The following is a 102,047-nucleotide window of genomic DNA, read 5'->3' as shown; positions in this document are numbered from 1 at the left end:
TGTACACATATTACGAATACAATTTATCCAGCTTTTTACGCGCTATCCAGCTTTTTACGCGCTATAATGGCGGACGCTATAAATTGTGTTCGTAATATGTGAACAACCTTTTTGACAACTCTGCATACATCAAAACTGGGCACTCTTCTCCTGTAAGGCAGTGTTGCTCTTTCTTTCGTTTACGCAAAAGAAGGAAGGCAATAGTTTTGTTTACATTTCGCACAGTTTTGCTTTCCTTCTTTGACGTAAACGAAAGAAAGAGCACGGTAGTGTTGCAAGAGAAGAGTGTCAGATTTGATGTATGCAGAGTTGTCAAAAAGACTGTTCGCATATTACGAACACAATTTATAGCGGCCACCATTATAGCGCGTAAAAAGCTGGATAATGGTGGCCGCTATAAATTGTGTTCGTAATATGCGAACAATCTTTTTGACAACTCTGCATTCGCGTTGACGAACGTAAGCTGCTGCCACCTCAAAAAGTTTACTGTAGGGGTGAAGCGGAATAGGAATTTCTTAAAGAGCGCTAGAGATCGAAACATTTTGGCAGATTTTCACCCACACATACATACGGGTATTTCTATGAGTGTGCAAGAGATCGTTTAATACCGTCAACGCGAATACATCAAATCTGGCACTCTTCTCTTGCAACACTGCCGTGCTCTTTCTTTCGTTTACGCCAAAGAAGGAGAGCAAAAATGTGCGAAATGTAAACAAAACTATTGCTCTCCTTCTTTTGCGTAAACGAAAGAAAGAGCAACACTGCTGTACAGGAGAAGAGTGCCCAGTTTTGATGGATGCAGAGTTGTCAAAAAGATTGTTTGCATATTACGAACACAATTTATAGCGTCCGCCATTATAGCGCGTAAAAAGCTGGATAGCGTCCGACATTATCCAGCTTTTTACGCGCTATAATGGCGGACGCTATAAATTGTGTTCGTAATATGCGTACAATCTTTTTGACAACTCTGCATACATCAAATCTGGCACTCTTCTCTTGCAACACTACCGTGCTTTTTTGTTTTTTTTTTTATTGGGGCAAATATTCGATTACATAAAATACTTAAGAGTAACTATCCTATATCATATTGTGTGTTCAATCACAAGTGGTGACTTTTCAACACTATTAGAATTGCAATATATACTATTATTCTGATTTCTTATGATTTGTTACGACAATTAAGATTATTTAGCAGTAGGGATTATAACCTAAATGTAAGGGAAAAAAAAATATAAATCTTAACCTAATATCTAACCTAGCTAACTTATGATCTATAAAGAGACCTAATCATAGCAATAGAGGATTGCAACGATTTTTGACGGAAATTTGAAATAATTTTGTTTGACATAGTTTCTAGGGTTTCAACACCAGTAAGTCTATGTAATTCTAATGTACTAAACCAAGGAGGACGCTTCAAAATCATTTTCAAAATTTTATTTTGAATCCTCTGAAGACTCTTCTTCCTTGTAATACAACAACTTGACCAAATCGGAACGGCATATAACATCGCCAGTCTAAAAATTTGTTTGTAAATCAATAGTTTATTTTTCAGACAAAGTCTAGAATTTCTGTTAATAAGAGGATATAAACATTTCATATATTTATTACATTTTGCTTGAATACTTTCGATGTGGTCTTTAAAAGTAAGTTTTTTATCATAAATTAATCCCAAATATTTAACTTGGTCAGACCAACTCAAAGCAACTCCATTAATCTTGATAATGTGATTGCTATTTGGCTTAAGGGAAGAAGCTCTAGGCTTATGAGGAAAAATAATTAATTGAGTTTTACAAGCATTGGGAGAAATTTTCCACTTTTGCAAGTATTTGGAGAAAATATCCAAGCTTTTCTGCAGTCGACTACATATGACACGAAGACTTTTTCCTTTTACGGAAATGCTTGTATCGTCGCACAACACTACCGTGCTGTTTCTTTCGTTTACGCCAAAGAAGGAAAGCAAAAATGTGCGAAATGTAAACAAAACTATTGCCCTCCTTCTTTTACGTAAACGAAAGAAAGAGCAACACTGCCTTACAGGAGAAGAGTGCCCAGTTTTGATGGATGCAGAGTTGTCAAAAAGATTGTACGCATATTACGAACGCAATTTATAGCGTCCGCCATTATAGCGCGTAAAAAGCTGGATAGCGCGTAAAAAGCTGGATAACTTTGCTGAGGACACAAAAGATTAAACAAACCATTTATCCAATATATAATTTTTCCACTCGAGCCGTATTTGTCTTCCAATAAAGAATAAAGAATAAAGAATAAAGAATAAAGAATAAAGAATAAAGAATAAAGAATAAAGAATAAAGAATAAAGAATAAAGAATAAAGAATAAAGAATAAAGAATAAAGAATAAAGAATAAAGAATAAAGAATAAAGAATAAAGAATAAAGAATAAAGAATAAAGAATAAAGAATAAAGAATAAAGAATAAAGAATAAAGAATAAAGAATAAAGAATAAAGAATAAAGAATAAAGAATAAAGAATAAAGAATAAAGAATAAAGAATAAAGAATAAAGAATAAAGAATAAAGAATAAAGAATAAAGAATAAAGAATAAAGAATAAAGAATAAAGAATAAAGAATAAAGAATAAAGAATAAAGAATAAAGAATAAAGAATAAAGAATAAAGAATAAAGAATAAAGAATAAAGAATAAAGAATAAAGAATAAAGAATAAAGAATAAAGAATAAAGAATAAAGAATAAAGAATAAAGAATAAAGAATAAAGAATAAAGAATAAAGAATAAAGAATAAAGAATAAAGAATATAGAATATAGAATAAAGAATAAAGAATAAAGAATAAAGAATAAAGAATAAAGAATAAAGAATAAAGAATAAAGAATAAAGAATAAAGAATAAAGAATAAAGAATATAGAATATAGAATAAAGAATAAAGAATAAAGAATAAAGCATAAAGAATAAAGAATAAAGAATAAAGAATAAAGAATAAAGAATAAAGAATAAAGAATAAAGAATAAAGAATAAAGAATAAAGAATAAAGAATAAAGAATAAAGAATAAAGAATAAAGAATAAAGAATAAAGAATAAAGAATAAAGAATAAAGAATAAAGAATAAAGAATAAAGAATAAAGAATAAAGAATAAAGAATAAAGAATAAAGAATAAAGAATAAAGAATAAAGAATAAAGAATAAAGAATAAAGAATAAAGAATAAAGAATAAAGAATAAAGAATAAAGAATAAAGAACAAAGAATAAAGAATAAAGAATAAAGAATAAAGAATAAAGAATAAAGAATAAAGAATAAAGAATAAAGAATAAAGAATAAAGAATAAAGAATAAAGAATAAAGAATAAAGAATAAAGAATAAAGAATAAAGAATAAAGAATAAAGAATAAAGAATAAAGAATAAAGAATAAAGAATAAAGAATAAAGAATAAAGAATAAAGAATAAAGAATAAAGAATAAAGAATAAAGAATAAAGAATAAAGAATAAAGAATAAAGAATAAAGAATAAAGAATAAAGAATAAAGAATAAAGAATAAAGAATAAAGAATAAAGAATAAAGAATAAAGAATAAAGAATAAAGAATAAAGAATAAAGAATAAAGAATAAAGAATAAAGAATAAAGAATAAAGAATAAAGAATAAAGAATAAAGAATAAAGAATAAAGAATAAAGAATAAAGAATAAAGAATAAAGAATAAAGAATAAAGAATAAAGAATAAAGAATAAAGAATAAAGAATAAAGAATAAAGAATAAAGAATAAAGAATAAAGAATAAAGAATAAAGAATAAAGAATAAAGAATAAAGAATAAAGAATAAAGAATAAAGAATAAAGAATAAAGAATAAAGAATAAAGAATAAAGAATAAAGAATAAAGAATAAAGAATAAAGAATAAAGAATAAAGAATAAAGAATAAAGAATAAAGAATAAAGAATAAAGAATAAAGAATAAAGAATAAAGAATAAAGAATAAAGAATAAAGAATAAAGAATAAAGAATAAAGAATAAAGAATAAAGAATAAAGAATAAAGAATAAAGAATAAAGAATAAAGAATAAAGAATAAAGAATAAAGAATAAAGAATAAAGAATAAAGAATAAAGAATAAAGAATAAAGAATAAAGAATAAAGAATAAAGAATAAAGAATAAAGAATAAAGAATAAAGAATAAAGAATAAAGAATAAAGAATAAAGAATAAAGAATAAAGAATAAAGAATAAAGAATAAAGAATAAAGAATAAAGAATAAAGAATAAAGAATAAAGAATAAAGAATAAAGAATAAGGTTGCGTAAATATATGCGTGGCGAAAACATATTCGTTATCCTAGTATGATTCTGTTTTAACGTTTTCATTAAGGTTCTGATCACCCAAAAATGATTGAATGTGCGATTCCGAGCTGTTCACCGTTCCTTCGATAAGTAGCTTTTAGGTTTTCGAAGAGAGTGCCTAAATTTGTTTTTGTGCACTCTGTCTTGTTCCAAAGATATCGCTGTTATCGTCCGATCGATTTTGATGAAACTCTACTTAGGGCTACTTATAATTTGTTTATTGACAACAAGCTTCATTCGCACCTCAAGCAATTACCACTCTTATAACTTGCCCTGGCAAGAGGCTTCATTGTTAGTAAATGCAGAATTTAGTAGCAAGGATGTGGAAGGGCCTGAGAGTAAACTCTTGCTAAAGTCACTTAACATCGAATGACCTGATTCTACTAAGATTCGAACCCATGACCATCCGCTTATCAAGGCAGACCCGGTAACCTTACGGCTGCAGGCATGTAAGCAATACACTCTTAACTACTTTCAGTCATTTTTATTCATGTGGTAAAAAGCTACAAACAAATCAGTGAAGCCAATTTTTTTCAAATACAGTTTTTAATGTACCCGCAATATGTAATGTTGAATCAATATGGTGTTTTCGGACAAGTTTTAGAGAAATTAAATGTAGTTATTAGAAATTTTATGGGCAACTATGGGCAAAGTAACATATGAAAAGGGTGTATGTAAAATGAAAAAATAAAATAAATTAAACTTTTTCTTCAAACATCTCGAAAACGGCTGCTTTTAGAAAAATAGTTATGAGTATGTGTCACCCTATCGAACATGTAGGCAAAGTTTCATCGAAATTAGAAAGGTTTCAATTTTGTCATTTACCTATTTCGCGTGGAACTGCTCTTTACAAACTATTTTATCAAAACTTAATTATTTTCAATATCTGACCAGAAAAAAGTTATTGTTTGTGTTGAGGAAACGCATTATTCTCAACTAAAAAAAGCAAAGCCTTGGGCTTAAACGTCTTTCTAAGACATGGCTCTTCTATATCGACAGGTTTCGATGCCGGCTATTAGAGTATAGGACAATTACGGGGCTAGTGCAACAATCCTACTGACCCTATCTAGCAGCATCCTAGCCGAATTCTAACATACTACGACTGGCTTGTTAGACCAGCTCGGTTAATTCTCAACTAGTGGTGTTCGAAATTTTCAATTATTCGATTACCGATAACTTGATGATCCTTGTTGTTACTGATCGATTAAATTCAACTATTCGTGCATCACTGCGACCAGTATCGTTGATCTATTGTGATATCGCCCGGGTGTATGTTGTATGACCCGCACTGCATTTCTTTGCTATAATCGCTGTTGAGTGAGCGATATGTTTATTGAATTTTTTTTATGCGTGCTTGTGTGTATTTGGGTTTTACCCTTCCTTCAATGCTTTCTCTACTTTACCCACTTTATTCCACATGACAGCGCTGTGCCCAATTATACCCTCTTTAACTATAAGGGTCATTTTTGCACTGTCAATAGGCCTTATCGGGATAATATAGAATTCAGCATGAAGGAAGGGTGATGAGGGACCTGAGAATAAACCCTTGCTAAAGTCACTTTGACATCGAATGGCCTGATTCTACTAAGATTCGAACCCACAACCATTCGCTTATCAAAGCAGACTCGGCAACCTTGCGGCTAAAGAGCCCCCCTTTATGAGCAGTTGCGCACTTTGGATGGTACAATTTTCCTTGCAATCAGCAATATTTGATTAGTTGAATTAATCGAACGTTTCCATCCAAAATACTAAAAACGCTTTGTATATTTACATTGCGTTCAGTTTTTCACGAAACCGTTGAAACCGTTGCACCATGCTCTACTTGCCGCAATCAAAGCATGTCACAATCAAAGATCAATATCTTGATAATTTTATTAAAAACTATTGCTTAAAAAAAGAGTAGTTAATATGGTTGGATATGAATTCGAAAAATAGAAACGGAATGATATCTTATTTATGTATAAAAATAATTTTGAAACGTATTTGTTACAATTTTTATTTGTTTAATTTTATTAACATTATTTTTTTCTGTTGTGTGTGGGAATAGGCATTTACCTGTTATTTCCTTCGTGTTACACATTGTTCTATGTATTTCTATCTGATGTGTCAGGAAAAGAAATATAAATACTATCTTCATCTATTAGGTATATTTTGCATGTAAGTGGTTTTATCGACTCGAATTTTCGTTTAATACTTTGTCGATTTTTAACACTGTTTTCTTGTATTTGAAGTTGAATTCATACATTTGATTTTAATTCGCAATATCTATAGTTTATTATTGTGTTTTCAACTTAACGGTTATGTGTCGAAACTTACTGAATTATTTCGTTAAAGTCATAGAAAAAGATAATTTGTGTTTGCTTTCATATGTTACAAACAAACACGCAAGAGAATACTGTTGGTTGTTTGCTGCACTCTGGCTCACATTTAAGTATGTGTTGGTATGTTACCGTAATCATCATGTTCCGGTGTTTTTGTGTGATTTCTTGTAACGGGCGTGTGTTTGTGTCTGTTTGTTTTTATGGGTATAGATTATTGTTTTTTTTGCATGTTTGTGTTTATATGTGTGTTGTGCTTACTGGCTCGCAGTGGTTCTACGCAATAGATTGCAGTTCGCGATCGTATTTGTCAAGGAGAAGAACAACCCAAATGGTCCGGTCATTTAGTTTCCATGTTACACAAATTTGATGAAGGACAGGTAGCATTAGAGAATGTAAATTCTCTTCATGTTTTCCAAAGAAAAAAGTGTAACGGTGCTTAATTAATTCTTGCACAACAGTGATGAGAATCGTTTTTATCTCTGTTATGAAGAAATTCTTCTTTTTAATTTTAAATGCACATTGAAACAGGTCGATTTTTCGAAAACTTTTCTAAATCACATACAGTTCGAAGACAGTGTTAAACCTACCTGTTAGGTATAACTAATTCGATTATTTTCTGATATGAGTTTAGTTCTGTTTGTTATATAATCGTGTAGTTTTTACCATATTTTTTGATGTTGTCATGCTTGTCTATATTTATTATTAGTATGTATCTGTGTGCATCTGTTACAACTGATTTGTTTCCGTTTCTTGCCATTTTGTATATTGTTTTCAATTGTAAATTAGCTTATTTGCGAGTTGGGTTGGTAATTTAGTTTGAAAGAAAACCTACTATCGAATTATGGAGTTTTATGAACGCAAAATAAACGCTTCTTTGTCGATATATGTAAAGTGACGCTACAAAAATTTATGCATTTGTTACATGTTTTGCATTTAATTTTATAAATAACTAGAGGACATATTTACAGCCTATTCATTTTTTTAGATTTAGTAAGATGACGCTATATGCATTATACTTATATAATAAGAAGGTACAACGTTTTCAGGAACCGTTTGGCGAGTCCTAGAAGTGTTGCATAGGAAGGAAACAATATTTGATGAATAAAAAGGCTTTGAGCGCAGTGAATAATGGAGAAAGTTTTATTATTTCAACCATTGTTTTTAATAGTATGTATGTAAGCTTTTGTATTGAAAAGGGTCCCATTATAAATATCGGCAATAGTTTTTATGATCATTATTTTCGGTATGCTCTTAGGAGTAGCTTTCAATCGAACGTTGCACATTCTTAAGCCAAAGTAAAATGTAGAAAAATTCACGATCCAATTTTAATTTCGATTTACTATGCTTCCAAATCGCGTTCGTGTTCTACAGAACGAAAAACAAGATTATTTAATATTATTTTTGAATAATTTAAGTTACAGCCGTCATCATTTTTCGATTTTTTTTCTTACGATAATTACTTTCTATTGTAATATATGAATCACAGAGACATAAATAATACATTTTAGAGCCTTTTTCTCGTTTAGTTGTAGATATTCTTGCTATACATTTTTATTTATTTTTATTAATTGTTCGAAAAGAATATTTTGAGTTATTTTCATAAATGAGATGTCTCGTATATATCTGCGATTTGAATTTATAATGATGAACGAATTGTTTGTGGTGTTGTTACATCCAGTTGATCCTATTTTAGCTTAATCGTTTCGTAGTTTTGACGAAGAAATGTGGATTTTGAGTTTCAGCAGACCTTGATAATTGATAGAATAATTTTCGATGCCTAGTAGTCAAATTAGTTTGCTTTATTTGGTTTCAGAAATAAAAATATTTTGAACTCGTCTCTGACTCTCTTATTTTTATAAAGTTTCCACTAAATTCAAAAATAATTCGGTCTTTTGAGTAACACAAGAAAGGACGGTTTGCTTCCTTTATATAGTTGATTGTTATAACCTGGCTTTGTAACAAACTAAATCTCATGCCAAAAAAAAAAAACTCAAGAACTATTCGTCGAATAAATCATTTGTAAAATTTGTTGTTATTTTGCAATAATGTAATTGAACATGTATGCATAGATTTGTCGTATGCTAAAGCTTCAAATTAATTAAGCTAGGTAGCCGTTTTAAATCAAATCTCTTTTTTTAATTTTTGAGATAAAAAAATTCTCAAGAAATACTGAACTGATGCTTGAATTTAAAAATGTTCCAATCCATCAGAAAGCTTATTGAAAGCAAAATTTTCTCACGTATTGAAAAATTAAAAACATTGATCTTTTCAGTTTGCTATGCTTTTCTTGAAATCTGCCAAATGGAGTAAGGCCATTACTAATATTTTAAAAAGTTTTTGTCCCTCCGAAAAAAAAACAAAGAGAATTTTTTAATCGAGCAAAAAAAAGTGGATTTTAAAGTTTAAACGCGAAAACCAAATCTATTCTTGCTTTTAATATATATGTTATTATTTTCCATGCAAAAATCTACGAAAAAAAAGACAAAAACGAAAGAAATTATTTTTGGCCGATTTCCGGAAATTCCACTGTTTGAATTCTCATTTCTATTTCGTGCTAGAAGTGCTGACTCAACTCCTACACTCATTTTTCGAGTTTTTCAGGCTATAGAACCCACAGACAATTGATTTTATAAAAAAAAATAATTCGTGCCCTACAAATTATTTTTTTGCCCCCCGATTTTTCATGCCAATTTCCAAGGGGGAGGAGGGGGGACAAAAACTGTGCAATGGCCTAATTCCAATTAAATTTAAGAGTCCACTACTAAACTAAGCGGAAAAGTCACTAGTTCATCTCAGATTTCTAATACATGCCTAAAATTTTTAATTGGATATAGTTGTTTGCTTATCAAAATTTAACCAATTTTGAAAAAAAAAACTCTTCAGTTTTGTAAGATAGACTTATTAAAAACCAATTCGAAATATGTTCAATGACTATTTTTTGACTCAATTAACCAAATAGATAACTTTCAATGTAAAACAAATAGAAAAAAGGGGTCAGTCCCGGCGTAGTGGTTTGCATTCACGCCGCTCACGCTGAGGACCCGGGTTAAAAACCCAACCCCGCAGAACCCAAGCTGTTAAAGTGACTATAATTAAAAAAAATAGAGAAAAATAAGAAATCCATTTGAATAAATCTGGCTGCAAAATACATAGCTGTATTTTTTACTGTCAATCAAATCAATCTGTTGCTACAAAAGATTAAGACTGTTATGCGTTTATACCTGAATTTGTTGGCCCGTTTAATAGAAATTGTAGACCAATTCGGGAAATGAGAGCTAGTGTATTGAGATTAAAGCTTTTTATCTAACTAGTAATGTTATCTGATCATTACAATACCTATTTCATATGATTATACTATCTTACTATTTCGAAAGAAACGAGTTCATTCTGTTGTTTTGCATACTATACTGTATTGAATGAAACTATGTATCGAAATAAACCAATGGAGACTTATAGTAACAATATTCGTTTTTCGCAAAGACCCTTGGGACCCATAAATCGATTTGTTGATATCGTTTTCGCGATTTTTGTGCACCACTTGAATTTGAGTACGTATACTAGGTACAAATAATTGATAATGAATATAGGCCTATCTGTTACTACACACCCGTTCTGTACATAGTTGTTCCATATTACGTTCTAAACATTTGCAATCGTATTTCAACTAAGAAAAATCAATGTCCTATTTTTAAATTTCTAAATATACAAAGTCTATACAAAGTCCCATTGGGATTAAACGAACAAATTTACCAAATTTATGTATTCAATCTGGAGAACTTTTTGATTAACTCGCACAATGTAATGAAATCTTAAATTCTAAGTCAAAAGTATCATCTGTTTGGGATAAATGTCCTCGGTAGTGGCTGTAGTTAATCAAACTTTGATAGTTCACTGATACGACATGGCATAAAATAAAAGAGGACACACCACAATAGATTGAAATAATGGTCGCGGTGATAAGTCTCTAACACGGAAAAAAATTTAATTGCATAAGCAGAAATATTAATAAACCTAAGCGACGAGACCAATAAATTAACGTGTCTGGCAACAACAAATATGCACAAGTTGCACAAAGAACTGTGGTGTTTTAGATGTAGGAAACTTTACTGAAATTTGTACAAGTTAATCAAAAAGCATGTCACTATTAGTGTGCATAATAATTAACATTTTATATAACATGCTTCAGTTTGTTATTAATCGAATAAGATAAAACGAAATTCAACAAGTGATTGTATTTTTGCAAGCAATGCAAAGCCTAGGCCGTAAGTGGCTTTTTAAGACTTGACCCTTGTTTCTCGAAACACCTTGCAGCTCCTTTGTTAAAGTACAGGGCAATTAGGGTGATTTATGTATTTTGGACAAGTGTTACGCGTACTCTATTTTGAACTTTTACGGCAAAATCAAATAGAAAATGTCCAAAATAGAGTAGGCATAACGTTTGTCCAAAATAGATCAATCACCCTATTGCCGGGTTAGTGCAACGAAATGGCTCTACCGATTCCAGCAGCACCGCCCAGTCAAGATTCGAGCATGCGATGAGCGGTTACCTAGACCAGCATCGTACCGTTCTGATTCGAACTTAGAACAGTCTCAAATTTCGAACACTTTAGAATAAAATGCTCTTTGTATCGATAATGTGATAAAATATTGCTTATTGTATACCACCGCGTTCGTTAAGGCCCAGACACAATGCATACGGATTTTACCACGTTGCGGTAATTTGACAATTTTTCCATGGGTTTTCTGTCAAATTTCCGCAACGTAGTAAAATCCGTATATAACATGTGGTATATAACAAACATAATATTTTAGCATATTAGCGATACAAAGAGAATTTTATTTTGAAGTGTTCGAAATTTGCGACTGTTTTAAGTTTGAATCAAAACGGTACCTCGATACTAACTGGGAGGATATTTTTGCAAAGCAAGAACGGTTTAAAAGTTCTACTAATTTTTTTGGAACACAGGAAAACTATTGGCAGAACGGCGGCGGGGTAACTTTTTGTCTATTTTCTGCTTTTATATCGTCCAAACTTGAACTTTTTCGGCAACTACACACCACGAGGCTCGTTCGTAGTAGGACGACACAATATGCAAACTGGCCACATGATGGTTGATAAGCGCATCTAATTCACCCTCACGAAAGACGTGATAATACCGATGGTGTGTAGCCGCGCCCCCGACTGAGGGGCTATCCAACGAGGCCGAACTAGTCGAATGGGCCCAAGAGTCAACACTATTGTGAGATTCGATCGATGATTTATTGGTGCTAGGCATTTTTTTGTTATTATTAGTTTCGTTGGCTCCTCCCATACTTGTGGTTTCTTGTTGTGACGTGGATTGTTGACTGCTCGAACAGTATCCGCTGGTGAAATTAGCTTCCGATTTGTTATGTTGTTGCGAATTTACTATATTTACACTCAACTGAGTGGAGCTCAAATTGATAGTTTTGAGAGGTAAAATATGCCTACTGCTAGTTAAATGACTATCATTCGTACTATTATTGTTACTGTTACTTTCGCCTAGAAATTCTATATCAATGTTTTGAGGAAGCTCCACTGAGCTCTCCTCTTCCTGTATCAGTAAAGCTGTGTTGTTTGTTGTTATGTCAGCATCGTTTTCGTCTAATTCTGGAATAATTACAAATTCATCGTTTTTTGTTAGATTCAACTTGGCACCCCGCATTTCATTGCAGTTTTCAAAATCATCTGGTTGGAAGTCGCACGGATCGATAAGCTCGTCATCGTCGTCTGATTCCTCTTGGATGATTGGTGTCATTGAAGACCCGTAGCTGGGCCCTAATGAATCGTTGCTTCCCCCTAAGCCGTTCATCCCTAGATGACTCAAGTTTGCAAGCATGAGCCTTCGTTCCCGGAGCTCAGCTCGCAGTTGATTCAAGTCTCTCATATCTCCATTTAGCTTCTTCAAGTACGGCTGCGCATCCGCAAGTGAAAGCGCTTTATTTTGAAATTTACTGTCACAACTTTCATCATCGTTCTCTTCAAAACTGTCTCCTCGTTGTTCTTTTTCATTTTCAAGTTCCTTTAGTAATTGAGCACTCAATTTTTCTGCGAAATCCACCAAGTGCTGCCTACAGGAAGTATCATCGGGATCTGGATCATCTGTACTGTTGTGCGAATCAGATGATGCATTTGGAACTCTCGGTTTGTTTTCGCTTTCTCGAATTACCAATTCAACAGCATCTTCTAGCTTGTGGGCAACGACAGCGGCTGCTTCAACCAGCGGAGGAATAGTTGTTGCTGCCGGATGACTAGGCTGCTGGTTAGTGGGAACCAACTCAGAGGTCCCTGACGGTCGTAAGGCGCTTATTACACTATCGATTGAATCCGGCGATGATGGTTCACTATAATCACTGTCCAAATCATCCGTTTCAGGGTTGAACAATTCTAGTGAAAGTAATTTTGGCACTACAGGAGCCGCTGTGCTAGTGGAGGACTGTCGGCGCAGTATCGGATAATTGCCACTCTTCCGAAATTTTGGAATTGGTGGCAAATCTTTAATTTGTTGGCGTGTAATCTTCTGCACCGGAGGGTTTGCATCCGTCGTTGATATACTGCCACCGGGGGAGCAAGCATTGCTATTGCTAGATGTTGTTGTTTTGTTGTTACTGGAAGCAGTTAAAATCGTTGAACTCGTGCAGGCCAAAGCATTTGAAGGCGGGGATTTAAGTAATTTAATTTTAGAGCTAAATGTGCTTTGTACAAATGTTGTTGTCGATGATAGTGACGGTGAAATTTCATCTAACCTATGTAAAAGTGTAGCATCTTCGAAACTGAACTTGCTGCATTCATCGTCTCCGTTTACCGGATTTATATGTGGCGGAGCGGGAGAATGGGCTGGTGTAGGGCAGGGCATTATAAGCGGAGATGCAGGTCCTGAAGGCAGTCGTGTTGTTCCGGAACAAACTCCGTCAGTGGCTGGAGAATATTGTTGCTGATGTTGTTGTTCTGGTTTCGGAATGTAGATCACAGAGGCAAAACTGTCTTCAGATTCGATGCTTGTATCACTTTGTAAGCTACTGTCCTTGGAAGAATCTGTTTGTGGCGAAACGGTGAGTGAAATAATGGAAAGAAAAAAATCAACATTAGTGGTGCGATTGAGAAACGAGAAAGCTTTAGGAGGTTCTCAAAAAAGCAATGCTACTAAACATCCACTTATTTACACATTGAAAGATACATATGTTTGTACTATTCGCTAAACACTGTTGACGCCAAACAGTAATAGTCGGCGTGACTGGGCGATAAACTAAAGTTACATATGTGCTGTTATGTTTCTTAATGGCTGTTTGAAATAATATTTTGACATGGAACAGGGCCAATTAGAATCATGCAATAGACAAAGCAATAGTGAAATTAACATAAATTGATACTTTAGTAGCACAATTAAAAATAAAGCTTTGATTTAATTTTGTGACACTATCATTGTGACTACAAATGGAATGAATATTTGAATTTTAAATTAACATTAGTTTCTAGAAAACCTAATTTTCTCAAGCTTCTCGTTATCGATGAGTAAATGATATTGTGTCGCCAGCACTAAATTGGACTTCCGAAAAAACGGCAAACGATTTTTCTTCCGTACCATACATTAAACCTAGTGTCGGAAGCAGTGCGCTGTATAGAAAATGAGACGTGCTATACAGCGCACTACTTCTGACATTAGGTTTAATGTACGATACGGAAGAAAAATCGTTTGCCGTTTTTTCGGAAGTCCAATTTATTGCTGGATACACAATATTGTATATAATGTTGATTGAACCTAGCATCAATACCAAATTCTGCATCGTTAATATATTGGTAAAACACTGTTATCACAAGCATGGACCCGTATTCAGATTCAGCCGGTTCCCCATCTATTTATATGTAAAAGTTAAAAATCAGCATTACCTACAGATATGCATGCTGATAAAACTTATTTGTTGCGCAAAACTAGCATATCCGCAATATCCGTACAAATTTGGAGGCGATCTACGTGATGAGGAATAAATATACGCATTTCATCTATTTAAGTAATTATATACGACTGCACCGAATATCGTATGTGTTTCAGTTATTATCATTATATACGATTGAAAATCAACTTGGGCGCACGCTATTAAGGTTCAAACATTAAGGATTAAGGTATTAAGGATTTCTGGAATTTCAAAAGCAGTCTTTATGGTCGAAACAAAAGATATGTTCACGAAATTTTTTTTATTGTGTTCTTCGCGTCTGTCAAAACACAATGATAATTTTGCGTGAATATATCTGTTGTTTTGAGCATAAAAATCGCATTTGAAATTCCGGAAATCGACGATTCGTGTTTGAACCTTACGCTTTAGTCACGATTCTGAATTTGTTAAGAGTTATTTACGATAATTTTGCCCATTGATGTACGCTTTGGGTTCTAGCTAGGTTATTTTTAATCTGAATATTTAGTACACTAAAGTGATTATTTCTAAATGAATGCGGGACATATTGGATGGATTGAAAATTACATGTATATATTTGTAAGCTGAATCTACTTGTTTTACCAATTTTTGCTTAGTAATAATTTTCTTGGAAAATTCTTGGAAATTTGCAGAAAAACTCCACCTGTATTTATCTTGAAATTTCGACATTCATCTGGCACGATTAAAAGGGACTTTCCTGACAGAGAAGGGGGAATAGTTGCTCCCGCTCTCATCTGAGTCAGAGGCTGAGGCTGTGGCTGAGCGAGGTCTGCTGTCCGCGTACTGGCGAAGGCTAAACACAATTCGGACAAGTCTTGCTCTACGTTGGCATACGTTGTGAAAATGCTACTCGAGAAAAAGGACTAGGATTCCTACTAAACCCAGGGGCACATGCGGGCCCCTGTGAAGTGGAGATCGAGAAACGCAAAAACAATTGTTGCCAGATTTAGAATACGAAGTAAAACTCTTACAGCTATCCAGTGCTGCGAGCCAACAGATGCCACCAACCTGAAGGAGAAAGAAAGTTTCTACAGCCGGTTGAACAGCGTGGTTGAGATAATCCTGAAGGGAGACATTCTACTCTACTTGGGCGACTTCAACGCAAAGTTTGAGTCGAACAATGCGAAAGTTGAACGCGCCATGGGACGCCATAGCCCGGGAGAGATGAGCGAAAACGGGGAGCTGTTTATAGAGTTTTGTGGCAATAACAACATGGTCATTGGTGTATCGCTCTTTCCCCATAGATCAGCACATAAAGTTACGTGGGTTTTCCGCGACGGATGAACACAAACCCAAATTGACCACATCTCGAGGTACAATGCTAGTCTAACTAGCCAGCCGTCGTATGTTCAATTTTGGATGAAACTTGGAGGAAGATCGACGAGCGGAGAGCGGCAAAAGCCGGCATTGTGCGTGCGCAAATCGGATCGGCTTAGACAGTTGTTCCTCAGCAATATGTATCATGATGAATACAAAGATGCAGCTTAAGGACAGAGCTGCTACTGACTGACCGTACAAAATAGTTTAAGCGATAAACTGAACATTTTGAACAACTCTTTCGAGTGTCAAATGCCAAAGACCTGCAAAACCGGCAGCGTATGACGCCAATAGTTTGTCGCATTAATCCCGTCAACTTTGAAGCGTCACCACTGGTTAAAATTGAAACAGCCAGCAAAAGTATGAAATCCAATAGTGCGCCAGGGATAGACTGCATTTCAGCCGAAATGCTCAAGACTGATGGGCGTAGCCAGTAGTTTTTATGGATTTGATGATACTCACGGAGGACATGCCCGCACTTGCGGACGATATTTGACGGAGCAAAAGCTGGAAGCGGTGCAGGCACACTACAATTTCTTTTTACGTCCATTTATTTCATGTGATTTCCTTTTGCGTCAATATTTTTAGGTAAGGAATTTTAATTAATGTCTTCTCGTTTTACGTCTAAAATTTCAATTAACGTCCACCCTTTTTACGACCGATTGTTTTTACGTCCCATAATAGTGGACGTAAAACGAGATTTGCGTGTAAATGAATCATCAGCAGCAGAGACAACTTGGGGAGATTATCATCGGACATCTGGTGTAGCATACGGTAAACTACGGTGGATCAGACAGTCATAAGGAAAACGGTTCTATTTAACAACCCCACGGGCACCCAGAACAGAGGGGCTCTACGTGCGAGATGGCTCAACTTGGTCTTGCGGTTAGCGCTTTCTGAAACGCCTGGGAAATAGGTGACGAGTAACCCAAGATTGAGAGTCGACTTGTTGAACAGCACGAGGTCTATGCTACTGACGACGACAACGAGGATCGTACAACTAGTCCTGTAAATTTTCCTGTGCTCTAAGCAATTGATAGCAGAAATTTCAATTTGAACCCCCAGCCCCCCCGTCGCTACGCTCATGAGGCTGATCCATCTTTGTCAGCCCAGATGATGCATCAGTTATTCAGCAATATATGAGTAACCGCAACTTTTCTGGTAGACTGGATGCAGGGCATTTTGGTCTACTTGGTTTTGGTCTTTTGGTTGGTATTTTAGTTCCCAAAAAACGAAGATGTCACTGAATGCAGTAATTGGCGTGGCTTCACGTTGCTCTGTATTACTGTGAAAGTACTCCGTAAGCTAAACCTTAACCAGATCCAAAAGAAGATCGACTCAACCAAGAAAATATCTGGGATGTAGACTAAGACGTAGAGGAGTTCCATATAAGCTAGTACATCTCATTGAAGCTCAGTATGAGGCGTTCTCGTGCAAGGTGTTGCACAACGCCATCTATCCGACCCTATACATATTTCTTCTATATTTCTTAATCATTAAAAATATTCTGAGGTCTTTGCAAAATACAAACTGCGATAGTGTCAGATTAGGAAAAATATGTTCTCAGTAGCGTTTAATCTGAACATATACATAAGTATAGCGACAGTTTAAATATATGCTACCTGCCTTATGAGTATCATTCGTCATATGTCATAACCGATGCCGCGTTCCTGCAGGAGCGGCTATCGATTTTTGCGAAATGGTGCAGAAAACCGATAACCGCATGCTGCTAAACTCCGACAGATGTGAAATAATTACATTCTCCAGGAAATTAAATCGTATCGTCTTCGACTACATGCTATCAGACGTGCCATTACGCCGCGAAAACTGTGTCAAGGACTTGAGAATACTGCTCGACTCTAAGCTAAAGCTTGAATTCAAACGGTATATCGCATTTATTGTCGACAAGGCCTGCAGGAACCTGGGATTTATCATGCGGATCGCCAAAAACTTCTACGACACTTACTGCCTCAAAGCTCTCTACTGCGCTCTTGTCCGGCCCAACCTTGAGTACTGCTCTCCAGTGTGGAGTCTTTATTACCAAAATGGAGTTGACCGAATTGAGTCAGTGCAGCTCAGATTGATACATTTCGCACTTCGGAGATTGGCCTGGAACAACCCCTTTCAGCTGCCCTGCAATAAACAACGCTGCAGACTCATCGATCTTGACCTATTGAACACTCGTCGTGACGTGAGCAGAGCAATGGCTGTCGCCGACATGTTGACCTCCAGAGTGGCTTGCCCATGTCTACTTGCGAACCTCAACATATACGCTCAAAGTCATGTTCTACGTAATGATCCATTTCAGCGTGTACCGCATCGGCGAACCAACTACAGCACCTTTAGCACAATCACTGGTCTGCAACGCCATTTCAATCGCTTCATATCTAGCTTCGACTTAAACGTTAGCCGTGAAAACACGTTTCCTGGTACTAGCACGTAGATTCTAGGTTAAGTGTATCAGTGGGACCAAAAGGCCTGTTGATATTGTTATACAAATAAACAAATACGTTGTTGTGTTTGTTCATGCATTAATTTACTGCTATTCATACATTTTCTTACTAATAATTTGAGCTGGTAACTAAATAATGCTGTTTCATTTCACAAGCGAAAACCTTCGTACACAGTATCACATATATTTTTTCAACGGTTATAGAGCCAATGTTAAATTCAAATTAAAAGGAATATGAAGAAATGTAATTATTTTTTGAGAACCAAGCGTTGAACCATCTATTATAAATTATCAAACAATATACGAAATAGGTACCCGCAAAACGTTGACGTTTAATGAAAGTGGAACGAAAACTTTCTGTCGAAACGAAACAGATGAACATTACCAATAGCAGAAGGATGGATGGTGTTGCAGTGGAAAATATGCGTAAAGAGAAGAAAGTAGATTTTTGTTTTGGTTTTTGAAATACGGAGAAAAAAATACAAGAATACCTGTTTGAAGATAGTAAACGAAAATAAAAGAATTGGTGAAATCGATCGATTCAACTTACCGGAACCACTTTCCCTTGAATGACGACGTGGCTTTGATTCATCTTGGCTGGTTCCCATGCCTCCGAGTTTTTCGGTGCCATTGCTGCCATTACCACCGCCATTGTTGTTCATGGAATTGTTTCTGGAAAGATGGCGACTTCCAGGACGGCTATCATGAGTATACGGCGAGTACCCGGGTACATACGAGTCGTAAGAACGGTTGTGCGGATGCGTGTTGCTATGATGAGCTTGAGCGGAAGCTTTAATGTTTTGCATTATCTTGACAAACCCATTTTTCGTCACTCGCTCAAGGCTACCAGTGGATGTCTTGATTTTTGTAGTAAACTCTTCCTTGATCACTTGGAGCCGTTTCGTAAAGAGGGATCGGCAAAGGAAAGATTCATTCAAGGACATTTGTTTCTGTATTCGTTTTCGGATCCGATCTTTTTCGCGTAACCTACTTTCAGCCATAAGCTCTTCGTTTAGAGAGCTCTGTTTTCTTAGCAGTTGAATTCGTGACTCGTTACGTAGTATATGTTCCCGGTACGCCTGCGCTGATTCGCATAGTTTGTAATCTACATCGTCGCATAATGATTGTTTTTGTTTAACAAGCTTTGGTCTTCGTGATGTTGATGGCTCACTAGGCGTTGCTTCGGATTCAGGTATTTGAGCACCTAAACTTGGTACACTTGAACGTGATCTAACTATGGTTTTTGGTGGTGTATTCAATATACTACCTAAACTTCGGCTTTTCAGACCAGCAGACAGTGGTGGCTCCGGCACGTCGTCCAAATCCTCCAGACGTCTCAGTTCAATTGGCAGATCCTTGGCATCTTCATAATCTAAACTACTATCGTGTTTTGTTTCTCGCGAGCTCCACGATTCCAGAAACCATGGACTCTTCTTGCTGCCGGCAAGTTTCTGACAGTATTCAGAAAAAAAATCAATTTCATTATTTCAAGTTTTTTTTCAATTCAATATAATGTACCTGTAGAGCTTTCTTAACAAAACTGTAACATGTTTCGCCAGGTGACGAGGATGATAAACTGGAGCTGTCCCCATCACCAGCCGACCGACTTGAGTTGGTTGAATCTTCCGCATATGCATGGTATGGCGGGAGGAAGTCCTCGTCTTCTTCTTCCTCTGGGCTAGTTTTCGAACGTGGTGATTGCCATGGAACTAACACATCTTGTGACTCAAAGCGTCGATGCCGTTGCTCCAAGGCCCAAACTGTTATGATAACACGGCCGCCTATGCGTAATATTCGTGCCAGCTCCCGTATTGCACCGACTCGGCGCTCTGTAGTGGCGAAATGATGGACAACAGCCAGCGAAAGGACAGCATCAAAGGATTCGTCTCTGAAGGGCAGTTCCAGGTTATCACATATCGCTACCTGCAACGCGAAGACCAGTTAATCTATTGCATTAGCCTTATTAAATCACTATTGTACAGTTTCTACTGCAATTTTGAGTCGGGGGTCATTTGACCGTTAGGCCACAGCTACGTAACGTAAAGTGCGTTAGATAATTGAGTTACAATAAAGGTTTTACACGTAGAATGTTAAATTTATGTCTCACGCGTAAAATAAATTTAAGCAAGGATTAATTTCTTTAGATTTTTCATTAATTTATCGAATTTTCGAGCAAACGCTTATAGAGTTACCTTTAAGGATTTAAGGACACAAGAGTCCTTGGGGTTCCTAGCGCGTATTTCAAATGATCCTGCATTCTATTTTCCGCTCTTTCCTATACTATACACACTTAATAGTTTCTTCTACCATTTGCATCTTCTATTATAAAGAATACTTTTATTAAAAATTATTGAAACGTCCAACCATATTACTATGTCAATACTAAAATACGACGGTAAGTCAAAACTTAACGCTTGTGGAATTCCATAACTGTCTAAGAACAGGGGTTGCAGTATTCTCTTAATACGGAAATCATATTATTATAAGTATTACTGACGATTTATAAAAGTTGTCAATCGATATATTAGGAATTTCTTCGGAAATCTTTCTATATTTTTTCTAGTATTTGGGTGTTTCTTTTGTTTTCAGTTTTCGGTGCGCTAGGAAAGAAGTCATTATATCGTGACAGTTACCATTAGTATGTATCAGGGCTGTACTGTTGTTTGTACACCGATTTTACTTATGCATCGGTACCACTCTAGCAAACAAAATTTGAATAAGATATGTATGGGGCTTTTATAGAGCTAATTATTATACATAAAATTGCTAAAACAAGTATTGCTCCAGCTTCAGTATTTACGGCGCACTTACGGTTCACACCCGTTGCTGCACAAAGAGCGCTTTCCTACCCAGATGACCAATAAACATTATCAATGCAATTCACATGCAAGCCAATAAGCATTTAAGTCACCTTAAATGCTACTTAAAAGCTAGGTTGGCGAAATATAGGACTACTTTACTGCTAAATCACGTATAGTGCTTATAACGCTAATTTGCAGCTGATTACGAGGAATTAAAATAGATGCCAATTTAAAGCAGTTATGCCGTTAAAATGCCAGTATACAGCAATGTGCGGCAGAATATGCCAGAAAGACCAATAAGTTATTGATTTACTGCTTATGCCTTATGCCAATGCTTATTGGTTACCTGGGCAAGCTACGCATCTTTTTCAGACCTATATTGCCGTTTTAGTCACCGGTTAACAATTACGCGTTACGGTTATTTAGACACACTTAAACATCATCGATGGAATCCAGCAGAGTTTTGCTCCATCCAGCAAACGAAGATTTGCTGTTTTTAAGCGAAACAAAATGATAGTGCTTACCTAATTGTATTCTTAGCAAACCTGACTTTTGCGGCTGAGTGATTACACTAAAATTGTTGTTTTTCATTCAGTAAAACGATTTGCTGGGTTTAAATCAGCAATTAAATTTTTCGCTGAAATCCAGTGAATTAAAATCGGCAAATGTTGTTTTTTTACTGAAAGTCTTGATCAGGTTAATCCGTCTAAAAGTCACAGCAAAGTGTACGATGCAAAATGAACTGTTATTTGTTCTTCCTTCGTTATTCAAGGTACGGTAAGTTAACCTATAGTGGCCTCTTTATTTATAATGGACCTCGGGTACAGTTTCGGCGTTTATTAGCTTGTGCTTCTTATTTCCGAGGATATATGGCATGAAGCAGAAAGTACTAATCAAAGCACTACACAGTTCAGTTTATAAAATTTTAGCTGAATTTAATGATTAATGCCTTAAAATCGACATTTTCAACAAGTTAGTGTTCATTTTATGGTTAACAATGCAAAATGTCGCCATTAGTGGACCCTCTTCATGCAAAATACACTAGAATTCCTGTAATGTCAATGTCATGAATCCACAAGGTCCATTAAAGAAAAACGGACAGTCCAACGTGTTTTAAAAAATGTGTAAAATATAGAGATTTGCAACATAAATTAAAATTTTTTAGGCTTAATCGAAAGTTACTCGTATTGTAAGTGCCATCGGTTGCGTGTTTAGCGTTACAAGTTTAAAATAATTCGTGGAAGAAAACTACTCAAGTACTAACTGGTGCACTAATAGTTAATTTACCCTAATTACACTAGAATTGATTCTGAATTGTAGGTTACTGTTGAACAATTGCTGGTAATTAAAATTGTTTGCTAATAATGTGTTGTTTTGCTTTTGCAGCTTCATGTAGACAGAAATACAAAATGTCAGCCAGTTTTGGGCTAAACATTGTCAGTAGGGTGCAGAATGGGCAGAGACGAAAAAACAGCATTAGAATCAATTTTGATGTGAATTACATTCGAACTATTACTTGGCAATAAGATGAATTGAATGCTTCTTTATTGTCACGAAAGATAATATAAGAAAACCATTATTTTTCACTATTTTTTCAGAAAAATAGTCTTCTTGGATTTCCTACTTAGTATATTTCCCTACCTAAACACTTGAAATATTAAACTGTGATTCAAACTATCTCCTTTTTGTATGTAAGAGTTGGAGCACATGGCTCAAAGAATCATCATTAGATTTTTGTAAACAATTGCTGTTTGTTCACGATAGACGAAAGAAACCTCGCATATGACAAAATGCAGTTTTTGTATGGCCAACTCCCGCTGGACCCTGGAGCATGCGAAATTATTTCACTAAGAAAAGTAAATATTTTATCTGCCTAAATAGATGTACATGTACAGGAAAGAAGTGTCACATTCAACTCGTTTGAAAAACTTGAGTAGTAGTAGATATAATTTTTTTTTAAATCTCGAAACAATGTATGAATCATGACGTATGACGAAGGGGGTCCATCATCCTATTAAGTTAATGTCACCTATTCTCGATTTTATTTTTTTATTTATGTGTTATTTTTATTTCTTCTGACATAACTTCCGATGTCCAGCAACAAAATGTTCACTGTATCCCCCGAAGGGTAAAGGTCCAGACGGAATGCATACGAATTTTAATACGTTATGGAAACTTGATAGTTTTTGCATGGCTTTGTTTTATCAAATTCCCGAAACGTATTAAAATCCGTATGCATTGTGTCTGGCTTTTAAACCTTCTGCATTGCAGACCTTCGCAGCACTGTTCATAACTTTTATTTAGTTCAGTAGATAAGCTCAAAGTACCATAAAAGTTATAATCGCATGGTGCAAAAATATATTTTCGATTCTCATTTATTTTGGGCTTGATTATAGCATTAGGAAGGCACCACAGTAAGGAGAAAAGTGTTTTTTCGGACGACTTTCAAACGCCCAAGGAAAATAAGTTATGTTATAAGTTATAAAATTTTTTAAACGTTCCTAGCTAGCGATAAGTGTTACCTCCAGAAAATAAATGTTTCCGATTGTTCGACAAAGGGACAAGAGCCAGGAATATACAGTCATAATTTGATGTGTATGTGAATATGACACTCTTACTGCAGCAGCGCGCAGATATTTTATGTATAATTAATGAAAAAACCTATTTAGATGCAGAAATCGCATTCCTATAGGGTAACGGCACCAGTTTTCGCCATTTTAGCGGTTCACAAGTACTTTATTGGTATTTAGAATATAATAATTAGTATAACAAATTCAATAATTTAAACATAGTTATGTACTGAACCAATATAATACAACTGCAAACACTTAATGGTTATATTAATCAAATTGGCATCATTTTTAGTTGGTGTCGTCAGATTGTGATGAGTTGCACGTGATCCACTTTTAGCCATTGGCGAATTTCAATGAACCGTTTCTGAGCACACGGGAGTCAGTGATGCGGTTGTTTCTCAACAGAAATCCATTTTGTTTTCACTATTCAACTGAAAATTGATTCTATTTGTCGCAAAAATATGAACATAAATGAATTTTCAGACTAGAATAAGATGCAAATAATGCTTTTGGGGGTGGCGAAAACCTGGAGCTCACGAATGGCGAAAACTGGGTCTTTTACATTTAAAACGACTTTTTAAAATAATTGGTCTTAATTTTTTTGCTGAAAACGTAGCAAAAATGTTTCTTTTTAATGTAGGCTAAACATTGCTCATCGATATAGAGCTTTATGACAATGAACCTTGATTTTCTTGTTTGTTAGCCGAAAAAGTGGCGATTTTTGGTGCCGTTACCCTATTATTTGCTGTTTAACAATTTTTTCAATGTTGCAAAAATGCAGTTCGGTAACTGCTGATTTGCTGATTTTTCTGCATTTATTTCTAATTTATTTCTGGGCTTGATTATAATATAATTATAGTTACATACAAACTCGATATCTACAAGAATACTGTTCAAGATTTCAAGATTTTTTTAAGTTACGTACAAAATAAAGATTTTTCAGTTAACGAAATAAATTGAACAATGTATTTCAATGTGTAGATCCCATGAGCGTATATTATTATATAAAAATTAAGTATCAGGTTTTTCTAGAGATTTAATGAAAAATACCACTAAACCGCCAAATGAGTTGGGTATAATAGGGTTAATGATAAGACAGTATGGTTAGTACAAAAGATACCCGTTATATCGGTATACTTTTTTCAAGGTGTTCATCAGATATATCTTCAAAATAGGGTAGCAGACCTCCTTGATTATACCCAAACACGATACATATATGTATACTTTATTTCGTGTTTCCAAAGAAATTTTATCTGCAATTACATCACGTGTTTTAGGGATGTGATGAATTTTACTGTCTTTGCACGTTTTTACGTTTTGCCAGTACGTGTTTACATGTTAACGTTGAGCCGTGATGCGCGAACTATCTTTCGCTAACAAAGCGGAAGTACTGTTAATAAGGACTCAAAGTTCAAAGTATTTCCTCCGAGTGAATGAGTAGATTCTCTCCGTCATTAAAGAAAAACCAAAAAGAGTTATATTAGTTTTCACATATTATCCTTTGTCGAGACGATCTGTAAACATTGATGCTACGTAATAGTATGAATGTAGGATTCCCATCAAAGTTGGTTCTAAAGCTGTTTTTTCATCTCAATGATGGAAACGCAGACGCGGTAGACGAAACCATCCTGTACCCTACTTATACATATATAATTCAGCAATTTCCTGTTTCGAGTTATACATACCTCTGATCCCTTGCCGTGTCCAACTTTCGCTAGCCTATAGCACCGGTCCACACCAATAGTACAGATAGTGGGGTTGAAGCCGGTTAGATAGCGACCATTTCCGCATCCGACGTCACACACCACTGAGCCGGGCTCAAGTCCTGCTAGGAATTGTGCCACCTTTGGTCGAACGTGCCCAACCGGTTCCTCGCAATTTTCGTACACATCGTGTACGTAGGCTCTTTCGAGAGCTGCAGACCGACCACTGGCGTCAGTCCGGCTGTTCCGCTCCATGGTGGATACTGCCGCTGTTGTCGACGCCACTGCTGCCGTTGCTGCTGCTGTTCGGCTTTCAGTCGTTTCTTCTGGCAAAATAAAAAGACAGACAGATAGATAGACATAAACATGACTGTAAGCATATTTAGTACACGAATGAGTTCAACGGTTCAACACATAATTGATAAAAGCCTTCGATGCAGCAAATCTTTTGTATTAGTGAACTACTCAATTGCTGGTTGAAATTGAGTGAAAAAAGTTAGTTGTTGTCGAATTATAAAAATAAGAAAAGGTATTTTATATAATCAGTAAGACATTAGTCCCTTCATACGACGGGGTCTTATAAATATGGGTTATTCCATGCCAAGTGACTGAGAAAAAGTTCAAACCTGTAATCAACCTTCACGGATTTGAACCAAATTTTGCCAGATTGTTCGTTTACGGCTAGGAAGTAAAAATCCAAAATTTGGTGCCGGTCGGACATTTCCTCGATTAAAGGGAGCATTTCCATTTTTAAGGAAAATACCCGTTTTTGTCAAAACCTCTTATTTTCTTTTGCTTATATCTCCGGAAGTATTAGGTTTAGAAAGACACTATTTTCACATTTTTAAAGAAAATCACCCAAGGAGTTCGAAAAAGACATTATTTTCGAGCACCAGTGCTGCCAAATTTTTTTAAACTCAATTTGAAAACTAAATTTACATTTTTCTCTCAATGAAGACAATTTTATCTCAAAAATTTCAACTTCATCGTGTTCTGCAGATTTTTTTACATAAGAATCACTCATCGCCCCGAAGTATTCTTTGCCAATCCCGAGATACAGGGTTTTAAAGCAAGCAATTCCCCATTTTTAATGTAAAACTAAGAGCAAAATAACTTTTTTTGAAGCAGTAATTCTCTACGCAATGTAAAAATACTTTAGTATATCGGAAAATCATTTATACAGTATATAAAAGGGTTTTTTTTAACAGTGTTGCCAACTTTTCAGTTTCCTGCATGATTAGTTACATTAATTAAGGGTCTCCTAGCAACAATAAACGCAATAAACAAGGAAGGTAAGAGCTTATGGCTATTAGCGAGATGAAAAACGGTTTATTTCCCCTACAACCAATGATTTCGCATAATTCGGTGTTCTTCCCCTAGTGCGGCCTCTTTGATGATCAAACGTATTCTGCCCCAACCGTCTTCGAGGGTCGAAGCATCTAACTCCTCGGAAGAAGGCAGATTCTCATTCAGTAATCGCGCCTAGTTCTTGGCAGATTGCGGATTATCTAGCCGAGGAAGACGTGTCTGGTATGACAGTTTTGAGCGCACACATGCTGCTACTAGGTGATGGTCAGAGTCAATATTAGCACCCCATAGGAAAAGTATATTCTTAACGTTAGATAAGAACCGGTCATCTATGAGAATGTAATCACCTGGTTCAATGTATGTTGGTTAGGTTATCTCCAGGTTTTGTGGATATCTTGGGTGGGAAATACGTGCTTAGGATGACTAGCCTTGGGAAGCTATGTAGTTTATACATCGTTGGCCGGCTTTATCGCCGATCTATACATTTCTTCCTTACCGACCTGAGCGTTCATATCCCTGATGACGATCTTGATGCCCCGTGACGCTTTCTTCTCATCGTCAGGTTTACCCTCGTGCGCGCAGTGCACAATAAGGATGCTTTAATTGAAGAAGCGGCCTTTCATCGTCAATAGAAACATCCTCTCATTGATCGTCTTCCAATCTATCACGCGATCCTGCATTCTATCCAACACTACAAAGCCCGTTTCCGGTTCGTTGATAGAGTCATCGGTCTGGTAGAATCTTCCAAACCTCCAAACTGTTCGAGCAGCACCCGGTCGCCACCTACGAAATTCAGCGATATACTGTTCTAAGTGCTGAGTTTCCATTTGTCGTGCGACGACGAAACACGTCTAGGCCGATGCCGAATTTTCCAATCCGTGTTTGCTAGAATATTCGTAGTATTTTGGGTTAGGTACGTTACATTACTAGGGTCACGCAATCGAGTCGCGTGCTGTGGTTCCCTTATGTTAGCTTTACTGCAGACACACCGCGTTTCTCAATTCTGTCGCCCGCTCTGGATCAGACACTGTCCTGAGCCGTTCCTAACCTGGAGTGCAACTGTTAGCTTGGTTTAAAATCGTCCAGCCCTTAAGACCGGCCTTGACATGGCAACAGACGCTCAAGGCTGACAAGGCCTTTCCTCGTTACTACAATCAGCATTCGTATGAGGAGGTTGTTCAGTAAATGGCTGAGGCACCAATGGTTCGTATTGTCCAGCCGTTCGCCGTTGCGTTGTCACGAACGAATAATTGCACAAAAATTATCAGCTTTCCAATTCACATCGTCGCATTCCAGTGGATCAAAGCAATCTATATAGCTGCGAGAATTGGGCCTATCGTAAATTCTGTCAAAACAAAGTACTTGGTTACTAGCTGAGAGAGAGAGAGGAACCAGCTCAGTGACAGATTGGTTGTTGTCGTTGTCTTCTTCTTATATTTGATGCAAAAAATTCAAATACTACAATTTAAATCAAGTCAACATGCTCCGATTTGCGAGGGTTTTGAAATTTTAACGCAAATAAATACGTTCCCTGTTTTATTAAATCAAGCAAGCCCGGTTCTTAGTGACAGTTCTTATCCGGTTTCCACTGACAGTTCGATGCACAAAAACAATCCCAGCTGGCTCCTCTCTCTCAGGTTACTAGTAGTGAATGTAGCAGCTAATAAGTGTAGTAGAGACGCTAATTTTCCTGGTGGTGGATTACGGCCATGAAACGTGGACACTTAAGGAGAACGACTGACTGACGCTCTAGATGTTTTTGAGCGTAAGATCTTGAGAGTGATTTGATGTTGGAGTGTAGTGCATATGTGCGATGGAAAAATAATAATTCGACAACTAAAGAAAAAAAAATCGGAGGTGTTGTGTACAAGACATGACCGCATATATAGGTGACGCAGAACTACGTAAGTCTCTTTGTAGTGATAGTAGCATGTATTCATGCTTGTAATCATTCGATTCTTCATGTATACATGCTATATGCAACATATATACATGCTACATGCATTGTATGTAACTTTTATCACAGTAGTAACATTGCATACGTTCAATTCTCAAAAGATTGTGTATTTGAAAATAATTTAACAAAATCAAGAACACAAACTATTGCTTTCCTGCTACCTTACTAATTGTTCCTTAAATTGTTCCTTGATTGTTCCTTAAAGATTGTTTTTATTATTCATGGTTCCTCACGTTGAAGGGACCAATTCAATCCTATTTTATCAACAGCACATCTTTTCACTACTCTTCTAATGAAACGGCAAGCATGCGTATTCATACAGAGTTGCATTATAACCGAACACTACAATTGTAGCACATTTTTCCAACACAGATATCAAATTCGCCGAAGTTTAATCGTCTCGCAGTCACAGTAAAGAATTTGCGATCTGTTGGAACAACGAACTTGTGTCATCTGGCACACTTTCCTAACACAGACATGAAATTGGACTAGGTTTAATCGCGTTCGTAAGAAATTTGTTGGCACGAGGGGGCTTTGTCACTCTCTCTGGCGTACTTCCCAAGCAAGGACATCAAAATGGTCTAGGTTTAACTGCTGTGTTAGGAAATCTTGTTGAAATGAGGGAACTTTGTCACTTGTTTTGGCTTACTTCCCGAGCACAGATATCAAATTGGTATAGGTTTAGATCATCGTAAAGAATCTTCCAACCAATCACGACGCCAGAATTCTGCTAAAACATAGGTTCATTATTTTCATTTTTTCAATAGTTCAACATCAAGAGTCCATACTTCTTCATTTCTTCATTTGGATCAATTCTCAGAAGATTTTCCGATCGATTGGTGTAAGAGCATTAAAAATCGTTCGGAAAACCGCTGAACTATTAGCGCTCAAAATCTTTCATTTTTCGTGACGCTCGCAATTTTCGATTTTTTGGAATGACACCCTATCTCAAAACTTGCCGTAAGACGTAGTCCTACGCCAAAACATTTCCATTGACAGCTACGCCTACCTCCTGAGATCCGAAACAAATCGTCCAGTGAAATACGTTAATATATTTTACCGCACAGAGGACACAGGAAGCATTGTCTATAGTTTACATACTAATTATATTATAACAGAGCAACTTTCCCAACAAAATAGTCATTTATGTCCTTAAATAGCTCCCGCTAGAGTTTAATCCAGTAGATTTAATCATTTCTTGTGACCCTGTTGGAGGCATTCGTTTCTCACGAACAGCGGCATAAACACTGCATAATGCACCAAAAACAGCAGCACGACAATGAATATGATTAAGAACCAGTGTTCTTGAACCTGTTTCCAGGTCATGGTGCAAACAAACGAGCCATGGTATGCCAGACCGATTAGTGCGGGGCGAAAAGGGGTGAAATATCCAATGTGAAAAGGAAATCTTAAACGAAGAATACCACCAACAGGAAGTGTTGGCACAAGGAACGCAAAGTTAATAGCTCCATTGCATGCTGAATCACTACTGTGTTTTGTTGAAATAAACTGTTAGCAGTTAGGTGAAATTCACTTTCTAGCGAGAAAAGCACATATTTATGGCGAGTTTGCAGTATACGCAAGCACACAACACGAGCCTGTGGGATGATATTTTTTGCATAAGATAAGCGAGCTGGAAATTAATCGATGCATTGCTACAAGGTAGGAAAACGGCTACCTACTGATATTTTCGGCTATGATGAAAAACAAATTCTCTGCAGAGAAAAGTGGCGATTTATCAAACTTAGGGCTTGCTGGTCTAGCATCGATGGGGATCATAATTACCAAACCAGCCTTTCACTTTGAAATCAGTTGCTCAGACGAGTTTTTATTCGTCTGTTAACGCTGCTTTTTTGCAGGTAAAATTTGACTTAGAACATGTTGTGAAATCTTTAGTATATAAGTGGAAGACCGAAACATTAGTTTCATATTTCAAATTTAGCTCGAAATGCGTGCTTGAAAATCGAAATCTAAAAAAAGAGGCTTCAGGTATGAAATGGATATAGCTGTTTTATTTTTTAACAATTTAACAAGGTTTTACATTAACTGATTAGAAATTCTTCTGCGAAGTCATTCGTATGGAAAAAGGATCGTATTTTGATTAATACATAATGAAAATAGGTGATAAGTAAGAAGGTGTAAATTACTTAACATTTCACACGCAATTTTCTAGCTGCGATGCGGGTCTTCATTCATCATGTTAACATAGGACATGTTAGATAAGATATCCAGGATTTAGGATTTATCAGACCAACTCAGCTACAGATTGAATATAGAGATTTCGCACAGTTCTTCAAGATGAGGACAGTTCTTGAAGGCTGCAATGACGGTTTTAGATACTTAATTGCAGCTGCAATATTTCTTTGGAGGATTCGGAGAGGATCGTCGATTATTTGTGAAGTCTTGAAGACTTTGGAGAAAAGATTTGCAGCAGATTTCTTCAGCGGTATGTATCTGTTCCATGCGACATTACCGATGGAAGGCCTCGCTCTTCTGTTTACCATCCACAAAGGACCAGATCCGTTGGGGAACTGGAAGCCTGCTGGACACCTAAACTTAACTTAATAATTGTTATCACGGATGGCACAATCACTTCGACTGAATTTACATTCATTAAACAGTACCGAATGTGAATGAATGTGAATGTGCCTCATTGTTATTATAGAATTATATTTATTCCGATTTCAATTATTTTAGATTTGAGAACAAATGTTTAGCAATCTATTAGATGAAATAAAACCGCAGATATGAGTGGGGTAGACACTGCTCTGCTGCAGAAGGGTAAATTTAATATGTATCAGATATTCAACCGCTTCATTGACATCGTTGGCATTGTACAACGGGGCCCAATCAACGGGTTGCCAAGGAACGGCTTAGCAGCAAAATTAGCTGTTCGGAAGTCAAACTAAAATTCCTTTTCACATTCGGTAAATGGAACAGGTATTAACAACATTGCATAGTGGCTAATAAACTGGGCGGTAAAAATCAAAGACATCACAGTTAAGGCACAGACAAACAGACATAACACTCGTTATCCATTCTTCGTACCGATTAAACCGTCATTTCAAATTTCGGCTTAGTTGGGAATGTCTCCGTTTTGGTCAAAATGGCGCTTTTTGACGAAAGAAGGGGAATTCCCATAAAAATACTTGCCACTTCGAGGAACATCCATGTTGCTATTTGATATTTGGGAATATCGAACATAGATGATGCTAATGGTCAGGTTAAATGTGAGGTACGACAATTTTTGTTGATTTTTCTTCCAAGAGTTATGTCTGTTTGTCTGTGGTTAAGGTTTGTTCTGAAGCTGCGTCCATGGTGAATGCGTTGGTATAACAAAGGTTCCATTCATCATTAGGTGGATTCGACCGATTTTTTTCCACTAATTTTATATGTATATGGTGAGTGACGGCAACACTGTACTAAACGGCGGTTGTTTTTGTGTCTGATTTCTCGCAAAGTTTTTGCTATTTTATACATGTTTATCGTTAGTTTTATTGTTCATAATTCGTGCAAAGTGTAATTAAAGGCTTTATTCGGCGTTTCATTGTCGAAACAACGCTTCCGGAATTTAATCGGAGTGATTTCTTGTGATTTGAGGCTACATAGTTTTGCTGGATTTGTTTGTTTACATTGTACACAGCTGCCTGCCGATAAATTGGGCGATACCGTATCGTTACTCGTTATATCGATATTCGTGCACGCAACTAAGGGCATACCTACTGGTACACTCCTAACACGATTTTCGTTTTTGTTTGTCAAAATGACAGAGTGTACCGCTTGCGATCGTTGCGCGAAAACGATAAAGAAGGAGGAGGACCTTTTAAGATGCATGGGTTTTTGCGACCAAGTGTGTCACACTCGGTGCGCTGGCTTGAACGTTCCTTTCATAAAATTCGTCCGGTCAAACAACAATTTGTTTTGGATGTGTGATGAATGCGTTAGGCTTATGAAATTCGCACGTTTTAAAAGTACCGTGTCGTCCCTGGGAAACGTGATATCGTCAGTCGTAGCAGGGCAAATGAGCGGAATCTCGGAGCTAAAAGACGAAATCGTGCGGAATAACAACGAGGTCGCCAAACTCGCCGATAAGGTCAATGCGGCAACCCCGATGCGAATACCAGCTCGCGATCGTCCTGCTAAACGTCGTCGCGGTGACTCGGAAACCCCGAATAAACCGACTACTGGCACCAGAGTCGTCGATAACCCCGAAAACCTTGTGGTCGGCACCCCGCCCAAGCTATTCTGGGTGTACCTCTCGCGTTTCCACCCTACCGTGACCTCTGAGGTTGTCGAGCGGCTTGTTCGAGATGGTTTACTAAACCAGGAGCCCGTTCGTGTAATTTCACTGGTGAAAAAGGGGGCCGACCTTCAATCGCTCAACTTCATTTCGTTCAAAGTTGGCATTCCCCTGGCGTACAAAAATGCGGCCTTGAACCCAGATACTTGGCCACAGGGAATTGTATTTAGGGAATTCGACGATGTGCGAACGAATTCAGCGGTATGGCTACCCCCCACCGCTCCCGACCCTCCCGCTACTCCTTTAGTTGGACACAATGACAACTCCGGTGCTGGCTCATCATCTGTAACTCCAATGGTGCTTACTCCAGTCCCTTTAGAACTTCCTCCGACTGCAGCTCCATCGTTGACCCCTGCAGTAGAGGGACCATAGTTCCCGTAACACCGACGACACTTGACTGCACCGAGTTTCTACTGGCCGACTTCTGTCAACCCGACGCTACTGCCATCTCCAAACGACCGATTATTTCACCAAACATGACACTGGGACGCACTGTTGTTAGTATTATGGATGCCCCCGACCCCCCCACCGTAGTCGCGCTATTGCCGCCAGCGTTCATCAGTCGTTCCGGTCCTACGCGTGAGTGCGGGGAAAGGGGCTTCCAAAATTCTCTCCACGGCAAGTACACATTTATTAATATACATCCGGCGACTGACTCGTACCGTGTTTCCAGTACTACACATTTGCATGTTCCGACATCGGTCCTTACTGAACGACACGTTGATGACGACACTCCAACTGCTGAACTGACATTCCACCAGAATGACCGTGACCTCAGACATCCGCATGTCTCCTCGCCCAACGTGATACTGGGACGCACTACAGATGGAATTATGGACGCCCCCGACCCCCCCGCCGCAGTCGAGCCCTTCCAGCCAGCGACCAGCAGTCGTCCCGGTCCTGCTGGTGGGTGCAGGGAACGGGGCTTCCAGAATCGCCTTCCAGGCAAGTTTGAAATCGCTGATCCCAGCCCCACTGTTGATCCGCTCTCCACGAGTTTGAGCTCGCCCTGTTTGAACCAGTATTTGCATTTTTCAAACCGTACATCTCTGATAACCAACATGGATTTATGCCCAAGCGCTCCACGACTACCAATCTCTTGACTCTCACATCCTACGTGATAAATAGTTTCGATGCTCGGTCGCAAACAGATGTCATTTACACTGATCTTTCCGCAGCTTTCGACAAATTGAACCACCAAATCGCTATTGCTAAATTGGATAAGCTTGGCATAGGTGGTCCGTTGCTGCGTTGGTTCCGTTCATACTTATCCGATCGCCACTTAAAGGTGAACATTGAGGGCAGTCTCTCTGGATCGTTCACTGCTCATTCTGGAATACCACAAGGCAGCCATCTTGGTCCTTTAATATTCCTAATCTACTTTAATGACGTCAACTACCTGCTTAAAGGTCCGCGACTCTTGTTTGCTGACGACCTCAAGTTATACTCAAAAGTTGAAAATCTATCCGACGCCGCTGTCCTTCAGGAGGAACTATCGACCTTTGATAAATGGTGTGTCGACAACCGAATGCTGCTTAACCCCAACAAGTGTGAAGTCATCACATTTTCCAGAAAGCTGAGCCCGTTCGCTTTTGACTACAAGCTGTCAAATACGCCATTACGTCGTGAAAACTGCGTCAAGGATCTGGGGATACTGCTCGACTCTAAACTTACATTCAAACAGCACATCGCGTACATCGTGGACAAAGCCTGCAGAAACCTCGGATTCATTATGCGCATCGGCAAGAACTTCAACGATGTTTACTGCTTGAAAGCTCTTTATTGTGCATTAGTCCGCTCCAACCTTGAATACTGTGCTCCAGTTTGGAGCCCATACTATCAAAATGGAGTTAGCCGAATCGAGTCAGTGCAGCGGAGATTCATTCGTTTTGCTCTTCGGAAACTTCCGTGGAATAACCCTTTCCAGCTGCCAAGCTACGAACAACGCTGTAAGCTCATCGACCTAGACCCCCTTCATGTTCGTCGCGATGTAAATAGAGCAACAATTGTTTCCGATTTATTGACCTCACGGGTGGATTGCCCGTATATATTGCAAAACCTTGATATTTACGTCCGGAGTCGTACATTACGCAATAGCCACTTTTTACACGTGCCGAATCGACAGACTAACTACAGCAGCTTCAGCACGATTACCGGTCTCCAACGCCATTTTAACCGCTTTTACACCAGCTTCGAATTTGACGTCATCCGTAACGTGCTGAAAAATCGCTTTTTTTCAATAGCGCGTAGTTTTTAGGTTAAATTATCATTTGGGCCACAAGGCCTGTTGATGTACAAATAAATAAACAAATAAACAAATAAACAAATCAGTTAAAATAAGAGCTACTAATTTGTGAACATCGCTTTGCAGCTTCTTTTGAGGTTAACGCTTGTTTGTGTCAACGACAAATAGACATAAAAAAACTGGCATAAGGAAATAAATAAGCATAGTTTTGCTATAGACAAACAGACATTACTCTTGGAAGAAAAATCAAAATGAAACAAAAATGATCGTCCCGCACATTTTACCTGATCACTAGCACCATCTATGATCGGCATTCTCAAGTATTAACTTACAACAGGAGTATCCCTCGAACAAGCAAGTATTTTGAATGGGGCATTCTGCTCCTTTCGTTAAAAAGCGCCACTTTGACGAATACAGAGACATTCCCAACTAATAATAAATATGAAATGACTGTCTAAGCGTGTGAAGAATGGGAGAATGAGTGTTAGGTATGTTTGTCTGTGGTTTTGCTTTTCTCATTATAAATTTGACTAGTAAAGGAAAATAATACAACGATATTTGTATTCCAACATGCAAATACGTTTATGTACAATTACATTCATATATATAGTAAGCATAGTTATTAAATAATAATCATTGTAATAATATTTTTTGAAACGATGGATCTACAATTGATGAAGGGACGGTAGGGGAAAGAAATGAAAATTTTTGGTGAAGGAGGGGGAAGAGCGGAAGAGCATTGATTTGAATATGTTAATGTGAATCGATATAAGCTATAGAAAATCCAGGATGAAAATTGCGTTCCGGGAAAGCTAACTGGACTTATCATGGCTACGTGAATGCTGTTGGCAGAACATTTGAGGCGGTGGAAAATCAGTGCATCAGACTTAACTGCGAAGCGGAGAAGATTGGGTTAAAGATAAATACGTCTAAAACGAAGTGTATGCTGGCGGGTGAGACCGAGCGTGACAGGGTCCGTGGTAATCGTCGGGGATGAGTTTGAGATTGTTGACGAGTTCGTGTACCTTGGCTCACTGACATGAGGGTAACAATACTAGCCGTGAGTTTAAAATATATATTATCAGCGGAACTCGGGTCTACTATTTATATATTCCACAAACCCTTGCGGTCGAACAATCCGAGCCTCCGCACAGTACATTGTGCAGAACGCTAATTAGATTGGTTGTCCCCTATGGGCATGAAACGAGGACACTGTCAGAAGAGGACCTGCGAGAAATCGGAGTTTTTGAACGGAAGGTGCAAAGATCCGTCTTTGGCGACGTAACGAGAGAATGGTGTATGGTAGGCGAAGAATGGAACACGAATTCGCACGTGTTTACGGTGAAACCAGTATTCAGAAAGTGGTTATGCCGGACGGATACGTTGGGCAGGACGTGTTGCTAGAACGCCAAATATCCTGCAAAAATGGTTTTCGCATCGAATTCGGAACGAATAAGGCAAAGAGGGGTACAGTGGGCGACGTGGCAAGACCAGGTGGAGCGAGATCTGACGAGCACTGGGTACCCGCGGAACCGAGTTAGCCGAGATAGTTGGAGGAATTATGTTATTTAGGACTTGTTATTTAAGTAAGTAAGTAAGTAAGTAAGTAAGTAAAGGTGGCCTCAAAATGTTTGCATCGAAAATATGATTAACCCTTAATTAAATAAAAACAAGTTTACGTGTACTCGCTTCATGTGCTTTGATCCCAATTGCGTTTTTTACGTTCCACCATTGCTGGCCGCAGCCAATTTTTTATGTTGTATAATAACTAAAATATACACCGTATCGCAGAGGTGACTAAGAATATTTTGAGTCCTGTAAATAGTCGATCAGGAATTCTTTCCGCTGTTAATAATGTGTCGAAGAGCAATCCAATCGCTATCACGTCACAACCTAGAGAGCTGTCGGAACCAAGAGTAAATTTAAATCAATTTAGATTAGAACCTGTATCCGATTGCAGAGGCAACATATTTTTAAATGTACAAAATATATTTTTTGTTATACTTCAGTCGGAGGTTTTAATATTGGAAGTTTATATTTACGATAAGTTTTGTCGAAATTATTGAAAAGCGTAATAATTTATTTTGTGTTTGTAACAGATCATGCCTAATTGATGGAAATATTCAGAGTGCCAATAAATATAGATTAAAACATAAAATTTATCATAGAGATTAGAAAATTAATTCATAGAATAATGCCAGATAAGCCAAACAAGCAATGATTCTACTATAACAGTTTGCCAAAACAATGACTTTAATTTATGTTAAATAAAAGGAACTACATAGATGTAATGCTGCAGTAGATAAAAGCCTAACTTGAAACTGATTGGTGGGACGGTAGATAGTATCATTTATTAAATCCGTCAACATATTATTAGTCAGCGGTAAAAACAGTCGTATACATACGGTTGCAATAAATCATACCGCAGTTAACACCTTTCCTCGGGGATTTTATTGACAACCATGCGTACAGATGCGGAAGAAGGGTAAACTGGATATACATTGAACAGTGGAGAAGAAAAATATGAAGAGAAAAACTGGGTCATGAAGTGATATACACGGGACATTATCTGGGCGCGAATTCTTACCTTCATGGCTGCTGGTGTTGCAAACTTTCGAACTTGGGACAGGAAAAATGGTGGTAGTCGAGGACGACGTAAACGTGCCCATTAGAGAATATCCAAATTGGCTAAGCTTTTTAGCAGCCCTCAGTCTATTTCGGGAGTCTTTCCAATACCTAGAGCTGCATAATTAGCTTATTATTGCAGCGGCTGCTTCCGAATTTTGCAATGTACCGACACATACAGGCATTTTCTAGCACTGAGTTTTATTGTGAGAAACATTCAACTAAGCAGAATATTTTTCCCTCCGGTATTTTCGGATCTTTCTTTGTTTCACTTTTTAGATAAAGGGTAGATTTTTCATATCGAAATATTTTCTCATTTCAATACCACAAGTAGTTAAACTTTTTCCCAACCCTCATTTGATTGTTGTACTATTTCCGTATAGTTGCATTCGTTGAATTACCCGCTACAGAAGAACATTCCATTTTCGATGTTTAATTTTCTTCATGGCCATCAGATCGTCTGGTTTGAAAGTCCTGAGCATTGCTCACTATACTTTTTCAATTTTTCTGTCCCAGAGCCTCAGTTCCCGTGCACAACACTACTTTTCACTTGTAACTTTTCGCATACATCTAATACCATTGCTGCAAGAGAAATTTGTACCACTGCATTATTGTTAATCCTTGCCCGTTGCTGCTTTTCAAGTTTTCTCTGCTATGCACTTATAATGCGTTGGCGTTCTCTTTCCCTTAATAATACGGAGTTCCTACTTTAATGAAGTCGACTTTTCCATTATGTGTTCACTTGTTATATCTAGGGATAGTAGCAGAAAACATTAACGATAATAGAAAAATCGAAGTAAAATATCTGATTTCGACTCTTATAATCGGGAGTTTTTCTTCGGCGCTCCTTTTTCTCTTTCCCCATTCACTTGCGTATCTCATGCCACTCTGCGCCTTTTCCACTGCTGGCATCCAGATAGGAAAATATGGTGTCATTCTTTGGCTTTATGAACCTGAACTAAAACACTTTTTCTCTGATTCGTATTATTTGATTGAAAAAACCTATCTTTATGATTTCAATTCAGTTATTTACTAATCGTGATGAAATATTGAATGCTTTTCACTTAACATACACTTTTGTTATACAAATGATAGCAGTTTTCACGTTTGCACTAAAGCTCTGTAAGGTATAAGGCTGCAGTATTTTTCATTCACATTTTACTCAAAATATTATACATCCACTACAATAGTAAAATAACAACATTTTTCCAGTTTATAACTTTAAATGAGAAATTACAGAACAGTTTAGGGAACATTTCGTTCCTTCTACGGACCCGACTCGACTTGGGTTTCGGGTTTTTGGCTTTTCCTATCGACTTTCGTGGCCGTTATGTGGTAGCAAGTGGATCTGTGCTTTATGGTAGTGTGGTGAATCTGTCATGGAGGAAAAGCACACAACCGTAATTTTCTCAATGAATGAAAATTCCAACTCCCCTGCTGCGTGGCATGTGGTAGTGTATAACGAGTAGATTAGAAGAAATAGATATTACCAAGACATTCAGAATTGACATGCATTCCGGCTGCTCAACAACATTAGGATGTAGCTTAAATCTGAATGGTTCTCAGTATCAGAGTTGTTACCGTTACAATCCGATTCAGAGGATGTACTTAATCGTTATATGGTACCAACGAAGGCTGACTACTGTTTTACCTGACTCACTGCGAATAGACGTGTTATTGAAATAAAACGTAACCATACGTTTTATTCGTTTATAACACATATGCAGCTAATATCGATAACAAACGATTTTTTGTAAATTATGCTTTTGTTATTGCATTTAACTTGTAAAAAGTTGCATAAATAACAATTCAGTTTTACAATACAATTATTGCGTATTACTGGCACTTGAAATATAACGTTTAAGTACGTTATTTTTAGTGATCAAAATTAACGATATTTTCGATACAATGGCGATATTTTCCGAAACCTTTCGAACCAACACGATCCCGCGAACACAACGCATATTCGCAGTGAGTCAGTAAGACAGTAGCAAATAGACTAGAAAGACTAGCAAACAGTCCGTTTGGGTCTAACCAGAGAATCAAAATATCATTGTTCATACGCAGAAATAACCGACAAAAACGAAGAGCGATAAATCAGTTATTCTCTGCCTATAAAACAATCACGCGTTCTGGTTAATTTACCACGTTAACAAAATATTAAGACAAATGATTATCCCGTCTCACCAGCAAGCAGGACAACTTTTGGTGAAAATATATTTAGATACACACTCGCTCTCACAAGCCCTTGTTGTTGGTGATGCTGGTATACAATAAAATATGTCTTTGTCGCCAGTCGGCTGGTTAAAGACAATACTTTATCAGCAACTTGAGCAAAAGGGATAAACAGCAAAAACCTTAAGAAAAAGACCAGTTTGCTTTGACCTAAAGTCTGGCGTACAAAAGTTTCCAACGTTGCCTTGGTAACTACCAAACACTACCGCTGCCGACACAGTGTGACACGATTAGGATTGCTTTTGTTGCCTACAATACGTAATGCATACAGCAGTGTGTCTTTTTCGCAGGCAACAACATAGTTGTCATGAAACATTTGTGTCCATGATAAACAGCATCGATAACTTTGTTTTTGTCCTAACTTCCAATGTAATAGTCACAAACTTTCATCATACATTGTCGCAACATTTTGAAGTAGGGACAATAGGCCGTATTAGAGTGACTATATACAAGTGGCGCCAAGTCATCCCAAATGTATGCAATGCGGTTTATCCTAGGTTTTTCTTTCTCTTTCCTGCATACGCGTTGGATAGGTTGTCTGCTCGATTGGAATGACACTGACAGATAATTATCATTCCAATTTTGACATTGTCGCCACTCTGTATATAGTCACTCTAGGCCGTATGAATAAAAGAGTTAGAGCAAATGCTCCCATAAAATTTACACTGGAAAATCACTGTTTTGTTCATATGGCCTAATATCTTTGTCTCTTGTGCGTTCGTGATTTTACTATTACTATCATTATTAGCGCATTACTATCATTACGCTATAAGAGCGATGACAAAAAATTTTGATTTAGTTAACGAAATCTTTACAATCTGAGAGAATGTCTTCCATTTGTACTACGATGTGAAGTTGTTTTAAATTAAAAATAAGCAAAGGAGAGAATACTTTTAGGACGGTGATAATATTATATGATTTTGTTTGTTTGAGGAATAGACTCTACATTTTCGTTGACTCTACATTTCGATACATACAATCCTTCAATGGTCAAATCCGTGCCTTAATAATTGTTAAACATTATCGTGATCTTCTTCGATCAGAACTTGCAGTAAATTGCTTGGTAGCTGCAAATTGAGGTGCCAAAACTGCTGTGCCAAGTGCCATACTTTGTAAACGAAGTATAAAAGTTAAGAACGAATTAAACAGTGAAACTCCCATTTTTCTTTAATAGTTTTGTTTTCCTGAAAATTAATATGTGAAAACTATCGAAATCAATTTCATTCAATTTACTTTTAAATTTTTTTGCTGCACCCGAATTTGAAACAGCAGAGGAAAACCTAATTAATTTTGCTTTATGTAAAATACTCGCTTGATTGAAATGCTTTTATCGACTGTTACAAGCTATTCTGTAAAAGGATCAAGTTTGTTATGTTTAAAAACAATTCGAATGCTGAACAAAGGATCTGGACATGGTGCATTGTCAGTTGCGGAAGTTTCGGTTGAATTTTTATACAAAAAGTGTAAGAAACGCACATGACACATTACACTGCTAAGTGGATTATAACACAAGTTCCTTAATAGATATCGCTAATAGCAATTAATTTTCATGCACATGATCTCTATCTATGTTTTGCTGCCTTCCATTTGTTATGCTTATGGTCGCATGTGACGTTATTTGACAGCATGATATCGAAAAAAGGAACTGTACTGCCGCAGTCCTACTTTAGTACCTCGATGTCCTACATCATGGTTGCTTCAATATATTTATCTACTACCGTTGATAACGCGCTCTTATCACTGTATATGTTTGTGACTGTTTGGCGAACAGTAACGCATGCGCCTTAACGAGTTTTCCATCTTTAACGTTTCCCGTATTTTTTTCTTTCAAACTTTTACGGCAGCAAAATACAAACTTTCTCTAATCGGATAAAAATATCTAAAATTTCAAAGTTAAATTGTGCCGGAAAGCTATTACACACTGCGTACTCAAGACACCATCCTCACGTTAAGTTATATTTTCCACAACTGCATCACACTGCAAAAGTGTCTATTCGTATCCTTTGTACTGCACCAAGCACTTGCATAGCGTCTAAACACTGTGAAGTTTCGCTCACTGTCTGAGAATGCATTCACACAACAATACTGAGGAGGGAGGAAAATGGATTGAAAAATAAATATCAAAAAATCTGTGTGGGACGAAGATTACGTCCTATTTACGTCATCGCAAAAGAGAGCTTTTCGCTGCCGGATCTGATGGCCGTGGTGGATGTAGCCTAATTGAGCTTTCCAAGAATGTGCCTTGTGAAAGTTTGGTAAATTTTGAAGCTTTTTACAGCGTTAGCTCTACGGAAGTTTTATACCCGTGCGATGTTTTACTTTCATTCATTAAATTTACGTATTGCATGAAATTCCCATGCATTCCAAAAGCAATTCCTAAAACTAATATAGGGTTTTTTTTTCTAATTCCCGTCGTACTAAGTAAAGCCATTCTAATTTTCATCATTCGTTGGATGGAATTAATGAATACTCCAAAAGTTCTTGCGCTGAACACTAAAACACACTTACCTTCCGATCCGTGGACTTTGAAATCACTGAAAAGTGACTATTAAAGCATATTATTGAAATTACGCAACAGACTTTATTTCTAAAATTCGTCGTACCGTTTTAAAATTCGTCCATCAAAATTTTTCATCGTCCGAATTAAAAATTCACAACAATGTTTACGAAGCTACCGCGTATGTATTTGTGTAGGACGGTATGACAAATGTTATTCTATAAAATTTCTGCAGGTCAGGCAAGTTTTCCTGGCTGTAGAATAACGACAATGTCTTGCGTGAGTTATTTTCATTTATGAATGACGGAAATTAAAACGATTAGTCCACATTGTCTTCTTCGTCGCACGAAAAAACGTAGGAAATTTGGCTGGTAGGACTTTCTTAATGATAAAAAGCATTTAAATAGATCTTAGCTCACTTTGATTGATCGCATATGATAGACAACTAACTAAAATATTAGGGAATAACTAGTTTTGCATTGTGTGTAATAAAAATCCTGATATTTTTAATAAATTGTGTTGGATAGGACGGGAATAGGCAATTACGACGATGTAGCAACATACCCTACCTAGCTCAAAATCTTTAAAATGGTCGCCAATAGGTTGGTATATGATGCAAAATAGTTAAAACCGACTACGATTTGCGTAGGATTTAGAAGTGTTGTTGAACTTACACTTGCCGTTTTGATGGCTTATTTTCTTTTTTATTAACGGTCAGAAGAACGCCGTGAGATCTTTTGCAATGGTAAGAGTGCAGCGTTTCCCATGTAGTGTATACTGTATATTTCGTAGATTGCAGGCTTAAAAGCGAAACAAAACCTTGGTGCTACATTCCGGTTTCGGAATTTGATATTTCAGTTAAATAAAAAATCAGAGGGGTTGTGCACAAGACACGACCGCATAGGTGACGTAGGACCACGTAAGTCTCTTTGTAGCGATAGTAGGATGTATCCATGTATGTAATAATACGATTCTTCATGTATACAACCTACATACGTAACGTTTATCAAAGTAGTAACACAGACTAACAGACGTAACACTGAAGCCTCATTCCATCGTCAATAAAAACGATCATTTCAAATTTTCGCTTAAGCCAAGAACCAAACAACAGTCGCTGCGCGAGAACTCCGTTCGCCTGCGCTGGCGCTGTTATCAGATAATATACAAGTAAATTTATAGCATTGCTAAATTTATAGCAATCTACTCTGGCGTAGCGCGAAGAATGCACCAGGTGATGCTAGTGTTTTTTTAAGTCTCTTCTTAAGGGGTATCATTGAAACGATGTTTTGCTGGAAAATTTGTTCGAAGTGTTACGTCTGTAAGTCTGTGGTAGTAACATTGTATCCAGCTTTTTATGCGCTATAATGGTGGCCGCTATAAATTGTGTTCGTAATATGCAAACAATCTTTTTGACAACTCTGCATACATCAAATCTGGCACTCTTATCTTGCAACACTACCGTGCTCTTTCTTTCGTTTACGTCAAAGAAGGAAAGCAAAACTGTGCGAAATGTAAACAAAACTATTGCCTTCCTTCTTTTACGTAAACGAAAGAAAGAGCAACACTGCCGTACAGGAGAAGAGTGCCCAGTTTTGATGGATGCAGAGTTGTCAAAAAGATTGTTCACATATTACGAACACAATTTATAGCGTCCGCCATTATAGCGCGTAAAAAGCTGGATAGGTTCAATCCTCAACCGATTTTGGAGTTACATCCATGAATTGATTGAATCTATTTTATTAAAACGAAAGCAAGTCAGTAACTATAAACCAAACAGTAAATAAATTTTTATGATCTGTTTCTACGTTGAATAGTGCTTTTCTTCCGTTAATTGGTAGACGGTACACGAGTTTTCAAAAAGTTGAAAGTTTTGCGCAACTTTTCTGTGGCTTACAAAAGAACACTGATAATAAAGCATTAACAAGCTGCAGACGTTTTGGAAGTCGCAGAAAATGTCGCCCGTGACCAGAAAACTTATTACCACAGACAAACAGACGAGACACTCGCGATAATTCCATCGTCCAATCAAAAACAACTCATTTTTCAAAAAAGCATGTTTCGCAACATGACCACACCACGGCGTGCAAGTGTTGCTTTGAGTTTTCAGTATAAAACCATTCAAATGTACAAAACCCTACAGCATAAAACCCTGCAAATGCAAGCTATTCGCCAACATGCATAACAGAGGGTGCTAGTGTGCAAGCAAGATGTGCAGGACGATGGTTTTTAAAGGATTTTCTTCTAAGTGTCATGTCAGTTCGTCAGTTGACTGTAATTATGGTATTAACTGGACAAGAAAATATAATAAACTCTTCAATCGTTGTGTGGTCCTTAAAAGGACCGATTGTTTGACTATCATAACTCCTGCTTGCAATAAACTTGCACTAACGCACTTAACGTAATTCTCTGTTTGGTAAAATGGAGTACCGATAACCGTTAACCAAGCACGGTTTATTGCAACGGACTAAGCCTCAGCAGTTATGCGATCAACGAAGCCGTTCGCGTATGGTCTTAAATCACGATTAAATACCACTCCAAGTGGCCAGCTGCAAGTGACGTGGGATGCTTCTGGTCGTTTTGCTGTCGCGAGCAGAATATTTCCTGCCATTTCCAGAACTTCAGCAGCCAGATATTCCATCACGGCAGCGAAATGAGTACTCCAGCTCCAACATACGCTCAGTAACCGGCCGGGAACTGCAAACGTGTACGAGTTGACTTTCGTTTGCCCTGGCAAACGATGTTGGCAGTAGCTCAGCTAGCGTTTGAATAATGCTGTCGCCGGCTTACCACGTATTATGTACCAGAGCAAGCGACAAGAATCGGCCACACCTATTTTTCATGGTCCTTCATTCTATCATCTACGTTAAATAAAATAGAGCATTTCAATTTCAGTCTGAACAAAAGAGCAAAGTTACCAGTGAGCCGTTCGCCTTTTGCTGTCAAAAAAAATTACGCTGCCGTCATCCGGGGCGAGATTGTGCCAGAAAAGCATATGTTTTGGTTCTTTAGCTCAGTATACACACAATTTAGGAACTAAGTTAATTTCAAACCTGTCAATATATACTAAATTGTTCAATTAACAACTACCGTAGAGATGGTTCAGCTACAATGAAACCCAATTTTACTAAAAGTGCATGAACACCCCCTAGAAGGGGTGAGATTGTGCCAAAAACCTAAAGTTCAACTAAAAACCTAAACAGTGAGCATTAGTATGTTTATAAACAATACACATAAATAAAAGTATAAAGTAGTTCATATAGGGCCGCCCATGAACTAAGTGGACTATTAGGGGTAGGGGGTCGGCCAAAAACAACGCATCGTGCAAAAAGTATGAACGAAAATAACCCGGAGAGATCTGGAATAACTAAAAATGAGTTCGCAGTCAATGGACAGCCTTTATATAGACAGTAGCGTTTCTAGGGTTAACAAGGGGGAGATATATGAAAGGCGTGTATCCTAAGGAGCATACCTATTTGGTCATTTAACAAAAGTAACCATTACTTTGTTCGAGAACTCGCGCTCGCAAAACATGTAACCCAACCCACCCCCTCCCCCTCCTTTAAACTGGCAGTTTATACACGGTATAATATATTCGTCTTATATTAGAGTGTTTATTCAAAGCATTTGAAATTTCCAGAGAACAAGTAAAAACTAGTTTAAATTATTTACCGACCTATGATTCTGTTTGCTCCAAAATAGATGATGCAATCTAATCTATCAAAATATTGTGCTCAATCGTAAAGAATGTGAGTGTATTGGTGTATACTGACGTATTTTTGTTGTGTATGTGAAATCCACAAATTGGGTCGATCATTATAGCTTGGCACAATCTCACCCCCGCACACTGGCGCCAGTCAGAACAAAACTGAGACAAAACTAATAATATCAGTAAAGTAGCATGGAACTTACATATCTTATATATAAAAATGGAAGTGAAAAAGTTCGACCGCGCATCACTTGAGAACGGAGCGTCCGATTTGAGCCGTCTTTTCTTTATTGTGTTCGTTTCCACCACTGCTATGTTTTTACGGCGAGAAAAATCGGAAAATTTACTGGAAAGAACTCGAAAACTTGAAAAATTAGTTTTCCATATGAAGTCCACAGCGTATTGCAAACGCCATGCCAGTGTCTGCTACGATCATCGTTCGATTTCTAGCAGCGCCGTTACCGTTCGTCGTCTGATAAACAAACACGTGGTAACTTTCATTGAAATCGCCACATGTGACAATGCTATTAACAATTTTTGTGCTCTTGCAATTTCTGAAAATGAAAAGTTACATTTACAAAAGTTAGCATTTCATTAATTTGTTTGTTCATTTATCGAATTTATGAAACGAACACCGACTGCTTTATGGCCTTTTACATCTATGCTTATCCAAAACATCCAATGCAAATGGTGTAACCACTGAATTGACTAAATTGCCAGTTCCCAATCATCAAATAAAGAATACATGTCACATACATAGTAGAACAGAGTTTCCAGCAATTCAGCAACAAATCTATCCTGAAATTACTTATATAAATGAAAATTTTAGTTTAATTTCCTATTGCACCCCTTAAAAGTATAAAAAATCTCACAAAATTATGCTTCTGTGTTAAATTATTTTAGGGCGTGAAATACCAAAGGGACAAAGAGAACAAAAATGGATTTAAATGTGTACTTTTGTTAGCATTTTCACATATCTGACGAGGCGGTTAGAAATAATATAACCATTCAATTCATTTTGTGGGATAATGAAGTTATCTTGAACAGTAATTTATTACTAAAGCAGTTTGCAAATTACATCTATCAAGATTCGACAATGCAATTATTTCGGCTAATTCTTACCCATTAATATACAAATCTAATAAAAAAAATCATATGCCTATTGATATCGAATACATATCAGAAAATTGAATTGAATTTTAAATTATCAAGGAATCCCAAATAAACCATTGATTGTAATGAAGGGAATATACTTGAGTGTCAAAAAATTTTGGCTATAACTTAAAAACCAGCATATAGAATAGCATGGTGATAATGGGACGATTTACTAAAGCAAAACAATCGTTTGAGAGCATCAAATGGAACAATGATCTATTTCAGCGTCAATTAAAATATAGTTGATGGTGGTGTAATGATTATGTTCTCAGGAAGGTTCTAACGTATATGGCCTATAATTAGAAAATGAACTGCAGCAGACGCAATTTGGCGCTGTTTAAGCCATCGAATTCACGTTTACAAAAAATAAGTTTACAATCAGTAGGGGTTATAAGACAAGACTCGATGCAACTTCTACCAACACAACCGTTGGGTATTGGGAACTGACAAACCAAGTTTTACACAGACATGTTTCCAACGTGTAGCTGATAATAAATTCTGAGATTTTGTCAAATTTTCATATCTTGCTAATGGCTTAATACGGTTGTTAGATGTACACGTTCTCTGAAATCCTGTGTTTATCGGCTACATCAAACGTTGGAATCTTCAAAAAATTACAAAATTCTACTTATATCGTTAGTACACTCCTTTTTCTAAAAACCAGCAGCTCTCAGTTCGTCTGAATTTTACAATCTGAAATATTCGGTCTAATTTATGGCAGTACGAAGTTTGCCGGGTCCTCTAGTTTTGTATAAAACTGTGAACCAAATTGAAAACTTAAAGTTTTCAAATATTTTAAAAAATCAATGATTAGGGTGTCTCTAAAATAATTTTTTAAGAAAAGTTTTATAACTACTTGAACTATTATTTTTATTTTGTGTTTTTTTGAATTGGGATAATTAGGAGAAGTAGTAATGACCTTGTAACACTCAGCAGTCTATAACGTTGAGCCACATTTGAAAATTAATTTTGAATTTTGAAAAAAAAAAACAGTTTCTCCAGCCAATAACCAACCATGTTTATTCACTAAAATTTGAATATCAAAGTGTCACTTCTGCTCTGCTGACCTGGCTGAGCTGCTAAATGCTCAAATATTTACTTCAAAAATATCTGTAATAGTATTGCTAGAAGTAATTACAAAACGGAATTGCCTGAAAACACATGGTTCTATAAAATTCAATATTTTTAGTCTTTGCGCAAATCTGCGCAAAATGCGGATATGATTTTTGAAAAGTAGACTAAATGCTACATAAAATATGAAAAAATGATGGTTACCTTCCGATCCCAAAAAAAGATGCTCAACTTTGAAAATGCGAAGTCACATGTGTGTTATTATTTTGAGATTTGAAGCAAATACATTTTAGAGTGTACTTGATTTTCGTCAATCTGCAAAATAAGGTGCTAATCTATAACCATTTCAATACCAAATCATGTTTTCTTTGTATACAAATACCTAACAGGGTACGATTAAAAACAGTTTTTCGAAACTTACGTTGAATGAAAAATATGGAAAGTTGTCACACAAACCTCAGATTCGAAAAATTCTCCAAAAAGCTGTATCATTCCCAGTGCTCTGAAATATTGGAATATAGTTTTTTAGTCTATCTACTTTCATAGAAAAATAATACTTCATGAAAAACTTCAACTCCATTTTGGGTGTTTTGTGCCAGTATTTTCCACTGTGCCCCGTGAAGCTCGAAAAGTACAAAGTTTCGAAAAATATTATTTTCGTAATCGAAACTTATCCAACGCATAATAACCTTTCAATACATTGTAAATGATTAGTTTATATACCTTTAAAATAGCAAGTTGATGCGTTTTCTTGTGTGGGTTAATTAATGGGAGACATTTTTTACAAGCGTTATTTCCGAGTATTTTTGATCGCTGAACTTTGAAATCCTGTGTAGACTAAATAGTTTGCTAATATTATCTGTGTTCCACTCTAAGTTATGAATAAATATGTTATTTTCTGTTATGTTATTTGAATTTAAGTCACCAGTTTCTATAAATATAACAAATTTTCACAAATAAACATTTTTGGTTTTCGGCACATTCTCATCCCGTGGCACAATCGCACCCCGGATGGCGGTACGTATTATTACTGTAGCATTGGTGATGGATAAATTTGTGTTGCTAAAGAAAACCGCGTGAAAAGCCCTAAGTTCCAAGTTTCCTAGGTTTCATCAATTACCGAAAACCGTTCTTTGAAGAACGAACAAATTCTTATATGAAGATGCAAAAGATGTTTTTTTTTGGGTACATTCTCCACTGCGACCAGTAATTTGATCTATTGTGGCGGGCCCCTGTAAGCCACGTCAAGGTGTCGTATCACTATTAATAGGAGTGGTTTCCACTTGTTGACTAATGGCATTGTCCCAATAAGGTATAATACAACGAATAAAGTTAATTGCCTTATTTGGGGAACTTGTCCACACAACTGAGGGTTGTATTAAACCCTCCCCAAAGAATTTGCTCCTTCTATGATAAAGTGCTACGCAGTTACAAAGCAGATGTTCCGCATCTTCGCTATCTAGATTACAAAAACGACAAGAGTCATCTTCCAATTTGCCTAGCTGTTTTAAGTGATAGTTACTTGAGCAGTGGCCCGTTACCAGGCCACAGAAAGTACGTAAATCTTTTTTAGATAGACTAAGAAGTCTCTGAGTTACTGTTGACTGTGCAAAAGATGGTACTAAAACTTTCATTTTATTAAACCCATGGTTTTATGCATTTTGACGCTTGACCGAATACATTGAGCTGGTATATTTGTTGGCTGCTTCTTACCTTCCGAGACGGCCAACTCAACCAGCAGCAACCAGCAACAAGCGAACAGAAGCGCGAGAGGTGATCGGTTAAAATTGTTTGATAAGAAGCGAACAATTAGAATCAGTCTAAATTAAATAGAATTAAAATCAGTGAGCGAAAATTCCTCAAATCTTCATGAACATTATGTTTTGTCCTTAAAAAAACATTTTGTCGGCGGGATATGTTAGAAATTGAAGCCTTCTTTTCCATTTTCTTGGGCAGTAACAAAACAGCTTGTTTGTTCGGAAAGACACTTCTCTGAGCAGTGGTGACACCGGACAGTAATTTGTTCAACTCTTCGTTGTTGCGGATGGCCAACTGCAAGTGACGATAATTTCTGATCGTTTCGTTGTCGCGAGCAGCATATTTCCTGCCAATTCCAGAACTTCAGCAGCCAGATATTCCGTCACGGCAGCGAAACGAGTGCTGCAGCTCTAACACACGCTCAGCATCTACTCAACAATTATCGATCGGCTTCTATAGGGCGTAAATTAAATACAATCATAAGGAAGCTTAACCCATAGCTTCGTATCGCTAACGCTATCGTATATATTTCTGTCATCCGTGCTAGGGAAGCACTGACGAGGGAAGGCAAAAATATGAAAATAATTCAATTTTTCAATGACGCGCAATGAAAATCAATAGTTTTCTGTATTTTCAATATTTTCCAAATCAATTTTCCGATCAATTGATGTAAATATATTGGAAATCTGTTGAAAATTGACTGAATTATAAGCCGAAGCGTGAAAACGCGTTTCTATTTTGATGACGTCATTTCCAACAACCAATCACGAAGCAAGAATTCTGGTAAAACGTAGATTTTTCAATAGTTCAACATCAAGAATCCATACTTTTCTTCATTTGGGTCAATTCTTAGAAGATTTTCTGATTGATTGGTGTGAGAATATTGAAAATCGATCGGAAAACCGCTGAGCTATTAGCGCTCAAAACCTACCATTTTTCGTGACGCTCGCATTTTTCGATTTTTTGGAATGACACCCTACCTCAAAACTTGCCGTAAGACGTAGTGCTACGTCAAAAAATCTTTAAAATTTGACAAATTTTTCGGAAATACCGCGCTTGACGAAAAAAATTAAGTTTCATAGAAAATGAATCTTTACGTGGTATCCAACACATCAGCAAAATTTCATATCAATTAAAAATTGTCGAAACAAAAATGAGTCTTTTTCCAGCGTTTTAACGCTGAGGTCGTCAGAGTCCATTTATGACAGTCAGTATGGCACCGAATATCACCCTTCCCTTCTCTTCTTAGTGTACCGACATGCTCCCATAGACTCGGGAAACCAAACCAAACCAAAATAAAAAAATAAAATTAGTTCAACTAACCTGCTAGCCGTAATAACATCTCGCAACTCGAAGCAGGGTACGGGAGGGTATTTCCAACCCATTATGCCTGAACAATATTCAGGAATTACGTTGAAACTATATTTATTCGAGACAAGATTTTTATACCAGTTGATAGAATATTATTTACTGAATATCGGCGTGTATTTTGGTTTTAATGAAACGCTACTGAATTTGAGTTATAGTCGCGAGAAATGATGAAGTCGCTGCGGCTAAATTGAGCCCATTTTCTATAGTGGTGTCTGTGTTTTTTAAATCCGACCGGCCGAAGTAGCCTGCACAGGGATTAGTTGCTTTGCAAAAACAGATCAAAAGAGAGCGGTGGAAAACGTTTCGGTATTGCCTACATTCCGGGCTCATTGAAGATAATTAGTTTCGCAGTGACAACAGCTTGCTGCTGGCGCTAGTGTATCATTGAATCGTTCATATACATTAGCGCCAGAAGGAACTCAAATACCTCAAATACAGGCCTCACATATTGGTAGTAGTGTAAATAACGCACCATATCCTGGAATTAAAAACAAAATGCTGCTAATGGCTAGTGAATGAAAATTGATTTATATTTTCATATCAGAGGGGAATTTTTGTGTTCTTCCGTAATAAGAAGAAGTAGAATTGTTCTGTGATAGCATATTCACAGCTGCTTAGTTTCTAGAATAAGTAAACGTGATCATAATTGGGTGTTTTCCAAACCATCATCTCCGCTCTTGATGCGTAAGCGATTGCTGCTGGTTTTTTCAGCCTGTTTACGTGCCAGTGGAAAAACAGTGATTTTGATGTTTATTGAATAAAATTTAGCAAATTACTTACATTTATATGAATATAGTTATAACACATTATAGCCTATGAGTGCTACATTCGTTTCAGTATTGTTATATAGCGGCAAAGTTTTTATTTGGGAAAGTGTAGCCAAAAAAGGTAACGTATGCCGAAATTAGTAGCGTACCCTACTAAATATTGCATTCTATACGTTCTATTACTTTTTGGGGCATAAATTACACTAAATACTGAGATTTCTGTCCAATTAAAATTCATCACTATATTTTCACTTTTTCGCCGTCGATTTTTCAATAATTTTTTTTGGGCCGTGCTAGTCGTCACATCACTCGCGAAACTTAACTTGAAAACTTTAATTTACTACCCGAACAGTTATTTGGTAAGATATTATAATGATTTGCCCAAACTGTTCACTTGACTTGATATGAAAAACTTTACTTCGCTTCGTTTGCAATTCCGAATCCGCGACCGTCGTTGTTGTACGTTACCGAGGAAACGGGTGTATATGTGGAGTGATGCCATATTTACGTTGAGCATGAAATTGACCAATAACTTTCGCTACTAAATTTCCGAGCGTAGAGTGTTGAAAATCTATACCTATAAAAATGGATTTATGTTCCTTACAGAATCGAAAACTACTGAACCGATCGGCGTGAAAATTTGCATAAAGAGGTTTTTGGGGCCAGGGAACGTTCTTATGATAGTTAGAGACCCCTTCCCCACTAAGAGGGGGGGCTCCCATACAAATGAAACACAAATTTCTGCATAACTCGAGAACTAAACAAGCAAATGGAACAAAATTTGACATGTGGGTGTTTTTGGAGACAAGAATTTTTTCTTTGGTGAATTGAGACTCCTCCCCACTTTGGGAGGGGGGCTCCTATACAAATGAAATACAAATTTCCTCATAACTCGAAAACTAATCAAGCAAATGGAACCAAATTTAGCATGTGGGTGTTTTTATAGGCATTTTTTTCTATGGTGAATTAAGACCCCTCCCCTCTTTAGGTTGGGAATTATGACCCCTGCCCCTTCAATAGTGGGGCTTCTCCTATACAAATGAAGTACAAATATCCCCATAACTCGAGAACTAATTAAGCAAATGGAACCAAATTTAGCATGTGGGGGGTTTTGGAGGCATGAATTTTTTTATGATGGTTTGAGACCCCTCACCCTTGTGGTAGGGGGATTAGGACTCATACAAATAAAACAGAAATTTTTGCGTAACTCGAAAACTAATCGAACTCGAGAAATCTTAGACTCTTTCATACAACATTAGTCAATAACAAGACCACCAAAAACTATCAATAATAGCACTAGATGATTCAGCGTGAGACGGCCACAGGCCGCGAGTGTTGCCGGTGACCTGCCGTCGGAAGCGCTGGCCACTGCGGGGGCAGCCCCCCGTAGAGATCACCTCTATCTAGGTTTATTTATTTACCTAGATCTTCTGACCTCTATTACTTTCCTTCAGTTGGGTCAACCCTGCGCAATGGTACTTTCTACGAAAAGATTTTCGGTGCAATGGTACATCCCGCGTAAGGTTTTTCGCGAAATGGGATTCTGCGAAACTCTATGTTCCGCGTTATGGTCAACCGAGAATTGGTGTTCCGCAAAATGGTATTCGGCGAAATGGTTTGTAATGATGGCGAATCTTTAAATGCTATCCGCTTTATTTTATTAGGCTAAGCAATTGGGGGAGTTGTTTTCTACTGTACTGTGAGGGAAATTTGTATATTAAAATACCCATGAACTCCCCAGAAACTTGCAAAACTCGAGATTGTGACAAAGGCCATCCGAGATTTACGATTTATGTACAACACAGTTTAATTTGTGGCAATAAGAAGTTAATAAGAAGCTAGTAAATTATAAATACGTTTTCTGCAGCTACGTCGAACATAATATTCTAGCATTTTCATTAGAATGGAAATATTTTTACTACTTTAAAGTAGCAAATAATGCTATGTTATTCCGTTCGATATATTTATAAAAACAAAGTTGAAGATTAATTGCATATTATATTTTTTGTTATGTAATTTATTCCTAAACAGCAATTGTCGTTCAGCAAAAATGCACCTGCTGGATTCACTAACTGTAATAGTAACAGAAGAAGAAGAAGAAAGAAAGAAAAGAACTGTAATAGTTTGATTTAAAGAGTTTATAATATACTTGTTACATTTTGAGTATTTGGTAATTTTTATTTTGGTAGCGATATTTGATATCTAAATTTTTTATGTACAATTTTCACTGGCCTGTGAATTACGCAGAAAATATATAAACTTCTCAAGCTGAACATGGTCATCAGTTTCGCAAGTGTGGGTGGTAAAATAGCGTAGGTACCTATATCCAATTATTATGAATGAAGGAGAAAGAAGCAGACCGCAGTTGTATAAGCCACGTTAGGTTTCGGTGTTTGCTGCTCTCATCTGCTCAGTACCTAGTTACGTTCTTTTGCCAACGGTTTTCAGTTGCAGTCGCGCTTTCACCTCCTGCACTTCGCACGTTATAAAGTTTGCAAAATACAACAGTCCTCGATCAGTGTAAAAGTAGCTAAAAGTAATTCATTTTTGAATGCAATATTGTTCGCTGGTGACACAGAATAGAACTGTCGGGAGTGGTTTCTTTAAATATTTTACCTAAAAGCTTATCTTTGAAATCACCATAGAGGGTTGTTTGGTGATGATTTTTTTAAATAACTATCTTTTCCGAATGATTCTGCTATAATTTTTTCTATGCTACTGAAGAAATTGATTCTAGTAATTCTAGTGTAAAATATATCATTGAACGTTCTGTCCATTTCTTGTCGATAGATATTTGATTACACGATTATATAAAGAATGACGAATGAAACCGTTTCGCTTTTGCAAAGGGGTTGTTTTTTCCGTCCAATTCTCTACTGTTGACTAATTCTGGTTTCAATGTTTGGCCTAAGTTTAATTTTGGGTAACTATGGTTACACGTGGAGCAAGTTGTGTACTGTTTTACTTATGTTTACGCGGAGAAGCTCAGCACAGTGACTCATTTTAGAAGGAATATGCAAAAGGAAAACCAAAGCTTATTTCCAACCGAAGTCTAATTCGTAATGTATATGTAATTTATACAGAAGGTATGGTGGTTAAATATGTAGTGAACCACTGTCGAAATGAGTTTGTACTTATATCTTAAGACGTTTAGAAATGATTCTTCGGATTCCAAATTTGACAGCAAAATTGCTTTATTCTTAAATGAAACCTTGATCAAAACTTTTGAAATATGAGATTATGTGATTTTTAAAGCTCACAAAAAACTAATAATATTTTGTATAGATTCTTTAAAAGCTATTGTTCTAGAATATTAACATTTCGATTCTTATACGGTTTCAGTACTTATCATTTTTTGATCACGTAGTGTTAATGTTTTAGCTCAAGGCATAAAAAAGTTGGGTAATAGCCATGGCCGCTATGCGTCACATCATTCATTCTAATGTTAACGATCACCCATCGGCTTTTGTAATGGGACAGTTCTAGACGAATAGAGACGTAGACACGTTCGGTACGCAGGAAAGAAGGTGCACATTCAAATTAAACTACACTAACATTGAAAACTTGTCGCTTGTCCAACACTCAGCAGTTCATTAGCGGTAGGCAATAAGACCGGACACCAAGCTTGCGATCAGATAGAATTCGAGCTATGAACTCGTACCAGGTGCACTGAATTGTTTCCGTTCTGTTTCATCGTTTGTATCGCTGTCGTTCGATTTAAAGGTGAACCGAATTTAAAGTTACAAACATAGTTCAGTGAGTTATGTGAAATAAAAAGGAAAATTATTATGAAAAGAAAATAGTAATGTTAACGACTACCAGGCATGACTTAAAGTTAGCTGAAGAAGAAACTTACTTGTTATGAAACTTACAGTTTGTGTTACATTTCCAACCGGCTGTTACAATCAACATATGCTTTTCTATTCAAATGGGTCTGCCGTATAATAATCGATATAATCTCACTAGATTGGGGGAGAACCAGAACCCATGTGATTCAAGTTCGAATAACGCATCCAGGTTCCCATGGTTTATTGAAATTAAACACATAAATAAGGCCGGTGCATCACATGGCAGTTGTTCAATCTTGTTGAGTTTTCCGTCAAACTGCAGAATCGAATGTGTCATTTTATATCCCTTAGCTCAAAAGGTTTGCAACTTGGATTTGCAATATTCTTTTAACTATACATAAGCGAAATATGCTCATTGGAACGTGACTTTTATGATTCTTGGTTCACGTTCACACTGCTATTTATTCTTCTATTGCTGAACCAAGCTATGTTACATGTATGTTTTATATGCGTAATGGTGACATTTAAGAATACCTTAATTGAACTAAATTGGGTTTTAATGGTTCAATTGTTAATGTATTACTTTGCAGTTCGAAGTAAGATTTCGAGAAAGAATTGCATGGAGATATATATATATATATATATATATATATATATATATATATATATATATATATATATATATATATAAATATCCGTACAGCAATACATGATATTGTCTAACAGAAACAGAAATATGAACAAAACAGCCTAATTCAAAGATTGCTGCAAGTCTTTGTTAATAAAACTGGCACTCCTCTTATTAACCATCGACATAAATAATTTTATGCTTCGATGCCCAAGCATATATCATGAGTGTTTTACATTCGATTGGGTATCGTCTCATGTTCATAAACTTGATTATTTTTTTCGGAATATAAACTCCTGGGTGGAACATATATATTTTCCCTGGATGGTGTTCAATGTTCGTCATTAAATTAGACGCTTTGCTTCCCCCAATACTGTTCTTTTTGTTTACAATTAACATGTCCCACACCATCAACGAGTACCCTACTGAACATTGAACCCTTAGGATACCCTCCTTTGTGTGGCAGCTTATGCTAGGTGAAGGATGAATATCGATTATACCCAGCCAAATTTACCCTGAATATGTTTGATCGAAATTTAAACGTGCTGGAAAATGCACTTGGCTGCAATGCTGCAATGAAAGCCATTCGCTAAAGGGGTTACGCCAGTGTAGTTAATGAATAAACTATATTTATTAATAAACATAGTTCAAGGTTAATAAAATAAATGGATATTAGTACAGTGTGTTGATTGACAGTGGAATTGCGCGCACAGGATGGAAAATGCAGTTACTAAGTGCGAGTATTCGAAAGTGAATAAATAGTTTACATTTAATGAATCGTTGCTAATCAGTGCATTAGTTTTTGTTGAGAGCACAATTTGAAAGGAAAGAAAAGAAATAAAAGTGAAACACGAATCAACAAATGGATAATAGTTGCTAGACGCAGATGAACACATAGCTGATTGTCTGATATCTGGTGCGCGAAGCAGAGGGATAGCGTGAAGCCTTAGATTTATGTTGATCTATTATATACATATTTGAGGCTAACGGAACCAAATCTGAATGAACTGGAGATAATACACCAAATATACTGATGATCATGTGGCATGAGAACAAATATGGACAACTTTATGTCGTTGGTAAGTGCTATTAAATTTTGAGTTGTTAGTAAGATTTATAATTCGCCCGATTTTTGCTGCAAAAAATTAGACAGACAATAAAGAACAAATTGTTACAATATATTAAGAATTATTAAAATGGGGAAAAAGTGTTGGTACCGCATCTTGCTGCGGTAAGTTTAACTTATCAATCGTCTGCTTGTTGATAATGTTTAAAAAGCAATCGTTGCAAATTGCAATACATTTTTTTTCAATTGTGAATGAAATAATATCTTGAATTAATAAAATGGTGTAACAGACTTGTATATCTCGTCATTTATGTGGCGTTCTGAACTGATAGATTGGTAATGTTTATTCAAATCAGAAGTACGGTATGAACACTTATGTGCAAAAATATAACTTTTTTTTACATCACCTTCCCTTTCGTGTTATGTTATCTTAACGTTATCATGTGCAATGGCTAGCGCATTTCATTTTCATCATAACAGCAGTTAGTCTTTGTGATTTTTTACGCAGGTATCATTAATTGTTGCATGCTATTCCAATGTACGCTTTTCGTACTGTGACGTTAATCACTCGTATGTACGCCTAAATTGAAACATGCAACAGTCATTGACATTCCGTTCTGCTAACGGCGGCACACGGTTAACCGTATGTTTTGTCTTCGTAGGTAATTGGCTGTTATGATCTACCGACTATTGGCCCACAGTGAATTTGAAAAAAATGCACTGAAAATGCGTTCAATCGAAATTGAAGAGTAATTAAAGTAGAACAAGCTATAACCAACCGATGCAATGATGGAGCATAGATCTTCATTACCGTTCCGAACATTTCATAGCACCTGCAGTGCTGAAATATGGTTACAGAAAAGTTCATTTAAGATGGATGCAGGAATTCAAATGCAGGAGAATGTCATATGGGTCAGGCCGCCGTGATTTTTCAGTATTAGGGTATTTTGCCAATGATTGGACGATTCCAATGATTGGACAGTCACAGTGACCAATAAAACGCTAATTCCAGAATACATATGCGCCCAATTCCTATCAAAATGCACGAATTACTCACTTTGATCAGTTGTGGATTATTTCTTATAACAACATCATTCCATAACACAAGTTTAAAAACAAAAATTTAATGTAAACATTGCCATGTACAATCTGTACAATCTACCTATAAAAATGGATTTCTGTCTGTCTGTCTTTCGGCATGTTCCTTAAAGAATCGAAAACTGCTGAACCGATCCGCGTGAAAATTTGCATGTAGGGGTTTTTGGGGTCGAGGAAGGTTCTTATGACGGTTAAAGACCCCTCCCCCCACTAAGAGGGGGGCTTCCATACAAATGAAACACAAATTTCTGCATAACTCGAGAACTAATCAGGCAAATGGATCAAAATTTGGTATGTGAGTATTTTTGGAGATAAGAATTTCTTTTATGGTGCATTGAGACCCCTCCTCAAGGTGAGTTAAAATAGGTGATCTAGTTTTCACAGTTTGTAACAGAAGTGCGCGGAACGATTGGTTAACAACCATCGACGTTGTTTATACATTCAACAGTTTCCGATTTCAAAATTTCGGTGATCGTCAAGGGTAACCCAGCGGGGGTGAAAAACAAATTTGAACATCAAAAAACCTCTCTTGACTAACCTTGCCCCTCCCCTCTTTAGGAGGGGAATTATGACCCCTCCCCCTTGAGGAGGGGGGCTCCCATACAAATGAAATACAAATTTCCTCAAAACTCGAGAACTATTCAAGTAAATGGAACCAAATTGGGCATGTGAAGGTTTTCTGAGGCTGAAATTTTTCTATTGTGAATTAGGACTCCTCTCCACTTTAGGAGGTGGGTTCCTATACAAATGAAATACAAAATCTTCATAACTCCAGAACTAATCAAGCAAATGGGACCAAATTTGGCATGTGAAGGTTTTTGGAGGCAACAATTTTTTCTATGGTGAATTAGGACCCCTCCCCACTTTAGGAGGGCCCTCTTCACTTCTACAAATATACAAAATAAATACAAATTTTCTCATGACTCGAGAACTAACCAATCAAATGGGACCAAATTTGGCATTTGGGTGTGTTGGTGCCCCCCTATCCCCTCTTATAGGCTCTCATACAAATGAAATACAAACTTCCTCATAACTAGAGAACCAATCAAGCAAATGGAACCAAGTAGGTCTTTGTTTTTTTTTTCTCAAGCTGTCAAAAAAAAACAAAGATACATGAAGAAGATCTGATTTACCGAAATTATAGATACATTATCCATTGTTGAAAAAAAATTAGTCTACATTTGAAAACGGTCCGTAATCGGCTGTTCGGCGAAGCTTTCGTTTGACGTCGAAACAGGAGCGTTGTAAGGCCGTCACACAGTGGCCGGAAATTTAAAATTCTTGGCCAAAACCTCAAGATGAGGAGATTCCATGTTTTTCGGGCTATTGATTTCAAAAATGATAATGAAAATGTGAAATTCAAAATGGCTGACCCAAAATGGTGGCATTTTTGATCAAATTTTAAAGTTTTTGATGTAAATTTTATCGAAAGGTGACTTTCAGGTCGTTGAGTTCAACAATAAAACTCAATATGTAAAATGGCTGACTAATATGGCGATCCTTTTTGGTTTATATCTGGCGCAGCGCGTTTTGGTCCTATTTTTAAAAAACAAAATTGAATTAAATATCAAATCAAATTCAAAATCCCCTTTTTTCCCCTATTAAAATCGCAAAATTCTATATTTCATTAGGTTGTGCAATATTACTTTAAAATATAATATTAATCGGAGTGATCATCGCTGTTACTTTCTTCACTGTCGCCGATTTTATCGCTGTCAGTGTCATACAATATTGTGTAGCAAAACAACGTGATTGCGAGCAAGCATTCTGCGAAAAATATCATCCATTATCTTCTCTCTCGTATATTTTTTCGAAAAGTAAGTATCCTTGATGCTTTATATTGTTATTGCGCGATTCCCAAGCTCCAGAATTTGTGCTGACACTTTCCAATGTTCAATAATACGTCTTACAGTATTTCCGTCATTAGAATTGCCCAACCCTGGTTTCGAGCGATCAATAAGCAAGTTTGAATGCTTATGCATGTTTGTATCTGTAATTTCCATGTTTCAACCGTTTTCTTTTCAATATTCTGAGCGTTCACTTGATTCGGCAAATAATAATGTGGCCCGTCTGCCTTAATTTCTCCTTTTGGAGACACTGCTGCCAGTTACCCGCATACATTCGTTAATTTGCAGATCCTATAAAATGTATCGTAAGAGTTATTAATAATCTGCCACATTAAGAACGATCAGGCGCTGTTAGAAACCGTCAACGATTTATTTGTAAAGAACAGGATAATAGCAAAAAAACAAGTTAAAAAATAGCACAGGTTGTTTGGAGCATCAAAAGCTCACCCGTCCGACTTCGCCTACAGATCATTTTGCGACGACGTCATTTTGCCGTCAAATGACACCACTTGGTGGTTTATTTACATGTTTTTGTCACATCCAGCAGTTTCGATTTGAAATTTGGTGAATGATTACTGCATCAGTTTCTGTAAAATGCATGTAAGGCACTTTCTCTTCAATAGACCAAATCATTATGCCGTCAATTGACATATACTGGCGCCCTTGTTTACATTTTGGAAAATTTTCCTTTTCGTTTATAGCGAATGTAGCGTGTGTTTTAACATTTTAAAGGCATAATGGCGTTTTAAATTTATCCTAATGCTGTTTAAAACAACAAACTTGCCGTTTAACAGCTGAAACATTTTTGGACTCTGCGGTCTGTTTGTAAACAAGGGCGCCAGTATCTGCCAGATGACGTCACCTTGATTTGGTCTATAGAAACTGTAAATTTCTATCATTATCTGTCGGACAAAGATAGAAACTCTATTTTCTCGTGGAGTTGCAAATATTTGCTAAAAAGCAACGCACCTTTCGAACCGTCACAATCTGACGCTTACAAAAATATATAATATTCGACGGCACCTCGCGGCATAAAAAGTAAATGTCAATTTCATTGCGCGAAATAATTGAAAAAACTAGCATTTGCGAAGGAAACTTTAAGCGTTGTAAAAGTATATATAACAAAAAAAAACTGAATTCGCATATAACGCTAATGAAGTACATACCTTTAGAAACGTTATCCATTTTGGTTGATTGTTATTTGATAATGCGGTAACGAACTACATGCGTTATTGCCAAGAGCCACAAAACGTATGCAAGCCGCACTAGCAAAGAGTCTCTCATACACCAATGTTTGACAGTACGCCAAACCACAAATTTACATTGTCGATAGTTGATATTACAGGATCTGATAAAATGACTTATTCTACGTGTAATTATATCAGAATATGTCATAAATGATAACTTCCGATTTTGGAGCTTTTGGCCAGGTTTTTAAGGTTTCCAACCACTGTGGCGTCATGTCAACTTTGCGAATGCATCTCTTGATTCTACCAATCAACTGTTTGCTCTCTAGTCCAAGGAACTCAAAATCCCGAAGAAATCTTCGATTGGGCGCACTGCGCCAGATATTTCGGGTCGTGGTTTTTGGGTAAAAATGGGATCGAATGGCTATTCAGGAACGATTGTGTTTTTTGGCGTAATGCGATGATGCTCTATCCGGCCAAAACACGTATTGTCCATCTGCTTGATGTTTTTGTAGAAATTTGTAGATTTTCTTCAAACATTTGTGGCCGTTCGCTATTTTCAGGCTCGTCCCAAAAATTTACATGCAAATAAATAACTAAAATTAAGGGTTAAAATCACTTATTTAGCTAGATAGGACCAATCACTAAAATTAGCTAGATAGGACCTATTACAAACAACAATTAAAATATTCTATTAAAAGTGGTAAAATGGAACTAAAATATTAAAATCAACGTAGGGACTATGGCACTTTTTGTTTAAATTAACACTATAGGATTTATATTCAGCCCTGACACTGTAACATCTGTTATACACTTACACAACTCATACCCAATTCACTGAACTGCAATTTCGCCTGAATGAAGTTCGGGTAAGAAGTTCCGCTTTACTTCGCCAGAGTAGTTGAACCATTAGTGCTTGCCCGAGCCGTCGGACGGCCAGAAGATCTAGGATCCTTGCACTAGTTAGACACAATTTCGTCAGTTTGCCGCGATTAAACCACGTTTTGTGAAAAAACCCAGTACACCTTTGACAAAGTTATCACTACGTGTCTTTATCATCACGGCCAACTGGAGTGCGAGCAGTTTCCGCCCAAGTGGACGGATTTACGTCAGTCAGAACAGTGACTAAAACCCAGTAGTTTCAACCAAGTTGGCCTGCATATATCCGTCAGTGCAAGAACCTACAAGCAACAACCATCGGCCAAGTGGGCCGCATTGAACACGTCCAAGGAGTAGTACAACCACGGCTAGGTGGGCCTGTAAGCGGTTTACATCGAAGCGCGACCCGGTGTATTCCATGACCGGGCGCTAATCTTTCATCTTAGTATCCAGTCAACGAAGACAGCTGTTACCCTACGAGCGGAGGTAACCGAAAGTGGGCCGGATGGACTCCGGCAGCATAACACGTGGCGAACGAAAACGACCCAGCGGAACGACGACGGCGAGCGGATTGTGATGGCAAGCAGCGGACCCTTACACTTACATAACAAACACCTACAAAAGTAAGTCATTTTGTTATAAATTTTAGTAGGGAGCTAGGGAAATTAGGGTCAATTAAAACCGTGCCAAATATAAGCGAGTTACTATAAAAGTGATCTTATTCCTTAATCCTTTGCTTATCCTCCGGCAATGTTGAGCCGACCCTGACAGCTTGTAGAGATTTGTGTGACTGAGCGGGCGGTAGCGAAGGTAAGTTACACATTCGTCTGGTGCATCTTAATTGATAGCCAAACCAGAGGGCTTGTTGTTGAAGAACCGAGAAAGAGAACGATGTCTTCTGCGTCCATAATTTTGGCTGGTCTTCCACTACCTTGCTTGCGAATAGTTGTTGGGCATCTTATGATATGGTAAACAGTCGAAGCCGCAACATATTTGCTTTTTAAATGTTGTGCCGTGTACTTTTTGTCGAGATTTCTGTTGCAGCTTGTAGAAATTGTGTGTATAAAAAGCTAAAGAACAAAAACATGCTTTTTGGCACAATCTCACCTGGCAGACGGTACCTGCAGTTTTTGCGTGCGTGGGTTGAGACGCATTACGTTTCGTAGGCATACAGCAGTATGGATTTAACGTTTGAGTGGAAAATTCGGGGTTTCGTATGTAGAGTGATCTGGTTTGAGCGCCAAATGTTTCGCAGACCTGCAAAGGCACTCCTGGCATTCCTGATCCGTGAGGCTATACCAGTCTTGGTACCACCATCGCAATGTATCGGGCGTTGTCTGGCTACCAAGATATTGTTGAAAGGCGTCCACCTGCTCAACTTGTTGTCCTGCAACTGTGAAGTTAGTGGGACTGTCAATGTTCAGTAGCATAGACTTAGTTTTTGCTGCATTGATTGTGAGACCTGCCGCCTGAAAGCTCTCGCAGAGATCATCTAACTTGCTCTGCGTATTTCGGCGTTGTGCGAGCAAAACATTGTCGTCGGCTACTTACTTACTTATTCAGCCGAGAGCCGGGGTGGCTCTTGCCGTATCAAGAATTCCTCTCCATTGTACTCGGTACTGGGCTACTCGTCGCCAATTCGTTGCGCACTCTCGACATACGTAAGTCGGCTTCAACCTGGTCGAGCCATCTAGCACGTTGAGCCCCTCTATTCCTGGTGCCGGGGGGTTCTTGAAGAGAACGGATTTCACTACACAGTCGTCCGGCATCCTTGCGACGTGGCCGGCCCACCGTAGTTTCCCAACTTTCGCCAGGTATACAATGGGAATCTCTCCAAGCAGTGCCTGTAGCTCGTGATTCATACGTCTCCGCCACTCTCCGCTTTCCGTCTGTACTCCGCCAAAAATAGTCCGCAATACCTTTCGTTCAAAAACGGCAAGTGCACGTATGTCTTCCGTAAGTAAAGTTACTGTCTCAAGTCCGTAGAGGACTACCGGTCTGATTAGCGTTTTGTACATCGTCAGCTTTGTGCGGCGGCGTATGCTCCTGGATCGAAACGTCTTGCGAAGGGAAAAGTAGGCTCGATTTCCAGCTTGAATGCGTCGTTGGATTTCCTTACTCGTATTATTGTCGGCGGTGACCAGAGATCCCAAATATACGAACTCATCAACCACTTCCAGTTCATCGTCATCGCCATTCAACGCATTAGTTTGTAATCCTATCCTCCTAGCCTCCGTTTTTAGTTTGGCGTAGATTACCTCCGCCGTCCCATGGTTTCTAGTAATGATGTCGAGGTCGTCTGCAAAGGCTAGGAGTTGGCTACTCTTACTGAAGATCGTTTCCCTCGTTTCGATGTCCGCTCGCCGGATCACACCTTCAATAGCGATATTGAATAACATGCAGGACAGTCCATCCCCTTACCGTAAGCTTCTGCGCGATTCGTGTCCCCGAAACGCGCACGTAGCACATCACTCGTTCCAGAGTAGCTTTGATCAGCCGCGTCAGTTTGTCCGGAAAACCGTACTCGTGTCGTCGGCTAGGTCGAGGTTATTTAGCTGCTCCATCGTTAGAAGATTCCAATCTGCTGAGCACCTTAGAAGATACGGTACTATCAGACACCTGAGCAGACAACTCAAGGAGTGGGGTTAGGTATCCCGACCCCCCTAATGGGGCGTGAGGTTCCAGACCCACTAAAACCCTACTCGAATCTCCAGCCTCCATCCCCCTGGTACCACCTTATCGGTATTACTTCAGGGAGGCAATCTTCGATTTGGTCAACCGTCAATTACTTCAACTAATATCTCATCCAAAACGATGAGAAACAACAGCCGTGATAAAATGCCTTATAGTGTTGGACGAGACACCCTTGTGCAAAGCCTTGCTTGACATTAGGCATGAAATTGGACTCATATTGAACTTAAAAAAATGTCTTTGAAATTGAATAATAAAAAGGACTTGAAATTGGAGCTCAATTGGACTTCAAATTGCTCTTCTATTTAGACTTGAAATTGGACATGATGTTAGATATTAAATGATAGTTAAAATTTGAATTAAAATAGATGGTTCGACATGATTTTGAGCTTGAAATCCTTGGAATCCTATTTGAAAATAGACTTAAATTGGACTTGATTCGACCTATTGAACTATAAAGACTATCATAAAGATCTGCTTCGCACAACGATCAAGTGCTTTTGTTGTCTGTTACAAGCGTACCTAATTACTTAGCGGATACTTAACTAATGCGGATATTGTAATGTAACATATCTCCAAATTGCTTTATTTTTTCACAATTTGCAAAAATATGATGAGCTAAAAATTATCGTCAGCAGTGTTTGTCGTTTCACTCTCTCTTCAATTCGTGCTAGAATAGAAACGTGTCAACGAAGAGACATCTATACACGGTTTTCAATTTTTATAGAGAAAAAATGTTATCGCGTTATTTAAATGCATAAAGGTTGGAAGCATAATTTGATATACATTGGTGTTAAGTGGTTAAGATCTTAGGAGAAAAATATAATCGAAATTTTTTTCAATCTTGTCACAAATAAGTACAAAAAGCCATAGACTTTAATCCGGGTCTGCTCATGATTACATGTGACTAACTGCAACAATATGCACTTTTCTCTTCTAGGTTTGCTCCTGTTGCCTTGCTTGCCAGTCTGGGCCAAATCCGATGAAGCCTTATCGACAATCAGCTCGGCACCAGCTGCAAGTGAAACGGATACAACCGAATTCGTCACCACCCTAGAAAGCATTCACACAACAAAAGTGATTGAGGAAATCACCGATAATAGTATTATAATTAGTCCGACAGCAAGCATGTATTGGAGGGAGTTTGTACCTTTCGACAACGGAATCGACAGAAGCCTGTTGGAAGAGAATGAAACATTAAACAAAAACTCCCTTGAATTCTCACCAATGCCAAGCGTGGCGTTTGATCAAAATGAAACTAATTATGTAACCAATTATGATGCTCGAACACAGGCGGAATCTACTACAACCATGGGTATGCTAAGCGAATGGGCGAATTGTTCGCATTACTTCAAAAATAGAACTGTGGTTGATCTGTCCTTCGATGGCGGGTATCGGCACGTTAAACCTAGAGTGCCTTCGCACCTCCTTTCCGAAGTTCCAATCGTGTTTAACGATAGAAGCGCTGAGCAAAGGACGGAGAATGACAGTCGCGATGTGGAAATGCAAGACTTATCCAGCTTACATTATTTTCTCGAGGGAGATTATATGGTTTCATTGATAACCAATCAAGAAGACTTTGGTGTCATTCTTTTCGTTGTGGATCGCGTTAACGAGTTACAATTGATCAACGATAATGGAACATTGGGTAAGTGTATTTTAGTTGTTGTTGGTATATTGTAATCAGCTGGAAATATTTGTCTTTTAATATTTGCTAATGTTTTCAGGATTGCGTATTGTAGTTGTAAGGAACACGTCGGATGCTCGTCAGCAACTACAAGACGAAGTGGAATATTGCCAAAAATGTTTGCGTCATTCGATTGGTAAGTATAAATTTTAGTCACCTACAAGCTATATCTCAGTCTTCCTATCTACTTATTACTTTGGGTTCAGATTTTTTGTAAAGGTTTTGATGCCTGAGCCTGATTTCTTTCCAGTTATAGTGAATCGTCATCTTAACGTGGTAGTTGCGGGTTCTGACCTTACTGGAAGGATGAATTAAATGGCATTCCTCTCCAAAGATTTTTCTCAAGCTCAATGCCTACTCCACGCCTAGTTAACTTTAAGATATGATGCTGGTTTAACGGGCCAGTCGTCTTATGTTCTAATCTCGCCTGGGCGGCCCTGCTAAAGTAGCTCGGCTCGCTGCACCAGCCCCGTAATTGTCTTATGGCTTAATAACCGGCTACGAAGCCTGTCGATAAAGAAGGGTCAAGTCATAAAGATGTTTATAACCTAAAGCTTTGCTTTTTGTCTACTCCATGTTAAAGTTGTTCAAAAAATAGATCACGTTTACTACCCGTAATGTTGTAGGCCGTAATTTTGCCCATGCAAAGAAATAACTATTAAATGAGCTCATTAATTTTCTGTTATAACTCAAGTCTTTTTTTACACGGGGGATACGTGCCGTGTAAAAAAACCGCGTTAATTCGAAAAATGTTGTTAAAAACCGCGTTAATTCGAAAAATGTTGTAAAAAAAATCGCGTAATTCAAAAATCGTCGAAAAAAAACCGCATTAATTCAAAAATCATAAAAATAATACACGGTTTATGCGGACGACGAAAAGAGACATGAGTGTATTGAACTGCAGTTGTTATTGGTTTGTCGAGCCATAAATAGTACGGCAGTGAGGGGGTTCATGGTTCTATTTTGAACGTGCCAAGCAGGTCACTAATATGCTCAAATTTGAGTTAATAAACTCATAAACATTTTCGAAGTTGCAGAAAAAGCCTAGGTGTTACGTTCCGTTTTCGAAACTAGACTTTCTGTTTCGACAGACTTCGCAGCCAGCCATTTAAAGTACAGGGAAATTGCGGGGCTAGTGCTGTAGTTGTTGTTAAGCGGCTTGCCGTACTAAGATAAAGCCTAAACAAGGTTTCTTCATATAATTCAGTTTTGGGCTGCCGCTCTCCAATTCCTTGGACGCCGAGTACCTCTCCGCCAGATCTTGCTCCACCTGGTCTAACCATCTTGCTCGCTGCGTTCCTGGTCGTCTTGTTATTACCGGCTGCCGGAGACAAACGTCATCTTTACAGGACAGTTGTCCGGCATTTTTGCAATATGCCCTGGGGCTAGTGCTATACGATCCTATTGACTCTAACAGCCTCTCTCTGCCGAGATTCGAACATACGACGATTGGTTTATAAGACCAGCGTCGTACCTCGAGTACAACTGGGAGGCTGGACTTAGCGATCGCTGGTTCTATATAGTTGAAATTGTTTCATAACCGTGAATTGGTTTTTATCGAATAACTTAATGAAAGTAGAGCATAAAAGATAATCCAACACGTTGATGCTATGATTCGAGGTTTCTAGATTATGATTAATGCTAAAGTGTAATCATTAGATTGTGACAAAATTTACGTTTCTTTATTCGTTTTAATTTTAGGGATTTTCGTTGTTTCATCACTATGGCCCTTGCTACAACCGTTTGTGAGTTCAATGGATTTCAACATCTATCATTTTCCGGCATCTGATGACCTTCTGTACGCAAAAGCCGCCCATCTGTTGTATGAACTGCCATGGTCCAATCCGAATTCCTCGATTGCGGTGCGCTCGGAGTCAACGGATCATTCCAACAGGTTTGTCGCGATGTGTCGCCGTCATCATCTATGCCTGGAGAATTTCCCGAGTGATCACACGATCTTCATCGTCTTAGGACTCACCCGCTCTATTAGTTTTGCAACCAATGGAACGTTGATTGTTGTATTGTCTGGTCAGGACAAGCTTTATGTGTCGGGTTGGTAGAAATATTTTTTCGTTAAAAGTGAGTTGTAAAAATTAGCTTACTTTCAGATCTTCCGGATGGTTCATACGTGATTGCTGAGAACGAAATGAATTTATCGGCATTTGAAAATCAGTTGGATCTAATGACAAATCATCGCTACGGTACAAATCTATTAGCCAGTGAGTTGTTTTCATCAGCTTCTGTGTTTTTAGAGATTGTAGAGCTGGTGAATTTGTTTAGTCACTTCGACGAGAAAAATAGTACTGATAATGGAGCGAATTTCGGAGATATATTGAGTAACTGGCAGTACTATGCTAAAATACCTCCGCCAAGAATTGTGGCAGACTTAAAATTAGACAACATAACGCAATTGATGACGTTTGAGTTGCGTCAGAAGTTTTGTTTGAAAGACAATAATTCCGAAGGAGTCTTAAATTTGAAATCCATTGCTAGCTCAAACTTGATAACCAACGTTACAACAGTCTACCATTCGAATGAAATCGGTTATCCACCGAGTAAGACGGAAAAATTGGGAACCATCTTTTACTGTACAAAAGAGTTCGAGAGTCGCCATCCTGAATTTTCAAACCCGCATAAGCCTATTTACTATGGCAAGGAATATGCGGAAATGTATTGGCAGATAAAACAGGAGCCATGGATAGCAGCTGGCCTGACAGTGTCGTCATTAGGAATTTTATTTTGCTTGGCAATACTTGTTTTTATCATTGTCCGAATATGCATGGATGATGTTATGGAAGGCAATCCGCTCAGCAGCATACTCCTGTTAGTTAGTTTAATATTTCAATTTGTATCGTTTCTTCCATTTTGTCTTGAGTACACAGGATATCTGCCCGAATTTCTTCACAGAGCAGATAACATTTACATCTGGAACTCGTTGTGTATAGTGAAACTCTTCCTGGTATCTGTATGTTATTGCCTCACCTTTTCTATTTTACTCTGTCGTGCTATAATGCTGGCGTCCATAGGCAGTGAAGGCGGCTTTTTATCACATGTAAATGGCTATCTACAAAGTGTGATATGCGTTTTTAGTACTCTGGTTCAACTCGGACTTTCGTCGCAGCTAGCCATTGTATTCCACGCTAATGCTCGTAATGTTTCTTGCAATGAAATCTATTTTGGAAATTGGTTCTGGGGCGTGATTGCCTACGATGGAGTATTACTAGCAACACTTGTTCTATTGTCGCCATTTATTTTCAAGTCTCAGCGTAACTATCGAGAAGGATTACTCTTGGTGACAGGATCCATCCTCTGTTTGATAATTTGGTCAACGTGGATACCGCTATCTATGTTTGGATATGAATGGCGAGAAGCTGCAGTATCACTGGGGTTAATTGCGACAGCTACTGCGGTTTTGGTCGGTATTATGATTCCACGATGTTTTCTGATGGTACGCAGCATTGCAAGAGCTGATTTAGTGCAAGCTTTACCTTCATTAACTTCATTGGCGTTTACTCATGCAAATCAATGCATGTCAGAACAGGTAAAACAGGTGTTTTTTGCTAATAAAAATTGCAATAAATGCTCATTTATTTATATTTAGCAGAGTGTCTACGAATGTGTGAACCCGGCTATGCGACAGCAACGTTCAGTAACTGCGGAAACCTTTTTAGAACATGATATAGAAGATCCGTATATGGCCACCAGTGAAATTCCCACTTTGCCACTACGTGGAAATCGGAGGAGCCAGGGGTTGCACGAATCAAACGGAGCGTTAAACGGCACGGCAGTTTTCTATGGTATCAACAATCCATATAACTGCCCTGACTCGATTCGTTCCGATATCTCTCCGAGTAAGATAACTAGGTTCTAAGAATAAGTAACTTATGAGCTCTATGTCTCGTGACCATGTTTTATTGAATCACACAAGTGCTTAAAATCTACCGTGATGCCTATATGGTTAAGAACAAATTGGGCCACCTAACCTGATACATTCCAAAGATGAAATTATTCAGTATGGGTTTTATTAAACTCATAGTATTTAAGTAAGTTTCGTTGTACAACCTATCGATCTAGTCATCATAATCTAGTTAACGAATTCTTTATTTTGTACTATTTTAAGAGATTCTAACAATAATGATAAGTAATATGATGAGTGAGGTTAGTTTTAATACTTGCTGATTGTTTTTTGTATATGAAAGAAATCGTTGAATCATCATGCTATACTAAAACGGCGATATAATAAAATCACATATGCTAAAGGGTATCCCATATCAAATTGCTCACGGAAGAAACGCTGTAGAAAATTAACTATTGGGCATTTTCTTTTGAAGACTTCGGTAGAAGTAGTTTAGAGTGTATTGTTTACACCGTATTTTTATCGCGGTCTGTTTTACGAAAATTGGAAAAAATGGCGTCACCCGAAAAGCAACGCCGCGAATTTATTTAGCGTAACAACTTGGAAAATTCTCTGCTCTCTCATCATGAAAGATGAGACTAATGTCAAAGCGGACTTCCGGCATGTTCCGGGGCTACTGTACTTCACCGCCCAGCACAAGTTTAATGTTCCGGAGGAAGTAAGGATGCAGAGACTTTCAAAATTTGGGGACTGTACTGCCGGGACTGTAAACCGGCAGATCTACTTCAAGGAGTGTCTACCAGAGCGTCTGCTTCCTCTGTTGAAGCAACACATTGTAGCATTGTAGCTAGCATTGTAGCATTGTAGCACCGTAACTACCAAAGATATAGTAAAAATTCAATCAGCAAAATTATAGATAATAACTAGTTCCACAAATGGTCCATACTAAAATATGTCAAATTTTGCTCGGCTGAGACGGTACTGTCAAATGAATCAAAATTGATTCAAGGTATTCGAACCATCCCTGATCGTGGGTAATATCGAGATACAGTATACATTGTAGAACTCGGCAGAGTACAATTGGGTTACTTAATGGTTGATCAGCGAGAATTGGCTTTTTAGTTGGGGCCTAAACCCATAGCTGTTCTCGATCAAATACGGGGTTTCAAACAAATTGATGCAACTGATCAGAGTTGCTTTAGATTGATTAATGTATGTTGCACGCGGGTTCCGACGAATGGGCGTCGAAATTAGAGGCAAGACTTTCAGTGAGGTTATTCAGCTTCCAGGTTTAACAGATAACTTTGCTATAGTAATAGTCAAGAAACTGTGCGATGATGGAGGCAATTTACGCTAGGCGGAAAGCAGAGGCTGGGAGGATTAGGCTAAAACTAAATGCGCCAAAGACTAAACATATGAAAGGCAGAGGCTCAAAAAAGGCGAACTAGAAGTTGTAGATGAGTTCGTGTATTTGACATCACTGCTGATGCTGGTATGCGCGGTCATACTGACGTATGACCAGTAAAGAGATTTTGCGACACTTTCAAGAAGGAAATCGGGTTTACCATGCCCTTTGCAAGACGATCTCCAGACCCTCCGGACGACCTTTAGTGGAGTACATACTAAAAGCGGGGATTGGCGAAGGATAATACGGTAGGCTTGGTGAACGGATGAATAAAGCGAACTACTGTGTAATAAAATAGACCTACAGTAGCCCGCAGTCTTTTATCCAGCTACTCATATCCATACCTTCTCGTGATATCAGCCGAAATACAATCAACCATAGTGGAGATCGGGCTCCGGTGGAAACTAAGGTTATATACATACAGAGCAGGAGGCACTTATTCGAATACTGAGCGTCAGCACGAGGAGTAGCCTAACCAATTATCAGTCTGTCCCTTATGTCAGGAGCAGCTTTGGGCAGTTTTACATTCCTTAACCTAGTAAGCGCCTGCTTTCCAGTTTAGAAGCGGCTCACGACAGCGTCTGAGGAGGGCGGTTAAATTAAGAAGTGTGGTGTCTCGATATTAAACGTATGTTGGCAGCCGCATCACGAGACTTGGTAGCGTAGCCCTAGTAAGGCAGCATACCTAAATGGATCAAAATATTCGACTTCGACCTAGGCAATGAAACAGGGACAATGAGTGGCTGCCGCTAGGAAAGCTTGAACCCCGTAAACTCGGCATAGTAACTCAGCAGGAAATCTATCGCAAAGGTTTAGAAGATCCGCGGCAGAAAGTCCCCGTTTTACGATTGCGGTGGCACTACTAACGAACTAGGAACGGTCTTTGTAGTGTTGATCAGAACGCAGGATTGTGTGATAGATTGGAAGGTGATTAACGAGAGGATGTGCATGTTGCTTCTCGAGGCCTGGTAATGCGAAGCACGTTTTTCCACGCAATGATATTCAAAGCCGTCTCTAAATCACCTGATCAAAGGCAATGAACCAAATTAACCACGTTCTCATAGATGACCGGTTCTTCTCTAATATTGTTTGTGACGCTACCTACGGGGTGCGGATATTACCGAACAAACATTTTTGTTGTATAACAGCTTATCAAGCGCTTGCTTACTGCATATTAGCTGTATAATGGTTGAATACACTGCTCTTCAAATAAAATGTTTATTGGGTACTCTGACCATCGCCTAGTAGCAATACATGTGCGCTCAAAATTCTCAACTGTATACCAGACATGTCAAAGCCATGTTCCTCGGCTAAACATTATGCAGCTAGATAACCCACAATCTGCCAAGAACTACGCACGAATAATGGAAGAGGCACTGCCTTCTTTTGAGAAGTGAGGTAGTTCAATCCTCGAAAACGCTTGGCTATCGAAGAGGCCGTTAAGGGTAAGGGCTACACACCATAACCGAACATGTATAGGGACGAGGGAGGAAATTTGATCACAAACGTGCGAGAGGTAGTAGACAGATGGAAGCAGTTCTTCGACCACGTCTATATCGATTTACGACTTCAAAGACACCTGAGTAATTGGCGACAAGTGGTCCAGGAATGGAGATGAATGGAGATTTCTTTACTTGAAACGGCATGAACTTCACCGGAGCTATGCTAAGCAACAATTCTAGTTGAAAATTTACTATTTTTGCATGCGATTTATTGGATAAACTAGCATAATGAACAGCAGATATTTTTTCTGTTCGTTGTTTAAACATTATGATAAGGATAATTTGCGGAACATTATCGGAGGATAATTTCGAATTCAAAAGGGAGTTTTGAAGACCAATTAAGTGTTGTAAACAATTAACTATACTGCTGACGTATGACAATCTGTAGTTAAGGGGACAAATATTATGTAAATTTGGTAAATTTACCTTCAATGTGATTTATAAAATTGTGAACCTGACTACAATATATGTTGACAATAAATTTTTGACTCATACTTGATCTTTGATAAACAGAAATATAAGATTTGAAATATCGAACGACATCTATATAAGAGAAGCTGAACCCAGCTAGCATTTTCATATGTATAAAAAAAGATAAAAATCAGCATTACGTACAGATATACATGCTAATAAATCGTATTTGATGCGCAAAATTGGCATATCCGTTCTATTTTGGAGGTGATATACGTGATAACGAATAAGTTTAAGCGTTACGACTATATAAGTATTTATATACGATAATATCCAATTAAGCGCGACTTGCTCCGTACTGCTATACGATTTTCTGCTGAAAATCGTATGTATGAGAGTTATTATCATTATATACGATAGAAAATCAACTTGGTCCCACTTTATCTAGCTTTAGTTACGATTTCGAATCTGTTAAGAGATATTTACGATAATTTTCGTACATTGATGCGAGTTGGTGCTAGCTGGGAAGTTTTTTTTGGTGGAATGCCTCTTAGAACCTCATGTGTTAGTTAACTTAGAATGGTCATAGAGGTCAACATCCGGTTCAAAATATTTACAACGTTACGGCATAATGCCTAAAAGCACAGACTAATAGACGTAACACTTCGAACAAATTTTCTAACAAAACATCGTTTCATTGACACCCCTAAAACTTGGAAAAAACACTAGCATCACCTGGTGCAGTCTTCGCGCTACTCAGAGTAGGTTGCTATAAATTTGGCAATGCTATAAATTTACTTGTATAATATCTGACATCAAGCGAAAATTTAAAATGATCGTTTTTATTGACGATGGAATGAGGCTTCAGTGTTACGTCTGTCAGTCTGTGCTAAAAGGTTGAGACTCTATTCTTGCCTTCATCAAAGTTTTTAGAATTGGAAATATTAGTTTACATTTATAATTTTGAAGCAGTCATCTAAAAGTCAATTCGAGTATATCTTATTTTTATTATTCCGAATAACAATTACTAATATATTATATCATTTAGTTTTTTGTTGCTTCAAGGTCCAACCAAATTCCTCCTATTGGATATTGCATCAGCATCTTTGGTTCGAATTTAAGTGGAACCCTAGTTTTTGGGTTAACTGTGATATCAAACTTATCAATTATTTCCAGAATGCCTCGCTTTGCTTGCGTTAAAGCGAAACGCATACCCAAGCACATCCGGGGCCCATCTCCAAATGGTAAAAATACCCCCTTTTCTTTATACGGTTTAGTACCTCCATTTTCCGGTGAAAACCTTTCCGGTTTGTATTTCTCAGGTTCATCGTAATATTCTGCATCCAGATGGACAAAGAATGGGATAATTACGGTAGTGCCGGTTGTTACATGGATTTTCTTATCCTTGGGACCGTTTAGAACAATGTCCTTGGTACAATCTTTAGAAAGATTCGGAATAATTGGATGAATACGAAGCGATTCGTTGAGAACTTGGTCAAGGTATGTCATTTCTCCGAGATTTTCATATGTTATACCGCCTCTGTTTTTTTGGAAATCACGAATTTCATTCCTTAGTTCCTCTTGTACTTTCGGGTGAGATGCTATATCAAAAAGACAGTATGCCATTACTAAACTGGATGTTTCGAATCCATCGGCAAAGAACGATACTCCATGCCCAGCAATATCTATTTCAGAAATTTGTTTCTTCTCTTCCAAGGTTAGAAGGTGATCCAGATAATCATTCCGTACTATATTATTTTGCTTACGGTAGCGTATAGCGTCTGTCATTATGCGGATAAAAAAATCCTCCACTTCCTTCCGAACGAATGAAAATTTATAAAATCGTTTTATTGCTGGGAAAAATGTCAACATAATCATTGCAAATTGAGCGCTGAAGTTAAATTCCATTATCTTGCGGCCCATTTCGCGTATTTCTGGTTTATCTTTCTTAAATGACTGCGCATCAATCGCAAAAATGCAGTTTGATACAACATCAGTGGTGTACTTGGCCATTATCTAGCAGTAGAAATAATATTTATAATTTTCAATGTGCAATCAGAGCTGTTACCTACCTCTTTAATATCAAATGGCGATTCGTTTTGTTTAATTTTCTGATTCAGATATTCCGTCATTCTGATGCATACTTCCTCAATTAACGTGTAGAGTGCTTTGATCTGTAATTGTTTTAAATAAACCATAATTTTGTTTTGCGATAGCTATGTTTTTTGTACAAACTTGCCCGATTATTCGTAAAAGCAGGAGTTATTTCCGCTCGCCGATTTTTCCACTTTTCTCCCGATAATGAGAATGGATTTCGAGCAAACAAAGGATCGGATTTTTCATCAACTAAATCGGAGAATTGATTTGCCGCGAAATGGTTAAAACTCTTCGAAAGAACCTCCTTAATTAGTTCCGGATCACGAATCATCAACTGTGGAGTACGTATGCTGTATAAGCCTACCACAGGTTCGCCCTTGAAATTACTGAAACGAAAATAATTTAGCATTTATTTGTAAAAACTGTTCAGAAAGAGAACACTTTTGCAAGGCTATATTCTACTTGATGGAAATTTTAAAATAATTTCTTCTATAAATTTTAGGTTTTCAATGGTGAAAATCTCACGAAAGCATTACTTTTTGTTTCTAAGTTACGACCGCAAAACTATGAAAATAGTTCGAGCTTAATTTTTCATTTTTCATATTAGGCATTAACTATTCAACCATCCATGAGCGTCAAAAGTTGTAACTAATGCATTTTTATATACAGCACTCGTGCGCCAATTGCACGTCCTTTAGTTGCACCGTCTTTTTATTGCATGTCCGCTAATTGCATGATAGTTGCACAGCAAAGAAAAAAATATGAAATTACGAGAAATAGCAAGCACAGAAAATTAACATATAAGGAAGAACTCTTTAAAAACCGATTTACGAATTCTAAGTACCGTACCGTTACTATTTTGTCATCTATTTGATTTCAATCATCACCGAACAATGGTTTACTAGAACAGTTACAAGTTATTGCATTGTATATTATTGAATAATTAAAATTAATTAATATAATTTTGTTTTCCAGTATCTTTCCTTTTCCAAATTTAAATTTGGGTGCAATTAGCGAACGAGTGCTGTATTGTTAATATAACCTGTACTGCGGTGTGCATAAGCATTTCTCGAAAAATATCCTATTCAACCCCTTTTTAGTATAGATATCAAATTTCGCCAACAACTATGTGACAGCCAAGTTCTTACATTCTGACTCAGACGGTGACCGATGCCATGGCCATCACATAGATTAACGACACAACAGGCTTTAACATGGCCTATATTAATGGAGCGCATTCCACACTTTGGGCGGCCGATATGTCCAACCACGAGCATGCACTATAGGATCAAACAATCGTCATAGATCACCAAGGGATATAAGCCTTCGCATTAGAGTGTCCCAAAATAGCACTATGTCAGAAAATCCGGGGGCTCACCCCTCAAATGATAGCTTAGGGTGTCACAATAAAACTTTTATATGACGTCAACATTGGTTGCCGCGATTTAGGGGTCGCACATTTGAGTTTTATGAAAAAATGGCATTTTTCAGGAGTAAATTCAAAATAATATTTTTAGAAATGTTATAATAGATGAAACAAGGTACCTAACTATTTTTTTCACAATCATTGGGATCTCATACATTCATAAAAAAATTATGGTGGCATGTCTGGAGTCATATTTGGTTGCAAAAATTTATGGAATTCGTCAAAAATTTAAAATTTTCGAAATTTCATTTAAATAAACGTCAAAACAGGGTATCGAACACTATCTCAGAGTAACGTACCTATACTGTATAGATGGGAAATTTTATGACGAACAACTTTGCCGAAGAAAGTATGGACGTATCTTCAAATCTCGCTGAGGTATTCACGTTTTTCTGAAGGCGGGACCAAACATATTTTCGTAATTTTCAAATTTTAGTAGTTCCACGTCAAAAAGGAGAATGATAAAACTTGAAGTATGTCTTTCAAACGTTACTTACGTGTTGGATAGGAAGAAATATGCACCTTCCACAGAATTTGGCACCATTTAGGCTCAAGAATCACTTTAAAAAAGGGCGTATTTATTTTAATAGGTACTATGTTTGAAAAATTGTATCTCTCGAAACTAGGGTTGCTGCAAAATGATGCCTAAGCGTGAGTTGTAGAAAATTGATTTTTCAAACTGAAAAAATAAACACTGAAATTTTTTTTGACCCTTTTTGTACTATCAGTAGATGGTAGAATCAGCAAGGTGTATTCAGGCAAATATTAATTCTAGTTGCTAACATGGTAATATAACGCGGATAACATATGAAAACGGCACGTTTATAATAAAAATATAAAATATTTTAAACTTTTTTTTAAATATCCTAAATACGGCTGCATTTAGAAGCTAATTACAACACAAGTGAACGTGAACGTTTAGAAGCTAATTACGACAACACGTGTTGTCAAGCACATATGAAGTTGTTCTAAAATTCAAATTACATATATGTATAACGAGAAATATAAGAATAGTAATAAGAAATATAATAAAAATCTTAGGTTACAAAATATTCATAAAAGTCGTTGTTCTACAAAATCCTTTGATAAATGTTGCTCCATTTCAGAAAAAGTCTCAAAATGTATCAAATCACCACTATTTTTCCAAAAATAAATCGAGGTTACCATTTCCTGAATATTTTAATTTTACATTTTTTCCTGACTTTGGAGCATAGTGAATTTTTTTTCAGTCTTTATTTTTTCATGTTTAAAATTCATTTTTCAAAAACTCACGCTTAGGCTTCATTATGGAGCAAACCTAGTTTCAGGAGATACAATTTCTCAAACATAGCACCTATTAAAATAAATACGCCCTTTTTAGAAGTGATACTTGAGCCTAAATGGTGCCAAATTTTTTGGAAGGTGCATGTTTCCTCTTATCAAAAACGTAAGTGACGTTTAGAGTAAACAGTTCAAGTTTTTTCATTTACCTCTTGCACCTGAAACTGCTAAAATTTGAAAATTACAGAAAAGTGATTTGTTCCGCCTTCAGAAAACGGTGAATATCTCAGCGAGATTTAAAGATACATCCTTACTTTCTTCGGCAAAGTTGTTCGTCATAAAATTTCCCATCTTTACAGTATAGCTACGTTGCTCTAAGACACTGTTTGATACCCTGTTTTGATGTTTAATTAAATGAAATTTCGAAAATTTTAAATTTTTGCCAAATTCAATAAATTTTTGTAACCAAATATGAATCCAGACATGCCACCATAACTTTTTTATGGATGTATTAGGTCCCAATGATTGTGAAAAAAATAGTTAGGTACCTTGTTTCATCTATTATAACATTTCTAAAAATATTTTTTTGAATTTACTCCTGAAAAATGCCATTTTTCCATAAAACTCAAATGTGCGACCCCTAAATCGCGGCAACCAATGTTGACGTCATATAAAAGTTTTGTTGTGACACCCTAAGCTATCATTTGAGGGGTGAGCCCCCGGGTTTTCTGACATAGTGCTATTTTGGGACACTCTACTTCGCATACATGATGCTATGCGGCGCAAGAGACCAGAGTTGTAGGAAACATACTGCAATATACACGTCCCGCACTTGATTCAGACTTTGTTGGTGAGAACCCAGATTTCTATGGTTCACCAGGTTTATCTTATCCTCCTGATATGAATCACAGCGACTTCTGACAGGCTATTGCAACGAGAGTAGAGCTATACTCCATTCTTGAAGACGCCTTATCGGAATGCTTTTAAAACATTAAAAAGTCTGAGAGAAATTATATGAAGCAACAAGGAGACTATTTTAAGGGTGAACTTCCAATGCTTCCATTTGTTCTCTCATCAGATACTTTTCTAACAGCCCTAGCATTTTGAAAATAAATTGATTGAATAATATGATAGTTCAAACTGTGAGGCATGACATATTTTCCGGTTTAATTATTTTATCTACATGACCAAGCCCAAGAAGGTTATTATTTTCTCTTGTGCACCATGGAAAACTTCAACAACTCACTTATAAATTCGTTCCATATCATAATAAATATGCTCCTTCTGGGTCAACAAGCTAGGAAGATTTCCAAATAGCACTCTAGGTTTGGGTCCCACTATCCCAGCTTTTTTCCACCGGTTGAAATCCCAAATAAGATACAAGTACACAGCAGCGAGCAAGCCGGCTAAAATTGCTGCTAAAGTCCACCACATTTTCAATGTCACTTGCTAACGGCTCGACGGTCAGAATCATACTACTGATAGTAGACTGCATTTCGGCAGAAGCAAAATTCAATCATGGCCAATTATATGAGTTGATCAAGTGTGGACTGGATGGACTGCGTAAACGAATGTTTTGCTCGCGTCTGGTTTGTTTATCTCCGAGTCAAACTGCCGTTCAAAAGTCAAAGAACAAATTTAAAAACAAGAATATTTATTAAGAAATAGGTACGTTGTTTGAATTACGAAGGGTTCGACAGATTTTTCACATTTAGGCGAAGTTGCTTAGTTTCAGTTATCAGTAGTTTCAGTTATATACATTTACAACACTGACATGAATGTGTCCTAAATATTTTGGTCTGCGATGCGTAGACGTTATCTTCACCATGAAAACGGTAGAACAGTGTTCTGCATTGGAGCGCTCTACAGTCGTAGATTCTATTTTTAACTCGTCTAATTTTTATGTCACAAACTGAAAATAGACTTTTACCAAATAATACGTGATTTTTTATTGAAGACGTGTTGAATAAAATATGTCATAAGAATGTGTTAATAATTCATATCTATTTTATATTCTGATTTTCAAGAAACAATTCCACTGTTCAATATACGACAGAGTGATAACAAGACGAATGAAAGGTCATCATCATAATATTCAATTGGAAGCTGTTGAAATTTGCACTATCATCGCACACAGCTCACATTAGACTTTGTTTGAATGTTTCACATTTGGATGTTAGGTGACTTTGAAAAAAAAGTCAAATTTAATTTCATGTTACTATTTTTCCAGTATTACATTCTTTTCAAATGTTACCGCTGGTATTGAATGTTGGATTGATTTCTAAATAAACAATCACCATTCCCTATTACTTCCGTTACCACTCAGTATTACTTTAGGTTTTAGTGGGTGGGTTTTAATAGCGTTTTAAATGACAACCTTCGAAATAAATTACAAAAAAAATTTATCTCAGCACTTCATGAACGCATACGAAAGAAACTAAAGGTCCAAATACAATGCATACGGATTTAACTACGTTGCGGCAATTTGACAGTTTTTCCATGGGTTTTCTGTCAAATATCCGCAACGTAGTAAAATCCGTATACATTAGACCGTATGAATAAAAGAGTTAGAGCAAATGCTCTCATATGATTTAAACGGGAAAAGCAAAGCAAACTGTTTTGAAGTAGGACTACTTCTTTGATTTCTATATTGGGGTGCACTTCAGAAAAACGAAAAGGGAACATGTAACGCAGTGTTGGGCACCGCTAATTCGCTAATTCGCTAACCGATACAATTTGTTCGATAATCGTGGTAATTTCGCTAATCACTAATCGCAAACTGCAAATTACCAGTTACTGTTTATTTTTGAACATATCGCAATGACTTGCATTGTAATCTATCACTGTACAAATTATTTGTAATTTACATTTATTACATGGCTTTTCTTAATTTACCTAAGATCAAAACCTATTATAATGGATAAAATGATTACAGTTTATTAATTTTTAAAATAAACAGCGGCACTTCATTTAGAATCATGGCCCAGCAGCAATTCGGCTAGTTTGAGTATAAATTATAAAGTATAACTAGCGTTTCTCGATTGGTCGGTTAGCGAATTAGCGAATTAGCGGTACCCAACACTGATGTAACGAAAAGTGGTTATGGTTTACACGCTTATAACTCAGTCATCTCTCAATAGATTCTAGAGATATTGGTATCAATCGATTGGAAATTTTTCAAAAAATTCATTTCTACATAGTTTATTACATGTTTCCCTAACAGACATGTAATAATTAAGAAAATATTAGACGAATATTCATTAATTCAATATTTTCATTTTTTTCCCTCCCCACGTCAATGCTTCCCAAGCACAGATGACAGAAATATATACGAGATGAGCTATGGTTTAAGCTTCCTTTGATTGTATTTAGTTTACGCCTTGTAATAGAATCCGTTCGAAAATTGTTAGGCTTTAGCTGTTGCTGCTTGCTGCTTCTCCGGAATAAGGCATCGAAGACATCCAAATTCACTGAGCGAGACGCCAACAAACCGAAGAAGCCATCGACTCGTCCGCCAGCGAACGATATGGTTTTCGCTGCTATCAATGCCCTGAATAATCAACGGATCTTCGCTGCAAGCCGTCTTCAAGTAAATCGCCGCCAGCCACAATTGTGACGTTTCAAGCTTGGTCACATTCGTGAAAATGGTTTTGAAATTAGGTAGCTGTCGAAAAGGTCGAAAAGCTGGTCCAAACAAAGAGAGCAGGCGCTTCCGATTCGTTCAAGGTTGATAAAACGGACGAAAACAAATTAAATTTGCTAACTGCTGTAAAAGCGGCTCCGATTAAAGCTGTACTACTGGAGTAAATATGCGGCTGCCCCCGAACAAAAATCTACTAAGCCAATGGAATCCACAGCAAAGGCACCGAAAGCCGCCAAAAGAAGTCGTTCCAGCGGAGAAGGTGGCACGAAAAAAGCTGCTGCCCAGATGTAAATTTCCTTGATTTGCATTACTAGTATCTGGTAGAAAACAATCAGTTCTTTTAAGAACTACTGAATAAGTGTACGAAGCAGTTAAATTGATTTTTCTCACATTTTTCCTCAATTTAAAATGAACATGACAAATTGGAAGTTTATCAAGTATGAACGTACGAGCCCGCCAGTAATGTTTAAACTATATTACATGGCAAAATCCTCTGAAAAGCAAACTGCGCCACTTCGTAATTCGAGACGAAGCGTTTAGTGAGAAAATCGAATTGCATCTTCATGTATATATTTGGCCCTAAAAAGGGCTAATTGTTGGATAGTTACAGAAACCTGACCAGATACATTTACTATGAGTATTTGTACTTTGGTGACTGTTTCGGTACGTTCCGAGACGGCGCGCGCATGGCAAACTCACCCGGCAGCCAGCCACACTCACTATAACTTGATATTATGCTTGACTGAGCCGTAGTCAACAAACGAAAGAAAATAGCGTAGCTCTCCTAGCGGCGTGGCTTCTTCTTCTTCCTATCGCTTTTTGCGGCCTTTCCACTGGTTGTCGGTGCCATGACATGAAGACGATGCTTGATCTACAGAATCTGGAAGCTTCAAACAACGTACAAAGTCACGCCTTATTTTCTTCTCTGCCATTCCCTTTTCTACGTGGATCAGCCTTTGTTACAAATTGCTGCCGTTTGCTCTGATATATAACCAACGGTAATCCGAGGAACCACATCATTTTCGCATGGGCATCGGTACCGAGAATAACGATCCAAAGCCAAAAAAGTCGTTCCAAGGAGAATGCGGTCCGAAAAAAGCTGCTGCCAAGCAGTAAATTTCTTCGATTTGTATTATTAATATCTGGTAGAAAACAATCAGTTCTTTTAAGAACTACTGAATAAGTATATGAAGCAGTTGAATTGATTTTTCTCATGAATGATATTCCTCATTTAAAAATGCACATGACAAGTTGGCAGTTTATTTATCCAAGCTTTAACACGTACAGTAATTGGATGTTTAAACGGCATTACGACAAATATTGCGAACTCATGTTAAAAGCATCAGGTTATTGTAACAAATGAACAAACAGATGCAAGCATTCACAGTTTCATTTTGTTTTAATAAGTTGCCTTCTTTCCAGCAACTTTCCCACAACAGATCCATTATGGAGTCGAAAAGACCATTATAGTTTAGCCAAATTATTAAATATAAAAGTTCCACACCAATTTCCAACAGTTTCAATAAAAGCGCTCGTTAATGAGCAGAAAAAGTTATTGAATAATTGTCCTGTACTATAACATACTTACTGAATACAACTGATCATATACCTACCTACATATGCAAAATTATGCCATTTCGTGATTCTTTCTGGAAAGCATGAAACGGAAAAGCCACATTACCTGGCAAAATTCTTTGAAAAGAAAACTGCGCCACTTCGTAATTCGAGGCAAAGCGTTTAGTGAGAAAATCGAATTGCATCTTCATTTATATATATTTATTTTTATCGGCTGTCAGTCTTGATAAATCAGAACAGATTTTGTACTTTCTCCGACGTTTCGACTATATTTTGTAGTCTTTATCAAGGATTTCTACGATACATTGGGTGTTAGATATGTTACAAATTTTGTTAATTTTCAATTTTATACGTACAATACTGTCTGTCCTTTGTCAATTGTCTTTGTTTAGTTAAAGTAACATGTCCTAAGTTATTTTTGTTGCACATCTGTTTTCCTGTCTGTTAAATTAAATTAAATTGTCACGATTTGGTTTTTCTTTGCACTGTCGGTCTAACGTCCACTTATTGTACCTGGTTTATGTTTGAATATCTGGCTATAGTGCTATGGTAAAGGGGTGTTGGTGGGTTTAAGAGAAGCTAATAATCCTGAGTATGTATGGTTGAGGCCTTCTACGTCGGTACGCTTGTTGATGGAGTTGCTAGAATTTGAGATATGGCACATTTCTAGTATAGGTAGTGGATATTTTTTGTAACTGTGATCGATAATTTTAGTATTGGTCAGATCAAATCTATGGCCTTGGTCTACGCAATGGGCTATCAGCGCAGTTTTTTCTCTGAGAGAAACAATCTGGTGGTCGCTTGCAGAGAGTCCGTTGCTCAGTAGTTTGTCCAGCTGATTGACGGTCGTTTGATGTCCGGAGAGTCTCGTTTTCAGATGGTTAGTAGTCATACCAATGTAAACCGACTCGCAATCGTGGCATTTTATACTGTAGATGACGTTGTGTTGTTGTGACGGTGGTATGATGTCTTTCACTGGAGGGATGAAGGTGTTTATATTGTTGGTGGTAGTGTATGCTAGTTTGATATTGCCAAATCCTCTCCTGAGAATTTTGGCAATGCGGGGTGACAGTTCGGCGATGTGTGGGATGGATCTGTAGATCTGTTCGTCTGGTAGATTCTTAGCTGGGCTCGTGTTGGACGGTTGTATGGACATTGGCGGCGTGTGTGTCGTTAGAATACGCGTTGGCGGTTTATTTTGTTGATAATCCTGTGATGGCATGTTCTGTACTGGTGGTGGGCTCGGCGGGGCTGGCATGTTCTGTACTGGTGGTGGGATCTGCGGGGCTGGCGGGTGGTGGTGATCGGGTGTTTGGTTTGCAGTTGGTGATTGATTAACGACGGTTGGGGTGTTTTGATTCACATATCGGTTCCAGCATCTGTTGATGAGTCTGGCTGGATAGTCATTGCGCTGTAGATGTGTTCTAATGATGGTGTATTTCTGCGTGGTGGTATAGTCCGTGGACAGCTTATCAACACGCGTGATAAAGTTGATAGCGGTGTTCATTTTCTGGCTTAACGGGTGGAACGAGTGGTAGTTCATAAGTCTACCTGAGGCTATACTTTTGGTGTACCATTGTGTGCGGATGGTTTGGTTGTTTTTGCGGATTAGTAGCATATCTAAGTATGGTAATTGCATGTCCTTTTCTTCTTCGCAGGTAAACTGTAGCATTGGGTGGTAATTGTTGAAGGATTTGAGTATTTGTGACACTTTATCTTGTTGAACGGCTAGGAATAAATCATCTACATATTTTTTGATTATAGTTATGGGCGTGTTGATTGACCTGACTATGTTGTCTATTAGAGTATCCATTACGATTTCGGCTAGAATGGGTGAGAGCGGATTCCCCATAGCAGTTCCGCTGACTTGCTGATAGTATTTATTATCGAATTGAAAGTAACTGCATTCCATACAAAATGTGACCATCTCTAGAAAGATATCTAAACAGATGTTGGTGTTTGTCCTGATCTGTTGCCAGTTGTCTATTATTGCTTTCGTCACTAAGTCTTGTGGAATGTTGGTAAATAGTGAGATCACATCGAGAGAAATCATGATGTGATTTTGTGGCAGTGTGACTGAGTTAATGAATTGGCAGAACGTAAACGAGTCTTTAACGTTGTACGGACTTTTTGTGGATTTCTGTAGTATTTGGCTTACGTACTTTGAGAGGTTGTAGGATGGAGCGGTGACGTTCGGTACGACGGGGCGGAGTGGCAGGTCTGGTTTATGGGCTTTGGGTTGACCGTATATTCGGGGGCATGTGGCTGTATTGGTTTTTATGAAGTAGTACGTTCGATGGTCGATCAGCTGTAAGTCTAGTAGGCGTTGTGCAATTTTGTTGTTCCTAGTTTGGTATCTGCTTGTTGGGTCTCTGGTTATCTGTTTGTATGTATTTGGATCTTGCAGTAGTTTGGTCATCTTGGCACGGTAGTCTTCGATATCCATTATGACAGTTCGGTTCCCCTTGTCGGCAGGTATGATACGGATGTTTGGGTTTTCCTTTAGAAAGCTTTTTGTGTCTTTTACAGCAGCTTTGCAAAAGGACGTGAGGCGGGTATTTTGGTTTTGTGTCTTCATTTTCTGGATGTGATTCTGAACAGCATTGACTATTTGACATCTGGTTTCGTTCTGTACGGTTTTATCCGGATTCAATCGTAATATTGATTCTATATCGGCAATTAGATGGTATGTTGGGAGCTGGTATATAGTGGTATACGGAAGTGCGAATTTTGGGCCCAGGCTCAGCAGGGCGCTAACGGTTTTTGGTAACTGCTGGTTGGTGGCGTTGTAAAGTGCATTCTCGTTGAATCCAGGTATTAATGTTTCTCGGTTTTCTGTTTTGGTTTGAATGTTCCGTAGTTTCTTTTCGGTACTTTTAGTTTTGCGGTGTAAACAGTTCTGATACGCTACCTCTTGTGTGAAAAAGAAGGTTTTTCGTATTTCACTGTCGACTGATCTATTGATATCTTGCTTGTGCTGGTGAATCTGTTGGTTTATCTGTTTGATTTTGTAGAATGTGTGTTGTATTTCAACAGACAGTATTGACCTCTTGAACCGTTCGATATTCTTGGAGATTTTGTTTAAGTATGGACTGTTTTCCTCTAGTAGAGAATGTATGCATTTGAATGCGTTGGTAATATGTGCAGGACTTATTCCGTCCTTTCTACACTTTATTAGGAAGTTTTTTCGGCTCACCATGTTTGCTAGTTTGATATTCAGGGTTGCATACTGTTTTAGTCTTTGTGTGGTTTCGTGACCGTAGTGTATGTCAATGTAGTAGTAGAAGCTTGGGTGTGCTGTATTCGCCATTGCTTAATTGGGTATGTTTTGTCGACTGTGAAATTTTATATTTATTTTTATCGGCTGTCAGTCTTGATAAATCAGAACAGATTTTGTACTTTCTCCGACGTTTCGACTATATTTTGTAGTCTTTATCAAGGATTTCTACGATACATTGGGTGTTAGATATGTTACAAATTTTGTTAATTTTCAATTTTATACGTACAATACTGTCTGTCCTTTGTCAATTGTCTTTGTTTAGTTAAAGTAACATGTCCTAAGTTATTTTTGTTGCACATCTGTTTTCCTGTCTGTTAAATTAAATTAAATTGTCACGATTTGGTTTTTCTTTGCACTGTCGGTCTAACGTCCACTTATTGTACCTGGTTTATGTTTGAATATCTGGCTATAGTGCTATGGTAAAGGGGTGTTGGTGGGTTTAAGAGAAGCTAATAATCCTGAGTATGTATGGTTGAGGCCTTCTACGTCGGTACGCTTGTTGATGGAGTTGCTAGAATTTGAGATATGGCACATTTCTAGTATAGGTAGTGGATATTTTTTGTAACTGTGATCGATAATTTTAGTATTGGTCAGATCAAATCTATGGCCTTGGTCTACGCAATGGGCTATCAGCGCAGTTTTTTCTCTGAGAGAAACAATCATTTATATATTAGGCCCTAAAAAGGGCTAATTGTATAGTTACAGAAGCCTGACAAGACACATTTACTATAGGCCGGTATACCTTGGTACCTTCCGAGACGGCGCGCTTGGCAAACTCACCCGGCACAACCACACACAACTGTGAGTGCACGTCTGCCATGCCCGTTGCTGTGCCATCCCTGTCGGCATTAAATGAAAGAAAATAGCGTTGCTCTCCTAGTGGCGTGGCTTCTTCTTCTTTTTCCTATCGCGCTTTGCGGCCTTTCCACTGGTTTTCTGTGGCATGAAGACGATGCTTCATATTAGGTTGCTCTGCAGAAACTGGTAGCTCTTCATTAAGGAACCACCGGACACCGGTTTTGTTCAAAAAATGTACGGTTTCGTTGTACGTTGTACCGCCTTTCTTTCGTGTCTATGATTCTCTACCCTACGTTGATCCGCCTTTGTTACAACTTGCTGCCGTTTGCTCTGGTATATAATCAGAAGTAAGCCGGCGAACGGCATCATTTTCGCATTGGCATCGGTACGGTGCAGAACAGACAGCAGAGAGTTGCGATTGTATCTCCCTCACTGGACTCGGCAAGGACAAACTAGTAAAACGCAGCGCAGCGGCTGCAGCAGCAGCAGCAGCAGCGGATCATTGTTTGGTGTAGAGTGCGCCGAACGCGTTGGTTGCCGGAGCATCGATCTATTATCAGCTATATTAGAACCAAATAGTTGCGGGGAGCGGAAGAGCTTGAATCAATGGAAAATGCTCTGTCCGGTAACCATTGTCACCATTGCCCTGGGAGGTGTTGTTTCAAACATTCAAGCCATTCTGCTGGCCGGATTTTCAACCACAACCCGTCCTTTTTAGGACGAACAAATTTGTTTATGAAGAGATGAAAATTTTCTGTATACTAAATTTCTTTAATTAAATTTCCAAATGTCGCTGATTCTTTAAATCATGAAGAATTTCTTCTGATATGATCTATAAAACGTTAAATATGTGGTGACTCGCGGTCTTCTAACTCATGGCGTTGCTTTAATTTTATTTTTGCCTTCCCACGCCAATGCTTCCCTAACACGGATGACAGAAGTATATAGGAGAAGAGCTATGGATTAAATTCCCTTTGAATCAAAGGGATCAAAGTTTGATTGTATTTAATTTACGGTCTATAGAATCCGCTCGAAAATCGTTGAGCTTCAGCTGTTGCTACTTCCCCGGAATAAGGCAACGAAGACATCCAAATTCACTAAGCGAGACGCCAATAAATCGAAGAGTCAACGGATCTTCGTTGCAAGCCGTCTAGAAGTATATCGCCGCCAGCTACAATTGTGACGTTTCAAAGTTGGACATATTCGTGAAAAAGGCTTTGAAGTTAGTTTTCAACAAGAGAAAGCTGGTCCAAACAAAGAACTGGCGCTTCCGGTTCGTTCGCCTTCCAAACTTGCTAGCGAGAAGCAAGATTACTAAGTCAATGAAGACCATAGCAAAGGCATCGAAAACTCCAAAGCCAAAACAAGTTCTAACGGAGAATGCGGTCCGAAAAAAGCTGCTGCCAAGCAGTAAATTTCTTCGATTCGTATTACTAACAGCTGGTAAAAAACAATCAGTTCTTTTAAGAACTACTGAATAAGTATATGAAGCAGTTGAATTGATTTTGCGAACGGCATCATTTTCGCGTTGTTTGAGTTACAAATAATAATGAGAGTTACGATTTTATCTCCCTTTCTGGACACGGCAAAGGTGGTAAAACTCGGCAGCAGCCGGTTATTGTTTGGTGTGGAGTGTAAATTACGCCGACCGTGTTGGATTCGAAACATCGATCTATTATTGTCAATTGCAAGGAAAATTGTCCAATCAATAAGTGTGCAATCGCTCATAAAAGTGCTATTTTAGCTTAAATCGTTTCGGTTTCTTCGGCGCACTTATTGCTTGGAAGATAACGAAAAAGTGCGCCGAAGATACCGAAACGATTTAATGCAAAATAGCACTTTTATGAGCGATATCGCACTTTGGATGGTACAATTTTACTTGCAATTGACAATAAGCTGCTATAATAGAATATTAAATAAGCTGGAAAACCCAAATTTTGGTCGCGGAAGCAGAACGGCTTAAATTGGTGGGAAATGCTCTGTCCGGTGTTACGATTGGGAGACGAATTGCTCTACATTCGTAGTCCTACTTCAAGCCTGGGCCCGTGCCACTAGGCATGGACCCTTATACTTTTATTCATACGGCCCATTGTGTCTGGGCCTTAATATTTCAGGGGTTACTATTCTCATTTGCAGAATGTTTTGATAAGAACATAATCTTGAATCATTTAACAGCAGATGTAATCCTACAAACACAGTGCACTGTGTTTTCAACAATGAATTCAATTTGTTGGATTAAAAATTGTCAAAAAACTTACAAATATATATTCATACTCATATTCCTTCCAACCCCAACAACCCCCTTCGCTTTCTTGTCCCCCAGCCAATTGCGCAACTGCAATTGGGTTGAATGCAAGAGAAACGCATTCCCTTTTACGTATTAGGCCCTCCCCTCCTTTATCGGGATTACGCTCCTTTTGTAAACCCCCCAGTATTGATTCACTTATATCAAGGAACATTTGTACCAAGTTTGGTGGAGAACAGTCAAGACGTTCTGGAATTATGGCAACGCAGAGCTTTGCAAAGCGAAAAGGAAGTCTTGACGAGAGTATCCATGTGGTTGCGCGACTCCCAAAAGTGTGCTAAAAGAAGAGGATGGTAGTTTCACTATTACTACGTTGGAAGTTCTTATGAACACGTGTTTCCTTCGTACGACAGTGACTACTGGAAGCGACATCGATGGGCAGCGGCAACATGAGTCATCACGCTATGTGTCAAATGACTCGGTTCTACTTACACGCCGACTGTTTACGAAGGCTTCAATCAGTTGGGCACTCAGCTCCTTTGAACCTATGAAGTCTCCAGATCCGGACGACATAATACCATCTTCGTACAAGAAGCGGACGAGGTGATACAGTGTGTCCCACATCAAATTGCACAACGGAAGAAATGCTGTAGAAAATTACCCGTTGGATATTTTCCCTTGAAAATTTGGGTACAAGTAATTTAGTGTATATTACTTATACTGTATTTTTATAGCGATCAGTTTTTCGAAATATGGAAAAAATGGCGTCACCCGAAAAGCAACGTTGCGAATTTATTTTGCGCATGCAAAATCCTCAACTTTTTCATCGGGACATCGGAAAACAACTCGGAATCGTGCAGTCAATGGTGAGTCATGTGATTTAACGTTACTACAAAACTCTTAGCATCGAACGGAAGGAGAAATATGGTCAAAATGGATGTTCTATTACTAGTGGTGATCAGAATCACAAACGTGGTGTGAAAGCGTTTAGGCGGAATCCCAATGCTTCCGTCAGGGATGTGGCCAAAAAGTTTAATCTGTCCAAGTTTTTCGTTCAGAGAGCAAAGGACCGAGAGGGACAGCATTTGTACAAAGTGCAGAAGGCTCCAAATCGTAACCAATGGAAAAATCAGAGGGGTTGTGTACAAGACACGACCGCATAGGTGACGCAGGACTACGTAAGTCTCTTTGTAGTGATAGTAGCATGTATCCATGCATGTAATCATTCGATTCTTCCTGTATACATGCTATTACATTCGTGTTCGTGTATACATGCTACATGCTTCAAAAGATTTCAGAGTTCTTTCTATGTGCATTTGAAAACAATTTAACAAAATCAAGAACACAAACTATTGCTTTCCTGCTACCTTGCAGAATTTATAGGTTATTTTATTACCAATGCTTCCCCCACGTTTTTACCGATTCAATCCCGAATTTTACCAATTCATTCTCATTTTATCAACAGCACATCTTTCCACGACAGTCCCAATGAAACGGCAAACATACGTACCCATACAGAATCATATTAAAACCGAACACTATGCAATTGTAGCGCATTTTTCCAACACAGATATTAAATTCGCTTTGGTTTAATCGTCTTGCCGTAAAGAATTTGCGCTCTTTTGGAACAAAGGGCTTTCGTGATTTTTCTGGCACACTTCCCTAACACAGACATCAAATTGGATTAGGTATAATCGCGATCGTAAGAAATTTGTTGGAACGAGGGGGCTTTGTAACTCTTTCTGAAGAATTTGCGCTCTTTTGGAACAAAGGGCTTTTGTAATTTTTCTGGCACACTTCCCTAACAGACATCAATCATGACTTTCTGGTAGTGATGTCCGAAATTTTCAATTATTCGATTACCGATTAATCGGTGAGCGTTGTCTGCACTAATCGATTAATTCAAATATTCGTGCCAGTGGTGTTCGATTAAAAATATTCGGATATTTCTTTGATTAATTCGATTAATCGATCGATTATGAACGATTAACGAGCATTATTCGGGGATTATTCGTACCCATTGAACTGTTCGATTAATTCAACTACTCGTGCTGGCAGTTTTCGATTAAAAATTATTCGAATATTCCATGTGTTATTCGATTAGTTGAATTAATCGAACGATTAACGGATATCACTACTTTCTGGCGTACTTCCCAAGCAAGGACATCAAAATGGTCTAGGTTTATCGCGGTGTTACGAAAACTTGTTGAGCCGAGGTAGCTTTGTCACTTGTTTTGGCTTACTTCCCAAGCACAGATATCAAATTGGTATAGGTTTAGATCGTCGCAAAAAATCATCAACCATTCACAAAGTGAGGATTTCCATTTGGACAATACTTCATTATTTTCAATTTTTCAATAGTACGTACTTTAAAATCAAAAGATCGTAAGATTCGGACTCAACTAGTTACTTATATCGATGAAACACGTATGTTTATTCCTCATCGCATGGACCACGGAAATACCACGGATATGTCAATTTCGCGCATCAAATACGATTTATTAGCATGTATATATGAACGTAATGCTGATTTTTAACTTTTACATATAAAAATGTTGGGTATTCCTTATAGTGTAATTGAGACCGAACGCACTATATGGAACAATGGAAGGTCCGTTCTTCCATCCGGTACCATTTGTTTCTTTACAGATGGATAATAAATTGGGATCTGCACAGGTTCCGGAGTCAACAGACCTACAGGAATAAAGGAAGGTATTCCACACTGGGCAGATGGCCCACCGTTTTACAAGGGAAAGTATCTTTAATACACATCTGCACCATAATCTGCCTAAAACGGACGTATAGGCATGCGAAAATCGGTATCTTTTCGAACAACCAGGCTGCACTACTGGTGTTCTAGTAATACTTTTGAATAACGTCTGAATGTCGTTTGATAAGTCTAAATTATACTTTTTAAACAATTCACAATTGTATATTGTTTCTTAAAAAATGGTAGCATGACTATGGAATAAATCTGTTAGCATTTGAAGCAATCTTCGCTTCAAATTTATTGTCACTGAATTTGGAAATCGAAGGCTCGAGGGGAATTTCATTCAAAACGATTATGGAGCTTATGAGGAATTCAAGTTCAGTCTTGTGCATATTTTTAAAATTTAACTTAACGTAAATCAGTAACTAGACTTCTCAGATGGTATTAATATCACTTACTGCCCAGAACTAATCTAAACCTTCAGTATCATCCAGTAGAATCCATTAATTTTTAAAAGAATAATTTAGAATGGTTATATCACACCGATAGGTTTATTAAGCAGTCGTAGCAGTAACATTGATTGAACAACAGACGATGGCAGTTTATGATAACAAAGTTATCAGCATGTGATAAAAAATCAGATTTGTCTGCTCTACCATATATGGAAGGGTCGCTAACATCTTATCTTGACAAGTATACCGGCGAGGAGTATTTTTTATAACGACCAGCTACTAATTTCTGCAACTATCTTTGAGACACAAGAACACGGTATTTCAAAGGTTTTATTTATTTATAAAAACTGAAATAGTATTAACATCAAAACAAAATTGAAAATGTACTGCAATGTTGTTTAGTGACTGACTTGGCGTTCTACATGCAACTAAAATAATTAGACAACCCTCATGTTTTGTTGCTTTGACCTTTGTAATGATGTCAGGCAATAATTAATTTTTTATAACGGTAGTCTTTCCAACAGATGGTTCCCTCCATCTAGAAGAAAGTAATGTAATCAAAGGTGTTTAAAGTATCCAACGGAGTGAAATCCCAGATAACACAAGATTGTAATAGAAAGTTCACATTAAGTCGTACGCATGTCAGTTTTACATTGGACTTGCATAATGATTAGAGTATGTCAAAGCGAAGTGTACCGTAAGTTGTTTTACAGTCGTGCTTGTTGTCATATACATTGCTGTGAATTATAAAGCAGTATAGATAATTGTAATATTTAGTTATATCTTAATCGTATATTAAGCAGCGTTAAGTTGCGTGTTCCAAAAATTTTTGTATAGAATGCAAAATAGAATTATCAACATTTATTATATGTGCATCCACTTTGTTACTTGTATGTTCTTATATGGTGTCTAATCTAATCTAATCTAATCTCACACTAACGCAGCCAATTCTGGAAGGCATCCTGGAAAATGACGATTACTTGAATCAATCATTTTTCTTGTCAACGGCCAGGCCAACTGCGCAGCATGTACCGCAGAGAGAATTCCAAGGAATCAAGTGGAACTAGAAAAAATACCTAATTCCATCAAACTCCTTGAAATCAAGGGAAGGAAGAAAGCGTGGACCTCCCGTACCAAACGCTTCCCATATACATAGATAATGATTTATTTACAGTCGTTGGGAGTATCTTTGCTAATAAAGGTTAAGTGATACTCCGGACCCTCAGGGATGAACTAATGGCATTTAGACCAGAAGCCAGGCTGCAATTGGCCAAGGATATAGCGCCTTATTTCGCTCTCTGAAAATAGATTAGTTTGCCAAAAAAATTAGTATAAATCATATAATACTTGAAATTAAAGTCGTGTGGTTTAATGGTTGCCTAAAACTACATTTGTAAGGTTAGGAACTGAAAACCGCACGACCCCGCACCTCCTAGCTTGGCTACTCAATTATACAAATTGAAGTGTTACCAGGTATGGCCACGTGGAGGCGCTAGGTAGGGGCTTGGGATGGCTAGAGCTATGTTGGGCGCTTCTTCCTAGTTGCCTTCCCCATTTCATACCCTTACTTGTATGTTCTTATATGGTGTGAAATGAAACTTTTTCGTGCGGATATGATTTTGTATCTCTCACTTGCAACTGAAATATGCAAACCAAATTGTTTACTGGGATAAGATGTGAAGGAGAAAGAGCAGAAACTTTGCAATGCTTCAATATTACCAGACTCTAACCAACCCCCAATTATATAATTATATTATATAATATAATTATATATTAGCTATTGAGCTGTTGGCATTTCAAATTAATCAGAATGTTTGTGAAAACAATATCTCACATATTTCTTTTATTTTGCTCGCTTTAAACGAAAAGAAACATCATGTGACATTTGAGTCGAGGAGCTGGGAAAGGCCCGCTGGAGTGATATATTTTAGCAAACCAGGAAAAATATTATCTGGGAGCAGGGCTGTCGTGCACTGAGTGCACCTATTTTACTTTTTTCACTGTAACACCTTTGCCAACCAAAATTCGAAAATGTTATGTATGGGGCATTTATAGAGTCAACTATTATCCATAAGATTGCTGAACTAAGTATTGCTCTATCTTAAGTGATTACAGTGCATTCCCAGTTTACACCCAGTGTGAAGTGAAAAATCAGTAAAATAATCAAAATAGGTGCACTGAGTACAGGACAGGCCTGTCTGGGAGAAATGTTCACAAGATTTTCCACGGAGATGCTATCATTGAAATATCTCAAAACAAAATTTCTTCACTTTAGGAGGGGGTGGGGGGGGGGGGGGGGTCTCCTATACAAATGAAACACAAATTTCTTCATAATTCGAGAACTAATCAATCAACTAGAACCATATTTGGCATGTGGGTGTTTTTGTAGGCAAGAATTTTTTCTATGATGGATTAGGACCCTTAACCTTTTTAGGAGGGGGGGCTCCCATACAAATGAAATACAAATATCCTCATAACTAGAGAACTAATCAAGCAAATGGAACCAAATTTGGCATGAGGGGGATTTTGGAGGCAGGAATTCTTTTATGATGGTTTGAGACTCCTCACCCCTGTGGTAGGGGGATAAGGCCTCTCATACAAATAAAATAGAAATTTTTGCGTAACTCAAAAACTAATCGAACTCGAGAGTCGATTTTAGACTCTTTCATAAAACATTAGAAACTATCATTAGTAACATTAGATGATTCAGGGCGAGACGGACACAGGCCGGGAGTGTTGCCGGCGACCTGCATCCGAAAGTGCAGGCCACTGCGGGGGGCAGCCCTTCGTAGGGAACACCTCTATCTAGGTTTGTTTATTTTCCTAGATCTACTGACCACTATTACTTTCTTTCAGTTGGGTCACCCCTGCGAAATGGTACTTTCTACGAAAAGATTTTCCGTGAAATTCCGCGTAAGGTTTTTCGCGAAATGGTATTCTGCGAAACTATATATACCGCGTTATGGTCAACGTTATGGAGAATTGGTGTTCCGCAAAATGGTATTCGGCGAAAAGGTTTGTGATGATGGCGAATGTTTAAATGCTATCCGCTTTATTTTATCAGGGTAAGCAGTTGTTTTTTTACTTTACTGTGAGGTAAAAACACCCATGAACTCCGCAGAAACTTGCAAAACTCGAGATTGTGATAAAGGTCATCCGAGATTCAGGATTTATGTAAAACAAACATTCAGCTAGTAGGTATCGCCAGTCGTCATCTGTCGTTAAGCAGACTCAAGTGACATTTTTACTTGTAACGACTTGACCGCTCATGGGCAATGCCAGCAGTTAATAGGTTCTATTCACTAACTCATATCCATTTGTAGACAAATATGTGCATAATTTCGATCATTTCTTTTCGGCTGTATTAATTACCAACTGTTATAAAGTATCCATCGAGAACGCAATTCTATAGTAGATCAAAATATGTTTCATATATCTTCTACTACCTAATTAGAAATATAAATTAAAAGAAGAAAAACATGAGCAAAAAGATAACCTTCCTTTTGCTTGAAAGGCAAATCCATTTTTACCAAAGTACACTCAAGTCTTTTTTTACGCGGGGCTGTCGTAGTGCGTAAAAGAAAACCGTTTAAAAACCGCGTTAATTCGAGAAATGTTGTAGAAAACCGCGTTAATTCAAAAATTGTCATAAAAACCGCGTTTATCCAAAAATAGCAAAAATCCCCTTGTAAAAATGACTTGAGTGTGTAATCAATGCAATGATATCATGCCGAAAATGAAGAAAAGCTCAAAATCTTTTTACACACCACTATGCGTTTTGACATTCATGCTTATCATCAATATAAGTCAATGTGCGCGTTATGTTTCCTACTACATCGGTACGTTTAGCGAAGTAAATTTAAAAACAATTTAGTTGCTAGTCGGCCGCTCGGTGTGCACGGTTCAGATTGAAAATGTTTCTGACGGTCAGCCTAGTCTTGGTAGCGCTTGGCACGCTTTATGTTTATTTGGTGTGGCACTTCAACTACTGGAAGGATCGCAATGTTCCTGGCCCAAAACCGATGCCTCTACTAGGAAGCTTTCCATCGTTCGTACTTCGTCATCGACCGTTTTTGGAAGAAATGGATGAAACTTACAGGTATAAGATTTTTATATTTATTAACTCTAATAACATGAGCAATTATAGGAAATATAAAGGAACCTACAACTTTGTGGGAGTGTTTGGAAACCGTTCTCCACGTATATTTGTTTTATCGTCGGCTCTAGCCAAGAATATCCTCTCAAAGGATTTCAAACACTTTCACGACAACGAGTTTAGCGAAACTATAAATAAAGAAGCAGATCCGCTCTTTGGTCGAAATCCGTTTATGTTGAATGGTGAAGAATGGAAGCAAAAGCGTGCTGAAATTACACCGGCTTTTACCACCTCTAGGGTAAAATATCATTTTTCAAATAATATGTTTTTCTTAACTTTAGTAAGTTATACAATTCACAGATGAAGGCTTTGTATTCCTTTGTGGAAGACGTAGGATCCCGTATGACGGATTACCTAAAACAACAAGCTAGCAAACCAGTAGAGGCAAAAGAATTGGCGGCAAAATTTACTACTGATGTCGTCTCCAGTTGTATATTTGCTGCTGATGCCCAATCGTTTACTAGTGATAAGCCGGAAATTCAGGAGATGGGTAGAAAGCTGTTGGACTTTTCGTTTTTTTCGTTCGTTTGCATGATATTTATGGAAATGTTTCCTAAAATTGCTAAAAAATTGAAAATTGGCTTCATATCCAAATCAATCGAAAAATTCTTCTGCAATTTGATGTCGGAAGCAATTACCCATCGCGAAGCCAGTGTTGTTAAAAGGATCGATTATCTCGATTATTTAATTAACTTACGAAAGAAAAAAGAAATTGCCGAAATAGACATGGCAGCACACGGTGTAACGTTCTTCATTGACGGTTTTGAGACGTCCAGCGTTGCAATCTCATTTGCTTTATATGAGCTAGCGAGAAATCCAGCGATCCAAAAACGTCTTCGGGAGGAACTGCAACGAGCACCAGTGGATAATGGCCTGATCTCGTACGATATTTTGCAAGAATTGCCATATCTCGACCAGGTTCTGAGTGAAGTACTTCGTCTTTGGCCACCAGCCGCTTTCTTATCCAAACGCTGTACTGAAGCAATTGAGTTGGAGGTTACATCTACTCAAAAAGTGCTTGTAGAAAAGGGTGTCTGTGCCTACATCCCCCTTTGGTCGATTCATCGTGATCCAGATAACTTCGACGATCCCCTTGCGTTCAATCCGGATCGTTTCAGCACCGCCACAGGCGGTACTAATCCGTACCGTGAAAAAGGATGCTTCTTTCCATTTGGCGACGGCCCGCGGCAGTGTCTTGGAATGCGATTTGCACGTATGCAGGTCAAACGAGGAATATATGAAATCATTATGAACTTTGAAGTTACAATGGATTCGAAGACAAAGGATCCTCTGTTGATAGATCCAAAGCAGCTATTGACTGGGGCACTCGGTGGAATTTGGTTGAATTTCAATCCGATTTGGAAGTAAACGATTATAGTTTCTATGCCTTCAATTGTAATGCAATTAAATTGAATAGTTAGTTTATATGTATATGTTTTTATGTGTGTATACTCAAATAAAAAATGACAGCGTCGTAGTAACATCTGTGTACAGAAAATTGACATCCCTAAGGCGACTAATTTAAAAAAAATCGCTATTTTTTATTTTAGATTTTAAAGCATCAAACTATTACGTTAATTTGGTATTAATATTGTAATGATCCGATTACGGAAAGTAGGTGAAAAAAATCATAGACATAAGTATACCACATAGTTCGAAAAAATCTTGTAATTTTACGTCTTCTGATATGCACATAAATGAAACATCGCAAATCAAATAAAATAACGTGTTATTTCACATATAAACTTTATTTATTATTATTACTTATACGCCGAGTGCAGGCCATAAAGGGCTTGGGCGTTACTATTGATTCCAAAGCCAGATTCAACGAACATATTTGAACGATCACTGCTAAGGCCTTGTACTTGGATTCGTGAAAAGAAACACCAACGTATTCCAGGATATACACGCGCTTAAATCGTTGTATTGTGCACTTTTTCGCAGCATTTCGGAGTACACAGTTGTTGTGTGGGCACCATAATATGCTGTGCATATCAACAGAATAGAGGCCATCCAAAGGAACTTTTTGAGATATGCTCTACGTCTTCTGCCCTGGAACGATGCCGCAAATCTACCAGCCTACGAGGAACGTTGTAAGCTTATTGATCTGCATTCGTTAGCTGCCAGAAGAAAATTACTGCAAAGGCTTTTTGTCTTCGGGTTACTGAGTGGTGATGTCGATTGCAGCTCTCTCTTAAGCCAGGTTGACATTCATGTTCCCCGAAGGCAGCTTCGAAATAGATTCCTACTGTAGCAGCCCTCGCGTTGCACAAACTACGGATACAACGAACCTTGGGTCATGTGTTGCCGTGTTTTCAATGAACTTGGTGAAGCCTATGATTTTCAAATAAGTAAGACTGTTTTTAGACGTAGGATCCAATCATTAGTTTAGTAAATAGTCTGTGCAACTACGTTGAAGATGTAATAAATAAATTAAAATTATTTGTTGGAAAAATATATCGGATTTCAGTTTACGTCGAATGTGAGATTCATTTTGAAGTAGGACTACTTCTTTGATTTCTATATTGGGGTGCACTTTAGAAAAACGAAAAGGGAACATGTAACGAAAAGTGGTTATGGTTTGCACTCTTATAACTCAGTCATCCGTCAACAGATTCTAGAGATATTGGTATCAATCGATTGGAAATTTTTCAAAAAATCCATTACGACACAGTAGATTACATGTTTCCCTAACAGACGTTTAATAATTGAGAAAATATGAGTCGAATATTTAATATTTCATTATTTGCATTTTTTTGCCTTCCCACGCCAGTGCTTCCCTAGCACGGATGACAGAAATATATACGAGATGAGCTATGGGTTAAACTTCCTTTCCTTACCTTCTTCGGTAAGCAGCTAGCTTGCGACGCATCGGACAGCCAGTTTTCGAGTCACATCCGTGGCATAATTTTAAAGGTTGTATTTGAAACTTTGTTTGCCTTTGCCTCGGTGTGCGTCATCAGTCGCTCATCGGCTTTCGTTGGAGACACATCGGCAAGCAGCTAGCTTGTGACTCATAACATCATAAACATAAAAGTCTATCTTGATTACAGATTCTACCAGTAGCGTTTGTCCCATAAACAGTATTCCCACCATTAATCCACACACCAGTAACCTATCTCATGGACAAAAGTAGACAATGGACACCACGAGTCAGAAATTTGAGAATTCGAGATTAACAAACGGACCTTTTCAGGTCCACTATTTAAATTAGCTGAAGAGTTGAAATTATGAATTTCTCACATGTAAGAACACAATCCTTTACCTTTCGTTACTCGCGTCAGCTCCGATTTATAGGCATGCTAAAACGTAACAGAATTCTCTCGAATACTAATGCCACTTGGTGAAAAACTCATGGAACTTTTTCCACCATTTGAAAGATCTTTGTCTGCGGATCAATTTTACTGAAAACAGTAATTTTATTTATTGCTAGATTCCCGAGATATACCGAGATAAAGTCAACGGTGCACAGGTGTTGTATAAAATACAACAGCGCAAATAAACCTTCCGTTACTGCGAAACAGGGGAATCTATTATATGAAATTCGCACAAAAATCACCGGCTTTGACATTGGGAGACGAATTGCTTTACATTCGTAGTCCTACTTCAAGCCTGCGCCCGTGCCACTAGGCATGGATCCTTATACTTTTTACGTTCTGCGCAATTCTACGCGAATCAAATTCCACGTGAAAACACGATTTCCGAATTGTATGCTCCTTTTGCTCGGAAACTAATCAACTTATTGAAGAAGACTTGTATTACCGTCATCCGGGGCGAGATTGTGCCAAAAAAGCATATATTTTTTTCTTTAGCTCAGTATACACACAATTTAGGAACTAAGTTGATTTCAAACCTGTCAATATATACTAAATTGTTCAATTAACAACTACCGTAGAGATGGTTTAGTTACAATGAAACCTAATTTTACTGGAAGTGCATGAACTTTGGCACAA

At 37.7% G+C, this 102,047-nt stretch overlaps 5 protein-coding genes across 5 annotated transcripts; 3 read left to right on the top strand and 2 right to left on the bottom strand.

Annotated features, from left to right (window-relative positions):
• Window positions 1–11,634: 11,634 nt before the first annotated feature.
• LOC128739941 (uncharacterized) lies at window positions 11,635–31,291 on the bottom strand. The gene is made up of 6 exons (XM_053835441.1): window positions 31,179–31,291; window positions 25,395–25,782; window positions 19,854–20,258; window positions 18,886–19,786; window positions 18,651–18,692; window positions 11,635–13,670 (listed from the first exon to the last, which is right to left on the bottom strand). Exons 1-6 carry the CDS (start codon window positions 31,289–31,291, stop codon window positions 11,635–11,637), a joined length of 3,885 nt encoding a protein of 1,294 aa, XP_053691416.1.
• A 1,149-nt stretch (window positions 31,292–32,440) lies between these two features.
• On the top strand, window positions 32,441–33,349 carry LOC128739940 (uncharacterized). Its single transcript, XM_053835440.1, has one exon. It carries the CDS (start codon window positions 32,441–32,443, stop codon window positions 33,347–33,349), a length of 909 nt encoding a protein of 302 aa, XP_053691415.1.
• A 104-nt stretch (window positions 33,350–33,453) lies between these two features.
• LOC128739938 (protein bride of sevenless) lies at window positions 33,454–71,149 on the top strand. Its single transcript, XM_053835439.1, has 6 exons — window positions 33,454–33,883; window positions 66,532–67,239; window positions 67,319–67,414; window positions 68,980–69,330; window positions 69,387–70,819; window positions 70,883–71,149. Exons 1-6 carry the CDS (start codon window positions 33,454–33,456, stop codon window positions 71,147–71,149), a joined length of 3,285 nt encoding a protein of 1,094 aa, XP_053691414.1.
• A 4,347-nt stretch (window positions 71,150–75,496) lies between these two features.
• Window positions 75,497–80,737, bottom strand: LOC128739937 (probable cytochrome P450 28d1). The gene is made up of 4 exons (XM_053835438.1): window positions 80,482–80,737; window positions 76,692–76,935; window positions 76,525–76,626; window positions 75,497–76,468 (listed from the first exon to the last, which is right to left on the bottom strand). The coding sequence occupies exons 1-4, from the start codon at window positions 80,667–80,669 to the stop codon at window positions 75,497–75,499; spliced, it is 1,506 nt and encodes a 501-aa protein (XP_053691413.1). The 5' UTR covers window positions 80,670–80,737.
• Window positions 80,738–97,852: 17,115 nt separating this feature from the next.
• On the top strand, window positions 97,853–99,462 carry LOC128742444 (probable cytochrome P450 28a5). The gene is made up of 3 exons (XM_053838811.1): window positions 97,853–98,037; window positions 98,086–98,332; window positions 98,395–99,462. Exons 1-3 carry the CDS (start codon window positions 97,853–97,855, stop codon window positions 99,460–99,462), a joined length of 1,500 nt encoding a protein of 499 aa, XP_053694786.1.
• Window positions 99,463–102,047: the final 2,585 nt, after the last annotated feature.

This window comes from Sabethes cyaneus, chromosome 3 (genome assembly GCF_943734655.1).
Source record: "Sabethes cyaneus chromosome 3, idSabCyanKW18_F2, whole genome shotgun sequence".
Classification (NCBI taxonomy): Eukaryota; Metazoa; Arthropoda; class Insecta; order Diptera; family Culicidae; genus Sabethes; species Sabethes cyaneus.
Note: the sequence above shows the minus strand (reverse complement) of the source record. Positions and strands in the feature narration are given on the sequence as shown.

Coding starts and splice junctions, on each gene's coding strand:
- LOC128739937 (XM_053835438.1), bottom strand. CDS start 80,669: ATGTGGTGGACTTTAGCAGCAATTTTAGCCGGCTTGCTCGCTGCTGTG. Junction 76,627..76,691: donor CTGCTTTTACGAATAATCGG/GCAAGTTTGTAC, acceptor AAACAATTACAG/ATCAAAGCACTCTACACGTT. Junction 76,469..76,524: donor CGCCATTTGATATTAAAGAG/GTAGGTAACAGC, acceptor TTCTACTGCTAG/ATAATGGCCAAGTACACCAC.
- LOC128739938 (XM_053835439.1), top strand. CDS start 33,454: ATGACACTGGGACGCACTGTTGTTAGTATTATGGATGCCCCCGACCCC. Junction 33,884..66,531: donor CAGTCGTCCCGGTCCTGCTG/GTGGGTGCAGGG, acceptor TTTCTCTTCTAG/GTTTGCTCCTGTTGCCTTGC. Junction 70,820..70,882: donor ATCAATGCATGTCAGAACAG/GTAAAACAGGTG, acceptor TATATTTAGCAG/AGTGTCTACGAATGTGTGAA.
- LOC128739941 (XM_053835441.1), bottom strand. CDS start 31,291: ATGAATGTAAATTCAGTCGAAGTGATTGTGCCATCCGTGATAACAATT. Junction 25,783..31,178: donor GATCTGGTCCTTTGTGGATG/GTAAACAGAAGA, acceptor ATATGCTTACAG/TCATGTTTATGTCTATCTAT. Junction 19,787..19,853: donor TTGTTAAGAAAGCTCTACAG/GTACATTATATT, acceptor GAATACTGTCAG/AAACTTGCCGGCAGCAAGAA.
- LOC128742444 (XM_053838811.1), top strand. CDS start 97,853: ATGTTTCTGACGGTCAGCCTAGTCTTGGTAGCGCTTGGCACGCTTTAT. Junction 98,038..98,085: donor GAAATGGATGAAACTTACAG/GTATAAGATTTT, acceptor GAGCAATTATAG/GAAATATAAAGGAACCTACA. Junction 98,333..98,394: donor CGGCTTTTACCACCTCTAGG/GTAAAATATCAT, acceptor TACAATTCACAG/ATGAAGGCTTTGTATTCCTT.
- LOC128739940 (XM_053835440.1), top strand. CDS start 32,441: ATGACAGAGTGTACCGCTTGCGATCGTTGCGCGAAAACGATAAAGAAG.